Genomic DNA, 144,179 nt, shown 5'->3' on the forward strand with positions numbered 1-144,179 from the left:
AAGGGCTCGCCCGCCTGGGGGGTAGACAATACCGGGGGTGTCGAGAGGTATTGTTTCAATTCTTCAAACGACTGCTGGCACTCCGGGGTCCAAGCGAATCCTTCCTTCTTCTTCATGGCTTCGAAGAAGGGCACGGTCTTATCTGCCGCCTTGCTTAGGAAGCGGCTAAGGGCGGCCAATCGGCCGGTCAGCCGTTGCAGGTCCTTTATAGTACTGGGAGGCTGCATGTCGACGATGGCCTGTACTTTCTCAGGGTTAGGCTCGATACCTCGCTTGGTGACCATGTAACCCAGGAACTTTCCACCATGCACGGCGAACGCGCATTTCTTAGGGTTCAGCCGGAGGTTGTACCTTTACATTACTTTGAAGCAGTCGGCCAAGTCCTCTGCGTGTTTGCTCTCCTCTCGGCTCTTGACGAGCATGTCGTCGACGTACGCGGCCATCGATTTTCCCAGCAGGTGCTGAAACAATCGGGCCACCATTCGGGTATACGTGGCTCCGGCGTTCTTGAGCCCGAAGGGCATGACTCGGTAACAATAAACTCCGTCCAGTGTCAAAAACGCGGTCTTTTCTTCGTCCGCCGAATGCATGAATATCTTATGGTACCCCCTAAAGGCGTCCATAAAGCTCAACAACGCCGACCTCGCCGTCTCGTCGACCAGTTGATCGATCCGCGGTAAGGGAAACGGATCATTTGGGCAGGCCATATTAAGGTCGGTATAGTCCACGCACATCCGCCACGCCAGGGGCTTGGGTACAAGGACCACATTCGCCAACCACTCTGGGTACTTAACTTCGCGGACGTGTCCGGTTGCGAGTAGCGTGCTCACTTCCTTCTTCACAAATTCTCTTCGGTCGTTGGCCAGGTATCGCTTCTTCTGCACAACCGGTCGATGCCCGGGATCCACAGCGAGTCTGTGCGATATGATCGATCGGTCGACGCCTGGCATGTCCTCCGGGCACCAGGCGAAGACCATCCGGTGTTCCCGGAGCACCTTTATAATTTCTTCCTTTACTTCCTCAGGGAGGCCGACTCCAATTCGGACTCGTCGGTCCGGCTGCGTGGAGTCGATCTCGACGGCAGGCTCCGGACGTGGTATTATTGTCCTTTTTGGGGGCCTCTCGGTGATCTCATGGACCTGTATCTCGCGTTTGCCCATCCCCTTACATGCCTGTAGGTAGCAGTCGCGAGCGACCTTACGGTCACAACGCACCGTGCCTATTCCATTTGGCGTGCGGAATTTTAAACAAAGATGCTCAATTGAAATCAACGCTCCCAGATCCTCGAGACCCGGTCGACCGATTATAGCGTTATGTGAACAGGCCAGATTCACCACAATGAACTTCATGCTGAGTCTCTGTACGTCTGGGTAACTGCCGATCTCAACTGGAAGTGTGATCGATCCTTCCGCCTCCACCGAGTCCCCTGTGAAACCGGCGAGGGGAGTTTTGACAGGACTCAGCTGTTCCCGAGTCATTCCCATTTTGATGAAGGTTTCTAGATACAGCACATTGACGCTGCTTCCGGTGTCCACCAGGATTCATCGAACGACAACGCCATTGATATCCATAGCTATAACCAGCGCATATCGATGCGGTGTTTCACCGGCTGGTAAATCTCGGTCGGTAAACACAATGGGCTCTCGGCACACCTTTTTAGGGTTCTCCTCGCGCCCGTACACCGTTCCGACGTATAACTGGCGGGCCCAGGTTTTTCGGGTGTTCGTTGAGTCACCACCTTCCGGCCCGCCGACTATCATGTTGATAACCGGCTTCTGACGCCACTGAGCCTCCTCCTCCTCGGGAGTCGGCTGCTTGCCTCGACTATTTTCGGCAACGGCGGCGGGATCCTCATCCCCTCGATTGACCGATCTTCGCCTCCACTGATTAGGAGGCGGGGTCCCTTGCTGAATGATACCCTCCATGATCTTCTTCAGGTAGAAGCATTCCCCCGTGCTGTGAGTATAAGATTTATGATAACGACAATACTTAGAGGTCTTACCCATTTCTTCGTTCGTCGGGCGATCGTCGGTCGGCGGAGGCAGAGGCGGGGCAACCGTTTGTATCTCATGGACCGGACGTTCGGGAATCGGCCGATAAGCGTGGATGACGGGTCTGTCGTATGGCCGTCTGACCTCGGGTCGCCGAGTCACGTCCGGGCGCCTTTCTTTGGTTTCCGCTCGCGTTCTCTTCCCGCTGGCGGATCCGGCAACTTCGCGCTGTCGCTTGTACTTCGTAGCCTGCTCTGTGTTGGCCCTCTTGTTGGCCATATGAATGGCTTCTGCGTAGGTGGCCGGACGATTGTCCCTCAGGTCTCGGTACAGCTGGCCGGACCGCAGCGACTCGATGAAGAAGGTGAGCGCCGTCTGGTCCTCGACCTCCTCTATGGACTGGATTTCTTTCTGCCAGCGGGCCAGATAGGTTTTGAAGGACTCGCTTTCATCTTGACGAATGTCACCCAAGTGTGTTAGGTCCTTTTGTGGCTTGATATTAGCGGCGTAATGGCTCATGAAGCGGTCTGCCAGCTCTTCAAAGTTGTGAATCGACCCCGAGGGCTGCGCCACTAGCCACATTTGTGCTGACCCTTTCAACGTGGGTAAGAAAGCGCGACACATGACCAGATCTCGTACTCCCAAAACCTGCATCTTAGCCTGATAGCTCAGCAAATGCTCTCGGGGATCGCCGGTTCCATCGAACGTGGCCTGTTCCGGGAACTTGAAGTCACCCGGTATCTTAAAAGCCATAACCTCGTCTGAGAAGGGTAAGGCGGTCAGTAACGTACGTCCTGGGGATTTGGTTTTCCCCTCCATCTGTTCTTTCAGATTTCGCACTTCTTGCACTAAGTTCGCCACTTCGACCCTCTCCCGGGTGCGATTTCCTGTGGATTCCGTGCTCTCACCGATTTCAGACTCAGCCGGTTGGTCGGGGTTGCGTCGAGGTTGCTCCACGCGACGAGTCTCAGTCCTGGCTCTTTTGGTACGGTTCTTCTCTCGTGCAGCTTGTCGATGGCGAGCGGCTAACGGGGCATGACTGGGTTCCATCCGACCCAATCGTTCTCTTGCCGACCGACGCCCAACGCTGGGACCCAGCCGAGAATGAACGGACTGTACCGGTTGGCTTTCGGCCCGTCGGCTCTGTTGCCGGTTGTCGGGCCTATGAAGCGGCTGTAACTCGCGTTGCGGCTGGCGAGTGATGGACTGTTCTCTCACTCCTAGGCTTGCTTCGGCGCAGGCGCGTCCGATTGCACGCAGCTGCTCTGGGGTGAGCAGCACTTGGGGCAATTGTTGGTTTATCGGTGGTGTCGGCGGCGGTGTTGTCTCGTTTTCCCGGCTCCGGGCGTTTCTCTGGTTCAGCTGGCTTCTCAGGTCTGCTTCTCGTCCATTGTCATGACGGCTCGACTGTTCTTCACTTCCTGCCATGTCTGGAGCTTTTCTAATTCGACTGGGATTCTAATCGTCGTTCCTCGGACTCGCCTCACTCAAGAGGACACGTGACTCTTAGTTTCGATCCCCACAGACGGCGCCAGTGATAGTTTTTGGGTTTTCGGGGCCAAGGAGGTCCAACACAACCTTTAGCTGGAGGATACACCTTTCAATGAAATGTATGTCTATTTCGGAGATTATGCTAGTACTCGGAACTTTTTGGTATTCTCCCCCTTTGGGTGTTCAAATTGTCTGTCCTTTTACAATAATGGAGGAGCCTTTATATAGTGGCTCCTCCTCTACCGACTTGAAGGCCTTGAATGGCCGACTTCAAGGCTAATTAAGATATGGAGCCGTTGGACGCCATTACTCGGTCGACCAACGGCTCTCCCAGGCTTGTAACGGCCCGACCAAGTCCTGCTTTCAATGTCTTAACGGCTCCCTTTTAAACGAATCTCTTCAATGCTCTCAACGGCTCCTTGAGCCGAGTCCTTTCCTGGGCTTGGGCCTCGGTCGACTCCTTGTCTCGGCCTAAGCTCCTACTAGACTGCTCTTAGCAGCTCTGAACTGGGCCCTGTCGACGCTGGCCCAGTTCTCCTATCTATTTTCTTTGGGCCCCTATCTCTTGGGCCGGGGTCCTCGCCCCATCAGTAACATTAATTATTTTTCAAACCATATAGCTTTATTATATAAAGGATGTATAGGTATACGCAGACATACATGTATCCTAACCAATATAATAATAATAATATTATTATTATTATTATTATTATTATTATTATGATGATGATTAGGTTTCCTACAAGGACTTGTGTTAGGTGGGTTAAGATTAAATACGTTTGGGCTTGGGCTACTTAATACTTATTGGGTATATATGACATAAGTATATATCCTATGTATATATTTGGGCTCAGGATTTGGGTATTTAATATCATAATTTATATATTAATTATTATCCCTAGTAGTATATTTAGACTTTTAGCGCAAATTATGCTGTGCAACCGAATGCACCTTGCAAGGTGCATACGGTTGCAAAACGGCGCCGTTTTGGTTAAAAAAACGCGCGTCCCACTTAAAGAAGAAATCAGGTTCGATTCCCGGCAATAGCATTTTTATATATCCAGAAATTCATAACTATATAACCACAATTTCATAACTATATATCCACAATTTCATAACTATATATCCACAGTGAATGAATGAAGTAAAAATCCACAATGAATGAATGAATGAAGTAAAAATCCACAATGAATGAATGAATGAAGTAAAAATCCACAATGAATGAACTAAATATCCACAATATATGATTGAACTAAATATCCACAATGAATGAACTAAATATCCATAAATTCATAACTATATAACCACAATTTCATAACTATATATCCACAATTTCATAACTATATATCCACAGTGAATGAATGAAGTAAAAATCCACAATGAATGAATGAATGAAGTAAAAATCCACAATGAATGAACTAAATATCTACAATATATGATTGAACTAAATATCCACAACGAATGAACTAAATATCCATAAATTCATAACTATATAACCACAATTTCATAATATAGTTGTTGTTATAGGCTGCTGCATTTTGGAAATGTATAAACACCGCGGAAGCTGATGATGAAGCTGATGACCCTGGTGCCTTAGCTGCAGTTGGTTGTTTGCGTGCCATAAGCACAATCATTGAGTCAGTGAGTCGGCTTCCACATCTTTTTGAACAGATTGAGCCAACACTTTTCCTTATCATGCGTAGGATGCTTACGCCTGACGGACAAGGTACAATTTGCTTCCTTGAGCATTTCCTCTCTCTTTTTTCTCTGTCAAAATGTTTGAGCATTTCCTCCCTCTTTGATTTGAATTAAAGTCCTGATTTTAGTCAATCTATACTTCTGTAGATGTCTATGAAGAGGTTCTGGAGATTGTTTCTTATATGACATTTTACTCGCCAAAAATATCAATGAACATGTGGAGTCTCTGGCCATTAATGATGGAGGCCCTTGCAGACTGGACTATTGATTATTTCCCAAGTAAGTTTGTTAAGAGCTCTGCTCTAATTATTATTTTGATTAATTGTATTTTTTCTCCTATTTTATATTTGATGGTTTGTGGTAACTTTACTAATATGTCCCAGAGGACTTCACCTCATGCATGCATTTAACATGTATTAAACACTTCATTTTATTTTGCAGAGATATTGGTTCCATTGGACAACTATATATCGAGGAGCACTGAACATTTCCTTACTTGTCAGGAACCAGACTACCAGCAAAGCCTTTGGAACATGTATGAGGAGCACTGAACATTTCCTTACGCGAGCTCGTTTCTGCTATTAGTTCTTTTCCAATGCTCAAGAAAATATATTTTTTGGCAGGTTTACCTCTTGTAGACAAAATTCATATGTTTTGATGATATTATTGTATTAAAGTATGACGATTTTAAATATTATTGTGTTTTGATGATAGTATTTGCATTGTGTTAAAAGTATTAGTGTTTAATTTGATGATAGATAAATTGTATTGTGGAGTACTGTTGATATGGATTTTAAGCTGTAACAGGTACAGGAATTATAAAAAAAAAAAATTAGAGTTTTTAATTAAAATAAATTAAATACTAAACCTTTCAAAAAAAAATTAAATATTAAAAAAAAAAAGTCATCCGCGACCATTCCTAGCCAAAAATGGTCGCGGATGACTAATTATTAAAATAATAAAAAAGGAAAACACCACCATTTCTAGCTTCAAAATGGTTGTGTTTTACCTTCGAATTAAAAAAATAGTAATAATAAATAAATACAATACGCGACCATTCTTTGTCAAGAACGGTCGCGTATTACTAACAATGCGCGACCATTTCAAAATGGTCGCGTAAAGTCCATGACTTTACGTGGATGAGGATTGTATTGATTAACCGAAACGAATAATAGTCTGTACAATACTAATATAGAAGACAAGTATAAAGAGTTCTACTAGACTACTAATACTAGAGTCCTAACACTCCCCCTCAAGCTCAAGGTGGAGCATTCGAAATATTGAGCTTGTCCCGAAGCAATGAAAACCGAGCAGATGCAAGTGGCTTGGTGAAAATATCAGCTAGCTGGTCCTTCGTGGAAATAAAATGAACCTGCAACTCCTTCTTGGCAACCTTGTCTCGAACAAAGTGATAATCGATTTCAACATGCTTAGTTCGTGCATGAAAAACCGGATTAGCACAGAGGTATGTTGCTCCCAGATTATCACACCACAGCCCCGGCGCAGCGTCTGGAGGAAAGCCAATTTTGCGCAGCAAAGAAACCAACCACGTGACCTCCGCCGCCACATCAGCCAGTGCCTTATATTCGGCCTCAGTAGAGGACCGCGCCACTGTCCGCTGCTCCCGACAAGACCAAGTAATTAAATTGGACCCCAAGAAGACGGCAAACCCACTCGTAGACTTTCGGTCATCCGGATTACCTGCCCAATCCGAATCCGAGAACGCATGCAATGCAAGAGACTCCGACTTGCGAATACAGAGACCCATACCAAGAGTGCCTTTCACATACCGCAGAACACGTTTCATAACCGCCCAGTCCGCAGTGGTGGGCGACTGCATGCGTTGACAAAGCCTGTTAACTGCATAAGACAAATCCGGCCTAGTCACCGTCAGGTACTGAAGTGCACCCGCAATGCTACGGTAGTGAGTAGGATCAGCAAACGGAGTAGAATCATCAACATCAGACCGAGCCACCGAAATAGGTGTAGAAACCGGTTTACAGTCAACCATGCCTGCACGTCTAAGAATATCCTGTATATAACGCCGTTGAGACAGAAGAATACCATCAGATAGTGACATCGTCTCAATGCCAAGAAAGAAAGACGGGGGTCCCATGTCCCGAATCTTGAATGTACGCGCAAGCTGAGCCACAAGCCCATCAACACGGCTCGAGTCCGATCCCATGACCAAAATGTCATCCACATACACAAGGAAGTAAAGCTGCACACCACTGACAGAATATATAAACAACGAAACGTCAGTCTTGGACGGAACAAAGCCAACAGAGATCAAGAAGTCATGCAATCGGGTAAACCAGGCACGAGGAGCCTGCTTCAGTCCATATGCAAACATAATCAGGAACAGACTTGTCCTCATAACCAGGCGGCTGACGCATATACACTGTCTCCGCCAGGTTACTGTTCAGAAAAGCGTTGTGGACATCCAGCTGACGAATGGACCAACCACGGGAGTGAGCAAGTGACAGAAGAAGGCGAACCGTGGTTGGCTTGACCACCGGACTGAAAGTCTCAAAGAAATCCTTACCAGCGACCTGATTAAAACCTTTGGCCACCAGACGAGCCTTATGGCGCTCAATAGACCCATCAGCATTCCGTTTCACCCGAAACACCCACTTGCAACCCACAACATTCATACCTGGAGTGTACGGGACCAGAGTCCAAGTCTGGTTGTGTAGGAGAGCATTAAACTCAGCATCCATGGCCTCACGCCATTCCGGATGCGCCACAGCCTGAGAGTAACATGTCGGCTCGGGTGTTGTAGTGGCAGAAACGAGAGCCACATGCTCCTGCGGGCCCCGACTCCTCGTTGCCATAACATGAGAGGGCGGACCTGCCACCTTGTTCTTACTACCACGAGGTCGACCCCGAGAAGCTTTAGGGACAGCCGAAACGGTCCGTTCAGTGGAGACAGAGTCAGCTGGACCCGCGGGCATATCCGGAACCGGTGTATCATCGACAGGCTCCATAACTGAAGAGGAGACAGGCACGATGGGGGCAACACCCCACGGCACCACTGGAGGCCGAGACACCACCTGCGAAGCAACAGATCCAGCAAAAGGAAAAACGGACTCATCGAATCGCACATGGCGATAGATAAAGACCTTATTAGTGACAGGATTCATACAACGATAGCCACGAAAAGAGTCAGGATACCCTAAAAACACACAAGGAGAAGAACGATATTCCAATTTATTACGGTTATAGGGACGCAATAAAGGAAAACACAAACACCCAAAGACACGCAAAAAGGAATAGGACGGAGGAGACCGGTGCAAACGAGAGTGAGGAGACTCATTATTTAAGACACTGGTATGCATTTTATTAATCAAGTATACAGCAGTCTCAAACGCATAGTCCCAGAAGCGAGATGGAACAGACGCCTGAGCCATCAGGGCCAAGCCAGTCTCAACTATATGCCGATTACGGCGTTCTACCCGCCCATTCTGTTCATGTGTGTATGCACAGGACTGCCTGTGACGAATGCCAAGAGACTCAAAGGTAGAGTGAAGTTTCTTATACTCTCCCCCTAAATCAGACTGAATAGAAAGTATTTTCTGTGAGAACGAGCGCTCAACGAGTGACCGAAACCGTTCAAATATGGAATATATATCAGTTTTTAAGCGCATCGGATAAAACCAAATAAAACGGGTAAAGTCATCCACAAACAAAACAATGTAACGAAAACCATTCACAGAGTGCACAGGCGCAGGGCCCCAAATATCAGTATAAACCAATTCTAGTACACGAGTAGTTTTAGTTTCAACACGGGGCAAAGGAAAACGGGATGACTTCCCTAACTGACACGAAGAACACAAACGAGATAAATCACTAGAATTAAAACTACTAACACCAGAAGACTGCAAAATCTGACGAAGAACCCGAGTATGAGGATGACCAAGCCGCTTGTGCCACGTAGAAGACGAAGCACGCGCAGCAACATAAGCAACAGAACGAGCAGAAGACGCGGGCCAGGAGTATAAGCCACCAGAAGTTCCCCCCTTAAAAACCACCTCCCTGGTCAAGAGATCCTTCACAAGAAAACAGTCAGGATGAAACTCAAAAAAGACACGATTATCTTTAGCAAAGCGTTGAACAGAAATTAAAGAGGAAGACAAACCAGGGACATGCAAAACATCATCTAATCGAAACACTCTAGAAGACGAGGCTATCGAAGTAGACCCAACACTAAAGATAGGCATACCTTCACCATTGCCGACACGAAGAGTGTCCGAACCGTCATAACCTGCCGAGGACATCAACTGAGAGGAATCGGGAGTGGCATGATTAGTGGCCCCCGTATCAGGAAACCATTGGTGAGAGTCAACCGAACCACCCTCACCACCAGAAAAAGCCACATTAGCCTGAGGACCAGACGACTCAGAATAACGGCGCCAACAATTTGCCGCCGAGTGCCCAATCTTGTCACAAATCTGACAACGCACATCCGAGCGACCACGGCCACGACCCCGGCCACCGCGACCACGGCCGCCATTGCCCGAACCGCCGGTGCCTGAACCACTGCCGCCGGAACCCCCACTGCCCGAGCCACCTCGGGAGAACCGGCCTCCGCCACGACCGCCCCGTCCACCACGGTGAACGGTCAAGGCAGCCGGCGCACCAACCGGACCATCACCTGCGCAGATATATTCTTGAGAAATTAAATAATCGGAAAGATCCGAGAGAGTTACCGGGTCACCACGAGTCAACGGAGCAACAAGCGGGCGAAGATCCGACCGCAGTCCACGGAAGACATAAATATTCTGCTCATCAAGAGGAACCGGACGCCCAGCAAGGGCCAAGTCTTCCACCAAAATCCGCGCCCGGTTCAAATAGTCCGAAACGGACGAAGCCCCCTGCGACAAACGCTGCAGCTCACTGAGCAAACAAACCGCGCGAGACCGCGTTGCCGAGCCGAGTTCTTGCTCAATCGCCAACCACAACTTACGCGACGTCGGTCGGCCCACCCCCAACGGTAGCATCTCGTCAGACAAGGACGAGATCAAGAGAGACAGGACAGCCTTGTCCTGTCGACGCCACTGCACCACCGGCGACGCTACTGCCGAGGCAGTGCTGCCGCTGTCTGCCGTCGACGAAGACGACGAGGCTGCCGGCGGACACTCCACTGTGCCGTCAACAAAGCCCAACACCCCCTGACCTTCGAGAAACGGGAGCATCTGGGTACGCCAGAACAGATAATTGTGTGCGGTGAGCTTGATCGACACAAAGTGATGAGCACTGGACAAGCTCGGAGACGGATAAATGGGGGTGGAGGCAACCTCGGAGACGGTCCGTTCTGAAGAATCACGAACAGATCCATCATTATTCCCACCCAAAGCTGCCATGGAAAGAAACCTAGATATGATACCAGATGAGGATTGTATTGATTAACCGAAACGAATAATAGTCTGTACAATACTAATATAGAAGACAAGTATAAAGAGTTCTACTAGACTACTAATACTAGAGTCCTAACAACGTGAGCCTCTCATAGGCAACCATTGTACAATGGTTGCCTATTGTATTTTACGATGGTTGCCTATCTGCAATTTGTACTAGTGATATATATATATATATATATATATATATATATATATATATATATTTTCAAGAATAATATAATTTGAGTAAAATAGAATTAGGAATAAATAGCATACCATATATATAGGGTTTAGGATTAGCAAACGTACATATATCACATATATATGTATTCGAACAGCAACTCACACACATATATATAAAATTGAATTTGGTTTATATGTATGTATAATTCTTCCAAAGGTTGAACCCCAACCATAAGGGCCCCCCACACCCCGGCCTATATGTATGTATAATTATGAGATAGCAATGGTGTGTTACGTACATATATATGTAATTAGGAAAATATAAATATTAGGATTAGCAATATAATAGAATTAGGAAATTATATGACTAAATATAATATCATTATCAATAATCAATAATAATAATAATAGGTCAAACTTGGAGTCCAAGAAAGAGAATAATATTAAGTAACAAGGACAAGGATAGGAGAATTTAATAAAATGAACTTTGTACGCACATTCAGTCCTTGTATAGTGCTCAGAAAATATGGGGTATCACACCGATTTTCGATACCCCATATTTTCTGACCACTTTACAAAATTGAATGCTATTTCCGACCACCTTTTCCAATCAAGTGGACGAAATTAACGATGAAGGTTTTTCAGGATACCGAAAGTGGTCGGAACAAGGATTTTCGACTAGATTTAAGATCACTTTCAGGTGGTCGGAAATTTCTTGATTTCCAACAGTGGGTAAAGATTATAATATGATCTAAATGGAATCAAATTCTCCTAAGAACTAAGGACTTTAATTTTTTATTTTCACATATTCCAAGCCCAAAAAATATTAAAAATCTCTCTCTCTCTCTCTCCCTCTCTCTCTCCCCCTCTCTCTACTTTTCATATTATCTATCACTCTGATAACCCCATATTTGTTATAATACTTTCAAGCAAACTCACAAAACTTAGCTACAATTTGATTTATTTGGCAAGTTTAATACTTCTACTGCAAGGAAATTGTATTTCCTTAAATCAATTTTCAAAATTCAAACTCACTTATTTTAATTTAAAATTTTTTTGTCTTTATAACTCCCCCCCCCCCCTTCCTCTTATAGACTTTATTTCGGGAACTATTAGAATTTTTGGTAATTTTGACATCTGAGTAGTCATTTTGAGGTATTTGTATGTTGAGTGATGTCTGATCACTACTGTAAATTTTTGATTTTCCAATCACTTATATGACCACCTAAAAAAATGGTCAAAAAGTGACATTTTTTTTTTAAATTTTTCATCGAAAGATTATGGTGGGGAAATAGTTTGAAATTTCCAACCACCTTTACTTAGTTGTCCGAAATAGTGGCCACAAAGTAAAGGTGATCGAAAAAAAAAATTCAGCCGTTTAAATTTATTTATTTTAACTGAGTTGGGAATTTCCAACAACCGGTGATCGGAGATTCCGAAATCCACCAATCTTTCTAGTAGCTGATTTTTTGAACCACTTTACAAAATTGGATGCCATTTTCGACCACCTTGTCCGGTGGTCGAAAATAGCGACGAAGGTTTTTTCCTGATACCTAAAATGGTTGAAACAAGTGTTTCTGACTGAATTTAATATCACTTTCAGGTGGTCGGAAATTCCTTGATTTTAACCGTGGATGAAGAGTATAATATTATCTAAATCGAATCAATTAAATTCTCCTAAGAAATAATTAAGGAGTTTAATTTTTTATTTCACATGTTACAAACCCAAAAAAAAAAAGTTAAAAATGAAATATAACAATCCCTCAGGGGCCTCAGGTATGTGATGAATTGAATGTTAATGCAATTCAGTTTCAAAATTATACTCCATAGTAATTTATTCATTAAATAATATTCTACTACAAAAACATTTTGTAGTTTTTGACATGAAGTTCATCATAAACCATCAAAATAAAACTTAGGTACAACAATGTGTTATTGAATGAAAAGTACTTTTAACATAGATTTTACCATTGCCATACAATATTAAAGTTGTTCATAAGATATCCATCTCTTAAACATTTTGAAGCACTCGGCGGGTGTTATTGTTGGAGCAACGTGGTCTGATCCCTGTAACAAATATCAACTTAGAGTTATACATATATTCATATATTTTGAGCTAATAAACAATATACTAGTAGTTAATTATCACCAGGATTTTGGCATATGTCATGTTGTTGGAGAAAGTCCTTGTATAACTACATGAAATTAAATGATTTAATTTCAATTAGTTTTTCTTAATTATAATTAATAAATCATAAATCTGTAGTGGACTTTTATAAATTACCCAACAACTCGATTGTTCACAAACCAAGGTCGCCAATCACCAATGATAGAATAATTCAATGACTTTGTCCAGAATTCAGTATAAAATGAAGAAATATACACATCTGCACTTCCACTGAAATAAGATACGATTGTTTATTTAGATTAGTGAAAAAAAAAAAAAAAGAAAAGCATTGAAACATATACTTTGTAGCAAATATCTTTTTGACCAACAAAGGCTAGACTCAATCCTTGATCTCTTGTGACAAAGTTCACCTTTGTGACTGATTGAGCTACCATGTTTAAATGAGAGTAAATTTTGTAACTAATTATTTTGATTCATAAGGAATTAATAACACACTTCAGAACATTATTAAATATTAATTACTCATATTATTTTACAAACCTGTATATAAGAGATCTATAACTTTTTGTGCTAAGATTTGCATGATATGGTCTACTGTCGTTCACAGTTTTTTTATATCGCGCTATTGGTCTCCTGCATTTATCCCATTTTTCACCGCATCCCTATATATGTCGAAACAATCAAAATTGAAGTATAAAAGACTATAAAAATTTAATGTACTTTCTCTAAGCCACACTAATAGAAAATGAATGTTATGCATTTTAGCAAAACCATTTTAACCAATATATTGGACATTAAAATTTAAATATAAGGAAAATATATTTTATATGGTTATATGTTCGAATTGACTTCTCAAAAACATTACATATAAAATTATTTTTTGCCTTTATATCTAAAATTTTAAGACCACTAATAATGTAAATATTATTTTTAAATATTGAAATTTTAAATTATTATGCATTAATTCAATCCTAATAAACAATTACCTTCCGAACATGCAAGGCCTCTTGAACGATATCATTATTAATCCATTGAGATGCAATTTGTCCAGCCTAATATGTTGCATGTTAAGAGAATGTCATTATAGTTATAGTTAAAAGTGGTAAAACATATTAAATATTTGAGATTTATAGCATATGAAAGCGATCTCACAAAAAAAAATGGAGTTACAAATTAATTGTATAAATAAATTAATTAGATCTTACCGAATATAATAATCCACGATCAAAGGCATGTACATTGTACCCAAGGAACCTCTTAGCATCATTTTCTTCTCCAATAACATTAGGCAAATAATAATGGGGCACCACATTCATTAAACCTATCTGCACATTATTGGGCATGCTCCATTAAGACCAAAAACAAAAACAAAACAAAAAAAAAAAAGAAACAAAACAAAACAAAACAAAACAAGCATATATATATATATATATATATATATATATATATATATATATATATATATATATATATATATATATATATTTATTTGCCACTATATGTGTTTTGCAAAAATAAGCATCTGATTATTTGTTCAATATTAAAATGATGATTATATTGGAATAGACTAAAATTGATAAAAGGATTTTTTTTTTTTTTTATAATAAAACTCAGGGAATATCTATTTTTTAATATAAAAATATAGGTAGAATGATTGCTGACCTCTATACTGCAATTTGGATCAGAAAATTTTATCTTTATACAATCTTCCAATTTCTGCACGTGAATATAATTAAGCTATTAGAAATCAAATAATTAACAGTAGTCAACTATCATATAATGTGATGACATTTTGATTACCATTTCAAATGGATGATTATGTAATTCAATTAAAGATGAGATACATTTTATAATTTAACAAAATTAATTCAATTATTATATTTTTATAAGATTATTATAAAATATTTCACATTCGTTACTACTTTTAGTATTTGACATTATAATATTTTTTTATATAAATTTAGGAAAACTTACAATACCAAAAAAAAAAAAAGTTTGTCTTTTACTCCTTTTTATCCCAATTTACCATCCTACGTACTATTTATTTGTCAAATCAATTTTTTCGTTGTTTATTTATTTGGTTAGGTAATTCCTTATTATTTTTAAATAAAATTTTTTAATATTACTTTTAATGTAATTTATAGATATATAAATTTTATATACTAATACTAAATTTAATATTATAAAATACTGAATTGTAAATAATTCTAATAAACCCTCATTAACCAAGACACATAAAATTAGATAGAAGGCGTATAAAATATGAGAAGTGAAAATTTTCTAAATAAGTATAATCTTATTGAAAAAAAAATCTAGCTTGTTGCCCCTTGTTAGTTATAATAGGAGGCATCATACTAAAATTTCTACACACCTAACACATAAAAGAAAAACAATCAAAGAACAATTACCGTATACGCTTCTTCTGAAATACGACCTAATCCGCGACCCGCTCGGTAAATATAATACAAGTTGTCAACTGGAATTGTGAATCCATTGCCAACTATGTAGCCCTAGTGCAACATATATAACTTCCAAGACGTGTTACTCAGAGCTATGGATCAGATTTAGAAAGATCTAATGGCTTTAAAGTAAAGAGAAAGGGAAAAAATATGATAGCATTTTCGTAAATGACTCAAATTTTAAAGTGCAATTAATAACATCTTAGAATGCAACTAACAACACCAAATTGAGTACACCTTTCATATGTATAAGTGCTATTAAAAGATTCACTATATATTGTTGACAATTGCACTTTATAGCGCTACTAGTTGCACATTAAAGTTCAAGATCCTTGCCGCAATTTTCAACAGGTGCATTCCGTAACTTTGCTTACATGCAATTTATAATATTGAATGTACAGTTGCACTTTAGTGTTACTTGTACTTTAAATTCAAGTTATTAACATAAATGTCATTGTGTGTGTGTGTGTTCTAATTGCTACAGATTTATTAAAATTAATGGTACAGTATTAAATAAGTTACAGCACAATACAGTGCAAGCGAATTGAAATCTCTTAGAGATGAGAGACACCGGGCGATAGACAGAATAGGATTACAAATTGAAATCTCTTAATTCTAAATTCTAATAATTTAATTCAAAAAATAATATAATATAATATTACACACACACACACAAACAAACACACACACACACACACACACACACACATATATATATATATATATATATATATATATATATATATATGTACGTATGTATGTATGTATATATATTATTCGGGGATGGGGCAGGGCGGGGAGGGATATTCCCGTCCCCGTCCCCATCCCCATCCCCGTCACATTGCCATTCCTATTCTTTAGGTTAACATGTGTTAAAAGTGCAAGTTATTGGTTCAAATATGCAAATAAATTGTGCAACATAAATCACTTAAAAGTGCAATCATTTTTCACTTAACACTGACAATGCAAGTAATTTACTTTTCAACATTGGTGCACCTAATGATAACGTTATGTGCACTTAATATTATATTGTTGCTTGGTGTATATTATATTATTACACTTGTAATACATTTTACTTGCCTTTTTAATACATTTATATATATACGTATGTGTGTATGTGTTGTAAATGAAACCTGTTCATACTTAAAATATTTACCAACCTTAAGATTAACGTGTGGCTTAAATCTGGCATCAATCCCTGTAAATTTACAAGTGGGCAATTATTGAAGTATATAACTTATATTAACCAAAAATATAAATTATAAATAAAGATTCATGACACTAAAAATTTTGTAATGATGGATAGTGTTTGTAACATATTGAAACTCAAAATATTATGCAAGGATACTCAAGTTATTATAATCAAAATATATCACATAATTCCCACCTTATGTTGGATATTTATATCATAACGGTTATTAATATTTAAATTGTACAATCATGAAAGCATAAATAATATTTGAGGTGTTGTGGTGTTATAAATATTTTTTAAAGTTTGGTAAGAATTTATTTTGATTGGAATGGTGTTCTGGTTAATTAGAAGAAAAAAATTTTAAAATATGATGATGCATGTTATTTGACTTTCCATGTTGGTTAGTAAGGGGATTAAAGACTTGGAAAGTGAGTACACACTCAAAGTTTTTCATATGATCCAGTTTTTATTCTTTTACTCTCTTATGAAATTTTTGTTGTATTACAAAAAACAAGCATTTTTCCAACAATTTAGCCTTAAACTTTTTTTTTTTTTCTTATCTAAATTAAATTTTTTATTATACAAATAAAATTATTGTATAAAAAGTATGGTTAAAAAAACTCTAATTGCGATCTTTTAAATGACATCACATTGCATTTTTTTTTAATTGTTAAAAAGTAATATATAGTTTCACAAAGTCACTATTGTTGGTTCATTACTACAGATTATTTATAAAGTCACTACAACAAGTGAATTAAGTTACTAATTTACTATTGTATGTTTATTAAATGAATACTACTTGTTCAATAAGTCACTATTCTTGGTTCATGAAATCAATAATGCATGTGTGTACTATATGTTAATAAAGTCACTACAACTTATTCATTAAGTAATTATTATTGTAAGTTAATAAAGTTGCTATCACATGTTCATTAAGTAACTACTGTAAGTTCATAAAGTGAATATTACAAGTTCATATTTGATACATAATGACTTAGGTTCATTATGTAACTACTGTAGGTTCATTTTTTTTTTTATTATTTTTTTTTAACGAATCACATAAACTTCAATGAAATATTTCATAATGACTTATTACCATATGATATTGCTTGAGCAACCATTGGAACGGTAATACCAGAATATGAGTCTCCACCAACATAGAATGAGTTGGATTGATATTGAAAATGATCTTCTAACCACTATAGAATAATCCAAGTATTAGTTAACTAATGCAATTTTAACAATATATATGTGCACATGTGCCTATCACAATGAAAACTGAAAAGTGTTTACCTTGCGAATAAATTCAGCTCCATGATAACTTGTTTCTACATCAGTATAATTTTTTGAACTTTTAGCATACGAAAATCCTGTTCCCACGGGTAAGTCTATAAAGATAAAGCTTGCAACCTAGCAATAATTTTATGCACTTCATATATTAGCCAATTGAAATTGACCTTGACATTATTGATAATGTTCTGTAAAAGCAGAAAGTAAAGTACCTTTGTCCATGAATAAGGATTTAGTGACAATGTAGGCAAAGTCCGGTTATTCTTTGGTACATCAAATAACAATGGCCCTGTGCATATGGTTAAGTTAATTTAGAATTTTTTTCCTTGGCACAATATTTGTATTATTGTCAATTATTCCTTGAAACAATCTATAGGCATTGTTTTTATAATTATACTTGAATCAATATATTATTTAATTTTATATTAGTGGATAAACTTTACATATCTAATAAAGACTAAACTAAAAGTTCTGTTAAGCACAAAACGTTGCATTAGAAAATCATAACAAATCTGTTGAAACAATTAAATAAAAAAATATTTGTTAATAAAAATAATTTAAAAGTATTTTTTTAACAGATCAAAGTTGTGCATGTAAAAAACCTATATTAAAAAAAAAAAAGATGCAATTTTAAAGCTCACCCAATTCTTCTGTCATTGCAACAAAAGAAGAGCATCCGGGACCACCACTGATCCAAAGCACAATTGGATCAATATTGGGATTTGATTCAGACTTTACAAAATAGTAAAAAAGTTGTATATCTTCTGATTCCCCAACACTGATATATCTAATTACAAACACCAAAAGTACATTAAATTCATTATATATATATATATATATATATATATATATATATATATATATATATAAATATATAAATAATTGAGATATCAAATGAGAATAACCAAGGCAAGAACTGTGGACAAATCTGATATATCCATGATGGATGATAAAAGGTTAAAAATTAATGTACAATAATAAAAAATGCAATGGCATTTTTGTAATTTTTTATAGTTAAGATTGTGTGCATTTAGAAATGCTTGACAGTCTATTCGCGGATAATTGAAAACATAGCCACATCCACACCTTCAATCTTGAAAAATCAAAGAATAGGATCTTAAAACTCCTTCAATGTGATAAGATCAGAGATGTACCCGGTTTCAAGTTCAAATGGAAGAGGCCCTTCATGTCGAATCCCTGGGAGATACTCCACCTTAGAGCCTGTTGCTTCAACATCATGTGAAGAGCAAAACCATAAAACAACGACAGTTCCTAGAAGCAAAGGAAGAGAACTGCAGCTTCGTCGCAAAAGATTTGCCAATAACATTTTCGTCAAATTTAATTTACCGGTCAGAAGAAGAAAAGGCACATTTTTGCTCGCTGCTAGGTTGCAGTTCTTTTATACTAACGAAAACATATAGTGACAGCGCCTTCGCACCTAAATCCTAAATTTTATTAATACGGATTAGTTTACTTCTTCTACAAAAGTTACCAGCTTACACGTGGTTTTACATTTTAACTTTTTAATTGTGGTACATGTACAATTATAGAGGAAAATATGTGAAAAATGATTTTTATAGAAATTCACGGTGTCAGTTATTGAAATTTCAGGTTCTTTGTGTTGGATATTGATGAATAAATCGATACACAGAATATATATATATATATATAAAATATATAATTGTCCCGAAAAATGGAATTTAATTTATAGAAAATTAATTCCAAACAATTTTGGTACGAAACCAAAATTACATATATATATATACCTCGTATATATATTAACCAACTAGGGATTTATTTTATCAAAATAATCCCACTACAACTAGTACGAAACTAGTACACGGGACTTAATTTCCACGAAATTAATCCCACCACAACTAGTACAAAACTAGTACAAGGATTTAATCTATCTGAGATTAATCCCACCACTTGGTCCGAAACCAAGAACAAAATAAAAGCAAGAACGGGTTTCTAACCTGTGGTTTTAACCCAACGAGAAGAAAGATGAAGCAGAGGAAGCCCGAGTCGTGTGTACACACACTCTCCTTAAAACCGATTCGCCACCTCCCGAGGGTGCTAGGATCGTTGTGGCGTCAGTCTCCCAGGATAAAACGGACTACGACTTTGGCGTTCGAGCACTCCAACCCAAAGCCCGGCGAACTAGAACACAAGCTGAGCACTCCGATGTTTTACGGAAGGTGATGGCAGAATTTCTTTTTTTTCCTTTGTAATCGAGCAGGAGAGTTTGAGAGAAAATAAACAAAAGTTTTGAGAGTTTCAAAATGGAGTAAAATTCATTCTGCCAACATCCACAACTATTTGTAAGGGAAAAGGAATTAAAACATTATAATGGCCATTAATCCAATCATAAATCCAAGATTTAATAATTGGATAATAGCGTTTGAAACGGTCGTAATTATTATCGTAATAATTCCAACGGTCACGAACTTAATACGCGATTAATTCGTACCGACCACAACGACCCGATTCAAAACATCTGAGTGACCGAGAAGTCCGTACAAACCCGAAGGTTTAACAAATTGGGACTGAAAACCACACCCGAGTGGTCCACACGCACCGAAACGGTGCAGCACGAATCAATGCATATAGCATTGACTCGTGCTCAGCACGAAAGTAGCTCACGAAAGGAGAGCACGAAAGGAGCTCACAACTCCAACTTTCAGCATGAAACTAAAGCTTATAATTAAGCTTTCAATTTTGCATGCACTTTCGTCCAGCATGAAAGCATAGCACGAAAGGTGCTAAAAACCCAATTCACTAATTAAGCAACCAAAGCTTAATTACACTTAAGCTCTACAATTTTCGTGCAGTGCAACGAAAGTTATTAAAATGCTGATTTCTAATTAGCATTTAAACTTAAGTTTTTGACTTCTCTCCAATAGGTCCACTTTGAGAATCAATTTCTCATTCACCTATTACTCATTTTGAGCGTACATAATATCAAATTCTTCGTCTCACTACGAAGAACCCGAATCCACTTTGACCCGACCCAAATCGGAAGTGGACCCACATATATTTGTACCACAAAATAATCACTCAAAATTCCATTTTTAGCTAAAAATTTCAACAATCCCCCACATGAATGAAAAATGATTTCCGGGACGAGGAAAAACGACACGAACGTGTTCAACGGTCGATCCCTGCATAGCATAGGTAGGTGTTACCCTTTGAACCTTGCCTTGTGAAGATATGTTTACTCTACTGGCTGTATGGTAGAACTTGATGTCTTTGAACCAACTGCCGTTTGTGTAGGCGATGACATATCCCACACAGGAACCTTCCAACCTTTGTTCTGTTCTCATGGGTGTGCCCGTTTTGGTCATGGGTCACCTTCCTGGTTCTGCGAGAGTTTCTAATGAATTGAGCCCATCAATTCTCCTTTGAAACGACCCCACTTCTCTCTAACATAGGTGATTCTTTATCGAGTATCCCGCATACTCACACATGTCAACCGACATTCGAATCATTAAAGCATCAACATGCTAGCCTCGTGCGGGAGTCACTGTTCTAACGAGGAATGGTAGGGAGTCCGAGACCCCCACAGTGACACGCTTCGTTCCATAATTTAGTTGTCCCATTGAACCTAGGTGCCAGCTAGGTTGGGTGTCCACTATAGAACTTTTATTCCATGGGCTTCAAACCCATTCCTCGTGCCAATTTCTCAATAACCATTTGCTTACCCTCGGGTTAGCGAGTTAGCGGCCGCTACGTTATCTTTTGACATCACGTAGTCAATAGAGATAACCCATGTTGTGAGAAATTGTTTAATGGTATTATATCTACGACTTATAAGTCTAGACTTACCATTCCACATCTAACTCTGTACTTAACCAATTTTGGCTTGACTACCGCAACGCACACAAATTGGAGGTACGAGTTTATCTCTAGGAACATTCCTGAAAAATGGCATAGCCATTCAGCCTACTCGCTCGCGACATGAGTGTAAGGCTCTCAGCTTTGATCCCATCATGGATCTTAGCTATCACAAATCGTTTCGAGAATTTCCTTACAACCAACTGCACTGGCCTACGTAAACACGTAGCCTTCAATGGACTTAGCGTCCTTTGATATCTTTTTAACGTGCTATATTTTCCAAATACAGCTAGATATCCCACATAGTGCAGTCCAAAGTCACGAGCATACCTTAAGTATCTCATAACTTCCACCATTGCCTTCTAGTGCGTATCACTAGGGTTACTCGTATGTCTACCGAGTTTGTTAACCGCAAGGCAATATCCGGCGTAGTACCACCCATTTGATACAATTAAACTACCAATAATCTGAATTTATTCTCTATGAGAAATACAATTTCCGTGATTATTGGCTAGTTGTACGTTAGTATCTAACGGTGTCCAAGCCACTTGATTATCATCCTTTGCAAGGATTCAATCAAGACAATGAGATTGGCTTACCACGAGACCATCAGGTCTTCTCACGATTTTAATCCCAAGGATTAAATCTGCCAAACCCATACCTCTCATGTCAAATCTCAAATTTAACATGTTCCTGGTAGAATTGATCCTTTGATCGTTACTACCCACGATGAGTTTATCGTGTATAAACAAATAATGATATCACCGTCTATCGTATCCATTACGTAGACACACTTTTCACTTTTGTTTATACTAAACTCATTGGTTATCATTGCATGATCAAACTTCACGTGCCAATGCTTAGGCAATTGTTTCAAACCATACAATGATTTCACCAATCACACACTTTCTTTCTATAGCGCGGAACCACAAAACCCTCAGGTCGTTCCATGTCTATTAAGAAAGTGATTTTCCACATCCATTTGATGAACTTCCAAGTCTCGCTAAGCAGCTATGGCAAGTATCATTCTAATGGATTTCATTCTCATCACAAGAGAATATATATCGAAGTAACTGTGGCTCTCGCGTTGCATGTAATCTACCATTACACGCCTGGCCATTTACTTCAATATAACCAACTGGTTTTTATCTTCCGACACGTGATCCATTAAGATCCAGAGGTTTTACAACCCGGAGGAAGAACAACCAGTTTCAAGTATGATTCTTTAAGATAGAATCTACTTCACCTCGGTAGCCTCTCTCGTATTGGTCCATCTGTAGAAGTCACCACTTCTACATATGTCCGAGGCTCATTTTCTAACAACCATGTCAGAAAATCTGGTTCATTTTCTAGTAAACAAGTTAGAATATGCGCATCACATTCTAACATGTACGTCAGAAAATATGGACCAAAGGATTTTTCAATCCTAGCTCTCTTGCTACGTCTAGCTTCGAGCTCGGGTTCTCTTTCATACCCTCCAACCACAGCTACGTCGAATGTTCATTTCAACATGCCAGGTTCATTCATTGAACCTTCGCAGAAATACATTCTCAAAGAGTGATGAATTTCTTGATTCAATTTATCGTGTTCTTATGTACGTCCAGAACATAGGACTCGTGTACTAAGAACAAAAAAAAAAAAAAAAAAAAAACAAAGGCCTTTCGCAAGACACCCCCACATTTCAGGTATTGGTAGGAAAGCTTTCTACGTACCCATAACCCATAAGAAGCCTTATCGAGTTTCATGCGGGTAACCTTATTTAAAAGGTACTTACTTGTCCAAAGTCTTGTCTCACCCCACACACTTTGAGGTAGATCCGAACTTATCAACGTCTTGATATTTATGTTCGGCAACAACGTTCGATTGAGGTGAATACTGTGTCGTACGCTCGAGTACGATACCAACGCTTGCGCAGAATCACCAATGGGTGTTTCATATTCACTACATCGATCGTTTCTAACCGCCTTAATTCCACGATTAAGTTGGTTTTTCACTTTATTCTTATAAAGAATAGATTTATCAACGACATCATTTTTGCTCTCAAGCAAAATTCACTTAGCACTATCGAGTGCTATCGTTGATACTCCGAGAAGTACATCCAAGATGTCACCCGAAGGTTATGTACCTCCACTTCTCGATTACTCGCCTATGACCAGAAGATACGTTTACTTCTCGATCACATGGCCTAGAGGTGCTTCTAGCACTTCTCAGACCCGAGATGTGCGCTTCACTTCTCGGTGGTTTTGCCACATCACAAATATCATATTTGTGCTTATCATTAAATTTGGAATGTGGTCCATGATAACTAATCTACGTATAGATTCAAAATTACCATGACCATGTCTACCGTGCCATAAACACGAAGACCCAACCAGGCAAGACCAATTAATAATGTTCTTATTAATTACGGTTATTACACCGAGCTTATAGCCCAATTAGTAATTAACCCTTGCCTTCATTCCAAAAAAAAAATTTAGACAAAACCTTGTCTTAATCCACAATAGTGACAACTTTATAAATCATTACACCATTACTCGCAAGTTAGGTGGTTCAAGATTTATTTTGTTGTCCCAACACTTCTGTCATTTGTCACAAATTAATTTCATACTAGTACAATTTGTATCTTTAATCAAGTTAATTTTCACACAATTAACAAGATTATATCAACCAAATTTTTTAACTAGTTGAATCATGCTTATATAATCGTATTAAGAATATTATTTAAAATATTCAATACACTTGAGCTTTGACACTCACGATTATATATACATCCCAATTTTGACAAATTGACTATGCTTGAAATCTAGAACTGAGGTCCTTTACGAGATTTCAACATGCAACACGTTTGTTACATACCACTATGGCCGTTAAGCCATTCAAGCATTTTCCGTGGAATTGCTTCTTGAAGTCCTTTCTGCCCAAATGCAACAAATGGATACCAGATTCCATTTGAAAGGCTTCACTCACGATCATTCCTTCGTCAACTTGACTAAGGATGATCCCGGAATCTACCATTTTGTATTCAAGTAATCGGCTAACGACAAACTTTTTTGCCTTAGCGTCATAACTATTATACTTTAGGTCCAAAGATTCCCACTACGAGTCACACAAACCGTTCAAAACATAGTTTAGGCATAGGAAAACCAAATATTTCCAAATCCGTACTATGCTAACAGGTTGAGCGTTAGACTCGTGTTCCTTTCCACTAGGAACCATCTCGGTCAAGAACCATGACATGCCGAGAATCATTAGGTTGTACAACATTTTAAGTTGCAACCCTTCGAAATTCAACTCCGTGAATTTCCTTGGTCTTTCGACCAATCCACAAGGCACCGTCCCATGTACCTTCATCGTAGGGATATACCCTTTGATGCCACCACCGGTCTCCGAACCAAAGTTCACCGGGGTTTCGGATTGTGCAACTACATTGCCGATCCGACCAATCGAATGTGCACCACGAGCAACATTCACGGTTCCACCACTCGTGGAATCCATCGATTTAATCACCAAGAAATAATCGGTTTTAAGATTGTTGGATATTGATGAATAAATCGATACACAGAATATATATATATAAAATATATAATTGTCCCGAAAAATGGAATTTAATTTATAGAAAATTAATTCTAAACAATTTTGGTACGAAACCAAAATTACATATATATATACCTCGTATATATATTAACCAACTAGGGATTTATTTTATCAAAATAATCCCACTACAACTAGTACGAAACTAGTACACGGGACTCATTTCCACGAAATTAATCCCACCACAACTAGTACAAAACTAGTACAAGGATTTAATCTATCTAAGATTAATCCCACCACTTGGTCTGAAACCAAGAACAAAATAAAAGCAAGAACGGGTTTCTAACCTGTGGTTTTAACCCAACGAGGAGAAAGATGAAGCAGAGGAAGCCCGAGTCGTGTGTACACACAATCTCCTTAAAACCGATTCGCCACCTCCCGAGGGTGCTAGGATCGTTGTGGCGTCAGTCTCCCAAGATAAAACGGACTACGACTTTGGCGTTCGAGCACTCCAACCCAAAGCCCGGCGAACTAGAACACAAGCTGAGCACTCCGATGTTTTACGGAAGATGATGGCAGAATTTCTTTTTTTTTTTCCTTTGTAATCGAGCAGGAGAGTTTGAGAGAAAATAAACAAAAGTTTTGAGAGTTTCAAAATGGAGTAAAATTCATTCTGCCAACATCCACAACTATTTGTAAGGGAAAAGGAATTAAAACATTATAATGGCCATTAATCCAATCATAAATCCAAGATTTAATAATTGGATAATAACGTTTGAAACGGTCGTAATTATTATCGTAATAATTCCAACGGTCACAAACTTAATACGCGATTAATTCGTACCGACCACAACGACCCGATTCAAAATATCTGAGTGACCGAGAAGTCCGTACAAACCCGAAGGTTTAACAAATTGGGACTGAAAACCACACCCGAGTGGTCCACACGCACCGAAACGGTGCAGCACGAATCAATGCATATAGCATTGACTCGTGCTCAGCACGAAAGTAGCTCACGAAAGGAGAGCACGAAAGGAGCTCACAACTCCAACTTTCAGCATGAAACTAAAGCTTATAATTAAGCTTTCAATTTTGCATGCACTTTCGTCCAGCATGAAAGCATAGCACGAAAGGTGCTAAAAACCCAATTCACTAATTAAGCAACCAAAGCTTAATTACACTTAAGCTCTACAACTTTCGTGCAGTGCAACGAAAGTTATTAAAATGCTGATTTCTAATTAGCATTTAAACTTAAGTTTTTGACTTCTCTCCAATAGGTCCACTTTGAGAATCAATTTCTCATTTACCTATTACTCATTTTGAGCGTACATTATATCAAATTCTTCGTCTCACTACGAAGAACCCGAATCCACTTTGACCCGACCCAAATCGGAAGTGGACCCACATATATTTGTACCACAAAATAATCACTCAAAATGCCATTTTTAGCTAAAAATTCCAACACTTTGTTTATGTGCTTAAGGTGTGTTGTTTATATATTTAAAGTGCGGCATTTTAATGTTTATGGTGCGTCAAATGCACAATCACACAGGAAGTCATCTCCGCACTTGGAGGTCATTTAAGCTTGTTTTGCTTTATGTTTCAGTAAGCGCACTATACATACTATTGGATTGTATACTTTTGCAGGTGAATTCAAGCAAAAATGAGGCGAAGTGGCGCATCCTGGAATCAAGCGGGACAAAGAGTCAAAGCAAGGTCAGCCAACGTACCTTACAACGTGCTTGTGCAAACATTGTGAAGATGAAGCAAATCACGGGATTTCCAGAAAGATCAACGCACGTTACAACGTGCATTGCTACCAGCGTTGCAAGATACAAGGAAAGCCCCAAATTTCCAAAAAGATCAACGCACGCTGCAATGCGCGTTGCAAAACTCGACAACATGCATTGTGCGGTGCGTTGTGGCCGGCGTTGACGCGTCACTTATGCAATTTTAGGTTTAAAAGAAGGACATTTTAGGATTGGAAGGGGGAGCTATTCAGATTTTCATTTTAGATTGGTGAGATTATCCATGATCTAGTGGATAATATATTCTATGAATTCTTGTGTAACACCCCCGATTTTAACAAAAATTAAAACCATTTAAGCTTAAATAAAAGATAATATCTAAGCCTTAATCAAAAACAATGCGGAAGCTAGTCATATGCAAAACAGGAAAGGTTATGCCACATCTACACAACTATAGGTGCACAGGCTAAGTCTAAACAATCTATCCATAAACAGAGTCATAATGTAACACCCCCGATTTTCATGTCATTTTTAAAACTTAAATACGTAAGGCAAAGCAACTAACAGGTATCATAAAACGTAAGCAAGAGCGGAAGTCTTAGATTAAAACGGGGAAAACCAGGAAGTGCTATGCCACATCCACCTCAACGTGGATGCACAGGCAAGTCTAAAACCAACAATCTATCTTGTTTAACATAACCATGGCGCACAGGCCCAAAACACTATCTACAACGTTCAAGGGAGCTACACTACTATCAACAGCTAGCGCACTCGCCATATCTACTCAGGACCTGTAAAGAACACAAAGAAAGGGGACGAGCCCGGTCAGCGAATATTGCTGGTAAGCCATCATTACGCGTTAAATAGCATATATAGATAGTATAATACAAAATCATTTTCGAAATGGAATACAGTATATATCAGCTCAAAGTCAGGGAGAGAAGTCAACTGCAAAGACTCTATTTCACTCTCAAAGAACAAGGGAAATCAACATCCCAAGGCAACATCAAAACAAGAACAACAACAGTACAACTCAACACAGCTCAAGATGTAATATACTAATCACAAAGTAGAAAACATCAAGGCAAGGACAACAACAATAACCAAATACAACTCGAGGCGTATTCTACTGATCACAAAGTAGAATACCACTCGACATGCTCATCAGAAGAGGATAGACATTCACACATTGGCAACTACAAGCCACCACGTGAAACTACATGTCACATGTTCCAACCTTATGGATACCCCCGGCCTTATTACAGTTCCAACCATTACCTCCGAGAACCCCTGTACTTCTGAGTCCAACCTTATGCCTCCGGGAACCGTCGTTCCCCCGCCAACAACCACCAACATTTCCACCGATCTCTCAGTACACGAGGGTACCATTCATTTCAATCACACAACCGTCAACATATGAGCCTGAAGCCCAGATTACAACTACAATATCATTTCATGGCCACCACGAGGACCACATCTGTACCTTGGTGATTAATGTCCCATACCATTAACCGTGCAATCAAGGTACATCCAATACACACACTTTCATCACAGGAATCAATCAATGGATCACAACAAAGATATGAAACCATACCCAACAAGGATGGATTACAATCCGACTCCAAACGATGATCAACACAAGTTGTCATTCTCAAAAGGGAAGAACAAACCGCACACACTAGCATTTCAACATCAAACTAGCATGCGTATCAAATGGGTAAACTAAACATAGTTCCGAAGAACATACAAGACTCATCATGGTTCAACGAATCACAAAGTTGAACACTTAGCACGATTCAAGACGCCAAATCCTACATGGATTCCTAACATACCATTCTAGACATATGAAACATCAAGAAGACACTCAAATAGCCCAATAAAACAGCATCGGGAGGTCAAAACATCAATTACCGAGTCAAAAGAATCACGGGGAAAAAATCCCGAAACATCACCTAATATGTACCCCGCGGGTGGGGCCACGGGTGGACCTCCACCCGTGGTTCTGCCTGCGGGTACATCAACCCACAAGCTTGTTCCCCGCGGGTGGGGCGGCGGGTGGAGCTCTGCCCGCCGTTCCGCTCGCGGGTACCACTCTGTACACCAAAATATCCCTTCGGGGATTTTCAACAACAAGTCCAAAACACCCAAAATCTTACAAAATACAACAATACGACTTGAACCCAAGAAATAGCCAAGCCATGGCATACAAGAATCCTAATAACAAGCTCTAGATATGCATTACCACAAGACAATGCATCAAAACTCACATTTCCTAGCAAAAATAACAAGTAGAAGTCAAGAAATTATCAAATAGGTAAGAAAATAGATTTTGTAAAGCATGGTTTACATCTTGTAGCCTAAACCTTCACTTTTCACACCCTTAAAAAAGCATCTCCTAAAGCTCTCCTTCAACTTCAACTTCAAGAATACACCAAAAGACAACAAAGATTCTATCTTTTAGAAAAGACACCTAAAAAGATACTAAAAACACTAAGGGATCAAGGATCTTACCCTCCATTATGCTCAAGGTTAAGAAAGTTTGAATCTTGGAGACCAACTTGAAGAATCTAGGATTGCCCAAAACTTGGCTTGAAGAAGAAGCTAACAATTTTCTAGAGAGAAGGTGGAGCTTTTGTGTTTAGGGTGTTAGGGAAATGAAATGAAGGATGACAGTAATACCCCCGATTTCCATACCAAATTAAACCTTAAACATGCAGATATTTCTAACCATAAAAGCATAAACAGCGGAAGACTTAAGCATGAAATAGATGGAAAATGTAGAGTGTTATGCCACGCTCACACAGCGGTGAACGCACAGGCGTAAACATCTGCAACATAATCTATCAATCCCAAAAGCAAAGTCAACAACATAAGTCTAGAGCCAAATCAAAGGCACGCAGGCCCAAACCATCACAAGGGAAAGGAATCTACGCTAACTGCCTCTAGACCGCGCTCTCATCTACTCAGCACCTGAAAGATACACATAGATATACGGGACGACGCCCGGTTAGCGAATGATGCTGGTAACCCACCAATACATGTGAAATATCATATGTAGATAGTTTATATATATACAAAATCATTTGCGAAACGGGATATAATATATATCAATTTCAAAGCCAAGATAGAAGTCAAACACAAGATTCTTTGTACTCACATAAAGATAAGGGAACACATCCCAATACAACAAGAAGTAATAACGACTCACAAGAACGGCTCAAGGCATAATCTACCATCACACAGTAGATTAACACCCGACATGCATAACAAAAGAGAATAAGGACACGACCATTGGCGACTCATGCGTTGGCAACGCATGCCTTTGTGACAACACATGTCACAAATAGAGAAATACACAACAACGGCTACACAAGCCTTCGTGACATCATCCATCACGAATTGAGATGCCTTCCTTATGCCCAGTTCCAACCTTATGGCTACCCCCAACCTTATGTCTAGTTCCAACCTTTACATCCAGGACCCCTGTACACAAAGTCCAACCTTTTCCCTACGAGGACCATCGTCCCCATCCGCCAACGACCGCCAACAAATCCACCAATTTCAGAGTACACGAGGGTACCGATCACACACATGGCAACACATGCCTCCCAAGAAATACGTGAACCTGACACACAGGTCACAAACTCCATAATCACGTCATTGCCACCACGAGGACCAGTGTCGCACCTTGGTGACTAATGTCCCATACCATTAATCGTGCAATCCAGGTACAGCTACACGCACTACACCACAATAGGAATCAAGCAACGGATCACAACGAAGATATGAAACCATACTCAATCAAGGAATGGATCACAGTCCAACAACAACGATGATTAACACAAGCCATCATCAACAATAAGAAAGGACAAACAACACACACGCTAGCATTTAAACACCGAACTAGCATGCTTATCAAACGGGTAAACCAAACATAGTTCCGAAGAACACACAAGACCCATCATAGTTCAACGAATCATAATGTTGAACACTTAGCACGATTCAAGACACCAAAATCTACATGGATTCCTACCATATAGTTCTAGACATACGAAACATCAAGAAGACACTCAAATAGTTTCAGAAAAGAACATCGGGAAGTCAAAAGACCAAATACCGAGTCAAAAGGATCACGGGGAACAAATCCCCGCCCAAGTCCACTTTGTACCTCGCGGGTGGGCCTCCACCCGCGGGAACCACTCCCACGAACCACCTGTACCCCACGGGTGGGGCGGCGGGTGGTGCACTACCCGCCGTTCCACCTGCGGGTACATCACCTGTACCAAAATAATCCCTTCGGGGATTTTCAACTCCAAGCACAAATTCAAGTCCAAAACATGCCAAATCTCACCAAATACAACAAAATGACTTGAATCAAAGGAATAGCCAAGCAATGGCATACATGAACCCTAATAACAAGCTCTAAATATGTATTTTCACAAGACAATGCATCAACACTCACATTTCATAGCAAAATCACATGTAGAATCTAATAAATCATCATATAGGTAAGCAAAATAGATTTTGTAGAGCATGTGTTATCTCTTGTAGATAAAAACCTTCACTGAACACTTCCCAAAGCTTCTAACAAGGTTCACCTTCCTCACCCACTTCAAGAACACGCCAAAAGATCATAAAGATTCTATCTTTAAGGAAAGACACCTTAGAAAACACTAAAAACACAAAATAAACATATATCTTACCCTCCTAGATGCTCAAAGGTAGGAAATGTGGAATCTTGAAGACAAACTTTGAAGATTTGGTAAAGCTCCAACTTGGCTTGGAAGAAAAGCTATCTAACTTTTAGAGAGGAGGAGCTCAAGTTTATAAAGTGTAAAGGAAAGAATGAAGGGTGTCTTCTAGGTTAGCTTGCAATACTAACATAAGGTGAAATGTCTTTATTACCCTTACTAAAATGAAGAGGTGTAAGGGAACAGGGGAACTACTCACAAAGCTTTAGGTACACCACTTGACTTTGGGTTGACTAGTCAATTACTAGTCCCTGACTATTGAATTTTCAGGAATTTAAGGAATTAAATAATCAATTGGATTAGTATTAATTACTTAATTAATCCCTTAATTGAATTTGGATTACGGTTGTCACATCCTCTCCCCCTTTAAAGAAGCTTCGTCCCCGAAGCTTGGGTACGACGAATTAGATCAAACGATGTAATGAAACAACAATGTGACAAGAGTGTCAAGACTATACTTATTTTGTTCAAAGTTCAATGGATTCAAAAAGGTACCAAACATAAGCAAAAATCATGTCATCCAAGAGTTGGAAAGAAATAATCATCCGAGATAATGAGCATAACAACCTCTAAGCCAAGCACAACCACCGACTTCTATTCAACCACCAAAGGTCTAACCCTCTAACTCTTAACACAAACCACTAAACCAACAACCAACCAAACAAGCAAGCAAAACGAACACACGAAGCAAACCACAACAACTAGCAACGGTAGCAACAACTAAAGGATAACACAAGCTAAGGAAAAGGGTGAACGGGGTTACCACAACATCGCGCTAAAATGATTCGCTCTCCGATTCATCGGTGCCCTCCTCGGACTCCTCGTCATCTCTTCCCCTTCGGCTTGAGCTGGCCTCGATCTGATCTAACCTCTGGTGAGCTGCTACAAACTACGTCTTCATAAAAGCGAAACCTGCTTCGATCATCTGGTTCTGTTGACGTAGAAGGGTGACCACACGCTCCTCGTGCGTCATAGCATCATGCTCCCTCTTGGTTCGGGCTTCCCTTCTTCTTCGGTTCTCCTCGCTTTCCGGGTCACTTTCGTCAACTTCGGCAGCTTCCCCCACCTCGGTTTCCTCTTCTTGACCTATTTCTTCTTCATCCCCTACATCACCTCCTAGGCTCTGAACGACGAGGTTCAACTTTCCAACAGGGATCTCGAGATCTGTAACCAACTCATCTCTTTCCTCGGGAGACTTCCTAGCAACTTCGTCCAGAGTGATATAACTACCGTCATCCAGCTGGAACAAGTTGTAGTTCCGAAGATTAATGGCATCCAGCACCATTTTTCCTATGGGCTTCGACATACAACCATCCACGCTCACACCCTTCTTGACAAAAATCCAGCTCAACACCATGCCATACGGTAGGCTTTTTCGATTGTGATCACAAAAGACCATATGTTGCCACATTAAAGCCGACAGATTGAACTTCACCATGTTCTTAATGCAAAAAGCAAAGGTGCAATCCAACTTCCCCAACAACCGACTTTTATTGTTATTTGGCAACAAACAATCTGACACAAGCATAACCAAAATACTTTGCTCGGCGGACAACCACTTCTTCTCCGGTCTCGAAGCTTGTGTGAAACCACTCGTGCGACCCAACAAATAACTCAAATAGTCCCGGTACCCCATGGTATCCGTACTAATCCACAATTTACCACTGTACTAAGCAACTCCCGAAGCAGAAAAACTCAGAACCTGAGCTAGCCTCTTTTCTGACAAAATCACTTTCACACCCCTCACTTTGGAGGTGATTTCAAGCTTCCCTCCATCATTTGTCACAACCATGCAACGGTAAAACTCTTTAACCAAGCTGGGGTATGTCTCGGCCCTTATGGCGAGAAACCCATCTAACAAGCCTTGATATCTAAGCATATCCAATAAGGAACTAGGGAAAGATTCCGGGTCAAAAGCTTTACCTTCAAGAACGAGATAATGGGCATCCACCCATTCCGCTTTCCTTGCCAAACTTGATCTTCTAGGCATGATTGAAGATGACCCAAGGCTCAACAAAAGGAACCCAAAGCTTTCCTCTTCTTTTCTTCTTATTCTTCTCGCTGCTCTCTATTGATGTTCTCTCTCTCTCTCTCTCGCGTCGGCCCAGCGGCGGTGAGAAGCTCCGGCAGGCGGCGGCGGTAGCTCGCTCGGCGACGGGGACAAGGGCGATGGGTGGTGGGGGTCTCAATTGGTACTCACGGGTGGGGAGGGAAGAAGAGAAAAATCAAGCATTTGGGATTTGGAGAAAAAAATTAGGAAAGAAGATGATTTAATTTGGGAATTGGGGTAAAAATTGAAATTATGGTTTAGATGGAATTTAAAATTGGATAGGTTTCAAGAAGTATAATTAGCTCAAATGGTTAGAGGGTTGGGTTGACAAGGGATACACCCGAGTTCAAAAACCAAGGCTTGTAATTAAAAGGTATTTGGTCTTTTAGGCTTCACAAGGAAGGATTTTATGGATTTTTCTATTCCAAATTCAAAGAACACTTGGAGAAATTTAGGCGATTCACAAGAAGGAAAGTTTGCAAATTATACATGTGCAAAGATTATGAAATTACTCGAATATGGCTCATTTTAGGGTAAACAACTACCTCTATGAAAGGCTCACACTTAACACTAAAAGAATTATTCATCAAGAGGAAAACATGAAAGGATAACAAGGCAACTCAAACAGACAACGAAGGAAACAAGACAACACACGAAGGCAACAAGGAACAAGATGCGTCCTAAAGACAAGGGTAGGCTAGGAAAAAGATTACCTCCTGCTGCTCCTCCGGCTACACAAGCCTTCGTGACAAGCCTTCGTGACATCACCCATCACGAATTGAGATGCCTTCCTTATACCCGGTTCAAACCTTATGGCTACCCCAAACCTTATGTCTAGTTCCAACCTTTACCTCCAGGACCCCTGTACACAAAGTCCAACCTTTTCCCTCCGAGGACCGTCGTCCCCATCTGCCAACGACCGCCAACAAATCCACCAATTTCATAATACGTGAACCTGACACACAGGTCACAAACTCAATAATCACGTCATGCCCACCACGAGGACCACTGCCGTACCTAGGTGACTAATCTCCCATACCATTAATCGTGCAATCCAGGTACAACCATACACACCACACCACAATAGGAATCAAGCAACGGATCACAACGAAGATATGAAACCATACTCAATCAAGGAATGGATCACAGTCCAACAACAACGATGATTACCACAAGTCATCATCAACAATAAGAAAGGAAACACAACACACATGCTAGCATTTAAACACTGAACTAGCATGCTTATCAAACGGGTAAACCAAACATAGTTCCGAAGAACACACAAGACTCATCATTGTTCAAACAGGTAAACCAAACATAGTTCCGAAGAACACACAAGACTCATCATAGTTCAACGAATCACAATGTTGAACACTTAGCACAATTCAAGACACCAAAACCTACATGGATTCCTACCATATAGTTCTAGACATACGAAACATCAAGAAGACACTCAAATAGTTCCACAAAAGAACATCGGGAAGTCAAAAGACCAAATACCGAGTCAAAAGGATCACGGGGAACAAATCCCCGCCCAAGTCCACTTTGTACGCCGCGGGTGGGCCTCCACCCGTGGTTTCGCCCGCGGGAACCACTCCCATGAACCACCTGTACCCCGCGGGCGGGTCGGCGGGTGGTGCACTACCCGCCGTTCCGCCCGCGGGTACATCACTTGTACCAAAATAATCCCTTCGGGGATTTTCAACTCCAAGATCAAATTCAAGTCCAAAACATGCCAAATCTCACCAAATACAATAAAAAGACTTGAATTGTAACACCCCCCAAACAAGACCTATATAAAAGCCTTAACACAAGCAGATTAAGCGACAAAACTAGCACATCGGAATATAAAAACGAAACTGGATAAAAGGAAATCCAACGGAGTGTCACGCCACGTCTACCAAACACGGTAAACGCTACGGCAAACAATCTGCAAGTGTGTACATCTATCCCAAAACATCAATCTAACTACATCGGTGCACAGGCCAAAAAAACAAGGATAAAGGTGCTAAGCTACCAGGCTCTAGACATCGCGCTCGTCTAAACATCACCTGAAAGATACAGAGATAAACATTGGGACGACGCCCGGTCAGCGAATAATGCTGGTAACCCACCAATACCGTTAAGTATCATAAATAGATAGATATAAGTCATAAAAACCATTTTCGAAACGGAATACATATATATAAGTCAAAACCAAGATCAACTGTCAACACAAGACTCATCACTCTCAAGGATAACACGGGAACACATCCCAAACCACAAAGGTTAACCACACGCAAGGATAAAGACTCACCCAACGGTAACACATGCCACAACAACACAAGCCTCCGTGACTACACGCGTCACGAGAGAAGATCACACAACGCCGGCTTTACAAGCCCTCGCAACATCACCCATCACGAGTTGGTATGCCTTCCTTATGCCCTGTTCCAACCTTATGGCTACCCCCAACCTTGTACCTTCTTTTCCAACCATTACCTCCAAGAACCCCTGTACTTCTTAGTCCAACCTTATTCCCCCGGGGCCGTCGTCCCCCACCAACAACCACCAACGAACACCACCAATCACGGCAACACATGCCCGGATAACACATGTTATCCCCCAAAAACGTGGAGCCATCACTCAGGCCACAACTCCATAATCACGTCCCGGCCACCACGAGGACCGCTGCAATACCTTGGTGACTAGTGTCCCATACCACTAATCGTGCAATCCAGGTAGAGCCACACACGCACCACCACTCACACGAGAGTCAAACAACGGATCACAACGAAGGTATGAAACATACTCAATCAAGGAACGGGTCACAGCCCAACGATAACAACGATGAATAACACAAGTTAACATCAACCAAACGGAAGGTACAAACAACACACACGCTAGCATTAAGACAACAAACTAGCATGCTTATCAACGGGGAAACTCAAGATAGTTCCGAGGAACACACAAGACACCTCTTGGTCCAACGAAACACAATGTTGAACACTTACCACGATACAAGACACCAAAGTCCTACATGGATACCTACCATATAGTTCTAGACATATGAAACATCAAGAAGACACTCAAATAGTTCCACAAAAGAACATCGGGAAGCCAAAAGACCAAATACCGAGTCAAACAAATCACGGGGAACAAATCTCGATCCAACTCCACTCGTGTACCCGCGGGTGGACCCACGGGTAGTGCCCCACCCGTGGTCCCGCCCGCGGGAACACTATCCCACAGGCTATGTACCCGCGGGTAGGCCGGCAGGTGGTGCCCCGCCCGTCATTCCGCCCGCGGGAACATCCCTGTTCCACAACAAATTCCTTCGGGGATTTTCTTCTCCAAACACAAATTCAAGTCCAAAACATGCCAAATCTCACCAAACACAACAAAATGACTTGAACCATGGAAAATGCCAAGCAATCGCACAAAGAAACCCTAAACACAATCTCTAGATATGCAATATCACAAGACAATTGCATAAACCCTCACATTTCATAGCAAAGCAGATGTAGAATCCAAAAAATCACATATACGTAAGCAAAATAGGTTTTGTAGAGCATGGGTTACCTCTTGAAGACCAAAAGACTTCACTTTACACCACAACAAGCTCTCCAGAAGGCTTACTTTCCAAACCCACTTCAAGATCAAACCAAAAGATCATAAATATCCTACCTTTAAGAAAAAGACAACTAAGATGGAACCAAAAACACAAGATGAACTTAGATCTTACCCTCCTAGATGCCCAAATAGGTGAAAGGTTGAATCTTGGAAGCAAATCTTGGAATCTTGACAAGGGTCTCAACTTGGCTTGGAGAATAAGCTACACTTCTTTTCTAGAGAGAAGGTAGAACTGTTTTTCTAAGAATTGTAGGGAATGAAATGAAGAAGTCTTCTAGGTTAGGTTACAATACTAACCCTTAGAAATTGTAAGGAACAAGGGAACTCCCCTCAAAGCACAAGGTACAACACAACTTAAAGGTTGACTAGTCAAATTCTAGTCCTTGAGTATTAAAAATCAGGATTTTAGGAATTAATTCCTCAAATAAAAAGAGGATTAATTACTCAATTAATCCATGGATTGAATGTGGATTTTTGGGGTGTCACATGAATCAAAGGAATAGCCAAGCAATGGCAAACTTGAACCCTAATAACAAGCTCTAAATATGTATTTTCACAAGACAATGCATCAACACTCACATTTCATTGCAAAATCACATGTAGAATCCAATAAATCATCATATAGGTAAGCAAAATAGATTTTGTAGAGCATGGGTTACCTCTTGTAGACAAAAACCTTCACTTAATACTTCCCAAAGCTTCTAACAAGGTTCACCTTCCTCACGCACTTCAAGAACACACCAAAAGATCATAAAGATTCTATCTTTAAGGAAAGATACCTTAGAAAACACTAAAAACACAAAATAAACATAGATCTTACCCTCCTAGATGCTCAAAGGTAGGAAAGGTGGAATCTTGAAGACAAACTTTGAAGATTTGGTAAAGCTCCAACTTGGCTTGGAAGAAAAGCTATCTAACTTTAAGAGAGAAGGAGGAGCTCAAGTTTAGAAAGTGTAAAGGAAAGAATGAAGGGTGTCTTCTAGGTTAGCTTGCAATTCTAACATAAGGTGAAATGTCTTTATTACCCTTACTAAAATGAAGAGGTGTAAGGGAACAAGGGAACTACTCACAAAGCTTTAGGTACAACACTTGACTTTGGGTTGACTAGTCAACTACTAGTCCCCGACTATTGAATTTTTAGGAATTTAAGGAATTAAATTATCAATTGGATTATGATTAATTACTTAATTAATCCCTTAATTGAATTTGGATTACGGGGTGTCACAATGACTCTAGGTTAGCTTGGGGCACAAACATAAGGTGTCAAGACTTCTTTCCCTTACTAAAGTGGGAAGAGTAAGGAGACAAGGGAACAATTCATAAGGCATAGAGTACAACCCTTTGACTTGGATTGACAAGTCAATTTCTAGTCCTCCGACTATTGCATTTTTAGGATTTTAGGAATAAATTACCAATTAAGCTAGGATTAATTATCTAATTAATCCTTAAATAGATTTTAGATTTACGGGGTGTCACATCCTCTCCCCCTTAAAAGAAGCTTCATCCCCGAAGCTTGGGTATGACGAATCCAAACAAAACAGCAACATGAAACAACAATGTGACAAGAGGAGCAAGAACATCTATTGACCAAAATTCAAAAATTCCCAATGGTATAAAATTATCAAGAAGTCATAGCATTGCAAGAAGTTACTAACAAAATTCCTTGAGCACAAGAAACACTTAAGGCCAAAACTCAACGACCAAAGCCTTCTAAACAACACTAGAGTTCTAAAAAACTAGATACTAGTAAAACAACCCACAAAACTAACTACTCTAACACAACTAACAAAACAAGAAAGATCACACAAGGCAACAACAAAACAACTAGCAAACGACAACAACATAACTGTAATACCCCGTGTTACGGCCCCTAAACCGATTAATTATTTAAACCTTTACCCAAAAGAAAAGAATTAAATTTTATTAATTAATTAGGAAGAGTCCACCATAAGCCCATGGGTCCTTATCCCTAAATCTACCTATAGGAAATAGAATTAGCTAAGTCCATACCATTAAGATCCTAAATAGGACGCTTAGATATATAAATAGGGACATAAGAGGCACCTAGAACTCACACCACAAATAATCTCTCACCACACAAGAAGTTCCAAGAATTCCCTTAGGAGAAATCAAGAAAGGAGAAATCTTAAAGAAAGACCCTTCATAGCCAAGGAAATTAATTAAGGCTAAGAGGTAACCCATGTCTCAACAAAACCTATTTTCTTCGCTACAATCTCCTTCTTAGGCCTCCCTCTATATTCATGTGTCTTGATAAATTCTTCTATGTTAAATTGTTAATTATGTTATGTTCTTGATGATTGATAAGATGATCTATGTGCATTCTTGATAATCTTGATGATCTTGATGTTGAAACGAAGTTCTTGATATTGATGTGATAATCCTTGACAAATCTTGATATTTATTGATGTTAAAGATAAAATATGATCTTGATGATTTGGGTGGGATTAGAGCCCTAGGATGGATTGGGAATTTGTATTGTAATGTTCTTGATATTGGGTGGGAATTCGCATGTTCAGGTGTTGTTTATGTTTAGAAGTCGTGATAGGATGAGTTATACATGATTCTTGATTTTGATCCATTAATTGATTACGTGGTGTCGTTAATTGCGTTTAAAAGTGTCTAAGCATGGTTTCGGGTTCCACAAAGGATCCCGGGATGAATTTGTTATGAAAGAGTCAGTGGGGGGTAGGTGGGGGTAGGGGTACCCGGCACCTACCCGCTGCCCGAAGATCACCACCGGGCAGCGGGCAGGCGCCGGGCAGGCATCTGCCCGCCGGCAACCGCCTGCCGGGCAGTGATCTCCGGCGGGCAACCGGCGGATGACCCCCACCCATCGGCTACCCGCTGGTCCGTACCCCACCCCGTGTCTTTGGCTTCCCCATTTGATGTTCCTCGCTCCCCCATGGTGTCCCAATGGACCCCGTTTGTCGTGCTTGAGTCTAGTTTAATATTTCGGGTACCATTCGTAGGATAAATGAGTCTTAGGAATTGCATGCTAGTGGAATTGGTAACCCGTCAACCTAGGTGGAATTGGTAACCCGTCAACCTAGGAATGTGAATGACCACACGTAAGTTTATTTATATATCTTTCCCCTCCCAATATGCTATTACGTCCTCCTATGTGTTATGTGTTGCATGATCCCCCATTTTGGTTACAGACCAATTCGGTGATTCCCGGACTAAGGTTCAGAAGTCGGCTGTAGGCCGAATGGATTCTTCCCGGACTAAAGGATCGGAAGTGGCTGAAGGCCAAATGGATTGTTCCTGAGCTAAGGTTCAGAAGTTGGCTAAAGGCCGAATTGATTCACTTCTCGGGCTGCGGTCCACATGGGCCTCGGTGCTATGACCCACCGACCTAGACGCGCCAGGCGGTGTGTAGGGCCAATAAGCTTAGGAAGGCTGTATTCCACCAACCTGAGTAATCAGGCGGTGTGTAGGGCTACGGCTCGCTGCGTTACAGACCAATTGGGTGATTCCCGGACTAAGGTTCAGAAGTCGGCTGAAGGCCGAATGGATTCTTCCCAGACTAAAGGTTGGGAACTGGCTGAAGGCCAAATGTATTGTTCCTGAGCTAAGGCTCAGAAGTTGGCTAAAGGCCGAATTGATTCACTTCTTGGGCTGCGGTCCACATGGGCCTCGGTGCTATGACCCACCGACCTAGACGCGCTAGGCGGTGTGTAGGGCCAATAAGCTGAGGAAAGCTGTAGTCCACCGACCAGAGTAATCAGGCGGTGTGTAGGGCTACGGCTGGCTGCGATCCACCGAGTGATGGGACAGCGGTGTGCAGGGCCGTAATCTCCGACGATCTTTGCCCACCGACTAAGTCTAGCTTAGCAGTGTGTCGGGCTTGATCCGCTACGGTCCACCGACTGTACACATCAACGGTGTGTAGGGTCCTAAGTCCCCCCTTGTAAAGGGGATCACGGTCCACCGACTGTGCGCGTCAGCGGTGTGTCGGATTGTGGTCCGACGTTGAGATCGTCAGTGGTCCTCTATGGGTTGGTTGCGATCAACTCCCTTCATGCTGCGGTATGAGGTAGGGTGTTTTGGGGCCGTGTTAATGCTATACGCATTAACCCTCATGTTCGGGGCGTGCGATTGGTCCCGTGGCGCCAAAGCAGTGTGATTGAGTGTCACAAATGATGATTGAATGATGATTAAATGATGACATGATTGATGTGGACATAGACTGTGACCTTAGTTGCGTATTCTTTATGATGATTCTACTCTATTATCATTAATTATGGTGCTTACCCCTATTTGCTGTGTCCATTCCTGGTTTTAAAACTAGAGTCTCTTAAGTATATATCTTTCTTCTTCGAAATGATTTTCATATATCTATATATATCTATCTATAATATATATTTCAATGCGTTGGAGTGGGTTACCAGCATCTCTCGCTGAACAGATATATTTGGCTTTCAGGCACAGCTGAGTAGACACCGGAGCGCGCTAGAGACCTGAAGCGTAGAGTAGTTAGTTTCCCCTTTTCGGCCTGCGTGCCATGTTTATGTACTGACTTTACTTTGAGGATTTTAGTTAGTTGCCTGTGCACCTGAGCTCTTTAACTCAGGTGTGGCATAACACCCCGTACTCTTATGTTTACTTTGGGACTTAATGAGAAATTACCTTTGTTATATAAGTTTTAAAAGTTTCAAAATTTCAGGGTGTTACAATAACGATAACACCAAACGAGAAAAGGGAGACGAGATTACCACAACTCCGCACTAGAAAGACTCGCTCTCCGACTCCTCGGCGTCTTCGTCGGACTCTTCATCGGCTCTCCCTCGGCTAGAACTGGCCTCTAGCTGATCCAACCTTTGGTTGACCACGACAAACTGTGTTTTCATGTAGGCGAAGCCTTCCTCTATCATTCTGTTCTATTGTCGAAGAAGGGTGACCACACACTCTTTGTGAATCATGGCGTCCTGTTCCCTCTTGGTTCTGGCTTCCGTCCTTCTTAGGTTTTCTTCACTCTCCGAGTCGCTCTCCTCGACTTCAGCAGCTTCTCCTACATCCGCATCCTCCTCTTGGTCTTCTTCTTCATCATTCCCCGCACCTCCTCTTAAGCTCCGAACTGCGAGGTTCAACTTCCCAACGGGAATCTCAAGCTCAACAACCAACGCGTCTCTCTCATCGGGGGTTTTCCTGACGACATCCTCAAGCGTGATGTACTCTCCGTCATCCATCTGAAACAGATTGCAACTCCGCAGGTTGGTGGCATCCAACACCTCTTTGCCCACTGGCTTCGGTACACAGCCGTCATCACTTATTCCTTTTCTAACGAAGATCCAACTCAAAACCATACCATACGGTAGATTCTTTCGATTATGATCTCGGTAAAAGATAATATGATGCAACATTAAGGTAGGCAGATTGAACTTCACCATGTTCTTTAAGCAAAAGGCAAACGTGCACTCCAACTTCCCAAACAGACGACTCTTGTTGTTATTTGGCAGCAAACAGCCCGATACAAGCATAACCAAGATTCTTTGTTCAGTAGTCAACCATTTCCTTTCCGGTCTCGTGGCTTGGGTAAAACCATTAGTCCGACCCAATAATAAATCAAATAATCTCGATAACCCATGGTATCCGTCTCAAGCCAAGAGTTACCACTGTACTGCGAAACTCCCGTAGTGGTCAGACTCAAGAGCTGAGCTAGCCTCTTTTCGGACAATACAACCTTCACACCTCTCACCTTAGAGGTAACCTCTAACTTTCCACCATCCTTAGTTACAACTATGTGACGGTAGAATTCCTTCACCAAACTCGGGTAAGTCTCGGCCCTAATGGCGAGAAACCCATCCAACAGACCTTGATATCTCAACATCTCTAACAAGGAACTTGAAAAAGAATCAGGATCAAAGGTTTTACCTTCCAACACGAGGTAGTGGGTATCCACCCATTCCACTCTTCTTTTCAAGCTAGACCTCCTGGGCATGATTTTGAGATGACCCAAAGACTCAAGGTAGACCAAAAACTCTTCTCTTTCTTTCTTTTCTTCTCTCCCTCTTTTCTCTCTCTCTCGCTGCTTCTCGGTGACACCGTAGCAGACACGGCAACGACGACGGTCAGCTTTGGTCGGCGGCGATGGCGGTCTGCTTCGCACGACGGCTGGTCGGCGTCGGCAGGGGGGTGGCGACGGGAAGGGAGCTGCTCAGGGGGTTTACGGGTGGAAGAAGGAAGAAGGGGAAAGGGTTTGGGAATTTGGGAAAAATTGGGAAAGAGAAGGTTTTAATTTGGGGATTTTTGGGTAAAATGAGAAATTATAGGTTAAATGGAATTTAAGTGGGGTAAGGTTCAATAAACATAACTAGTTCAAGTGGTTCAAGTGTGACACCCATATTTTCCTAAAATAAACTATAGTTCCGATATTAAATATTTTAATAAAAATATTTATATAATTATTTGTACTAAATATTTCAAGCCCCCAAAATGGTTTTAATCCCTAAGGCCTAATAATTATTCTTTGAGCCCAAGTGTTTATTTATCCTAAGACTATATAATATATGAGTCTTGAACCCATTTAGTCAAACCCATATGTTTGTATAAAAACAAATTTTATTATTTTGTATGCCCCAAAATATATATGTATTTATGGTTCTTGACCCAAGAGACTTAGACCAACGCAATCATTGTTTAACCCTACCATCTCTAGTGTGTATGTGTGTATTGTATCACTTCTCTTCCAAGTCTAAACCTTCGGCCGAGACTTCTTCTTCTCTTGCCTTCTCGAACGTCACAACGTGAACCTGAGACCTTGGAGGTCACCTCCTCCGTCCAAGCAAGCCGATCACCCATTTTCCCTTCACTTCGTTCGTCGACACCTTTTCCTCGTTCCTGCAGAAGCAGAGCAGTTGTGACGGTTGGGTGAGGTGGCGTTGGTGGAGCTCGGCAGTAGGCGTGGCAGTGACCTCGAGAGTGGTCTTCTCCGGCGAGCTCGGTCGGCTGTGATGGCAGTCTCGGTAGTCTCTCGACACAAACAGAGTTCCGGCAGCAGCTTTGTTGGTGTATGGAGCTTCTCGACGTTTCTCTTCTCGTCGACGGCGGCGGAGCTTCGGACAGCAGCAATGACCGTGATGCAGGGTGGTGGTTGTCCATGGCATCTTCGGCAGAGGCGGATCACAGCAATGGTGGCACCTCCTCCTTTCACGGCGAGTTTTGGGGCCCAGTGAAGCAGAGTAGGCACGGGCAGTGGCACGGGCGGATGGTGTCTTGGCGTTCCACCCGCGGGTTCGTCTGCATGAAGAAGAAGAAGATGGCAGATGGTGAGCTACATTCTTTGTTTTGTTGTTTAGTTTAGTACTAGATTAGTTTTTGTTAAGTAAGAGTTAATAAGTGTGTCTTTGGCTTAGTGGTTAGAGGGGTGGTTATGTTTGTTGGCTTGAGATCGATCCTTACCTTAGATAATTAGTTTTTTTGTGATTAGCTTTGTCTTATGAGCTTGATTATTAGCTTAATAATTATTGTTGTTGCCTAGTTTTCATTATGATGTTTAGGTTAGATGGTTAAGGGTGTGGTTAATTTTAAGAGGGACTAGGGTTCAAATCTCTTTATAAGCCTAGTTAGTTTTGTTTACTGTTTTATTTTTAAAGTAAAGGAAAGGTTTGATTCACAGGTTCCCGGTAGCTTGGCTTTGTTAGTTGAGCCTAAGTTTGCCGTTGTTTTTGGATGGTTAAGCGAATGAGGTAACCCATGCTTTACAAAATATATTTTCTTACCTATATGATGATTTCTTGACTTCTACTTGTGATTTTTGCAATGAAATGTGAGATTTGATGCATTGTCTTGTGAGAATGCATATCTAGAGCTTGTTATTAGGGTTCTTGTATGCAACTGCTGGGCTATTTCTTGGATTCAAGTCATATTGTTGTATTTTGTGAGATTTTGGGTGTTTTGGACTTGAATTTGGACTTGTTGTTGAAAATCCCCGAAGGGATTATTTTTGGTACAAGTTGGTACCCGCGGGCGGAACGGCGGGCAGAGCTCCACCCGCCGCCCCACCCGCGGGGTACAGGCCCTTGGGTGAACGCTACCCGCGGGCGGAACCATGGGTGGTGGTCCACCCGTGGCCCCACCCGGGGGTACACTTTGGTGTTGTTTGGGGATTTGTTCCCCGTGGCCCCACCCGCGGGGTACACTTTGGTGTTGTTTGGGGATTTGTTCCCCGTGGCCCCACCCGCGTGGTACACTTTGGTGTTTTTTGGGGATTTGTTTTGACTTCCCGATGTTATTTTGTTGGGCTATTTGAGTGTCTTCTTGATGTTTTGTAGGTTTAGAACTGTATGTTGTGACCCCATGTAGGATTTGGTGTCTTGAATCGTGCTAAGTGTTCAACTTTGTGATTCGTTGAACCATGATGAGTCTTGTATGTTCTTCGGAACTATGTTTGGTTTACCCGTTTGAGAAGCAGGCTAGTTTGATGTTGAAATGCTAGTGTGTGTGGTTTGTTCTTCCATATTTGTGGATGACAACTTGTGTTGATCATCGTTGGAGTCGGATTGTAATCCTTCCTTGTTGAGTATAGTTTCATATCTTTGTTGTGATCCATTGATTGATTCCAGTGATGAAAGCGTGTGTATTGGTTGTACCCTTATTGCACGGTTAATGGTATGGGACATTAATCACCAAGGTACAGATGTGGTCCTCGTGATGGCCATGAAATGATATTGGAGTTGTAAATTGGCTTTTAGGCTCATGATCTGTGTTTCAGGCTCATGTGATTGGTGGTTGTGTGATTGAAATGATCGGTACCCTCGTGTACTGCGAGATCGGTGGTTGTTGATTTGGTGTTGTAGGTGGGGAACGACGGTTCCCGGAGGCATAAGGTTGTACTCAGAAGTACAGGGGTTCTCGGAGGTAATGGTTGGAACGGTAATAAGGTCGGGGGTAGGCATAAGGTTGGAACATGGTGTAAGGTTGGAACTTGTGACATGAAGTGTCACTGTGGCACGTAGTGCCAATGTGTGAATGTCTATCCTTTTCTGATGAGCATGTCGAGTGGTATTCTACTTTGTGATATGTAGAATACACCTCGAGTTGTACTTGTTTATTGTGGTTGTCTTTGCCTTGATGTTTTTTGCTTTGTGATCAGTAGATTACATCTTGAGCTGTGTTGAGTTGTACTGTTGTTGTTCTTGTCTTAATGTTGTCTTGGGATATTGATTTCCCTTGTTCTTTTGAGAGTGAAATAGAGTCTTTGCAGTTGACTTCTCTCTTTACGGTTTGAACTGTTATATATTGTATTCCGTTTCGAAAATGGTTTTGTATTATACTATCTATGTATGCTATTGAACGCGTATTGATGTGTTACCAGTAATATTCGCTGACCGGGCATCATCCCCTTTCTTTATGTTCTTTACAGGTCCTGAGTAGACATGGCGAGAGTGTTAGCCGTTGGTAGTTTAGCTCCCTTGAACAATGTAGTTCGTGTTTTGGCCTGTGTGGCACAGTTGTTGAACAAAATTGTTTGATGGTTTTAGACTTGCCTGTGCATTCACGTTGAGGTGAATGTGGCATAACACTCCTTGGTTTTCCCTGTTTTTATATTAGACTTTCGCTGTGCTTACGTTTTATGAATTATGTTAGCTACCTTACCTTACGTATTTAAGTTTTAAAATAGCATGAAAATTGGGGGTGTTACAGTTGGTATCAGAGCCTAGGTTTGAGCCAAGGATGTTAAGAGTTGGACTTTAAGAACCTAAGTTGAGCTTAGGTTAGTGCTTGTAGGTTGAGACCTTAAGTTGCTTAGTGAAGCCTCTAAGTGTTTAAGTACCTAAGTATAGGATTCTTAGGACCCGCGGTGAGGTTGTGAGTTATCTTTTGTTATCTGTTTAGTTCTTTTATCTTGTTCTGTTGTTAGCTCTAGTAGTTTTGGTTGTTGCTCTCGTTTGGTGTGAACCTTTTCGGTTTGTTGCCTCGTTCTGGTTTCGTTGAAGTGTTGACAAAGACGGTGGCTAAGAGAATGAAGACTCGAAGGTCTGCTGATGCAAGGTAGTCAAGTCCTGGTGTTTTCATCTGGATATGTGGCCAACCTAAAGATTAAAGACTACTCTACTCGCAACCTGGAGTCAGCTACATCAATTCTCGTTCGAGCAAGTGGCATCGACTCTCGTACGACAACGTCATCAGCTCTACGTCAATCTCTAGAGTTGAAGTCTATGTTTCGTGCAGCTGAAGTTCGAAGATCAAGACTTGAAGACCCTCACTCACGAGGGGGAGTCAAGAGCGGTCGCAGACGCTCTAAGAAGCCTGTGGGTCAACATGATAGAAGCCTTCAAAGTTGAAGAGCTAAGAGTCAACCTTGAACCTTTCTAAAGCACGAAGAGTTAAAGTGTAAGTTTGAGGCGTTCAACATGGAAGTAGTTCTACCTACCCTTGAAGAAACCAAGATTGGGCAAGTTCGAGGCCTTCAGCTCGGAAGTAATAAAGATCAAGATGGCTATACGGGAAAAGCTTGGACCTTTAAGGTACATGGAAGGGAAGAACATCGTTGTTGGCAAGTCGCCTGACCCTATGAAACGTGAAGAGGTTAAGTAGTAGTTGGTAAATGAGGGTATCTTTTATCCTAGTCGGCACACCCGGGAAATTATGGATATCATGAAGACCTTTGGTTAGGAGGTTCGGCAACAAGAAGGAAAGAAGACGAAACCGAGTTGCAATCAATCACTGGGGCCGTCAAAAGACTCAAACCGACAAGAGCAAATCAAAAGACGGATTTGATGACCAAGTGTTCCTAAGTTGCAAGTGAGACTCTGTGCCGATGATTCCTGGTAAGAGATCTACCTAAAACCAGGAAGGAACGAAAAGTAGCTAATCTTGTGTGGGAGGACTGAACAGTAAAGGGAAGGACAGTCAGGAATGAACTTAAGGACCAGTTCTACTGTTGAGCTTTCATAAGTGAGATAGGTTCGTGCGGCAACAAAGTTTTCAGGGAAGCCATACCGTTAAACAAGACAAGGGAAGACAAAGTTGGTTTGTAGCCGAATACTTTCTCTATAGGACCACCGTACTACCTTTGACTCGTTACCCCCGCAATGATTTCTAAGCTTCGGGGACGAAGTTTCTCGTAAGGGGAGGAGAGTGTAACACCCCGTGTTACGGCCTTCAATCCCGGATTAATTATTTAATTAATCCCGTTAATAATAATTAAATATGATTTAATTCGGTTAGGTTTCTCTTTAATTAATTAATGAGGTCCACCATGAACCGTGGACCCTTGCCTAAATGAGAGTCTTAGGCCTATTAGGAATAAAGGAAGTAGGCCTTTTACTATTCAGATTATGATTAGGATTCTCTTTAATTAATTAATATGGTCCACTATGGACCATGGACCCTTATCCCTAAAAAAAGTCCTTAGTCCTATAAGGAATAGAATTAGTAAACCCATACCATTCAGGCCCTAATTAGGAGTATTAAATATATAAATAGGGATATAGAAGGCACCTAGATCCCCCATCACAATAAAACGTCTCACCACCCAAAGAGCTCCAAGAATTCCCTTAGAAGAAATCAAGAAAGCAAGAAAGCTTAAAGAAAGACCCTTCATAGCCAAGGAATTAATTAAGGCTAAGAGGTAGCCCATGTCTCAACAAAACCAATTTTCATAGCAATGAATCCCCTCTTAGGATTTCCCTATATTATTGTGTATTGATGATTTGTGATATTATTATTGATGTTTGGTGGGATGATTCCATGGGTGATCTTGATGATGAAAGGTTCTTGACAATTATGGTGTTCTCGAGGATTATATGATGTTCTTGATGATTGTAGGATGTTCTTGATGTTTATGTGATATTCTTACCGAATCTTGATATTCGAAGATGAATTGTGTCCTTGTTGATTTGAAAATGATTAGAACCCTAGGTTGTATCGTATGAAATTATTCCTGGTATATTGGGTGGGAATTCGCATGATCGGGTGTTTATTATGTTTAGAAAAGAATGGTAGGTTATGTGCCGTTTGTTTCCTGATTTTGATCCGTTAATTGTCTACGTGTGTTATCAATTGCGTTTGAAAGTGTCTAAGCATGGTTTCGGGTTCCACAAAGGTTCCCGTGGCGTTATTGATGAAAAAGAGTCAGTGGGGGGTAGGGGACCCGCCACCTACCCGCGGCCAAGTTGGGCAACGTCGGCAGCGGGCAGTCGGCGGGCGGGCAGTTGCCCGCCGGGCACCCGCTGCCCGGAACACTAGAATGCCGGCGGGCAGCCGGCGGGTGACCCCCACCCACCGGCTACCCGCTGGTTTGTACCCCACTTTGGGATCCCGGCTTCCCCGTTTGATGTTCCCCCGACCCTCGTGGTGTCCCAACAGACTCCGTCTATCGTGCCTATGTCTAGTTTGATGTTTCGGCTACCGTTCGTAGGTTGTATGAGTCTTGTATATTGCATGCTAGTTGAATTGGTATCCCGTTGACCTAGGTGAAAGAAGTATGAACCCCTTAGGATTATTCTTAGTATGTGAAGGATCACGCATAGGTTTTGTTACACGTTTTCTCCCCCTTCCCAATGTGTTAATGTGGTTGCATGTACTTGCTATGTGTTATGTGTGCATGTTACCCCGATTTGGTTGAGATCAATCGGGCTATACGGGCAGTCGGATGGGCTGAGAACCATACCGGCTGTTATCCAGGCTGGTAAAGACCGGTCAGGTATATAAATATTATATAGGACTGAGGTCCACTATACGGGCAGTTGAATGGGTTGAGAACCATCCCAACTGTTAACCAGGCTGGTAGAGACCGGTCAGGTATATAAATATTATATAGGACAAAGGTCCACTATACGGGCAGTTGAATGGGTTGAGAACCATCCCAACTGTTAACCAGGCTGGTAAAGACTGGTCAGGTATATAAATATTATATAGAGCTGCGATTCATCGGTCGGTTGCGATCGACCCCTCCGTATTGTGAGACGGGGCAGGGTGCTGCGGGGCTGTGTCAGAGCTATATGCGCTAACCCTCATATATGGGCATGCGATTGGTCCTGTGGCGTCAACAAAGTGTGCTATGTGATGAGATGAGAAGAATTTATGATATGACTGTTATGGAAACGTGACCATAGGGCTCTTGCTAGTAATGCTTAATTGTGATTATTGGTTGTGCTTATCTATAACTGTGCCCTATGTGAGAATTGTATATGCTTGATTATGACTGTTGATTGTGTGTACCCCTATTTGTCGAGTCGGTTCCCTGATTTGAAAGGTAGAGTCTCTTAGGATATATCTTCATGCTTCGAAATGACTTTTCGTATATCTATGTATATAACTATATGTATTGTATTTCAACACGTTGGAGTGGGTTACCAGCATCTCTCGCAGAACAGATATATTTCGCTTTCAGGCACAGAAGAATAAGTCACTGGATCGCGCTAGAACTTGGAGCGTAGAAGTAGATAGTTTCCCTTTCGGCCTGCGTGCCATGCTTATGCATTTACACTATTGAGGATATTAGTTAGTTAGCCTGTGCACCTGAGTTCTCTAGCTCAGGTGTGGCATAGCACCCCGTACTCTTGTATTACGTTTTGGGATTTAATGAGATTTCACCTTTATTTTTATAAGTTTTAAAAGTCTCGAAAATCTGGGGTGTTACAGTTGGTATCAGAGCCTAAGTTTGACCCTAGGATAAGACTCTTAATACCGGACTTTAGGACATTAGGCTTGAACTCTAGGTATTAAGGAACATAGGATTCAGGAATCTTAGGACGCGCGGTGAGATTGTGAAACCTACACATAACCTCCCCTCACTTTATCCCTCTCTAAAAGAACTCCCCCTACGCTTACCACACCAAGGTAAGGGTCCAGCACACTGACTCGTCATTACAATAAATATTGACCCTAAAAACCAGCAGCATGGCGCCAATAAGAAGACAGTCAAGGATCCCACACTCCTCGAAGAATGAATCCGAACCTTCAACAAAATCCCCGGGTTAGGCGAATGCCCAGAGGAACGCCACCAAGAGATAGCCTCGTTCTACTTCAAGACACGAGGTTGATCTTTGATAAGTCCACAAAGAACTTATGGGCAACAACCGGGGGTTCAACTAAAAGTACCTAGGGGCACGGCTACAAGGACGACTCCACCCCGCACCCGCCATACTCATGGACCTCATGAACCGAGTATTCCGACCCCACCTTGATGACTTCGTCATTGTATTCATTGACGACATCCTAGGCTACTCCCGAAACAAGGAAGGACATGAAAGGCACCTCCGCATAACCTTACAAACTCTAAGAGAGCACCAGCTATATGCTAAGTTCTCCAAATGCGAATTCTGGAAAGACAGCGTGACCTTCCTGGGCCACGTAATAACCAAAGAAGGAATTAAGGTGGACCCCACCAAAGCCCAGGTCGTTAATGAATGGTCCACACCAAACTCACTTTCAGAGGTCCGAAGCTTCCTGGGCTTAGCTGGCTACTACAGGAGGTTTGTACCCGACTTTACCAAGATAGCCCAACCTCTCATTAACTCATGAAAAAGGAGACCCCTTTCCGATGGGACGACAACTGCGTCGCAGCCTTTCAGGAATTGAAGGATAAGTTAACCACGGCACCCGTACTAGCCATCCCCTCCGGGGTGGAAGGGTTCGAGGTCTTCAGTGACGCGTCCAAAAAGGGGTTGGGGTGCGTGCTAATGCAAAAAGGCAAGGTAATAGCATACGCATCTAGGCAACTCAAAACCCACGAAGAAAATACCCCACCCACGACCTCGAGCTAGCCGCCATCGTATTCGCACTGAAAATTTGGAGGCATTACCTATACGGTGTGCAATGTAAGATTTACACAGACGCATAGAAAGTATCATACAACTAGAACCTCCCGGCAATAAGGGCCTTACCTTGGAACAAGGACCTTGATGGTTATAAGGCACTGTAAGAAGTACATGTAACACACAATATCGCCAAAACATCATGCGACGTCAAAGGGCAGTCAATCAATTGCATTCCAAGGAAGAGAAACGCATCACCAAGCACTTGGTCACCAATGGATTGAACAAAGAACGAGCGATAAGCCTAACTCCAAGAAAAACCAAGAAGGCTTGTCATCAATCAAGCAAGGAAAAGACAAAGTTGGCTTATAACCAACTTCCCGGTGAAGGTGACGAGGTTGCTAATTGGAAACCGGACCCGACCTACTGAACGGAAAGAACATGCGAGAGTCTTGACTCATCTATAACTCGTACTTAAGGATCAATAGAACTATACGATGGGTCATCCTATGTATTCAAGTACCTTTTTATTGTGCACATGGGCATGGGGCTTGTCGGGACTTGAATCAGTGCATTCTTGGGATTTTTCCTGAAGAAATTCACTCTTCCTAGTCACCTTCCCGCGGGTCCCCAACGGGACCTTGATGGGACCCTAACGGGTCCTGGACGGGACCTTGACGGGTCCCTGACAGGAGCTTGGCAGGCGTACGACCGCCCACCTCGCGCCCACTGGTACAATGTGCTGATTTCTTAACCCCTCGTTTTATTGATTCGTGGCGCACTTGTGTGCCTCGATTGATGAACGCGAGTCTTGGGTAAGGAACCATGGGTCGCCCAAACATGGTGTCATCGGTAAAAGACCTTGACACGCAAGACACCGTCGGAAAAGCAATACCAATTGCATTACACGTGGAGTTGAAGTTGGATTCTACGATGCAACTGACTAGGGATGATTGGCATAAAGGATTGTGCAGACCAAGGAGACGAGTTGGGAACTCGTGCTAAGGACTCACAAAGGCCGTAAAAGTCAAAATTCTAAGGATGGATCGGGACTCCTCCAAACCGTGGATATCCTTCAAGCAAATCAGAGGACTCCTTACAGGTTGTATGGAATCAAGAACGACATAGCCCGTGGTGCTAGGCAAAAAGTAAAGAGCACATTTGTGCCAAGATCTCAAGGGTCATTAAGGACCCACAAGAAAATGAGATGACTCGTAAACTCACCGAGTCATTCCACAACGAGATTAGGTAACCAACTGCGCTTCAAGAAGAAAAAGAGCATGCAAGAACACCTTCATCATTAAAAGTAACACAAAAGGGCACAACAAGCCGAACCTCGGAGAAGAAATGAAGTCTTACTAAGAATTTCACTCACTAAAGAAGAGATGAAATTCAATAAGAAAAAGTCAACCCAAAGCTTATCGACTCCCAAGAGACTTTGGGAAGAATTTGGGAAGTGCGCCCTAAGAGATCGGTTTGTTTGACCAAACTTGGTCAAGACCTTGGACGCATTAACGAAGTAAGTGTTAAATCATCACGGGAGATTCCCTCAAGATAGGAGAGACGGATGAAACTTTAGCCTGGGAAGCAAGGTCTAACAAGGACCTTAAAGTCAAGCAAGTGCCAACACCAAGGAAGAAGGATCATCAGTTCGTCAATACGTCTGGATCGAAGCATCAAACCAAAATAGTCATTTAAAATCGAGAACCCTTAACCCATCCTAGCCGAATTCCTTTCCCTCCCTCGGGAAATCGGCCCCCTCCTTATTTCAAAACCCTTTCTACCCTTCAAAGCACATTCTTGATTTCCTATTTTAACAATTCCATACAAGGTGGCAACCTCACACCCTAAGTTGCAACCTTGAAAACTTTGATCCTAATTCCTAAATTCACATTGTCCTTAGGTTTGAAACCCACTCTCTTAGCCCTTTAAGCCTAATCGTTCCCAAAAACCCAGCACACATAGACATACAATTATACAGTTTCCCCGAATAATACTTTCTCTATAGGACCACCGTACTACCTTTGACTCGTTACCCCCGCAATGATTTCTAAGCTTCGGGGACGAAGCTTCTCGTAAGGGGGGAGAGTGTAACACCCCGTGTTACGGCCTTCAATCCCGGATTAATTATTTAATTAATCCCGTTAATAATAATTAAATATGATTTAATTCGGTTAGGTTTCCCTTTAATTAATTAATGAGGTCCACCATGAACCGTGGACCCTTGCCTAAATGAGAGTCTTAGGCCTATTAGGAATAATGGAAGTAGGCCTTTTACTATTCAGATTATGATTAGGATTCTCTTTAATTAATTAATATGGTCCACTATGGACCATGGACCCTTATCCCTAAAACAAGTCCTTAGTCCTATAAGGAATAGAATTAGTAAACCCATACCATTCAGGCCATAATTAGGAGTCTTAAATATATAAATAGGGATATAGAAGGCACCTAGATCCCCCACCACAATAAAACGTCTCACCACCCAAAGAGCTCCAAGAATTCCCTTAGAAGAAATCAAGAAAGCAAGAAAGCTTAAAGAAAGACCCTTCATAGCCAAGGAATTAATTAAGGCTAAGAGGTAACCCATGTCTCAACAAAACCTATTTTCATAGCTATGAATCCCCTCTTAGGATTTACCCATATTATTGTGTATTGATGATTTGTGATATTATTATTGATGATTGGTGGGATGATTCCATGGGTGATCTTGATGATGAAAGGTTCTTGACAATTATGGTGTTCTTGAGGATTATATGATGATCTTGATGATTGTAGGATGTTCTTGATGTTTATGTGATATTCTTACCAAATCTTGATATTAGAAGATGAATTGTGTCCTTGTTGATTTGAAAATGATTAGAACCCTAGGTTGTATCGTATGGAATTATTCTTGGTATATTGGGTGGGAATTCGCATGATCGGGTGTTTATTATGTTTAGAAAAGCATGGTAGGTTATGTGCCGTTTGTTTCTTGATTTTGATCCGTTAATTGTCTATGTGTGTTATCAATTGCGTTTGAAAGTGTCTAAGCATGGTTTCGGGTTCCACAAAGGTTCCCGGGGCGTTTTTGATGAAAAAGAGTCAGTGGGGGGTAGGTGGGGGTAGGGGACCCGCCACCTACCCGCGGCCAAGTTGGGCAACGCCGGCAGCGGGTTGCTGCCCGCCGGGCACCCGCTGCCCGGAACAGTAGAACGTCGGCGGGCAGCCGGCAGGTGACCCCCACCCACCGGCTACCCACTGTTTTGTACCTCACTTTGGGATCCCGGCTTCCCCGTTTGATGTTTCCCCGACCCCGTGGTGTCCCAACGAACTCCGTCTATCGTACCTATGTCTAGTTTGATGTTTCGGGTACCGTTCGTAGGTTGTATGAGTCTTATATATTGCATGCTAGTTGAATTTGTATCCCGTTGACCTAGGTGAAAGAAGTATGAACCCCTTAGGATTATTCTTAGTATGTGAAGGATCACGCATAGGTTTTGTTATACGTTTTCTCCCCTTCCCAATGTGTTAATGTGGGTTGCATGTACTTGCTATGTGTTATGTGTGCATGTTACCCCGATTTGGTTGAGATCAATCGGGCTATACGGGCAGTCGGATGGGCTGAGAACCATATCGGCTGTTAACCAGGCTGGTAAAGACCGGTCAAGTATATAAATATTATATAGGACTGAGGTCCACTATACGGGCAGTTGAATGGGTTGAGAACCATCCCAACTGTTAACCAGGCTGGTAGAGACCGGTCAGGTATATAAATATTATGTAGGACAAAGGTCCACTGTACGGGCAGTTGAATGGGTTGAGAACCATCCCAACTGTTAACCAGGCTGGTAAAGACCGGTCAGGTATATAAATATTATATAGAGCTGCGATTCATCGGTCGGTTGCGATCGACCCCTCCGTATTGTGAGACGGGGCAGGGTACTGCGGGGCCGTGTCAGAGCTATATGCGCTGACCCTCATGTATGGGCATGCGATTGGTCCTGTGGCGCCAACAAAGTGTGCTATGTGATGAGTTGAGAAGAATTTATGATATGATTGTTATGGAAACGTGACCATAGGGCTCTTGCAAGTAATGCTTAATTGTGATTATTGGTTGTGCTTATCTATAACTGTGCCCTATGTGAGAATTGTATATGCTTGATTATGACTGTTGATTGTGTGTACCCCTATTTGTCGAGTCGGTTCCCTGATTTGAAAGGTAGAGTCTCTTAGGATATATCTTCATGCTTCGAAGTGACTTTTCGTATATCTATTTATATAACTATATGTATTGTATTTCAACCCGTTGGAGTGGGTTACCAGCATCTCTCGCTGAACAGATATATTTGGCTTTCAGGCACAGAAGAATAAGTCACTGGAGCGCGCTAGAACCTGGAGCGTAGAAGTGGATAGTTTCCCTTTCGGCCTGCGTGCCATGCTTATGCATTTACATTATTGAGGATATTAGTTAGTTAGCCTTTGCACCTGAGTTCTCTAGCTCAGGTGTGGCATAGCACCCCGTACTCTTGTATTATGTTTTGGGATTTAATGAGATTTCACCTTTAATTTATAAGTTTTAAATGTCTTGAAAATCTGGGGTGTTACAGTTGGTATCAGAGCCTAAGTTTCACCTTAGGATAAGACTCTTAAGACCGGACTTTAGGACATTAGGCTTGAACTCTAGGTATTAAGGAACATAGGATTCAGGAATCTTAGGACGCGCGGTGAGATTGTGAAACCTACACATAACCTCCCCTCACTTTATCCCTCTCTAAAAGAACTCCCCCTACGCTTACCACACCAAGGTAAGGGTGCAACACACTGACTCATCCTTACAATAAATATTGACCCTAAAAACCAGCAGCATGGCGCCAATAAGAAGACAGTCAAGGATCCCACACTCCTCGAAGAATGAATCCGAACCTTCAACAAAATCCTCGGGTTAGGAGAATGCCCAGAGGAACGCCACGTAGAGATAGCCTCGTTCTACTTCAAGACACGAGGTTGATCTTTGATAGGTCCACAAAGAACTTATGGGCAACAACCGGGGGTTCAACTAAGAGTATCTAGGGGCACGGCAACAAGGACGACTCCACCCCGCACCCGCCATACTCATGGACCTCATGAACCGAGTATTCCGACCCCACCTGGATGACTTCGTCATTGTATTCATTGACAACATCCTAGGCTACTCCCGAAACAAGGAAGGACATGAAAGGCACCTCCGCATAACCTTACAATCTCTAAGAGAGCACCAGTTATACGCTAAGTTCTCCAATTGCGAATTCTGGAAAGACAGCGTGACCTTCCTGGGCCACGTAATAACCAAAGAAGGAATTAAGGTGGACCCCACCAAAGCCCAGGCCATTAAGGAATGGTCCACACCGAAATCACTTTCAGAGGTCCGAAGCTTCCTGGGCTTGGCTGGCTACTACAAGAGGTTTGTACCCGATATTACCAAGATAGCCCAACCTCTCATTAAACTCATGAAAAAGGAGACCCCTTTCCGATGGGACGACAACTACGTCGCAGCCTTTCAGGAATTGAAGGATAAGTTAACCATGGAACCCGTACTAGCCATCCCCTCCGGGGTGGAATGGTTCGAGGTCTTCAGTGACGCGTCCAAAAAGGGGTTGGGGTGCGTGCTAATTCAAAAAGGCAAGGTAATAACATACGCATCTAGGCAACTCAAAACCCACGAAGAAAATACCCCACCCACGACCTCGAGCTAGCCGCCATCGTATTCGCACTGAAAATTTGGAGGCATTACCTATACGGAGTGCAATGCAAGATTTACACAGATGCATAGAAAGTATCATACAATTGGAACCTCCCGGCAATATGGGCCTTACCTTGGAACAAGGACCTTGATGTTTTTAAGGCACCGTAAGAAGTACATGTAACACACAAAATCGCCAAAACACCATGCGACGTCAAAGTGCAGTCAATAAAATGCATTCCAAGGAAGAGAAACGCATCACCAAGCACTTGGTCACCAAAGGATTGAACAAAGAACGAGCGACAAGCCGAACTCCAAGAAAAACGAAGAAGGCTTGTCATCAATCAAGCAAGGAAAAGACAAAGTTGGCTTATAACCAACTTCCCGGTGAAGGTGACGAGGTTGCTAATTGGAAACTGGACCCGACCTACTGAACGGAAAGAACAAGCGAGAGTCTTGACTCATCTATAAATCGTACTTAAGGATCAATAAAACTATACGATGGGTCATCCTATGTATTCAAGTACCTTTTTATTGTGCACATGGGCATGGGGCTTGTCGGGACTTGAATCGGTGCATTCTTGGGATTTTTCCCGAAGAAATTCACTCTTCCTAGTCACCTTCCCGCGGGTCCCCAACGGGACCTTGATGGGACCCTAACAGGTCCTGGACGGGACCTTGACGGGTCCCTGACAGGAGCTTGGCAGGCGGACGACCGCCCACCTCGCGCCCACTGGTACAATGTGCTGATTTCTTAACCCCTCGTTTTATTGATTCGTGGCGCACTTGTGTGCCTCGATTGATGAACGCGAGTCTTGGGTAAGGAACCATGGGTCGCCCAAACATGGTGTCATCGGTAAAAGACCTTGATACGCAAGACACCGTCGGAAAAGCAATACCAATTGCATTACACGTGGAGTTGAAGTTGGATTCTACGATGCAACCGACTAGGGATGATTGGCATAAAGGATTGTGCAGACCAAGGAGACGAGTTGGGAACTCGTGCTAAGGACTCACAAAGGCCTTAAAAGTCAAAATTCTAAGGATGGATCGGGACTCCTCCAAACCATGGATATCGTTCAAGCAAATCAGAGGACTCCTTACAAGTTGTATGGAATCAAGAACGACGTAGCCCGTGGTGCTAGGCAAAAAGTAAAGGGCACATTTGTGCCAAGATCTCAAGGGTCATTAAGGACCCACAAGGAAATGAGATGACTCGTAAACTCACCAAGTCATTCCACAACGATATTAGGTAACCAGCTGCGCTTCAAGAAGAAAAAGAGCATGCAAGGACACCTTCATCATTAAAAGTAACACAAAAGGGCACAACAAACCGAACCTCGGAGAAGACATGAAGTCTTACTTAAAATTTCACTCACTAAAGAAGAGATGAAATTCAATAAAAAGTCAACCCAAAGCTTATCGACTCCCAAGAGACTTTGGGAAGAATTTGGGAAGTGCGCCCTAAAAGATCGGCTTGGTTGACCAAACTTGGTCAAGACCTTAGACGCATTAACGAAGTAAGTGTTAAATCATCACGAGAGATTCCCTCAAGATAGGAGAGAAGGATGAAACTTTAGCGTGGGAAGCAAGGTCTAACAAGGATCTTAAAGTCAAGCAAGTGCCAACACCAAGGAAGAAGGATCATCAGTTCATCAATACGTCGGGATCAAAACATCAAACCAGAATAGTCACTTAAAATCGAGAACCCTTAACCCATCCTAGCCGAATTCCCTTCCCTCCCTCGGGAAATCGGCCCCTCCTTATTTCAAAACCCTTTCTACCCTTCAAACCACATTCTTGATTCCCTATTTTAACGATTCCATACAAGGTGGCAACCTCACACCCTAAGTTGCAACCTTGAAAACTTTGATCCTAATTCCTAAATTCACTTTGTCCTTAGGTTTGAAACCCAGTCTCTTAGCCCTTTAAACCTAATCGTTCCCAAAAACCCAGCACAGATAGACATACAATGATACAGTTTCCCCGAATAATTATTTAATTAATCCCGTTAATAATAATTAAATATGATTTCATTCGGTTAGGTTTCCCTTTAATTAATTAATGAGGTCCACCATGAACCGTGGACCCTTGCCTAAATGAGAGTCTTAGGCCTATTAGGAATAATGGAAGTAGGCCTTTTACTATTCAGATTATGATTAGGATTCTCTTTAATTAATTAATATGGTTCACTGTGGACCATGGACCCTTATCCCTAAAACAAGTCCTTAGTCCTATAAGGAATAGAATTAGTAAACCCATACCATTCAGGCCCTAATTAGGAGTCTTAAATATATAAATAGGGATATAGAAGGCACCTAGATCTTTCACCACAATAATCTCTCACCACCCAAAGAGTTCCAAGAATTCCCTTAGAAGAAATCAAGAAAGAAGAAAGCTTAAAGAAAGACCTTTCATAGCCAAGGAATTAATTAAGGCTAAGAGGTAACCCAGGTCTCAACAAAACCTATTTTCATAGCAATGATTCCCCTCTTAGGATTTCCCCCATATTATTGTGTATTGATGATTTGTGATATTATTATTGATGATTGGTGGGATGATTCCATGGGTGATCTTGATAATGAGAGATTCTTGATAATTATGGTGTTCTTGATGATTATATGACGTTCTTGATAATTATGTGGTGTTCTTGATGTTCTTAATGATTATATGAGGTTCATGATAGTTATATGATATTCCTACCGAATCTTGATTTTGGAAGGTGGATTGTGTTCTTGTTAATTTAAAAATAATTAGAACCCTAGGTTATATCGTGGAATCCGTATGGTATTATTCTTGGTACTTGGTATATTGGGTGGGAATTCGCATGATTGGGCGTTGATTATGATTAGAAAAGCATGATAGGTTATGTGCCATATGTTTCTTGATTTTGATCCGTTAATTGTCTACGTGTGTTATCAATTGCGTTTAAAAGTGTCTAAGCATGGTTTCGGGTTCCACAAAGGTTCCCGGGGCATTTTTGGTGAAGAAGAGTCAGTGGGGGGTAAGAGGGGGTAGGGGACCCGCCACCTACCCACGGCCTAGTTGGGCAACGCCGGCAGCGGGCAGCTGCCCGCCGGGCACCCGCTGCCCGGAATAGTAGAACGCCGGCGGGTGACCCCTCACCCACCGGCTACCCGCTAGTTTGTACCCCACTTCAGGATCCCGGCTTCCCCGTTTGATGTTCCCCCGACCCCCGTGGTGTCCCAACGGACTCCGTCTATCGTGCCTATGTCTAGTTTGATTTTCGGGTACCGTTCGTAGGCCGTATGAGTCTTATATATTGCATGCTAGTTGAATTGGTATCCCGTGGACCTAGGTGAAAGAAATATGAACCCCTTAGGAATATTCTTTGTATGTGAAGGATCACGCATAGGTTTTGTTATACGTTTTCTCCCCCTTCCCAATGTGTTAATGTGGGTTGTATGTGCTTGCTATGTGTTATGTGTGCATGTTACCCCGATTTGGTTGAGATCAATCGGGCTATACGGGCAGTTAGGTGGGCTGAGAACCATACCGGTTGTTAACCAGGCTGGTAGAGACCGGTCAGGTATATAAATATTATATAGGACAAAGGTCCACTATACGGGCAGTTGAATGGGTTGAGAACCATCCCAACTGTTAACCAGGCTGGTAGAGACCGGTCAGGTATATAAATATTATATAGAGCTGAGGCTCATCGGTCGGTTGCGATCGACCCCTCCGTATTGTGAGACGGGGCAGGGTGCTGCGGGGCCGTGTTAGAGCTATATGCGCTGACCCTCATGTATGGGCACGCGATTGGTCCTGTGGCGCCAACAAAGTGTGCTATGTGATGAGATGAGAAGAATTGATGATATTACTGTTATGGAAACGTGACCATAGGGCTCTTGCTAGTAATGCTTAAATGTGATTATTGGTTGTGCTTATCTATAACCGTGCCCTATGTGAGAATTGTTTATGCTTGATTATGACTGTTGATTGTGTGTACCCCTATTTGTCGAGTCGATTCCCTGATTTGAAAACTAGAGTCTCTTAGGATATATCTTCATGCATCGAAATGACTTTTCGTATATCTATGTATATAACTATATGTATTGTATTTCAACGCGTTGGAGTGGGTTACCAGCATCTCTCGCTGAACAGATATATTTGGTTTCAGGCACAGAAGAATAAGTCACTGGAGCGCGCTAGAACCTGGAGCGTAGAAGTAGATAGTTTCCCTTTCGGCCTGCGTGCCATGCTTATGCATTTACATTATTGAGGATATTAGTTAGTTAGCCTGTGCACCTGAGTTCTCTAGCTCAGGTGTGGCATAGCACCCCGTACTCTTGTATTATGTTTTGGGATTTAATGAGATTTCACCTTTATTTTATAAGTTTTAAATGTCTTGAAAATCTGGGGTGTTACATAGAGTGAAATGACTTTATTACCCTTACTAAAATGAAGAGGTGTAAGGGAACAAGGGTACTCACAAAGCTTTAGGTATAACACTTGACTTTGGGTTGACTAGTCAATTACTAGTCCCCGACTATTGAATTTTTAGGAATTAAATTATCAATTGGATTATGATTAGTTACTTAATTAATCACTTAATTGAATTTAGATTACGGGGTGTCACATCTTCTCCCCCTTAAAAGAAGCGTCGTCCCCGAAGCTTGGGTACGACGAATTAGAACAAACGGTGAAACGAAACAACATTGTGACAAGAGTGTCAAGAACATCCTTCTTGATCAAAGCTCAAGGATTCCAAAAGGTATCAAAACAAGCAAGAAGTCATAACATAACAAGGATTGAAACAATCAACCAACGGAGATATTGAACATATCAAACTCTAAACCAAACACAACCACCAAACTTCCAATCAACACTCAAGATCTAAACAACTAGCTCCTAGTAAAACCCACAAAGCTACTACTCAACAAAACTAGCAACAAGAAAGATCACACAAGGCAAACAACAAAACAACTAAGCACGACCAACAAAAAACAACTAAGAAACCAACTACCATCGAGCCGACAACCAAGGCAAGCAAGAGAGATAACGGGGTTCAACAACAAAATGGTCGGCTTGCGAAACAGGTGACAAAGCTTAGGAGATAGATTGCAAACGATGTTTTAAGCAATAAAGGTGTTCGCCACTAACCAAGGTTAGAGGGAACAAGGGTTCAAATTAAGGTGGTAAGAAGGATAGGCTTGAACACAACGAATTTCAACACAAAAACCATCGGTTAACAAAACGAATGACAAGGCTTAGAAAGAGGCCGAGGGTTCACAAGGATAAGGCAAGAAAGAAAGATAAGGTGATAAACCAAAGATTTACCGAAAAGGAAAGCTAATTCTACCTCAAGCTTAACTTCCTGCTTAAAACTATCCAACGATCTACCCAAATCTAACGTCCCAACTAAGGAACATGCTACAACCAAAAACTGACACCACAAGAACCCTAAACTAGATCACTCGGGATCATAGAACCAAGGTTGCATCTTCAACTGATCTCTACTGACTTCTTTAACCAAAAGAAACAAGGTACTCCCACTACTTAACTTGAGCTTGGCATCTGCGTGAACTTGATCCGTCACTTCCGACAAAAGCTTCAACTACTAAATCCAAAACACGAGTTGGATGTCCTTCTCTCCGGCTCTAGAGTGAGCTCGATGCAGGCTACCGACTTAACACTTGCATTAGCACACAAACACAACTCACAGCAAGGAAACGCTTGAAAACTTCAAGGCTTCGGTTCGGATGAAAGGTCCAAAACAAGAACGGTAACAAAGGAGAAAGGTAACTCAGCGGAAAGAAGGCTCACAAGAATGGATTCGGTTCAACGGAAAGGATTAGAGCGAAAGGTTTGCGTTCAGAAACTCAAGGACCACGTTACTTAGGAGTAGGATCAAAGTAATCAAAGTTGCAACTTAGGAAATAAGGTTTCCACCTTGCACAGAATCGTTAGAAGCGGGGAATACAAGAACGAGGTTCGATTCAAAGGGAAAGATCAAGGTGAGAGTTTAGGTTCAACAATTCGAGGACCATGTTTATTAAGAAGAAGAGAATTGTAAACGAGGTTACAACTTAGGTAGTAAATAATCAAACGGGGTTTAAAGGAGTTGAAAAGGATTTCCCCATGGAGGGTATCCAGTTTAAACTCAAGGAAAAAGTTTATTAGGAAGGGGATCAAGATTTTCAAAGTCACAACTTAGAAAAGATGAGGTTGCAACCTTGAACAGAGTCGAATCAAGAAGGAAACAAGAATGAGGTTTTATAAGATAGGAAGGATTTCTCGAAAAAGGGGCAAGGGAATTGACGAGGGAAAGAGGAGGAGATCAGCTTCAAGAGACACAAAGGGTTCACGACTTCCGGCGAAGCTTCGGCTTGACGCTGATCACTACGCTTGTCGAACTGAAGGCTCTCTACCTCGGCTCGGACGTGGCTTAACTCTTAGGCCTTGCCAGATTCCTTCATATGCTGATGACACCGCCAACTTGCACAAGATGATTTGGAAAGAAACAAGAACAAGGTTTGGAAGAAAAGGATCACTTGGCAAAAAGGGGTGATTGGATTTGTCTAGGGACAAGAAAAGATTACAGAGGGTCAATGGTGACTCTCGAACAAGACAACACCTGAAGCTAACACGCAAGGAAGGGCACAAAGACAAAGGGAGGTGCAGCAAAAAGGGTACAAGAGCTTACTTCAACGGTTCCCACTTGCATCTGTCTCACGACTGCGGATCTTGCCTTGCCGAGGTCCCGACTTCGTACACAGGTCCTGGATGCTACTTCCACTTAGTCCATTGTTGCTTCCACTTCAAGACTTTCTTCTCGACCTGGGTCCCACACTACCAACTAATTTTGTGTCCGCTGAAGTCCTCTTCTTAGCCCTGCACTCAAAGGACCGGTGACCTTTCTTACCACAAGCAAAGCATTCTATCGGCTTCCCATGACAGTCCACGCCGGGGTGATCACTTCCACACTTCTTGCAAACGGAGCGCCTTCCCTTAGCCTTGATCTTCCCGATTAGCTGGAGAGCCTTACTTCCCTTAGAGCCATCTCTTTGAAAACTTCTTGTTGATTCAGCACTAGCAACCTTCAAACTCTTAACCACATGTGTAACACTTCCATCAAGCTTCCTCTTACGGATCTCCCGGATTCCTTTATGAACTTGCTGAACTCAGTAGGGGTCAGCTGCACAAAGATAGGTGTAACACCCCGTGTTACGGCCTTCAATCCCGGATTAATTATTTAATTAATCCCGTTAATAATAATTAAATATGATTTAATTCGGTTAGGTTTCCCTTCAATTAATTAATAAAGGCCCACCATGAACCGTGGACCCTTGCCTAAATTAGAGTCTTAAGCCTACTAGGAATAAAGAAAGTAAACCTTTTACTATTCAGATTATGATTAGGATTCTCTTTAATTAATTAATATGGTCCACTATGGACCATGGACCCTTATCCGTAAAACAAGCCCTTAGTCCTATAAGGAATAGAATTAGTAAACCCATACCATTCAGGCCCTAATTAGGAGTCTTAAATATATAAATAGGGATATAGGAGGCACCTAGAACCCCCACCACAATAATCCCTCACCACACAAGAAGTTCCAAGAATTCCCCTAGGAGAAATCAAGAAAGAAGAAAGCTTCAAGAAAGACCCTTCATAGCCAAGGAATTAATTAAGGCTAAAAGGTAACCCATGTCTCAACAAAACCTATTTTCATAGCTATGATTCCCCTCTTAGGATTTCCCCCATATTCTTGTGTGTTGATGATTCGTTATAATGATCTTGATAATTGGTGTTATGATTCCATAGGTGATCTTGACGATAAGAGGTTCTTGATGATTATATGGTGTTCTTGATGTTCTTGATGATTATATGATGTTCTTGATGTTTATATGATATTCCTACCGAATCTTGATATTATAAGATGAATTGTGATCTTGTTGATTTAAAAATAATTAGAACCCTAAGTTAAATCGTGGAATTCGTATGGTATTATTCTTGGTAGATTGGGTGGGAATTTGTATGTTTGGGTGTTGATTATGTTTAGAAAAGCATGATAGGTTATGTGCCATATGTTTCTTGATTTTGATCCGTTAATTGTCTACGTGTGTTATCAATTGCGTTTGAAAGTGTCTAAGCATGGTTCCGGGTTCCACGGTGGTTCCCGGGGCGTTTATTTGTGAAGAAGAGTCAGTGGGGGGTAGGTGGGGGTAGGGGACCCGCCACCTACCCACGGTCTAGTTGGGCAACGCCGACAGCGGGCAGCCGGCGGGCGGACAGCTGCCCGGAGTCTCACCACCGGCAGGCAGCCGGCGGGTGAACCCTCACCCACCGGCTACCCGCTGGAAAATACCCCAGCTTGGGATTTTGGCTTCCCCGTTTGATGTTCCCCCGACCGCCGTGGCGTCCCAACGGACTCCGTCTATCGTGCCCATGTCTAGTTTGATATTTCGGGTACCATTCGTAGGTTGTACGAGTCTTATATATTGCATGCTAGTTGAATTGGTATCCCGTTGACCTAGGTAAAAGAAGTATGAACCCCTTAGGAGTATTCTTAGTATGTGAAGGATCACGCATAGGTTTTGTTATATGTTTCCTCCCCCTTCCCAATGTATTAATGTGGGTTGCATGTGCTTGCTATGTGTTATGTGTGCATGATACCCCAGTTGGATGGGTTGAGAACCATACTACCTGTTAACTAGGCCGGTTGCGATCGGTCAGGTATATAAATATTATATAGGGCTGTGGTCCACCGTTTGGTTGCGATCAAATGGATTATACGGGCAGTCGGATGGGTTGAGAACCATACTGACTGTTAACCAGGCCGGTTGCGATCGTTAGGTATCTAAATATTATATAGGGCTGCGGTCCACCATTCTACATGAGCTGCGATTCATTTCCTGGCTGCGGTCAGATGACATACTCTTGGGCTGCGGTCCACTGTTTGGTTGCGATCAAACTATGATAAGCTGCGGTTCATCGGTCGGTTGCGATCGACCCCTCCGTATTGTGAGACGGGGCAGGGTGCTGCGGGGCCGTGTCAGAGCTATATGCGCTGACCCTCATGTATGGGCATGCGATTGGTCCTGTGGCGCCAACAAAGTGTGCTTATGTAATGAGATAGGGATGAGTTGTGATTTTGAGTATCTTGGGGATGGGATGACGGGATTTACATTAGGGATTGTTTATGTTGGGTTATGATTATTGATTATGCTCAGCCTTATCTACCTTGCCTGTTGTGAACTATACATGCTTGCTATAACTGCTGTTTGTGCTTAGCTCTATGTGTCGAGTCTATCCCTGTCTTAAAAGCTATAGTTCGTAGGGTATATCTTCATGTTCAAAATGGTTTTGGTATATCTATATATATCTCTATATGTATTATATTTCAACGCGTTGGAGTGGGTTACCAGCATCTCTCGCTGAACAGATATATTTGGCTTTCAGGCACGGACGAGTAGATCACTAGAGCGCGCTAGAGGTCGAGGCGTAGATTAGATAGTTTTTCCCTTTCGGCCTGTGTGCCATGATTTGTATTGATACTGACTGAGACTGTTAGAACTTAGCCTGTGCACCTGAGTTCTCTAGCTCAGGTGTGGCATAACACCCCGTGTTCTTAAAAACGTATTTTGGGATTTATAACTATTTACCTTTATTGTATTGTCTTTAAAAGTTTTAAAAATCCCGGGGTGTTACAATAGGCCTCCTTAACATGAGCAGGACAGAACCGCTCACGTAACTTAAACTTCAGGTTTTCCCAACTGGACTTCGGATCTTGTCTACAAGTTGGCCTTTCAAGCATCCACCATGAGTCCGCTTCTGGCCGAAGGTAGGACGTAGCTAACTCCACTTGGCGATCCTCCGGGCAAACCACAGCTTCGAAGATCTTGTCAAACATCCGGATCCACTCGTCCAACACAGCAGGATCTTCTTCACCGGCGAAGATCGGGGAACGGAGGCTTGCGACTTGGCATACTATGTCACGATTCCCATTTTGAAGAGGGTGATTGATGTTGAGGAGGGCGTTGCTCAGCGTCTGGGTGATCCGCGTTAGTTGATGAAGGCTTTGAGCTAACTGTTCATTGGTGGCTGCTTTTGAAGATCCTGCACGACGTCTCGATGGTGCCATCCCTGACTTCTACAGCAACAGCACGATAACGGGAAAGACTTAGGGCCCGCACCCTTACCTGGTACCTCAACCAGAGAGAACCAAAGCTAACAGGAAAACAAAGCACAGACAACACAACAGAGAAATGATAAAAAGACTCACTACCTCGCCGCGCGTCCTAAAAGTCCTAAGTCCTTAAAAATTAGATTCTTATGGTCACCTTAAGGTCTCAAACCACACTTAGCCACTTAGGAGTCTAGACTCTATCATCCTAGGCTCAAACCTAGGCTCTGATACCAACTGTAACACCCCCGATTTCCATACCAAATTAAACCTTAAACATGCAGATAATTCTAACCCTAAAAGCATACACCGTGGAAGACTTAAGCAAGAAATAGATGGAAAACGTAGAGTGTTTTGCCACGCTCACAAAACGGTGAATGCACAGGCATAAACATCTGCAACATAATCTATCAATCCCAAAAGAAAAGTCAACAACATAAAGTCTAGAGTCTAATCAAAGGCACGCAGGCCCAAACCATCCCAAGGGAAAGGGGTCTACACTAACTGCCTCTAGACCGCGCTCTCATCTACTCAACACCTGAAATAACACAAATATATATGGGGCGACGCCCGGTCAGCAAATGATGCTGGTAAGCCAACAATAGATGTGAAATATCATATGTAGATAGTTTATACGTATACAAAATCATTTGCAAAACCGGATATAGTATATATCAATTTCAAAGCCAAGATATAAGTCAGACACAAGACTCTCTGCACTCATAATAAAGATAAGGGAACACATCCCAAGACCACAAGAAGTAATAACGACTCACGAGAACGGCTCAAGGCATAATCTATCATCACACAGTAGATTAACACCCGACAAGCATAACACAAGAGAATAAGGACACAACCATTGGCAACACATTGCCTTTGTTACAACACACGTCACAAATAGAGAAATATACAACAACGGCTACACAAGCCATCGTGACATCACCCATCACGAATTGAGATGCCTTCCTTAGGCCAGGTTCCAACCTTATGGCTACCCCCAACCTTATAGCTTGTTGCAACCTTTACCTCCAGGACCCCTGTACTTCTGAGTCCAATCTTTTCCCTCCTGGAACCGTCGTCCCCCACTAACAACCACCAACAAGACCACCGATTCATAGTACACAAGGTACCGATCACACACACGGCAACACATGCCACCCAAGAAATACGTGAACCCATCACTCAGGTCACAAACTCCATAATCGCGCCATGGCCACCACGAGGACCACTGCCGTACCTCGGTGACTAATGTCCCATACCATTAATCGTGCAATCCAGGTACAGCCACACACACCACAACACAACAGGAATCAATCAACGGATCACGACAAAGATATGAAACCATACTCAATCAAGGAATGGATCACAGTCCAACAACAACTATGATTAACACAAGTTGTAACACCCCGTGTTACGGCCCCTAAACCGATTAATTATTTAAACCTTTACCCAAGAAAAGAATTAAATTTCATTAATTAATTAGGAAGAGTCCACCATAAGCCCATGGGCCGTTATCCCTAAATCCAACCTTTAGTCCTATAGAAAATGGATTAGCTAAGTCCATACCATTTAGATCCTAAATAGGACTCTTAGATATATAAATAGGGACATAAGAGGCACATAGAACTCACACCACAAATAATCTCTCACCACACAAGAAGTTCCAAGAATTCCCTTAGGAGAAATCAAGAAAGGAGAAATCTTAAAGAAAAACCCTTCATAGCCAAGGAAATTAATTAAGGCTAAGAGGTAACCCATGTCTCAACAAAACCTATTTTCTTCGCTATAATCTCCTTCTTTAGCCCCCCTCTATATTCTTGTGTCTTGATAAATTCTTCTATGTTAATTGTGTTATGTTCTTGATGATTGATAAGATGATCTATGTGCATTCTTGATAATCTTGATGATCTTTATGTTGAAAAGAAGTTCTTGATATTGATGTGATAATCCTTGACAAATCTTGATATTTATTGATGTTAAAGATAAAATATGATTTTGTTGATTTGGTTGGGATTAGAGCCCTAGGATGGATTGGGAATTTGTATTGTAATTTTCTTAATATATATTGGGTGGGAATTCGCATGTTTGGGTGTTGTTTATGTTTAGAAGTCGTGATAGGATGAGTTATACATGATTCTTGTTTTTGATCCATTAATGACTACGTGGTGTCGTTAATTGCGTTTAAAAGTGTCTAAGCATGGTTTCGGGTTCCACAAAGGATCCAGGGACGAATTTGTGATGAAAGAGTCAGTGGGGGGTAGGTGGGGGTAGGAGTACCCGCCACCTACCCACTGCCCAAAGATCACCGCCTGGCAGCGGGCAGGCGTCCGCCCGTCGACAACCCGCAGCCGGGCAGTGATCTCCGACGGGCAGCCGGCGGGTGACCCCCACCCACCGGCTACCCGCTGGTCCGTACCCCACCCCGGGTCTTTAGCTTCCCCGTTTGATGTTCCCCGCTTCCCCATGGTGTCCCAACGGACCTCGTTTGTCGTGCTTGAGTCTAGTTTGATATTTCGGGTACCATTCGTAGGATAAATGAGTCTTAGGAATTAATGCAAGTGGAATTGGTAACCCGTCGACCTAGGTGGAAGTTGTATGAACCCTTAGGACTATTCTTAGTATGTGAATGACCACACGTAAGTTTATTTATATATCTTTCCCCTCCCAATATGCTATTACGTGCTCCTATGTGTTATGTGTTGCATGATCCCCCATTTTGGTTACAGACCAATTGGGTGATTCCCGGACTAAGGTTCGGAAGTCGGCTGAAGGCCGAATGGATTGTTCCCGGACTGTTGACTTTGGTAAAGACTTCAGATTACGAAAAATTTCTACTGATTGCATTTGGCTTAAGGTTGCAGTGAGCTCTAAGATCTAACCAGCTTTAGGTGGTTAACGGGAAAGAATCATACAGATCAAGAAGGCAAGTTAGAAACTTGTGCTATGGATTTACGAAGGCCGTGGATTGTGCTCTAATGATGGATCAAGTTTCCCTTTTCAGTGGTGGTTATTGTCAAGCATTCAAAGGACTCCTTACAGGGTTTTGTGAGATTTAGAGTGCAAACGGTCACGATGCTAAGGAAGGTATAAGGAATACGTGGGTTCTTACACCTCGATGATCTTCAGGTGCAATAAAGAAGGAAGTTTGGTTTGTATATCACCGAAGTCTTGGGATGGCAAGAACAGACAACCGGGTGCGCTTAAAGAAAGAGGAAAGAGGTGGTCAGTGTTTCGATCGATCTTGAGTTAGCTAGAAAGGACAACAAGCCGAATCTCTAAGAAGATCAAGGAAGTTTGCCAAGGGTTTCGTTCGGACGCAATGATGAAGACCGATAAGGGAAACAAGTCAACTCACAGTTGCCTGCTCCGTGTGAGTTTTGCTCGGTTGTAACAAAGATGTGGAAGAAACCAGTGTTTGAAGAAGGGTTTAGGGGTGAAGATGTTTGTGATCTCAGCTTATGAAGAGGGTCTGATAAAGATCTTAGCATTAGAACGTGTCAGAATCTAGGTAGGGAACCTGTAGTTCGTCAGTGGTGCAGCGATCGAAGCGTCAAGTCATCGAAGTTGCCTGAAGTCGAGAATCCTTAACCCTCTTTAAGCCATCTTTCTCTTCTCTTCTTGTCAAACCAAACGTCTCTTTCCGAGAAATTCTTCCTATCCCTTCGAGCCTCATTCTTGTTTCCTTCTTAATTTGATTTTGTACAAGGTGACAACCTCGTTTTCCTAAGTTGTAACCTTGAAAATCTTGATTTCCCTATTAATCAACGCTATCCTTGAACCTAAACCTAGTACCCTTTCGTTAGGAAATCCTTTCAATCCTTTCAAACCTCGTTCTTGATCCCTCACTTCAAACGATTCTGTGCAAGGTAGCAACCTTATTTCCTAAGTTGCAACTTAGATGACTTTATCCTTATCCTAATTAACGTTGTCCTCAAGATTGAAACCTAAAACTTTCATTTTCCTTTCGAACCATCATGCCCTGAGTTTAAAACTTTAACCCTTCATCCTTTCTAACCTTCCGAACCAAATCTTTTTCAAAACCTAGTGTATATATATAGTATATATATTTGCCTGTAAAACATTTTCTCTATATATTACCATATTTTTGTGACACTCTTATCCCCAAAATGATTTTCGAGCTTCGGGGACGAAGCTTCTTTTAAGGGGGTGAGGATGTAACACCCCGTATTTTTCTAAAAATAAATTATAGTCCCGATAGTAAATATTTTCCTAAAAATATTTATATAGTTATTTTAATTTAAAATGGGTTCGAGTCTATTTAGTATTGTGAACCAATATTTTTGTACCCAAACTTTCCGAGCCCAAAATGGTTTTAATTCCTAAAAACCAGTAATTGTTCTTGAGCCCAAATATATGTGTAACCTATGAGTGAGTAATCTTGGACCCATCATCTACACCAAGCCCTTATAATATATATATAAGTATGTGTTATATTGTGAGTTCATTGCTAAGCCCAAGTATAATTATTTTATATGGAGTCTTGAACCAAGATGAACCCCAAAGACTTAATTTAATTCTAGCCCAACCCAACCTTCCTAAAATAACCAACCCACTTTGGTAAGTAGCAACCCAATTCATCTATGATGTATGTATGTGTATGTGATGAAACTGCAACTTCTTCTTCTTCGTCTCTTCACCTTCAGCCAACAACACCCTCAAATCCTTCGTCTTTTCACCTCACCTACCAAACACACCATTTCGTTTCTCCCTTTCCTTCGCGACCGCCGGCGACCAACCGGAGTCTATCCAACGGCGGTGGGCAGAGCATCGGACAGAGCATCCCCACCTTCAGCCTTCCTCTCGCTCGTTCTCCCTCGGTAGCATCTTGGATTAATCAAGGAAGCGATGGCATTTGATGAACCGGCAGTCCAAGCATGCGGCGGTGACAGCCCGGGAAGAGCTCCTGCGAAGAAGCAGTGGTAGTAGCGTCTCTGGCGACCCCTTTGTGTTCTAGCAAGAGTAGAGTGGCGGTGGAAGCTCCGGCCAGTTGTAGCTTTGGCGGGTTCGACGGACGGCGTACGAAGCTTCTCGTCGGCGAAGGCGGAGCTTCGGACCACGGCGGCGACGACCTTCCCTCCCTCCAGCGTCTCTCTCTGGCGTGGCAGCAAGCAAAGGAGGAGTGACGGGTGGTGGAACCTACCGTGGTTCCACCCGCGGCTTTAGTAGCACGAAGAAGAAGACAGTGTCGATGGTGAGCTTTAGTTTTGTTGTTGTTGCTGCTTAGTTTAAGGGGGTTATTATTGTTTTTTTTGAAAGCCAAATATTTTGGTATATTAATGAACGAACATAGTAATAGAGTCAGGTGGGATTACATCCCAGTACATAGGATGTTCCTGATCGAAAGCTAACGAAGCTAGTGTATGAGAATGCATATTAGCAGTTCTGGAAATATAATGTAAAGAACAGTAATTAAATAATGACATAATTGTCCTACACTGGTCCGCAATGACCCCAACATACGATCGTGTTCCGGTACTTCTTGATGTTATCATGTTATGCAACTCCATGCAATCAGTGATTAGATCAACCCTCTGTATATCGCGCCCTTTAAGCCACGATAGGGCTTCCTTGCATGCTAGGGCTTCTGCCATAATGGGTGAAAAGGCACCATGTAGTGTCCCCGCCGAGGCTGCCATAAAAACATCCTCGTGATTGAGTAACACAACTCCGTACGTTGCTTCTCCCGTGTGTTGTCTGTAGCCTGCATCGAAATAGCACTTGAGCCCATACGGTTCGGTTTCCGGCCTCACCGTAGCATTCGGCTGTGTCGTCCCACGTCTCAGCCTGGTGAAGGCCTCCTCGGTCAGCACCGCCTTCTTCACTGTAGCCGTAGGCCGTGGCAAGGCTCTCTCCCATAACGCCGAATTCCTTGCTAGCCATAAGTAGTAGAGGATCCCAACTGCCTGGTGTACTTGCCCCTCTAACAACGAGTCCATCATGCCTATGAACCATGATTGGAAAAAATTAGTTTGAATATTCGTAACAGGTAATCCCGAAATATTCCAAACCAGTTTAGAATAATCACATAAAATCAGCGCATGCATAATATTTTCTTGTGTATTGCCACACATGGGACATATAGGATCCACCTCCACTCGTTTAACAATTAAATTATCAGTGGTGGGTAGTATGCCAGACACAGCTCTCCATAAAAAGGTTTTCCATTTAGGTGGCACTCTTAATTTCTATAATGTAACCCATTTATCAAAAGCACCTGGGTCATCAGAATAGTCCCCCATAATACGCCTATAGGCATTCTTAACCGTGTATATTCCTCGTGTGTCCCCCTTCCAATACCAAGTGTCATCATAATCTGGGCTTATTGGTATTCTTGAGATTCGGCTCACATCCTCAGGAATAAATAAATCATTGAGAATATGTGGATCCCAGGTACCCGTATCGTGATCTACAAGGCCACTCACTAGTGCTTGTCTTAACTCTTCAGGCATGTGTGTTTGAACCAACGGACTAAGATCATCAGACAACCAAGGATGTCCCCATATCAATGTATCCCTACCGTTTCCAATCCTTCTGCGCACCCCGACACAGACTAGATCATGGGTGGCCATAATACTCCGCCAGCAGTGGCTCGGACTATTTCCTATAGTAGCATCAATAAAAGTAGTCGTTGGATAATATCGAGCCTTATAGATCATTGCTACTAAAGTGGTAGGTTCTGTAAGAAATCTCCATGCCTGTTTCCCCAGCATGGCCAAATTAAACGCACGAAGGTCCTTAAAACCTAATCCTCCATATTTCTTAGGGATGCATAATTTATCCCAAGCCTTCCAATGTATTCCACGATCTGCTCCTGTCCCCCACCAATATTTATTCATAGTACGTTGTATAGACAAACACACTGATTCAGGCAACAAAAAAACACTCATAGAAAATGTAGGCATAGACTGAGCCACACTTTTTAAGAGTACTTCCTTCCCAGCCTGTGAGAGTAACTTTTTGTTCCATGATCCAATTCGCTGCCTGATTTTATCCTCAATATATGCAAATACAGCCCTTTTATTTCTTCCTATAAAGGAAGGGAGCCCCAAATATTTCCCAAAATTGGATGCCAGTTCCACCCCCAAACACCACGCCACCTGCTGCTTCTGCGCCATCTGGGTATTTCTACTAAAGCAAATATTTGATTTATTATAGTTCACCATTTGGCCAGACAATTTCTCATATCTAACCAGGCACTGCTTAATAACAGCTGCGTCCTGGATATTTGCTTTGAAAAATAACAGACTGTCATCTGCAAAAAATAAGTGTGAGACCGGTGGTGCCCCTCTAGCCACCCTACATCCATGTATAGCCCCATCCATATGTGCTCTCTGTAATAACATTGAAAGTCCCTCCGCACAAATAATAAATAAATAAGGAGAAAGAGGATCTCCCTATCTCAGCCCACGAGTCGGGGTCACACTTCCACCCACCTCCCCATTTATCATAATCGAATATCTTACTGTGGTAACACACAGCATAATAAGGCAGATCCAGTGGTCATCAAAGCCCATAACAGTCATCATCTTCTTCAGGAAAGGCCATTCCATTCTGTCATAAGCTTTTGACATGTCCAGTTTTAACGCACTCCACCCCGCACTACCACACTGTTTCCTATGCAAATAGTGTCCCACTTCCGCAGCTACCAATATATTATCTGTAATCAAACGGCCCGGAATGAAAGCACTCTAGGATTCTGAGATTATTCCTCCCATCAGTGGCTTCATTCTATTCGCAATCATCTTCGCCATAATCCTGTAAACAACATTGCTTAACGCAATTGGCCTCATATCTGCTACTGTCTCAGGTAGTGTTTTCTTAGGGATTAGCACTATATTTGTATCATTCAATCCCTCCGGGAGGACACATGAATTCAACGCACCTGTTATAAAACGAGTTACATCCTCCCCAACTGTGACACCCGGTAATTTTAGGCAATAATATAATTTTGAGGAAATTATTTAGTTCACCCTTAAAATATTTTTGTATGTTGCCAAAAGAATTTTCGAAAATTATTCCTAGAAAAATTAAATTGTTATAGTTATCTATTATGCCTAAAGAAAGCCATATATTCTGTTTCGTATATATATATATATATATATATATATATATATATATATATATATATATATATAATTTGCTAAGAAATAAACCAAGCGATGAAATGGTGTGGTGGTTTGAGACTTGTATGCTAATCTTGAGATGTTGAGTTCGATTCTTCCCAATTGCGAATTGGTTATCTTGTTTTGATTTTAGCAGAGAAATGATTGGATGAAAAAAAAAAAAAAAGTGATTAGCCGTTATTATAATGATTGGAGTGATTAGTAGACAAATCAGTATATTGTTAATTGATTAGCAGTAGATTAGGGACAAATTGGATGGATTAGCAGTAGTTATATATTCTTATTGATGATTAGAAGATTTATATTATTTATTATTATAAGAAGGGGGTAGGGAGATGAATCATAGGAAGGAAAAGAAAAAAGAATGAAAAAGAAAGAAAGCAGACGAAAAGAAAGAAAGAAAGAAAGAAGAAAGAGAGAGAGAAATGGGAAGAAAATTGGTTATCTTGTTTTGATTTTAGCAGAGAAATGATTGGATGAAAAAAAAAAAAAGTGATTAGCCGTTATTATAATGATTGGAGTGATTAGTAGACAAATCAGTATATTGTTAATTGATTAGCAGTAGATTAGGGACAAATTGGATGGATTAGCAGTAGTTATATATTCTTATTCCTGATTGATGATTAGAAGATTTATATTATTTATTATTATAAGAAGGGGGTAGGGAGATGAATCATAGGAAGGAAAAGAAAAAAGAATGAAAAAGAAAGAAAGCAGACGAAAAGAAAGAAAGAAAGAAAGAAGAAAGAGAGAGAGAAATGGGAAGAAAATAAAGACGAACAAAATAGAGAAAGAAGGATAGGAGATGAAGGTTGTGCAGTTTATAGATTTGCTAGGATCATCATTTTGGTAAGATTTCATGTTCATCAAAATTACTTTTCCCGTAAATATTATATGTTGTGTGAATATGAATATGATATCTATGATGTGAGTTATAATGTTCATGTGATCACAAGTGCATTGTAATGTTGTGAGTAGTAATTCTCGAGCTATCGAGAATGGGTTTCGACGTGTCGAACCCGTGTGTTCTGTAAATGCTTGGCTTGGAAGTTTTGGTATTTATATATATTTATATATTTTTATATATTAAATAATGATCAAATGTGATCAATTTACAAAAAGTATTATTTTGGACAAGCTACACCATTTATATATGTGGTGAAATTCTTATTATTATTCCACGTTCATATTATTAAAGTTTGGAAAAGAAATATTTTTAATGAAAGTATATATATACATACATATTTTAGTCTTGGAGGAGTGTGATATTTGGTGCTGGTGTGAGCCGGAAAACTCACAACCAACTGATTGGAAATTTTGGTCATTTTACCGGAGTGAGCCGGGAGAACTCACAAAAATATTTTTATTATACCGGAGTGAGCTGGAAGAACTCACAAGTTTGAAATTTGTCTCAGATATGGAAACCGGAGTGAGCCGGTAGAACTCACATTGGAACTCTAAAATTATTTTCATGATTGGCTTATGATGCCTTTTGGTGGTTATGTTGAGAGCTTAAAGACTCTTCACTTGGTATCTACTCCTCCTTGATAAATATGTTATATTTTGGAAAAATGACGTGGAATGTTTTGAAAAATGATTATTTACTAAGTCATACTTGGAAAGTCTCTACTATGTTAATTATACAAAAGTATACATATATTTATATATATATATGGTTTGCAAAAGTATAAGAGTATATAAGTATTATTTGAAAATTTTATAAAATCCGAGCCTATTATTTTACGGGGTGAAATGGAACTTACATAGCTTATGCTAATTTTGTCTATATTATATTTTTGTGTGAAATGATTATTACAGGTGAACATGAATAAGGATTCAAGTTGAGAACGAGTTTAGTCTATTTAAGAATAGACAGCATGGAAGATTTGATATTCTTGAGAAAAATATTGTTGTATAGTAATTTGAAATTTTATGTATTAAGTTGATTTTGATATATTAGTTGATGTTGTAAATTTAGCCTTAGCACTTAGGTTGTTGGTTGCCTAAGTGTGGCGGTAACACCCTTTATTTTGGTTAGTTAATGCTTCCGCTAGAGTATCATTGAATCTTTTAATGGAGAAAATGTATTAAAATTAAGGAAAATTTTGTTATAAAATTTGGGGTGTTACACCAACTACACCCCAAAAGTGCTGGTAAAATCCCGGATTCATACCATCCGGTCCCGGTGCCTTATCTGGGAACATGGAATACACTGCCTCCTTTACTTCATCTGCCCCATAGGGCCGTATTAACAAAGCATTCTGCTCTTGAGTAACTCGGGGACTAAAATCCTCAAACAACGGATCTGAGCAACTGGAATTATTCGAGGTAAAAATATTTGTATAATAATCCACTATCACTGCTTTCATCTTATCCCCCTCAACCCACAAATCATCATTATCCTTAATACGCATAATTAAATTCTTTTTCCTACGGGCAGAAGCATACCTGTGGTAGAATTTTGTGTTGGCATCTGCTCCCCGTAGCCAATGTTGCTTTGCCCGTTGTCTCCAAAATACATCCTCCTGGGCCTCCAGCAGATTCAGCTGGTCATCAATCTGCCGGAATTTGGCAAGTGCCACGTGGTCCCTCCGATTGCGGATAGATTCCTGTCGTCGTCGCAGCTGGTCAATACGTTTTCCAAACTTATGAAAACGTTCACCACCCTATCGCATGAGTTTCTCTCCACAATATCGTTGGCACCCCAGCAGCCCTTCAATTTTCCCATCCTGCCAGGCAGTCTCCACAACCTCTTTACAGCCTTCTTCTAAAAGCCAGGCCATCTCGAATCGAAAACCCCTCGGGTTTCCTTTCCTCGGTATGCATGGTGCATTAATGTTGAGGAAAAGAATCGAGTGATCCGATGCTCTAGTTCGAATATTCTCCAGCCATGCATTACGATTAATATCATTCCAACTCGTTGTGGTCAACACCTTAAGTCTTTCCTCAATCCAATTTTACGTACCTTTGCCTTTCTCCCATGTGAATTGATGCCCCCTCATAGGCATCTGGGCCAACCCACATTCATCAATTGCCTCCCCAAAACCACGTAGGAGACTATCAGGATACGGGTTACCACCTCTCTTCTCATGCTGGAACAAGAGATTATTAAAATCGCCCACCACCACCCACGGCAACGCGGACCTACCCTTCAACGTGTGCAACAAATTCCACGAGTCCCTCTTCTCGTTCCACTTTGGAAAGCCATAAAAACATGTCATCCGCCATTGCTTCCCCTCAATCTGTACATCCACATCCACATGATTCTTAGAATAACTTAACAATTGTACCGTGTTATTCTTTTTCCACAATAGAGCCATACCACCACTAATCCTATCATTGTCAACATAAAATAACCCCTCGTACCCAAGACTAACACGAATCCGCTCTGCATGTATCCGTGCCACCTTGGTTTCCATTAAGAACACAAAATCTGGTTTCTTACGGGACCCCAGGTCCACAATCTGTCGAACTGTTTGTGGATTGCCCAAGCCACAACAGTTCCAGCTTAACGTACTCATTGGGACGGGCGGGGCTGTGCAGCAGCTCCCGCCATGGACAAGTTTTTTGAACCTTCTTGCATAATAACATCCTCTTCCTCAAACTCCGTACCTCGTCGGCCTCTCTCATCCTGTCTGCGCCTTTTCCCGGTGGCTTCCACCTGCTCTTCGGCCACCAATCCGCCCCGCACAGGTACGGCGCCACTGGGCCGTACCACTCCCGCCCCGGCCACCCCGCTACCCACCTCTATTGGACGTGGTCTCCCGCCAACCGGCACAAGCCAGCTCTCCCCAACCGCTCTAGGAGCGCTCCGGGATCCACAAGCTCGCATATCCGGACCATACGGGTACCGCTCCAATGGTATGCCAGAGTCCCGCGCCTTAATACAAAAATTATATAGATGTCCCATTAATCCGCAGTAAAAACAAAACCTGTGTAACCGTTCATAGCGAAACGTTACCCAAGCCGTGGTCTTATCCCTTTTCAGTAGCTTCATTCGTCGTCGTAATGGTTTATCCACCGGAATAGAAACCCTAATTCGGTGGAAAGTCAACCACGGGGCCCCTTCAAACCGATCATCATGTTTCACAAAGGTACCAATGAAGTTGCCAGCCTGCTCTAACACCGTTTGAGATGTATATCCCAACGGCATATCGTGTAACTGCACCCACATATCAATTGTGTTCAACGGGATCTCCCCGGGGAGGGTATTCGGCGATACCTCCCTGCAAACCAAGGCATTATTCTCAAAAGCCCAGGGTCCTCCATCCAAGACATAATCCACGTCCGTTCTATGAAAGGAAACGAACAAGAACACACCCCTCTGGATCTCCGTAACCTGAACCCCTCTGACTGGTTGCCAAACGGAAGCTAAAACTTAAGGGGGTTATTAGATTTGTCGTTGTTTAAATAATTAAAGGTTTCTTAGATTAGTTGGTTAACGCCATGTTTAATTTATGGAGTGGCTAGGGTTTGAATCCCTTTATGGTTTACATAGTTTTAATTAGTGGGTTTGATTAATAGCTTAGTATTAATTAATGATGATATAATTTAATAAAGAAGAGTGAGCTCATTTGGTTAGGTTGTGATTAACCTTTAGAAAGGTATAGGTTTCAAATCCCCTTATAAGCCTAATAAGTTTTATTTAGTGCTTTTGTTAATAGTTGAGATCCGGTTTAATCCACAGGTTCCCCGTTCCCGGTAGCTTGGCTTTGTGAGTTGAGCTGAAGTTAGCGTAGTTTTTGGATGTTAAGTGAATGAGGTAACCCATGCTTTACAAAATCTATTTTCTTACATATATGATGATTTCTTGATTTCTACATGTGATTTTTGCTATGAAATGTGAGTTTTGATGCATTGTCTTGTGAGAATGCATATCTAGAGCTTGTTATTACGGTTCTTGTATGCCATTGCTTGGCTATTCCTTTGATTCAAGTCATGTTGTTGTATTTTGTGAGATTTTGGGTGTATTGGACTTGAATTTGGACTTGGTGTTGAAAATCCCTGAAGGAATTAAGTGTGGTACAGGTTGTACCCGCGGGTGGAACGGCGGGTAGTGCACTACCCGCCGCCCCACCCACGGGGTACAAGAGGTTTGGGCTTTGGTTCCCGCGGGCGGAACCACGGGTCGGGGTCCACCCGTGGCCCCACCCGCGGGTACAATGTTGTGGTTGTTGGGGATTTGTTCCCCGTGATTCTTTTGACTCGGTAATTGATGTTTTGACTCCCCGATCTTCTTTTGTTGGGATATGAGTGTCTTCTTGATGTTTCGTATGTCTAGAACGTAATGTTAGGAACCCATGTAGGATTTGGTGTCTTGAATCGTGCTAAGTGTTCAACCTTGTGATTCGTTGAACCATGGTGAGTCTTATATGTTCTTTAGAACTATGTTTTGTTTACCTGTTTGGTAAGCATGCTAGTTTGATGTTGAAATTCTAGTGTGTGTGGTTTGTTCTTTCCTATTGTGGATGATAACTTGTGTTGATCATCGTTGATGTCGGATTGTAATCCTTCCTTGATTGAGTATTGTAACACCCCGAAATTTTGAAACTTTTAAAGCTTGTATAATAAAGGTGAATTCTTATTAAATCCCAAAATCAACATAAGAGTGCGGGGTGCTATGCCACATCTGAGCTGAAAAACTCAGATGCATAGGCTAAACTAACTAAACAACCTCAAAGCAATGTCAATACATAATCATGGCACGCAGGCCGAAAGGGAAACTAACTAACCTATGCTCCGGTGTCTACTCATCTGTGCCTGAAAGCCAAATATATCTGTTCAGCGAATGATGCTGGTAACCCACTCCAACGCGTATACAATATAGGTATATATATATATATAGGAAAATCCTTTTGAAGCAGGAAGATATATACTTAGGAGACTCTAGCTTTAAAACTAGGAATAAACTCAGCAAATAGGGACAAGCACATTAATCAATGATAACAGTTAAGTAGATTTAACATCATATGGAATATGCATCTAAGGTCACAAATCACTTTTCAATTCAATCACATCATCATCCAAACATCATTCATATCACATAAGCATTGTTGGCGCCACGGGACCAATCGCATGCCCCGAACATGAGGGTTAATGCATATAGCATTAACACGGCCCCACAGCACCCTACCACATACCGCAGCATGAAGGGAGTTGATCGCAACCAACCCTTTAAAGACCGCTGACGAACTCAACGTCGGACCACAATCATACACACTGCTGACGCGCCCAGTCGGTGGACTGTGATCCCCTTTACAAGGGGGGACATACGACCCTACACACCGTTGACGGGCACTGTCGGTGGACCGTAGCGGATCAAGCCCAACACACCGCTGAGGGACTCAGTCGGTGTGCGAAGATCCTCGGAGACTACGACCCTACACACCGTTGGCCCATCACTCGGTGGATCACAGCCAGCCGTAGTGTAACACCCCGTGTTATGGCCCATAAACCGATTAACCATTTGCCCGGAAAGAAGGATTAAATCTCATTGATTAATTAGGAAAGGTCCACCATAAGCCCATGGATCTTTATCCCTAAATCCAACCCCTTAGTCCTATAAGAAATAGAATTAGTAAACCCATGCCACTTAGACCCTAATCAGGACTCTTAATTATATAAATAGGGACATAAGAGGCACCTAGAGCTCACACCACAATAACTTTCACCACAAAAGAATTCCCCAAGAATTCCCATAGGAGAAATCAAGAAAAGAAGAAATCTTAAAGAAAGACCCTTCATAGCCATGGAAATTAATTAAGGCTAAGAGGTAACCCATGTCTTAACAAAACTTATTTTCTTTGCTATATTCTCCTTCATTGGCTTCTTCTCTATGCTTGTGTCTTGATGAATCGTTTATGGTATTGATGATATGATCTTGATAATTGGCGAGATGATTTTATGTGGAATCTTGATAATCTTGATGGTTAAAAGAGGATCTTGATAATTGTGCGTTGATTCTTGACAAATCTTGATGTGCTTGATTTTAAAGATAAAGTATGATTTTGCAATTTAAATATGATTAGAGCCCTAGGTTGAATCATGAAATTCGTATTATGATATTCTTGGTATATTTGGGTGGGAATTCACATGTTCGGGTATTGATTATGTTTAGAAGTCATGTTAGGATATGTTCAATGTGATTCTTGGTTTTGATCCATTATTTGACTATGTGGTGTTGTCGTTCACGTTTAGAAGTGTCTAAATCTGGTTTTGGGTTCCACAAAAGATCCCAGGACCCAAGTATTGAAAAAGAATCAGTGGGGGGTAGGGGAACCCGCCACCTACCCGCTGCCCCTAAGGGCGTCGCCGGCAGCGGGCAGACGATTGCCCGCCGGGCACCCGATGCCCAGCAGTCTCGCTGCCGGCAGGTGGCCTTCCACCCGCCGGCCACCCGCTGGAAATTCCCAAGTGGGAAGGTGGTTTCCCCCGTTTGATGTTTCCCCGACCCTCGTGGTGTCCCAATGGACTCCGTTTATCGTGCCTAAGTCTAGTTGATGTTTTGGGTACCATTCGTAGGATAAATGAGTCTTATATATCGCATGGTAGTCAAATTGGTATCCCGTTGGCCTAGGTGGAAGAATTATGAACCCCTTAGGATTAATCCTAGTATGTGGACGACCACACATAGGTTTCATTATACGTTTTTCTCCCTTTCCCCAATGTGTTAATGTGAGGTTGCATGTGCTTGCTATGTGTTATGTGTGTGTGATACCCCAATTTGGTTGCGATCAAATTGGTTATTCCTGAGCTGCGGTTCAGAAGCTGGCTGCGGTCAGAATTACACTCTTGGGCTGCGGTCCACCGTTTGGTTGTGATCAAACGTTTTACATGAGCTGTGGTTCATATTCCTGGCTGCGGTCAGATGATCACTCTTGGGCTGCGGTCCACTGTTTGGTTGCGATCAAACATTATGATGAGCTGCGGTTCATCGGTCGGTTGCGATCGACCCCTTCGTGTTGCGATACGAGGCAGGGTGTTGCGGGGCCGTGTCAGAGCTATATGCGCTGACCCTCATGTATGGGCATGCGATTGGTCCTGTGGCGCCACCAAAGTGTGCTTGTGTGATGAGATACAAATTGAAAATGACATGAATGAGTTGAAGTGAATCTGTGACCGTAAGATATATGATAGTATCTTTATATGCTTGGTTATAACTGTTGAATGTGTTTATCCCTATCTGTCGAGTCTATTCTGGTTTTGAAACTAGAGTTTCCTTGGATATTTCTTCCTGCTTCAAAATGGTTTTTCTTATATCTATATATACATATATACTTATACGATATTTCAACGCGTTAGAGTGGGTTACCAGCATTATTCGCTGAACAAATATATTTGGCTTTCAGGCACAGACGATTAGCTCCGGAGCGCGCTAGAGGACCCAAGGCTTAGATAGATAGTTTCATATTCGGCTTGCGTGCCATAATGATGTAATGATGTTGTTTAAGGATAATTAGATAGTTTAGCCTGTGCATCTGAGTTCTCTAGCTCAGATGTGGCATAACACCCCGTATTCTTATATTTAGTACTGCTCTGTTTGGGATTTAATGAGAATTTACCTTTATTATATAAGTTTTAAAAGTTTCGAAAATCTGGGGTGTTACAGTTGGTATCAGAGCCTAAGTTTGACCCTAGGATAAGACTCTTAAGACCAAAACCTTAGGACAATAGGCTTAAAACACAAGGGGTTCAGTAAGGTAGGATTTAGGGATCATAGGACGCGCGGTGTGACTGTGAGACCTTACACCTTCCCTCACCTTAACTCACACGTAATTTAAATAAACTTCCCCTACGCCCATAACATCATGGTAAGGATGCAAATTAATATCAACCTATGAACCCCAGGATGGAACCAAAAAAGAAACAGGAAAGAATACCAGAACACCCTACACAGGAACTCTTGACTCAAAATCTGTAACGTCTGGCCCAAATTGCCCAGGCACTAAACAATGCAGTCCCCCAACCATCACCACCAAACAGAAACTTGGAAACCCACCATCAAGTCTCGGAACACCAACCGCCTACCTTCTCAGGGAATGAGAATCCCATGATCCTCGAAGAATGGATCGGAACCTTTGACAAAATATTCTGGGCAACAGGATGCCCGGAAAGCCACCAAGTAGAGACAGCCTCCTTCTACTTCAGACACGAGGCCGACACCTGGTGGGTCCACGAGAAACCCAATTGCGAACAAAGCCCCGCGTTCAACTGGGAAACCCTAAAAACACGACTACGAGAACAATTCTACCCTAGTCACCTGAAAGCAACCATACACGAAGAATTCCTCCATCTAAAACAAGGAGCAACCCCAATCGCGGAGTACTACCGACCTACAGAAACAATCAAAATCAGGAAATTCATAAAGGGCCTCAACCTCAAAGACCAGAAGGCCCTAACTATACGAGAACCAAGAACTCTCGAAGAAACCTATGCCAAGGCATTCCAACTACAACGAATACCAGACAACCCACAGGAAACACGCCTAGGACACAAAAGAAAATTTAAAGGGAACCACACAAACCCCCTCCGAGAGCCTAAAACCACCAGGGCCACCTCACCCCACAAGGCCGTAACACCGGCCACTCAAGGAAGGATCCTTACCATAAGCAAAGCTAAAATCGGAGATAGCAACATAGTCTCCGAAACCTTCCATGTGCACTCCACCCCCGCTACCGTACTATTTGACTCAGGGGCTACCAACTCATTTATAGCAACCGAATTCGCCACTCAACTCGGTCTTAACACCAACACCAGAGTACAACTCCAGGTCAAGGTGGCATCCGGTGAGATCATAAAATGTGACCGCATGTACAAAAACATAATAATCACCATCGAAGGAGTGGAATTCCCTAGCAACCTAATACAATTCAGACTGGATGGGGTACAAGTGATCTTGGGCATGGACTGGCTAGGGAAGTTCCAAGCACAAATCCTATGCGGCGAACAAAAAGTGGTCCTACGGGGACCAAACGGCAAAAGGGTATCCTACCACGGAACCCACAAGGGTCCGGAAAATCAAATTAGTAAACATGATAAAAATGAAGAAATATCTAACCCAAGGGAACGAAGCCTTCCTATGCTCAGTCAGGGACCTCAACATCGAAATGACCGAACTCCAAACCATTCCAGTGGTAAATGAATTCACTGACGTCTTCATAGACGAAATCCCCGGAGCACCCCCAACCAGAGAAGTCGAGTTCACGATAGACCTAATACCAGGCGCTGCCCCAATCTCGAAACCACCCTACAGGCTGGCGCCAAAGGAAATGAAGGACTGAAAACACAACTTCAAGAACTACTAGATAAGGGATACATCCGTCCCAGCACCTCGCCATGGGGAGCACCGGTATTATTCGTTAAAAAGAAAGATAGGAGCATGCGTCTGTGCATCGACTACAGGGAACTAAATCAAGTTACAATAAAGAATAAATATCCTCTTCCCCGAATCGACGACTTGTTCGACCAACTTAAAGGAGCAGGGGTGTTCTCGAAAATTGATTTAAGATCCGGATACCATCAGATAAAAGTTGTAACACCCCCATTTCTTAAACTACATATACTGTCGAAAATACATACAAATTTTTTTTTTGAAAACGAATGTAACTGCGGAAGCGAAAATAAAAATCAAAGAAAAGGAGAGTGCTACCGCCACGCTCAGGTATTTCTCTATACCCAAACGCTAAGGCTAAATTTACAATTTACAATAAACAACTCAAAATATGTATTTGTACAAAAACAACTAACAATTCAAATGTCTAACTAATAAATGATATCTCTAGGTGGTTCACTCATTCTCATGTCCAATGATCATGCAAGAGTTCCTGCAAAAACAATTAAAGAATAGAAAACAAATAAACACACAAATTCGGCATTAAGCTTGTAAGATCTACTTCACCCCGTAAAACATTTTGCACATAGCATGTAACATATAGGAGAAGATAGTTTGCTTCTAGAATGACCCCTTAAACATTTTTATTTTCATCAACAAACCAATAATCTTTAACTTTAACCATTTATAATATATATTGAGGACATCACACATCCAAATACAAAAATATCCTTAACAACTTCTAACAAAACGACTAAGGCATTGCCTATCTATAATCCAAAATCATTCAACCATTATTCTTTCCTCAGGATTCCCATATAACCTTTATCAACATTTCCATTAATCAAACCATTTTACAAACATCAATTATATCAAGTCTAGATTCTCCAGAAAAATTTTCAAGCAAAAATAAGTTTAGTAAGCATTTTTCATGAATTTTTCTTTCCAGATGTGCCAGTCAGAATTTTCTCAGGCAATGATCAAATTGTGTAAAATTTATCCTTCTTAATCACCACAAAATCACCATATCACATATGCAGAGTTTGTAAAACATCTAAACACATATATCTATTCGCATAATATAGTCAAATAACTTTTCACGTTAAATATCACATATTCATTAAAATCATGAATCACATAAACACATAGGAAAAGTGATTTTTGATTTGGGTCAAAAGAAATTTTAGTGAACATAAATCTTACCTCTAATAATGCCCAAAAGCAATCACCTAAGCTTGATGATCTTGACATCTAATTCTTGAAATTAATTGATAAGAAGAAACTACTAGGGTTTTATTTTTGTTTGGGAGAAAGGAGAGATTGTCGACAGAGAGAGATAGAAAAATATATTGAATTAGGTTATCTGGAACAATATGACTACTACTTAAACACTTAACTAATAACTTGTATTATAAATAATAATTCTAGTTGTAGGCGACTACACTACTTAAAAAACTTAAGATAATATTAATATACATATTAGCCTACTAGTACTTAACATATATACATACGTAACAACATTTATAAATAAATAATTATTATCCATAATACACCGTTTAGAAATAAAAGAGTAGCCGTAGTAGACTAGTTTAAATAGTTTTGGGTCACATAAAATAATATAATTACAGACCGTATAGTAAAAATATTTTATTTAACATAATATCTATTTTATAAAATTTTATTTAGAATAATAATATTTATAACAAAATACTCAAATAACCGGGGTATCACAATCTAACCTCCTTAAAGATGCTTCGTCCCCGAAGCATAACCATCGGAAAATACCGGGCATTACAATCTTACCCCCCTTAAAAGATGCTTCGTCCCTGAAGCATAACCATAAGACAACAAGGAATAACTGAGACTTGACCAATAGGGAATTGAAGAGACTCAAACTTAACTTCAATACACCACAAAGATCAGGTGTCACATTCTCCCCTACTAAGAAATAAAGTTATGTCCCTGTAACTTTCATGCAAGTGCTTACCCAAGCTATATACAAATTAACTATCAAAATAATCCAACGATCACCATTAAGGAAAAGTAAGCAAATAGATAGCCAAATAAAATCACCAACTTCAACAATATTTTATCAAATCACGAATCACGAATATCAAAATAATACACAATAATCAAATACTTATGCACAATATGCAAGTCTCACATCCTCACCACCATTTTCAAAATTTTAGATTCCTATCCAATTTTATTCCTAAGGTCTCGTAAACCTATGCTCCCAAAGGTTCGTACCGTTCTGATACCAACTTGTAACACCCCCATTTCTTAAACTACATAAACTGTCGAAAATACATACAATTTTTTTTTTTTTTTGAAAACGAATGTAACTGCGGAAGCGAAAAAAAAACTAAAAGAAAAGGAGAGTGCTACTGCCACGCTCAGGTATTTCTCTATACCCAAACGCTAAGGCTAAATTTACAATTTACAATAAACAACTCAAAATATGTATTAGTACAAAAACAACTAACAATTCAAATGTCTAACTAATAAATGATATCTCTAGGTGGTTCACTCATTCTCATGTCCAAATGATCATGCAATAGTTCCTACAAAAACAATTAAAGAATAGAAAACAAATAAACACACAAATTCAGCATTAAGCTTGTAAGATCTACTTCACCCCGTAAAACATTTTGCACATAGCATGCAACATATAGGAGAAGATAGTTTGCTTCTAGAATGACCCCTTAAACATTTTTATTTTCATCAACAAACTAATAATCTTTAACTTTAACCATTTATAATATATATTGAGGACATCACACATCCAAATACAAAAATATCCATAACTTCTAACAAAACGACTAAGGCATTGCCTATTCATAATCCAAAATCATTCAACCATTATTCTTTCCTCAGGATTCCCATATAACCTTTATCAACATTTCCATACACCCATAACCTCAAAATATATATTTCATAGCATCCTCATTACTCAATTTCTTTAAATCATAATCAAAATATAATCACCAAAATAATTTCCAATAATAACCAAATAGAGTTTCCAAACTCTCAAAATAATAACCAAAGAGATAATCTCAATCTCTCAACATAACCTACGATCAAATTGGTTATTCCTGAGCTGCGGTTCAGAAGCTGGCTGCGGTCAGATTTACACTTTCGGGCTGCGGTCCACCGTTTGGTTGCGATCAAACGTTTTACATGAGCTGCGGTTCATATTCCTGGCTGCGGTCAGACGACTACTATTGGGCTGCGGTCCATTGTTTGGTTGCGATCAAACATTATGATGAGCTGCGGTTCATCGGTCGGTTGCGATCGACCCCTCCGTGTTGCGATACGGGGCAGGGTGCTGCGGGGCCGTGTCAGAGCTATATGCGCTGACCCTCATGTATGGGCATGCGATTGGTCCTGTGGTGCCAACAAAGTGTGCTATGTGATGAGATATGGATGGTTTGATGTTACGAATGTTATGAAAGTGTGACCATAGGATACATGCTAGTAAACCGTATATGCTTGGTTATGACTATTGGCTGTGCTTATCTCTATCTGTCGGGTCTGTTCCCTATGCTTGTGAATTATATGACTGTTGACTGTGCTTATCCCTATCTGTCGAGTCTATTCCCTGTTTTAAAAGCTAGAGTCTCTTAGGATATATCTTCATGCTTCGAAATGGTTTTTCTTATATCTATATATATGCCTATATGTATTGTATTTCAACGCGTTGGAGTGGGTTACCAGCATCTCTCACTGAACAGATATATTTGGCTTTCAGGCATAGAGGGGTAGACACTGGAGCACGCTAGAGTCTTGGAGCGTAGAAATAGATAGTTTCCCTTTCGGCCTACGTGCCACGCTTATGCATTTATATTATTGAGGATATTAGTTAGTGAGCCTGTGCACCTGAGTTCTCTAGCTCAGGTGTGGCATAGCACCCCGTACTCTTTATATTATGTTTTGGGATTTAATGAGAATTTACCTTTATTATATAAGTATTAAAAGTTGAAAAATTTCGGGGTGTTACTGATGTGTAGGACCAATAAACCTGAGGAAGGCTGTAGTCCATCGACCTAAGTAATCAGGCGGTGTGTAGGGCTACGTGTAACTCCCCAGATTTTCAAAACTTTTAGAACTTATATAATGAAGATAAATTCTCATTAAATCCCAAACAGAGCAGTACTAAACATAAGAATACGGGGTGTTATCCACATCTGAGCTAGAGAACTCAGATGCACAGGCTACACTATCTAATTATCCTTAAACAACATCATCACATCATTATGGCACGCAGGCCGAATATGAAACTATCTATCTAAACCTTGGGTCCTCTAGCGCGCTCCGGAGCTAATCATCTGTGCCTGAAAGCAAAATATATATGTTCAGCGAATAATGCTGGTAACCCACTCTAACGCGTTGAAATACCGTATAAGTATATATGTATATATAGATATAAGAAAAACCATTTTGAAGCAGGAAGAAATATCGTAGGAAACTCTAGTTTCAAAACCGGAATAGACTCGACAGATAGGGATAAACACATTCAACAGTTATAACCAAGCATATAAAGATACTATCATATATCCTACGGTCACAGATTCACTTCAACTCATTCATATCATTATTCAATTTGTATCTCATCACACAAGCACACTTTGGTGGCGCCACAGGACCAATCGCATGCCCATACATGAGGGTCAGCGCATATAGCAACATGAAGGGGTCGATCGCAACCGACCGATGAACCACAGCTCATCATAATGTTTGATCACAACCAAACCGTGGACCGCAGCCCAAGAGTGATCATCTGACCGCAGCCGGGAATATGAACCGCAGCTCATGTAAAACGTTTGATCTCAACCAAAAGGTGGACCGCGGCCCAAGAGTGTAATTCTGACCGCAGCCAGCTTCTGAACCACAGCTCAGGAATAACCAATTTGATCGCAACCAAATTGGGGTATCACGCACACATAACACATAGCAAACACATGCAACCTCACATTAACACATTGGAGAAAGGGAGAAAAACGTATAATGAAACCTATGCGTGGTCGTCCACATACTAGGATTAATCCTAAGGGGTTCATACTTCTTCCACCTAGGCCAACCAGATACCAATTCGACTAGCATGCGATATATAAGACTCATTTATCCTAGGAATGGTACCCGAAACATCAACTAGACTTAGGCACGATAAACGGAGTGCATTGGGACACCACGAGGGTCGGGGAAACATCAAACGGGGGAAAATACCTTCCCACTTGGGAATTTCCAGCGGGTGGCCGGCGGGTGGAATGCCACCCGCCAGCTGCCCGTTGGCGGCGAGACTGCTATGTTATATCTATGAGGTTATTAGGATGTTTGGAAATACATTTTTGGAAATATTGGTACAAAGGTTATAGATTCAGGTGTAAAGTTGAAAGTATTATTTGGGTGGAAAGATTTTGCTTTAAGTGGTGAACTTTTGAGGTTTTAGATATATATATTTTGTCAATGGAAAGTGGTGCCATCTGGTGTTTTTTTGAAGTGAGCAGTTGGAATATACCGACTCACTAGGGAGCCTAAAAACTCTCTGTTTTGTGGAGTGTGCAGTTGAGATAAACTGACTCACTAGGGGGTTTTATATTAACTTCCCTATTGTTTTGAGGAGTGAGCAGTAATGTAAAAGCTGACTCACTAGGGAGCCGTGAAAACTCCCTGTTTATGAAAATCTCTTTTTTGAGAATTTGAAAATCCTCCTTTTGGTACCCATTTCTTCTTGGCAATTTATATATATCAAGTGTGATTGGTTTTGAGAAATTTAAATGTATTATTGGAAGATGTTCTCTTGGAAAGTTTCCTTTGTTTCGTCCTCACAATCGTAATAAGTTAGAGTTTTGGTTTGCACCATGTGTCTTTCTAGGCTATACTGACTCGCTTCGTGGTTATCGTTGCTTGGACCTAAACACTAATAAGGTATTCATTTGTAGGCATGTGGTCATCTGTTTACCCTTTTGCATCTCCCAAAATTGGACAGGAATGTGCGACTACTTCTAATGATCCCTATAGTGCTGTTTAAATGACCATTGTTGTAGCACCTCACCAACACTCAACACATGTTGTTGATATATCCTCTGCTCAGGTTGCGCCCACTGCCCAGCCTGTGCGTCTGTTCAGACCAAGAATGCTGATGCTAAGATCGTGTCTGCTATTCCAGAGGGTGGTGTTGTTGCTCCAGTGGCGACATGACATCCTGTTACCTCTACTTAACAGCCAAGTTGTATGCATCACATGACCCTTCGCAGTATGACTCGGTCTTGTACAGACCCTGCTGCTTTTGTGTCTCAGGTCTGTCCTACGGAACCTACTTGTTAGTCTCAAGTCGTTCTATATCCCCAATGGCATGAGGCAATGGATCTTGAATTTAATGCATTCCTTCATAATAATACTTGGCACTTGGATCCGATTTAGCCAGGTATGAATATTGTTGGTTGTAAATGGGTTTTTCGCACCAAGCATAACACAGATGGGTCGATTGAACGCCATAAAGCTAGGCTTGTAGCAAAGGGTTTTAATCAGGTAGCTAGACAGGATTTTTTTTAAACCTTTAATCCCTGTTGTTAAACTGAGTACGATGTTATTACTTCTTTTTCTTACAGGAGTGATAGATTATATAAACCCGGGGGTCCGAATCATATAACCCGAATATACGAATACGAATATGACAAGTACGGATCGAACGAATAAAGAATGTAGCAACGATAATAATGAACGAAATAGACATCACAGGGATGAATATTGTATTAATCATGTATCAAGTGCTATCACAAAGGTAGGACTTATGTAATAACAAAACATGTGTGTAATTAGGACACAAGATGTCTAAACAAGACAAAAATGAGGTTTTTTATACCCCATGTCGACCCAACAACCTCGGAAAGATCGGCGGGGGTCCTTTAAACGCGGTGGACCGTAACGGACGCCAGACGACTCGGACAATGCGAGGACCCCAAGCCTTGGCCGAGCTCAGCCACCGAGTGGTCGAGCCCAAGGAGGCCGACCCCGGGGTGGCCGACCCCAAGGAGGTCGAGCCCAGGGCGGCCAACCCCAAAGGGGTCTACTCCGGGCCACCACGCGGGCTGCTTTTTCGTAGGTTTGCTTGATCGGGTCCGGTGCTCCGGGTTCGATCCGCTTCGTATTGTTTTTCTCCGAACCCACTCGTAATTATTCTATCAGGGAGATTAGACAACTTGATATTCACACTGCATTTCTAAATGCCAATTTAGCATAAACTGTTTACATGCGTCAATCTCCGGGTTATGAGGACAAGAATGTCCCTAATCATGTCTGATGGATATATTATGACTGGAGCAAACCGACTCGGTGAGGTGGAGCAAGACCCGGAGAGATGGAGCAAACCGACCTGTAGAGGTGGAGCAAGACCCGGGGTTAAGGTCCGCGCTCGGCCTATGGGGCCTCGACCCAGAGGGTCTCGGTGCACGAGGCCTCGGCCAGGAGCATGTGCCGACCCCATAGGGGTCGGCCATAAAGGGGGTCGGCTTTAAAAAGGGCCGACCTAGGAATCAGTGAAGGGGGCGAGGTCAACACCGATCCAACCACCCCCCGCTTTAGGGAGTGGCGGTTAGGGGTGGGAGCTGTGTAACACCCCCTAAATTTCCAAGCTATTTAAAGCCTTAAATATGCAGATATCTAAACAAAACATCAAACACAGCGGAAGACTGAAAGAGGAATATATAAACTGGAAGTAAAAGGGGTGCTATGCCACGCTCACCTAGTGGTGAACGCACAGGCTAACATCTGCATAATTCAACATCTAAACCCATACATGTTCAAAGTACTAAGTCTAAACTGGGCTCACAGGCCACAAAACACAAGAAATGAGCAACACTAGCTGGCAGTAAACCGCGCCCTCGTCTAAACACCACCTGAAAGAAACACATAAAAGATGGGACAACGCCCGGTCAGCGAATAATGCTGGTAACCCACCAATACATGTGAAATATCATACATAGATAAGATATATGCTTGTAAAGTCATTTGCGAAATGGAATACATATATATGTAAATTCAAAACCAAGAGCAAGGTCAGCACAAGACTCAAAGCACTCACAACAAGGTAAGGGAACACATCCCAAGAACAACACATCCAACCTTATTCCCTCGGGAACCGTCGTTCCCCCTCCAACAGTCCCTCCAACAGAACCACCGATTTCATAGTACACGAGGGTACCGATCACACACACGGCAACACATGCCACCCAAGAAATACCACTACAAGAAAAATCGCGAATCGCGACAGAAAATCGCGACGGACAATATTCCGTCGCAATTTAGCGACCGAAAATGCGACCAAATACATTCCGTTGCGAAATGGCGACGGAAAAGGCGACGGTATTAAATTCTGTCGCGAATCTTGGCGAAAACATAAAATAAAGCCCGTGAAATATTGGCGGCAAAACAGTCACGACCGAATTTGCGACCGAACAAATTTACGTCGTCCATTTCGCGACAGAAAAGGCGACCGATTTTTGTTCCGTCGCAAAATGGCGACAGAAAGTGCGACAGACTGAATTCCGTCGTTAAATGAATTAAATTTTTATGTATTGAGTAAATATTGAAGTGTTCTTTCAGATCGTTATTTCTTAGTTTATGAGCTCTCTGGTCGGTTTACTTCTGTTTAATGACTTCGGATCCGTATAGGGAGAACACATTATGCTGAACGGATATTTGTTAGTTTAGTTTTTTTTTTTTTTTAAAGTATTTTATAAATTTACTCTGTATTTTATTCTACTTTTGGGAACCGCTAGTTCACGATCTCGTGTTTGCTTGGAGAACTTAATACTGAAATATGAACTTGTTGAATCCATGGTTAGATTGGCACATTGAGTGATTCTTTTTCCATAAATATCCTGGCCCTTCCCTGATAATATGCAAATTTTAAAAAATCATATGATTAACCTAAACAAAAATGAAAACAGAATGAGCATCATTAGAGCCATCCCCAGTTACTTGAATTGATAAACATAATGCTTGAATCAGATTTACTTAGTGCATGACTTCAAGGAAATCTGGGGATGCCAAATTGCCAAATCTTTATCCTTTGATCCCAGAAATTGAAAGGACTTGCTATCAGAATTGTAAAGAGTTTAGTGATCAAAGATGTGAGATGAGTGACAATTACAATTGAATGTAATTGATGATGCTGAACAAGTATTACTGAATTGAATACCCCTAGCTATGGGCATATGGTTAGCTGTTTGCACCCATACCCGCTTTAATGATTTCTTCTGCAACATTAGCAGCCAAAGATCAAAAAGGAAGAAGGTAAACTTGAAGATTAGCCAGACAGACATTCATGTGTCTATTGTTAACATACTTTCTCCCTTGAATTTGTAATGTAACTAAGCTTGATTTTATTTTTTAATGGCAGACATTTGCTGAGCTTAAGGAGGAAGAGAACTCACTTTTGAAAGAAAGGGTACACTTGGAGAGGGTATGCTCGCTATATAACACTCATGATTGCATTTTGCAAATTTATTCTCTTGCCTCTTTAGTAGTGTGTATGCTGTGTCTAATTGCCATTTGGGGTTGGTTAAATAAATAGGAACATGGAAAAGTTCTGATTTCAGATCAGATCAGCCATCAATTAATGAGTTGGTTGTTTTAAGGGTGAGTACAGTGATATGATCAGAACAAGAATCTGGTCCATAATAGTCGATATATATTTTCTTTCAATCTACTACGTATGTAAATAAATTTGATAATGACAGTATGCCATTTTTCTATATTTAATAATAATAATTCAAAATTAAAATATAAAGAAAGCAAAATGCAGGTAGGGAAGATGGTGGTTCTGGGAAATGAAGCAGAAGTTGACACGAAATGGTGACACATTGGTTGTTTGAATCTGAAGAATGCATGCACGCACATTCATGAAGAAGATCAAAGTAAGGGAAATTTCAATCTGTTTCTCAGTAGCAGCATTTGTTAACACAATGACCACAAATCCTTAATCATCTTTTGTTCGTTTTGCAGTTTGATTTAAACCTAGAATCAGCAAATGAACAACCGGTTTACTTGGAATCAACAAACACACAACCTTCTTCTGTCTTGTCCAGACATAATACAACAAAAGATGAGCCAGTCTCATCGGATTCATGCAGGGATGAGAAAGCGGTCGCATCCCAGAACAATAGATGCTTCATCCTGCCCGATCTTAACATGGAGCTATCAGAAGTGGAAATTGGATCGCTGTGGGATTGATTCAAGAGAAACAGTTTATTTCTCTTGATTTCCTGGAAGCAGCATTGGTTGCATATGGCTGAAAAGCCTGAACTTGTAAATTACATATTAGAAGAAAGATCATTTCACCTGAGACAAAGTCTCAGATGTGATAGCTCGCTCATAACTCGGAAGTTTGTGAGTTCTGACTATATGGAGAAGACGATTGCTGGGGGGCCTAGTAGTGTAGAGAACATATAAACATCATATATGTAGAAATAAATTCATAAATTTTGCAAGTTTCTTCTAGTTAGTCTTGTTTTTAATGGACGTTTGTGAAGACTATTACAATGTTGTTTAGACTTGAATTGATTATTATTATGTATTAAATGTGGATCGGTAAATTACTTAAATTTAATGTAGAATTATGTTATATTTTATTTTATAATTAATAGTGCTTTTTATATTAATATTTTAAGAACATTCATTACTATTTAAAAATTATAATTTTATTTTAAAATAATACAAAAAATGTGACGGAATATTTGCTGCAAAAAAAAATGCGACGGAATTGCGATGGAAAACAATTCTGTCGTCATTTTGCGATGGAAAAAATAATATCGCAGTAGAAAATTCAGTTCAGATATGGAGACGGAATTAGCATCGGAAACATTTCCGTTGCGAAAGTCGTGACCGAATAGCGACGGAAAAAATTCCGTTGCAAAATGGCGACGGAACTATTCCGTTGCGAATTCCGTAGCCATATTTTGCGACGAACTATTCTGTCGTCTATCAAAATACGACAAGGCGATAGACGATGGAATAAATTCCGTCGCCATTCCGTGGCAAAACGCGATTCGCAACGGAATTTTGCCCATTCGCGACGAAAAAATTCCGCGATTCGTGATTTTTCTTGTAGTGTACGTGAACCTTACACAAAGGCTACAAACTCCATAATCACGTCATGGCCACCACGAGGACCACTGCCGTACCTTGGTGACTAGTGTCCCATACCACTAATCGTGCAATCCAGGTACAGCCACACACACCACACCTCAACAGGAATCAATCAATGGATCACAACAAAGATATGAAACCATACTCAATCAAGGAATGGATCACAGTCCAACAACAACGATGAATAACACAAGTTATTATCAACCAATAAGAAGGTAAAAACAACACACACGCTAGCATTTAAACACCGAACTAGCATGCTTATCAAACGGGTAAACCAAACGTAGTTCCGAAGAACACACAAGACTCATCATGGTTCAACGAAACACAATGTTGAACACTTAGCACGATTCAAGACACCAAAACCTACATGGAATCCTACCATATAGTTCTAGACATACGAAATATCAAGAAGACGCTCAAATAGTTCCACAAAAGAACAACGGGAAGTCAAAAGACCAAATACCGAGTCAAAAGAATCACGGGGAACAAATTCCCAACCAACCACACCATGTTCCCCGCGGGTGGACCCACGGGTAGGCCCCTACCCGTGGTTCCACCTGCGGGTACAACACCCACAAGCCACGTTCCCCGCGTGTGGGGCGGTGGGTAGGCCACTGCCCGCGCGTTCCGCCCGCGGGTACACACACTGTGCACAAAATAATCCCTTCGGGAATTTTCAACGCCAAGCTCAATTTCATGTGCAAAACATGCCAAATCTCACCCAAATACAACAAAATGACTTGAATTAAAGGAATAGCCAAGCAATGGCATATAAGAACCCTAAACACAAGCTCTAGATATGCATTTTCACAAGACAATGCATAAACACTCACATTTCATAGCAAAACACATGTAGAATCCAAGAAATCATCATATAGGTAAGCAAAATAGATTTTGTAGAGCATGGGTTACCTCTTGTAGACAAAAACCTTCACTTAACACTTCACCAAGCTCCTAATAAGGCTCACCTTCCAAACCCAATTCAAGAACACACCAAAAGATCAAAAAGATTCTATCACAAGATGAACATAGATCTTATCCTCCTAGATGCCCAAATGTATGAAACGTAGAATCTTGGAGACAACTCTTGAAGATTTGACAAAGCTTCAACTTGGCTTGGAAGAAAAGCTATCTACCTTTTTAGAGAGAAGTTAGAGCCAAAGTTTGGAAAGTGTAAGGAGAGAAATGAGAATTGTCTACTAGGTTAGCTTGCATTACTAACACAAGGTGAAAGGTCATGAATACCCTTACTAAAATGAAGAGGTGTAAGGGGACATGGGAACTCCACTCAAAGCTCAAGGTACAACTTTGACTTTGGGGTTGACTAGTCAATTACTAGTCCCCAACTATTGAATTTTCAGGATTTTTAGGAATTAAAATACCAATTGGTTTAGGATTAATTACTTAATTAATCCCATAATTGAATTTGGATTACGGGGTGTCACATCCTCTCCCCCTTCAAAGAAGCTTTGTCCCCGAAGCTTGGGTACGACGAATTAAGCAAACGGTGAAACGAAACAATTATGTGACAAGAGTGCCAAGAACAATCTCTTTTGGTCAAAATCCAAAAGGATTCACAAGGATTCAAAGCAAGAAAGAAGGTATACTAAAACAAGAATTGGAAGAATTTAACCAACGGATATATTGAGCATATCAAACTCTAAACCAAACACAACCACCAACTTTTAGCCAACAACTACAAACTAACAACTATTTCAAAGCACCAACCACAAGACTAGCTACTCAACAAAACAAACAAGCAAGAGCAAGCACACAAAGCAAACAACAAGCAACTACCAATGGTAATAACAACTAAGAATATAACAACAACTAAGAAAAGGTGAACGAGATTACCACAACACCGAGCTAGAACGACTCACTCTCCGACTCATCGGTGCTCTCCTCGGATCCTTCATCATCCCCACCTCTACGACTTGAACTGGCCTCGATCTGATCTAGCCTTTGGTGCACGGCAACAAACTGCGTCTTCATGTACGCGAAGCCTTCGTCAAACATGCGGTTCTGTTGACGAAGCAAGGTGACAACACGCTCCTCATGCGTCATGGAGTCATGCTCTTTCTTTGTGCGAGCTTCCCTTCTTCTTTGATTTTCTTCACTTTCAGAATCACTTTCCTCGGCCTCAGCAGCTTCCGGTGCTTCCACTTCTTCCTCACGGCATGCTTCACACTCATCTTCTTCATTGCCTCCCAAACTCTGGACTGCGAGGTTCAACTTCCCGGCATGAATCCCAAGCTCGGCTGCCAACTCGGCTCTTTCTTCGGGGGATTTCCTTGCAACTTCTTCGAGAGTGATGTAATCACCATCGTCCAACTGAAACAAGTTGCAACTTCGAAGATTGGTGGCATCCAACACCAACTTTCCCACGGCCTTCGGTAAACAACCTTCAACACCTACATCTTTCCTAACAAGAATCCAGCTCAACACCATCCCATACGGTAGGCTCTTTCGGTTATGATCATAGCAGAAAACCATATGTTGCAACCTCAAAGCTGGCAGATTGAACTTGACCATATTCTTAAGGCATAAGGCAAAGGTGCACTCCAACTTTCTCAACAACTTACTTTTGTTGTTATTGGGCAACAAACAGTCCGACACCAGCATAACCAAGATCCTTTGCTCTGCGGACAACCACTTTTTCTCTGGTCTTGAAGCTTGAGTGAAACCACTCATGCGACCCAACAAATAACTCAACTAGTCCCGGTACCCCATGGTATCCTTACTAATCCACGAGTTACCGCTATACTGAGCAACTCCTGAAGCAGATAGACTCAAAAGCTGAGTCAGCCTCTTTTCAGACAGAACTACCTTCACACCTCTCACCTTAGAGGTGATCTCAAGCCTATCACCATCCTTTGTCACAACCATGTGAAGATAAAATTCTTTAACCAATCTCGGGTAAGTCTCGGCTCTTATGGCGAGGAACCCATCCAACAAACCTTGGAATCTAAGCATATCCAACAAAGAATTAGGAAAAGATTCCGGGTCAAAGGCTTTACCTTCAAGAACGAGGTAATGAGCATCCACCCATTCCGCTTTCCAAGCCAAGCTTGACCTTCTAGGCATGGTAGGAGATGACCCAAAGCTCAACAAAAGAAGCCCACAAATTTCCACTTCTTCTTCTCTCTCTCGACAGCTCACGCTCCCTCTCTCGCTGCTCTGTCTCTCTCTCTCTCTCTCTCGACGGGGAAGCTCCGGCGGCGGCAACTCCGATGGACGGCGGCGGTGCGGCAGGTGGTACGTCGACGGGCAGGTGGTGGTGGCGGGTTGCAGGTGAGGCAACAGGTGGTGGGGGGGGGGGGGGTGTGTTTCAGCTGCACACGGGTAGGGAAAGAAGGAAGGGAAAGGAGATTTGGGAATTTAGGGATTTGGGAAAAATTGGGAAAAAGGTGATTTAATTTGGGAATTTGAGTAAAGTGGAAATTTATGGTTTAGATGGAATTAAAATTAGGTGGATTTCAAGAAAGATAATTAGCTTAAGTGGTTTAGGATTTGGGTTGGCAAGGAGTATACCTGGGTTTGAAACTTAAGGCTTATAAATAAATTTTTTACTTGACTTTTAGGCCACACAAGAAAGGACTTTGTATCGATTTCTTATTCCCAAAATTTAGGTGGTTCTCAAAAAGAAAGGTTGCAAGGATACCCAAATGCAAAGGTTATAAAAATTAACCCAAGCATGACTCATTCTAAGAATGAATAACTAACTCCATCACGAGGCTTACTCATAAAACTAAGAGAATCATTCATCAAGAAAGACTTACAATTAATTCCAAAGGAATCATTATCGAGGTAACAACATGTCAAGGATAGGAAAGTAACTCAAGTAGACAACGAAGAAACACAAGGCAACACGCAAGGCAAACAAGGAACGAGATGCGTTCTAAAGACAAGGGTAGGCTAGAAAAGAATTACCTGCTAGCTCCTCCTCCACTAAACCCTCGGTCTCCGCCTGCGAACTCCCCATCATGAAGACTCTCCCAGATGACCTGGCCCCAGCAGCTCCGCGGCTCGAGCTGTAACACCCCCTAAAAACATGCTATTTTAAAACCTTAAACATGCAAATAACTAAACCAAACAGCTAACACAACGGAAGATTGAAAGATAAATAGATATAAATAAACTAGAATACGGGGTGCTATGCCACGTTCACCAAAGGGATGAACGCATAGGCAACATCTGGAATGTTTAAATCTAAACCAAATGTCTCATTGTTCTACATCTAAGCTGGCTCACATGACACAAAACGTAAGGGAGAAGCTATACTAGCAAGCACTAGACCGCGCACTCGTCTAAACATCACCTGAAAGAACACAATAAACATGGGACGACGCCCGGTCAGCGAATAATGCTGGTAACCCACCAATACATGTGAAATAACATACATAGGTAAGATATAAGTTTGTAAAGCCATTTTGAAAACAGAATACATACATATATATATATATATATATATATATATATATATATATATATATATATATATATATATATATATATATATATATATATATATAGGATTATTTTCAAATACAAACACCCCTTAAAATACAAACCTCCCTTAAAATACAAACTGTGTGCATGTAAGTGTGATAATGTGTGCACGAGCTAATTCCAGATATTTTTGGCAGTGTGCCCAGTGTGAATGTAAGTATGTTAATGTGTGCACGGGCTTTGATGGATGGTTGTGATTTTTCCTCCTACGCGCTGTGTGCATGCAAGTATGTTAATGTGTGCATGAGCTTTGATGAATGATTGTTGTTTTTCCTCCTACGCGCTATGTGCATGTAAGTATGTTAATGTGTGCATGAGCTCATCTCAAAAATTGTTGGAAGTGTGCCCTGTGTGCATGTAAGTATGTTAATGTGTGCACGAGCTCAAGTTTTTATTTTAAGGGGAGGTTGTATTTTAAGGTGGTTTGTATTTGAATGCAACCCTATATATATATATATATATATATATATATATATATATATATATATATATGTATATATATAAGTGCAAAACCAAGAGTAATCGTCAACACAAGACTTAACACTCTCAACAAGAACACGGGAACACATCCCAATACCACAAGGACGACAACAACTCCAAAGGATAAAGACAAGACCAACAGCAACATATGCCTAGGCAACACATGCCTTTGTGACTACACACGTCACAAGAAGAGAACTCACAACAACGGCTACACAAGCCCTCGTGACATCACCCATCAGGAGTTGATATGCCTTCCTTATGCCCAGTTCCAACCTTATGGCTACCCCCAACCTTATATCTAGTTCCAACCTTTACCTCCAGGACCCCTGTACACCAAGTCAATCCGTTTCCCTCCGAGGACCGTCGTCCCCTCTCCAACAGATCTCCAACAGAACCACCGATTTCATAGTACACGAGGGTACCGATTTCACACACAGCAACACATGCCACCCAAGAATCACGTGAACCTTACACAAAGGTCACAACTCCATAATCACGCCATGGCCACCACGAGGACCACTGCAATACCTTGGTGACTAGTGTCTCATGCCACTAATCGTGCAATCCAGGTAAAGCCACACACACATCACACCACAACAGGAATCAATCAACAGATCACAACGAAGATATGAAACCATACTCAATCAAGGAATGGATCACAGTCCAACAACAACAACGATGAATAACACAAGTTATCATCAACTCATAAGAAGGTACAAACAACGCACACGCTAGCATTTAATCATCGAACTAGCATGCTTATCAAACGGGTAAACCAAACGTAGTTCCGAAGAACACACAAGACTCATCACGGTTCAACGAAACACAATGTTGAACACTTAGCACGATTCAAGACACCAAAACCTACATGGTTTCCTACCATATAGTTCTAGACATATGAAACATCAAGAAGACACTCAAATAGTTCCACAAAAGAACAATGAAAAGTCAAAAGACCAAATACCGAGTCAAAAGAATCACGGGGAACAAATCCCCCAACATCCACAACACGTACCCCGCGGGTGGGCCCACGGGTAGGCCCCTACCCGTGGTCCTGCCCGCGGGTACAAGCCTTCCACAACGTGTAACACCACCGTCTCCCATCACCCGCCTGTAGCACCCCCGCTGCCTCGACTCACCACCACGGCCAGCCCGACCCAGGGACCACCGCCCCCTCGCCGAGCCGTCGCCGAAACCAAGTCCGCCCCCGCCGCGTCGCCAGAAACTCTCACCACCGCTTCGCCGGAGACTCGCCGTAAAACACCGCCTAACCGAAAACCCAAGATGCCGAAAAAGCCCCTCGGAACCCGTACCCTAGAATGGAGCAACGCCGATTATACCATAATCGGAGGTAAAGCCCTTGAACCCGACCAATTTTCTCCGGAATTGGTTGATATGCTTAATCACCAAGGACTTTTGGATACGTATCTCGCCATCAAGGGGGATACGTACCCCGAATTGGTGAAAGAATTCTATCAACATCTAGTAGCCACCAAACGGGGTGATAAGCTAGAAATCACCACCAAGGTCCGAGGCAAGGAAATTATACTCTCCGAAGGCCGCCTGGCCAAGCTCTTGAAATTGACCACCACGGGTGTGTCAAGCTACGACCGAAAGGGGTGGTTTGATACCCAAAGCACGGGGTACAAAGACTATCTCGGGTACCTACTCGGGAAAGAGGAAGGATTCACCTCGGCCACACGACCGAATAGGAAATGGCTAACGGCGGAGCAAAAGATATTGGTTATGATTGTAACTGATAGCCTCTTGCCCACAAACAATAAGAGCCAGGACGTGGGGAGTTTAGAGTGCACTTTTGCCTATCTCTTGAAACACAAAATCAAGTTCAACCTGCTGGCCCTCATGCTAAAACACATGGAGTTTTGCAAAACAAGCAACCGACTTAGCCTACCCTACGGGATGATCCTAAGTTGGATCATTGACAAAAAGGGGGTAGACCTAAGCCACACTGAGGTCAAGACCGCAAACAGCATGATCTTTAACGCCCAGAACCTCCGCCGCAATGATATCTACTACACTAAAGGGGGACATTACCTCACCCTCGAAGAAATTTGCCTAAAACCCGAGGAGGAGCAAAGAGAATTGGTCGACCGACTGGACATTTCGAACAAAAAGCTCAAACGAGCAATGCAAGATTGTGGGGGTCCGGAGGGAAATGAGGACCAAGAGGAGGAGGACGAGCCTAACCCATCATTGCACCCACAATCGGGAGGAAACCCAAGGGAGCAAAATGAGGACTCGATCAATGAGCGCATACTCGCACAACTCAACCACCAAAACCAAATCATGGAGGAAGGGTTCTCATCCTTGATCCGTACGACACGCGCACTAGATCAGAGGGTGGCAGCAATCGAGGCCACCTTCGGCACTCGCGGGGCGTCCAACTCAGGAGGAGGAGACCGAGGTAGACCCAAAACCTTTCTATCACAACACCACCAGAAATCCAATCTACCCCAGCTAAGGGCAAACGTGGGGCCACATTCCTAACCGGGAGGCCAAGATGTGGGATGCCTAAGGGTGAAAGAATGGATTAACACACCGGGCTTCGGGGACGAAGCCCCTCGTAAGGGGGGGAGAGTGTAACACCCCTTGTTACGACCCCTAAAAATTGATTAATCATTTAACCAATTGCCCAAAAGGAAGAATGGAATTACAATAATTAATTAGGAAAAGGCCCACCATAGTCTGTGGGCCCTCACCCCTAAAACCCAACCCCTAGCCCTAAAAGGAATAGAATTAGCAATCCTATAATATTAGTTCCTAATTAGGACTCCTAGATATATAAATAGGGGACTTAAGAGGCACCTAGAACCCCCCACCACAATAATCCCTCACCACACAAGAAGTTCCAAGAATTCCCCTAGGAGAAATCAAGAAAGAAGAAAGCTTCAAGAAAGACCCTTCATAGCCAAGGAATTAATTAAGGCTAAAAGGTAACCCATGTCTCAACAAAACCTATTTTCATAGTTATGATTCCCCTCTTAGGATTTCCCCCATATTCATGTGTGATTGATGATTCGTTATATTGATATTGATAATTGGCATTGTGATTCTATGGGTGATCCTGATGATCTTGAGAGGTTCTTGATGATTATATGGTGTTCTTGATGATTATATGATGTTCTTGATAATTGTATGATGTTCTTGATGTTTACGAGATATTCCTACCGAATCCTGACATTAAAGGATGAATTGTGTTCTTGTTAATTTAAAAGTGATTAGAACCCTAGGTTGTATCGTGAAATTCGTGTGGTATTAGTCTTGGTGTATTGGGTGGGAATTCACACGTTTGGGTGTTAATTATGTTTAGAAAAGCATGATAGGATTGGTGCCGTATGTTTCTTGATTTTGATCCGTTAATTGTCTACGTGTGTTATCAATTGCGTTTGAAAGTGTCTAAGCATGGTTTCGAGTTCCACAAAGGTTCCCGGGGCGTTTTTGGTGAAAAAGAATCAGTGGGGGGTAGGTGGGGGTAGGGGACCCGCCACCTACCCGCGGCCTATTTGGGCAACGCCGGCAGCGGGCAGTTGCGCGCCGGGCACCCGCTGCCCGGAGTCACACCACCGGCGGGCAGCCGGCGGGTTAACCCTCAACCACCGGCTACCCGCTGGAAAATACCCCCTTTTGGGAGTCCGGCTTCACCGTTTGATGTTCCCCCGACCCTCGTGGTATCCCAACGGACCCCGTCCATCGTTCCTATGTCTAGTTTGATGTTCAGGTACCATTCGTAGGTTGAATAAGTCTTAGATATTGCATGCTAGTTGGATTGGTATCCCGTTGGCCTAGATGTAAGGAGAATGAACCCCTTAGGAGTATTCTTAGCATGTGGATGATCAAGCACAGGTTTCGTTATACGATTTCTCCCCCTTCCCAATGTGTTAATGTGGGTTGCATGTGCTTGCTATGTGTTATGTGTGCATGATACCCCAATTTGGTTGCGAACAAATTGGTTATACGGGCAGTTGGATGGGTTGAGAACCATACTGACTGTTAACCAGGCCAGTTGCGATCGGTCAGGTATATAAAGATTATATAGGGCTGCGGTCCACCGTTTGGTTGTGATCAAATGTTTCTACATGAGCTGCGGTTCATATTTCCTGGCTGCGGTCAGATGACATACTCTTGGGCTGCGGTCCACTGTTTGGTTGCGATCAAACTATGATGAGCTGCGGTTCATCGGTCGGTTGCGATCGACCCCTCCGTGTTGCGATACGGGGCAGGGTGCTACGGGGCCGTGTCAGAGCTATACGCGCTGACCCTCATGTATGGGCATGCGATTGGTCCTGTGGCGCCAAAAAAGTGTGCTATATGATGAGATATGGATGAGTTGTTGTTGTGAGTGTCTCGGGAGGTGACTCTGGGATTTATGCCGGGAATCGTATATGTTGGGTTATGGATATTAACTGTGCTTATCTTTATCTTCCTTGCCTGTTTCCCTATGCTTGTGAATTGTTTATGCTTGATTATGTCCGTTGTCTGTGCTAAGCCCTATATGTTGAGTCTATTCCCTATTTTGAAAGCTAGAGTCTCTTAGGGTATATCTTCATGCTTCGAAATGGTTTTTCGTATAACTATGTATATATCTATATGTATTGTATTTCAACGCGTTGAAGTGGGTTACCAGCATCTCTCGCTGAACAGATATATTTGGCTTTCAGGCACAGATGAGTAGATCACTGGAGCGCGCTAGAAGCTTGGGGCGTAGATTAGATAGTTTTCCCTTTCGGCCTGCGTGCCATGATTTTGTATTGATACTAATTGAGGTTTTAGAATTTAGCCTGTGCACCTGAGTTCTTTAGCTTGGGTGTGGCATAACACCCCGTACTCTTTGTATTATGTTTTGGATTTACGATCATTACCTTTGTTATATAGTTTCAAAAGTTTATTGAAATTTTGGGGTGTTACAGATAGCCTAGGTTCACGAGTACTAAAGGTTTTATCTTGAGAAATCTTGACAGAATGTAATTACACAAGCACTAAGGAAAATTAGTTTTCTCTCGGTGGTAATTAGGTTTTAGGTAGGCGTAATTTTATTTTATTTTTTGACCTCTAGAAGCCTAGAATATCTGAACAACTTTAGAGTTGAAGACCCTTTATTGCTAATTCCTAAATTAATTGATGACCTAATGATGAGGCTAAAGTTTTTTAATTATTTAGGGAAGGTAGGAGTGGTAACAGGGAGGTCATGCGAGTGGGAAAAGTAGAGTTTATGTTATCTCAGAACATGTGTATGTATATATATAAGAGTGACGTAATTTGTACGGAATGATATTTTAGGGTTAGGATACGCTAAGGGAAAACCCATAGATGTATATAAGATTTTCGTAGCTAGGGTACATGTGTGTGGTTTGGGCTAGGGATATTGTTGTATGTAATATGACTGTAACAATTTATATGGATACGTACGAATAAGGGATGATGTTCTATAGGCTCATAAGTTTACTATATATATATAAGCATGTAGGGACGTACCGTATATGGCGCAGCTGTGGAAGGTTTAAGATTAAGCAAGGTGATTAGGGTTAAGGTGTAATAATAATAATAATAATAATAATAATAATAATAATAATAATAATAATAATAATAATAATTTTGGTGTAAGTGTAGCATTTGAATGTAAATGGGGATTTACTACATAGTTTTAGGAATGTATATATATATATATTTAGAATAGTAGTGGTATACCTATTTATGTATAAATGTTTGTGTAGGGGGTCCTTATCTTAGTGGTAAAAGGGTTCTAAACAAGGTATTGGAAGCTTGTGGTCTATTATGCAACATGGACCAAAGTCTAGAGGGATAGTTTTAAGATAGTTTGGGGACGAAATATATTTTCCCAAGGATAATTTCTAGATGACCACTTGTTTTAGGTTTCTACCGGTCTCACTCATATTGATTTTCGGGTCGAAACTTAATACGCAAAGGTATCCGAGGTTTTAGATTTCTAGAAATAGAATTGGTCCCTATATTTTCTATGTAACATAAAAACAAATTAATTAGGAAGTTAATTCGACTTTCATGTTCAAGCATTAGATTGTTATCTATATGTTAAACACATAGGAAGTATCAAGGGAGACACACAGAGGCATAATGGATCAATAAAAATGAGAAGTCGTGAAAACATACCGGACCAGTGGGCGCGAGGTGGGCGGTCGACCGCCTGTCAAGTCCCCACTGGGATGTGGCAGTGGGCACGTGGTGGGTGGTCGACCTCCTGCCAAGGCCCCACTGGAACGTGACTGTGAAGGAGGAATCACTTCGGGAAAAGCCCCGAGAATGCACAATTTTAAGTTCAAGGAATTTCATACTTATGTGAATAACGAAAGGGGTTTGAATACATGGAAAAACTCAAGGGATCACGTTATTAATAAGGAATATGGGAGACTTCAATTAAATATCATAACGATCCCGCGCCCAATTCTTTCCCTTCTTAATTAAAGCTATGTTCCCCAAAATTTCCCTATGTAAGTACTTATCGGGCTATTTAGTGAGTTAACTATATTGGTCAATTATGATTAGGACAAGTGAGCCCGAATAACGCATGTTTGATCAAATAGTTAAGCAATAATATGCAGTTCCTAACATGGTCTAAAATCAATTAGGAACATATATGCTTAAGCAAATAAACAAGTATGATAATCAAAGAGTGATAAGCCGCAAAGCAGGTAAAAGCATGCAATGACATAACAAATTCCTAGGGCCAGTATGTGGAATGAAGAGTCAGTGTGTTGTACCCTTACCTTGATGTGATAAGAGAAGGGGGAATTCTTTAAACTAATGTGGGGTAAAGTGAGGGGCGGTTATGTGATGATAGGTAGGTTCGCAATCTCACCGCGCGTCCTAAGATTCCTGAATCCTATGTTCCTATATACCTAGAGTTCAAGCCTAATGTCCTAAAGTCTGGTCTTAAGAGTCTTATCCTAGGGTCAAACTTAGGCTCTGATACCAACTGTAACACCCCGAAGTTTTGAAACTTTTAAAACTTATATAATAAAGGTAAATCCTCATTAAAGTCTGGTCTTAAGAGTCTTATCCTAGGATCACTACGCTTGTCGAACTGAAGGCTCTCTACTAAGACTCAGACGCGGCTTAACTCTTAGACCTTGCCAGATTTCTTCATAAGCTGATGACACCGCCAACTTGCACAAGATGATTTGGAAAGAAACAAGAACAAGGTTTGGAAGAAAAGGATCATTTGGCAAAAAGGGTGATTGGATTTGTCTAGGGACAAGACAAGGTTACAGATGGTCAAGGGTGACTCTCGAACAAGCTAACACCTGAAGCTAACAAGCAAGGAAGGGCACAAAGACAAAGGAAGGTGCAGCAAAAAGGGTACAAGAGCTTACTTCAACGGTTCCCACTTGCATCTGTCTCACGACTGCGTATCTTGCCTTGCCGAGGTCCCGACATCGTACACAGGTCCTGGATGCTACCTCCACTTAGTCCATTGTGGCTTCCACTTTGAGACTTACTTCCCGACTAACTGGTTTTGAGCTTGCTGAAGTCCTCTTAATCCTACACTCAAAGGACTGGTGACCTGTCTTACCACAAGCAAAACACTCTACCTGCTTCCCATGACAGTCCATGCCGGGGTGCCCACTTCCACACATCTTGCAAACGGAGCGCCTTCACTTAGCCTTGTTGTTTTGGATTGGTTTGGGAGCCTTACCTCTCTTAGAGTCGTCTCTTTGAAGACTTATTGTTGATTCAGCACCAGCAGCCACTAAACTCTTAACCATAGGTGCAACACTTCCTTCAAGCTTCCTTTTACGGTTGCACAAAAGGTAGACCTCCTTGGCACACGCAGGATAAAACCGCTCACGTAACTTGACCTTCAAGTTTTCCCAACTGAACTCGGGATCTTGTCTACAAGTTGGCCTTTCAAGCATCCACCACAAGTCCGCTTCTTGCCGAAGGTAGAACGTAGCTAACTCCACCTGGCGATCCTCCGGGCAAACCACAGCTTCGAAGATCTTGTCAAACATCCGGATCCACTCGTCCAGCACAACAGGATCTTCTTCACCGGCGAAGATCGGGGGACGGAGGCTTGCGACTTGGCGTACTATATCCCGATTCTCATTCTGAAGAGGGTGGTTGATGTTGAGAAGTTTGGGAGCCAATTACAAAGGAGAAATTCAAATTGGGTGCCAATTACAAGTCAATTGCAATTGGGTGTCAATTACAAAGGAGAAATTCAAATTGGGAGAAAGTTCAAAGCCAGTTTGAAGTCTGAGAACACCCAGACGTGAGAATGAAGAAGATGAAGATGAACTTATAGTGAAAATATTCTCACAAGAAAAAATACTAGTATAACTAGTATGAGATTAAATTAATGAATATTTTTAAATCCCAAAGATACAAGGATCACTTCAGAGCTGATCAGAGAAGCCATTCTACACCAAAATACAGACCCAGATATTCCCACTCAACGTTAAACTAGAGGAATATCAGATGAAGTTTGGGAGCTCATTTACATGAAGATAAAGATCCATCAAACAGCTAGCTTATCCTTTCTGACATCTTTGCAGAAGATAAGATAAGATCTCTGACAAAAAGATACAAGATTTCAAAAATGAGAGTGTCTCTTTCCAACGGACAGATTCTCATTACCATCTATAAAATGATGAAGATATGAAGACTTGAAGAAGAGAAAAAAAAAGAGCAGTTGACGAACTCACGAATAAAAGAGCAGTTGACGAACTCACGAATAAAAGAGCAGTTGACGAACTCACGAACAAAAGAGCAGAAAATTCGAACCCATCAAGGGGAACAAATAGAGCAATTAAGCTCAAAAGAGCATAGAGTAAAAATCTCATTTGGTACAGAGCATACCAAAAATCTTCAAGTGAGAAGTGAGAAAAGAAAAAGAACTCAGAGAGCTTCAAAAGAGAAATATTCTGAGAGTTCTTAAACAGAACAAAGCAGAGCAAAAATATCAAGTGCTTTACTTGATATATTCAAAGAGAGAAAACACTCAGAGCTATTAAGAGAAATCATTCCAGAGTGTTTATCTTCATCAAGAGACCTACGCATCATTGAAGATCATCTACAGAGTCTCAGAAGTTGGAAGCAAGACAACACTTGTCTTGGAGCAAAACAAGAGAAGGGAGGAAAGTAGCACGGAGGTGTGAAATCCTGGATTGTCACACGGAGCTGTGAGATCCGAAGCAGCAGTGTCGGAGGCACTGGGCGTGATTAGTGCGGGCTTTGTGATCAAAGCACTAGATCACGGGATATGTTTCTACCGGAGTGTGGAAGACGAGGGGAAAGTAACGCGGAGTCGTGAAATCTTGGGATAGTAGCTCGGCGACGTGAAACCCGAAGCAGCAGTGTGGTGTCACTGGGCGTGATTATTGCGGGCTTTTTGATCAAAGCACTAGATCACAGAAATTCATTGTATCTTGGAACCAAGGAGTGGTAAATATAGTGAATTGCTCTTGGAGATAAGAGCAAGTGGAGTAGGAGGATTACACCACCTCGTGAACCACTATAATTGTCTTGTGTTCTTTACTGCTTTCTTTACTTACTGCTCTTTACATATTCGCTCTACACGAGATATACTGCTCACACAATCTCCCACACACTTTATGTTTATTTAATTCCGCTGTGTACCATACTCTAACAATCTAGTTAAGAGTTTTGGTTTATCTCTGGCTTAGCAATTGTTGTGCTGTGCGAAAAAGTTTGAAAGTCTATTCACCCCCCCCCCCCCCCCCCCCCCCCCGCCTCTAGACTTTCACCTTACCTCTTTTGGGACCAACAATTGGTATCAGAGCAGGCTGCCTATCTGAGTCAGTCTCTTTCTAAACTGATACCGACAATTAGTATCAGAGCCTGTAGCCTATTTTAGTCAGTTTATACCAACCTTTGGTATTAAAACACGTTGCCCAACTGGGTTAACTGTTTTTGACTGCTAGGCTGATCCATTCTACAAAGTGTGTGAATTGGATTAATCTTTCATATCTCTCGTGATGATGATGAAGAAAGATTTAGCTCAAAATCTATTATTCTCACTTGATAAATTTGATGATTGGAAAGTTCGTATGCAGGTACACTTATCGGATTTACACGATGAAATGTGGGAAGTTATTTCCACTGGCCCTATAGAAATATTAAAAATCAATACGGCGTTTGTTATATCCCCGGATGCTCCACAGTACGTACAAAAGCCAAACCCGGAATGGACATCGGACGATAGAACGAGGAATAATCTTGACAATATTGCCAAGGATATTATATTCAAAGCCGTTGATGATACAATATTTCCAAAGATCCGAAAGTGTGCCACTGCTAAAGAAATATGGGAAACTCTCATCAAGATTGGCGAAGGAGATGAACAAGAAAAAGACAATAAGCTTACAATCGCCATGAAGAAATTTGAAGATTTCAAAATGCTCTCAAATGAAAGTGTTGCAGACATGGAAGCTCGAATGATCAAAGTTCTTGGAGAGATTAGAGATCTTGGCAAAAATATTAGCCAAAAAGAAATTAATCTCAAAATCCTACGAGGCTTACCATCTGCATGGGATATGAAGGTTACGGCTATGCGCAATCACCGAGATCTAAGAATGTTGTCTACAGACAAATTATTTAGTGATCTAAAGGCATATGAGTTCGTAATGAAGGCCAAAGATGATGATGTTCATGAAGCTCGAAATCCTGCTCTAATGGCCGAACAACCGTCAACCTCCAGGTCAGTAGAAAATAATGTTGATTTTATGACTGACGAACAATTTGCTCTTTTTGTCAAAAAGTTTAGAAGGTTTATGCGAAAAGGAGACAACAAAAATTCTGCTCGTGGAAAATTCGTCTCACGCATATCACAAGAAGACAAAGTCGAAGAAAACAACAATTTGTGCTACAATTGCCGCAAACCCGGACATTTTAAAATAAATTGTCCGTATCTGATCGTTAGCAAGTATCAAGGCAAAAATGTTGAATCCACGCCGAACAAATCCGAAAGCAAAAAGGTTCAAGCGCGACAAAAGAAAAGCTCTCGTTAGCAACGAACCAAACGAAAATGATGATTCGGAGGATTCATCATCAAGCGATGAAAGTTCATTTTCGGATGATGATACGGCGCTAGTATGCAAGTCAATTGAGTTGAGTACAAGTGAAGATTGTCTTATGGCTCTTGAAGCAGAGGAAGAAGAGGTAACATCTAATTCTTTTAATTCTGTTAATTCTTCTTTTTCTAGTGAATCTATTGACAATCTAATGCGAGACTGTCAAGAGATTATGTTCACTCATCCTCAACTCAAGGAGCGCAATAATATTCTAATTCTTGAAAAAGAAGAAATGAATAAAAAATTGCAAGATGCTTTACTTGAAGTGAGTAAGTTGAAGAATGAAAATATTCATCTTCAAGAAGAGTGTAAAGCAAGAGAGGTTAGAGAACATAATCTTAGAGCAACTATTGCTACGTTCACAAATTCGTCTAAAATAATAGATAAAATGGTGAGCATGCAAAAGCCATCAGGAGATGGATCCGAAATTGGTTATGATTCCACATGTTCTCAAACCTCTCAAAATCTGACTAATTCTACTACTACTTTAAATAATAAAGTTCAAGTGGTAAAATTTGTTAAAAGTCAGAATAGCACGATGAGACAAGGACTTGGCTATCAAACAAAAGCAAATTTGAATGTTGAAAGGCCGAAACAATTCTATGATACAGCAAAGCAACAAAAATTCATCAAGCAAAGATATGCCAAAGAGTCAAGTGCAAAAAGATTTCATAGAAAAGAGGGAAGCTTTTCTAGAAATAAAGTTGGGAGATTTTATCCCACTCAAAAGGATTGGTTGTGCAATAGATGTAATGCTTTTTATAGACGAAAGCAACCATTCTCTTCCCAGGTGCCAAAATATAAAAATGATTTTCAAAACCCGGCGCCAAAAATGTTTTCCAAAGTGAGTTATGATTATCGTGTCTCAAATAGTTACAAACCGCCTCATCTTAATTCAATAGGATCAAGGTGGGATTGGTTACCTAAAATCACTAACAGTAAAGGACCCAAGCAAGTATGGGTACCTAAAGTTAATTAATCTTTTTTGCAGGATGTTTGGTACATCGATAGTGGTTGCTCACGCCACATGACTAGAAATAAATCATATCTAGTGAATTTCAAAGAAATCGATGGACCAAAAGTTATATTCGGAGGAAATCAAAATTATGGAATTACAAAAGAAGTTGGCACGATCAAGAAAAATAGATTGAAGATTGAAGATGTTTCTTTCGTTGAAGGCTTAAAATTTAATTTGTTGAGCACTAGTCAATTTTGTGATAAAGGCTATCTTGTAGAATTTTCTAAAGATAATTGCCTAATCAAAAATGAGCTCACAAATGAGATTGTTCTCTCTAGAAAAAGACAAAAGAATATGTATGCTTTTGATTGGAGTACAAGCAAGGATTCAGTGTGCTTAATGGCCAGAAATACAAATGAAGCTAATTGGGAATGGCACAGAAAGTTCAACCATTTAAACTTCAAGACTATCAATCAGCTTGCAAAGAAGAATCTAGTAGAAGGCTTGTCAAATATTATCTTCAAGAAGGACCAAGTGTGTGATGCATGTCAACGCGGAAAGCAAATCAAATCATCATTCAAATCAAAGACACACGAGCCAACGACAAGACCGCTAAGCTTACTACATATGGACTTATTTGGACCGGTTGATCAAATAGGTGTAAGTGGTAAGAAATATACTCTTGTTGTTGTTGATGATTTTTCCAGGTACACTTGGACCGTGTTTCTCAAGAAGAAAAATGAAGTTGAGCAAGTTCTACCGAAGCTGCTGAAGCAACTACAAAATGAGAAAGAATTGCAAATATCAAAAATACGAACGGATCGCGGAACCGAGTTCGTGAATGGAGTTATACAAGCTTTTTTGCAATTTACATGGAATTTCTCATCAATTATCTGCCGCAAGAACACCGCAACAAAACGGTGTTTTCGAAAGAAGAAACCGGACGCTCAAAGAAGCCGCACGAGTGATGATTAGTGCTGCCGGTCTCCCGAAACGATATTGGGCGGAAGCTATCAACACTAGTTACACGCAAAATCGAAGCATGATCCATAAGCAGTACAAGAAGACGCCATACAAGCTATATAAAGGGAGAAAACCAAATATTGGTTATTTTCATATTTTTGGATGCAAATGTTTTATTCATATTAATGATAAATTGCATCTAAAAGCTTTTGATGAGCGTGCAGATGAAGGAATTTTTCTTGGATATTCAGCTACCAGCAAGGCGTTCAGAGTTTTGAATAAAAGATCAATGGTGGTTGAAGAATCCATACACGTGGTATTTGATGAAAAATCACATATCAAAAATGATGCACTAGATGAAGAAATTGCACAAAATGGTAACAAGTGTCATATTGATTTTTGTGATACTAATGATACGTGTGAAGATGATGTTTTGCAAGGAATGGATGAGATGGAAATTAATTCTCTAGAAAGTCCCATCCCTCATCTAGAAGAAGTTGGAAATTCTTTAAATAATAATTTTGGGGGTGATGCCTCACGTGGGAATGAGGATGCAGTACGGGTTGGAGATCCAATTACTGATCAAGTTGCATGTGAAGTTGGTAATCAATTTCAAGAAGAATTAAATGTGGAAATTCGAACCAACTCTCCCAGTACACAACAAATGGATCCACCCAGTACCATGCACCCATTTGAACCAGATTTAAGATGGCTCAAAAATCACCATCCAGAATTAATTATTGGGAATATTCATGAAGGCGTGAAAACAAGATCATCCACCATGGAAGCATTGTTCACGTGTTATCTATCTCAAATTGAACCAAAAGAAGTTGACGAAGCTCTAAATGATCCGGATTGGATAAATTCTATGCAAGAGGAGCTCGATCAATTCAAAAGAAATGATGTTTGGGAACTTGTTCCAAGACCAACGAACCACAATGTTGTAAGAACCAAATGGGTCTTCCGGAACAAAACAAACGAAGAAGGCGTGATTATTAGGAATAAAGCAAGGCTCGTTGCAAAAGGATACTGATATGAACCTAGTCTAATGTTCAAATAAAATGGAGTATTGTCCCAAGAATGCTCTCAAAACTAAAGATAGAGATGGATCAAAATACCTTAAACCTCACGAGAAACCCTTTGTCTCGAATCCTCAAAGACTTGGAAGAATCCCATGTAGCTTCAAGTACCTCGATGTTGCAATCTTCGATCAACTAGAGTCGGATCTAGTTTCCTTCGATTCAAGAACGAGTCCACGAATCAATTTGCTAGTCGAGTCCACGACTAGCCACTAATTGAGTCCCCATTGTCCATAAGGTTTCTTACACAAGTTTAAAGAAAAACTTAAGAATTTTATTGAATTAAAGCATTGAGTTCTTCGCCATCATTTGCAATTGGGCTTGAATTGGATTTCCACCATTTTTGAACATAACCAATGAAGAGTTGTCTTAATTGTTTGGACTTAGACCTTGTGATTGGCCGAATTGGTACTCTTAATGGATCTTCAGTAGTTTGGGTTGCATTATCCTCCCCTTCTTGAAAATGATTCGTCCTCGAATCTGTGCAATCATATGGAGACAAGTTTGAAACATTGAAAGTAGAAGAGACATTGTATTCTCCTCTAAGATCAACCTTATAAGCGTTATCTCCAATCTGTGATATAAATTGAAATGGGCCATCTCCACGTTGGTTCAACTTTGACTTTCTTTCGCGGGGAAAACGGTCTTTGCACAAGTGAATCCACACCCAATCTCCAGGCTCAAATGTGATCTTTTTCCTTGTCTTGTTCACTCAAGCAGCTATTTGTTCGTTCCTTTTCTCAATTTGTTCTTTGACTTTAACATGCATCTCCTTGATCTTCTTGGCACGTTCTTCTCCATCTAAGTTATCCTGCGGATTGTAAGGCAAAGCAAGTAAGTCTATGGGAGATAACGGATTGAAACCATACACAACTTCAAAAGGAGACATGTTAGTGGTTGAATGTATTGCGCGATTATAAGCGAATTCAACATGAGGCAAACATTCTTCCCATGATTTTAGATTTTTAGAGATCACACTTCTAAGTAATTGGGATAAGGTTCTATTAACTACTTCTGTTTGTCCATCAGTTTGAGGATGACAAGTAGTAGAAAATAGCAACTTAGTCCCAATTTTAGCCCACAGAACGCGCCAAAAGTGGTTAAGAAATTTAGAATCTCTATCAGAAACAATAGTCTTAGGGATGCCATGCAATTTAACAATCTCAGCAAAGAAAAGATTAGAAATATGAGTTGCATCATCAGTTTTGGTGCAAGCAATAAATCTAGCCATCTTACTAAAACGATCAACTACAACAAAAATAGAATCTTTTCTCTTAGAACTCATAGGTAACCCTAGAACAAAATCCATATAAATGTCAAGCCACGGGCCGCTAGGAACATATAGTGGTGTGTAAAGCCCTTGGGGAAGTGATTTGGACTTAGCATGGTGACATGTAGTACAATTATTCACAAAAGTCTCAACGTCTTTTTTCATTCTAGGCCAATAGAAGTGTTCATGCAACGCATCATAGGTTTTAGAAATACCAAAGTGTCCCATAAGACCACCTCCATGTGATTCAGAGATCAAACTCACACGCAAGGAACAATTAGGAATGCACACTTTATTTTCCTTAAACAAAAACCCATCTGACAAGCAAAACTTTCCCAAAGGAGATCGTACACAAGAGGTGTAGATCTCGCCAAACACTGAATCACTAGCATAGAGAGACTTAATGAAATCAAAACCAAGAAACTTAGCATGTAAAGTAGCAAGTAAAGCATATCTCCTAGATAAAGCATCAGCCACTTTTTTTTCCGTACCTTTCTTGTAGGCAATTTTATAAGGAAAAGCTTCAATGAACTCGAGCCATTTAGCATGTCTCTTAATCAACTTACCTTGGCCTTTCAAATGTTTTAAGGCTTCATGATCAGTGTGTAAAATAATGTGTTTAAACCATAAATAATGGTGCCAAGTTTCCAAGGCTCTTATAATGGCATAAAGTTCTTTATCATATGTGGGATAGTTGAGTGTTGCGCCACCCAACTTCTCACTAAAATACGCAATGGGGCATTTATCCTGCATCAGTACATCACCAATTCCAATGCCAGAAGCATCACATTCTAGTTCAAAAGTTTTATCAAAACAAGGCAAAACTTGAACAGGAGCGGTGGTGAGTTTCTCTTTCAATGTAGCAAAAGCTTCTTCCTGTTTAGGCCCCCATTTGAAGATGGTGTCTTTCTTAATCAACTCATGCATAGGGGCTGCTATGGAGCTGAAATCACAAACAAACTTTCTATAGGAACCTGCCAGTCCAAGAAAACTACGCAAGTTAGATACATTAGTTGGCGTTGGCCAACTTGTGATAGCTTCAACCTTTTTTGAATCCATGGTCACACCTTCCATACTAACATGAAATCCTAAAAACTCAACACTCTCAGACATAAAAGAACACTTCTCAAGATTGGCATACAACTATGCAGCCCTAAGTTCAAGAAAAACTTATCGAAGGTGTTTCAAGTGTTTTTCTTGTGACTTGCTATAAATCAGAATATCATCAAAGTAAACAACAACAAAATTACCAATAAATTTCCTCAAAACATGGTTCATAAGTCTCATGGATGTGCTAGGGGCATTAGTTAAGCCAAAAGGCATGACTAACCACTCATATAAACCATGCTTTGTTTTAAAGGCTGTTTTCCACTCATCACCTTCTTTCATCCTGATTTGATGATATCTTCGTTTCAAATCCACCTTGCTAAAGTACTTAGCTCCATAAAGTTCATCAAGCATATCATCAAGTCGAGGAATAGGAAATCAATACTTAATAGTTATATTATTGATTGCACGACAATCAACACACATTCTCCGTGTACAGTCTTTTTTTGGGACAATGAGCACTGGAACGGCACACGGACTCAAGATTTCTCGAATATGTCCAATTTCAAAAAGCTCTTCAACCTGTTTCTGGATTTCCTTTGCTTTCACGGGATTGGTTTTGTAGGCTGGTCGGTTTGGCAAGGTAGATCCAGGGACAAAGTCGATTTGATGCTCAATCCCTCTAAGTGGTGGCAATCCTTTTGGCATCTCTTTAGGGAATAAATCTGAAAAATCAGCAAGCAATTCATCAATAGAGGCACTACGAAAACAAGATTCAGAGTGTAACACAAGAGAAGAATCAAGATCAGTGGTAAGCTTATGAATGAAAAGTAAGTTAAATGTGTCTTCCCTTCTTATTGCCTTCTTAATGTCATTTTTTGTTGCAAGAAGAGAGGGCTGATGTGGTGATTCCTTTGCTGGGTTTTGAGATGAAAATGGCGTGGAAAGGGATATTGGAGGAGGTGGAGGCTTTGATTTTGGATTGGGGTTATATGGCACTGATTTCGCCTCTTTTGATGCCTTCCTCGATTTCAATAGTATTTCTTCCACTTGTTTAGAAGTCAAAGGAGACAAGACATATCTAACTCCATCCATGTGGAACACGTAAGTGTTCATCATTCCATAAAAAGTGATTTTTCTATCAAATTGCCACGGTCTACCTAACAAAACATGAGCATCCTGCATTGGGAAAATATCACACAAAATTTCATCAGAGTAACTGTTAATAGATAAAGGAATAAGAGCCTGCTTTGTTACTCTAACTTCTCCTGCATCGGTTAACCATTGCAAACGATATGAATTAGGGTGATCAAGCAAAGGTAATTGAAGAAATTTAACCATAGCTGCACTAGCCACATTTGTGCAACTTCCAGAATCTATTATCACTGTACAAGCATTCCCTCTAATTGAGAATTTAGCATAAAATATATTTTCTCTTTGAAACTCATCTTCTTTTAAAGGATGAACATTCAAAACCTTCTTAACAACAAGAGTATGAATAGACTCACTATCAGCATATTCATAATCAAAATCTAAAGGTAAAGGTGTTTCCTCCTCAACATGCTCATTGGGGGTTTCCAAATGGTCACTAACCTCATCCTCAGACTCATATTCAAGACAAGAAGCAAACTTTTCACATTGTTTTTTTTATCTTAACTACCCTGTTGTTAGGACAATCACGAGCCATATGGCCCCTTCCATTACATCTATAACAAATCAATTCTCTATCACGTTGAGGCCTCATTGCCTCACTTACCTTTTCCTTACCTTTGTCTCGTGAATCATCTCTTGGAAGAGGGCGTTCATCACGCCTTTGAGGGGTAGAACGAGTGTTGTTCCATCTTGATGCACCATTGTTGGGCTTGAACATCTTCATCTCTTTGATTTTTGCTTCAGATTCGCGTGCAGCATACAAGGCATCATCAAGGGTGTCATATCTTTGTGTACTCATTCCCCACCTGATTTCTTTGTTCAATCCATGTAAGAAACGAGCAATAGTTCTTGCCTCTTCTTCATGTATGTCCCATTGCTCAAGCAAAATATTGATTGTTCGGTGATAGTCATCAACCGACATTGATCCCTGAACGGTTCCCTGCAATTTTCTTTCAAGATCATAGAAAAAAGATTTAGGGCAAAAGGTTAGGAGCATATCTTCCCTTACTTGAACCCAAGATTCATAGGGAATAAAATCAGCAACTCTCTCCCTATTTCTTTTTCTCCACCAAGATACTGCATACCCTTAAAAGATGTAGCAACTAGCCTAATTTTTGTAACATCAGAATAGTGCTTTAAATCAAAAAAGTGTTTGATTTTTTTTGATAGGTAACCTCCAAATAACTTCTGTAAATAACAACAAAAATTTCGGACCAAGAGGAACCACACAACCCCTTCAAAACAGAATCAAGAATTTCAAGAATCGCCCAGAAAAACAAAAACAATGCCCTGATTTTGAAGATCAATATCTAACTAACCAGAAGGAATTAGATAGTGTATAATATATCATAAGAACGCCCCAGAAGATATCTAAATCATATCCAAATTTCAGATAAAACTAACCAGTGGATCTCGAGATATAGGTAATTCTTTGAAACTGGTCACAGATCGCGGAAATCTGGACAGGGTGTGATTGAGACGTGATTGCACGTAAATGCGCTTTGGATATAGGTAAGGGTGAGATGGAGTTGTTTTCTTGACCAAATATATGGTAATATGGTTCTTAGGAGGTGTGAGGTCTCGTAGATATTGGACGGGAAAAAGGGAAAACTTTTTCAGGATAGGTTTTTCAAGAAACTGGAGAACATGTATCAAGATTCAAGAACACAATCAAGAATGCAAGAATTTTTTTTTTTTTAGGGTTTTTTAATGAATAAGACACGAAAAAAAAAGTAGTATGTAAGATAAGAATGAGATAAACCTAGGCTCTAAATACCAAATTTCTAATGATAATGAGATAAACCTAGGCTCTGAATACCAAATTGATATGAACCTAGTCCAAGGTTCAAATAAAATGGAGTATTGTCCCAAGAATGCTCTCAAAACTAAAGATAGAGATGGATCAAAATACCTTAAACCTCACGAGAAACCCTTTGTCTCGAATCCTCAAAGACTTGGAAGAATCCCATGTAGCTTCAAGTACCTTGATGTTGCAATCTTCAATCAACTAGAGTCGGATCTAGTTTCCTTCGATTCAAGAACGAGTCCACGAACCTAAATCTAAGGTTGAAGAAAGTAAGATTGATTCGAGTCCACGAATCAATTTGCTAGTCGAGTCCACGACTAGCCACTAATTGAGTCCATAATTAGCCATAAGGTTTCTTACACAAGTGTAAAGAAAAACTTAAGAATTTTATTGAATTAAAGCCTTGAGTTCTTCGCCATCATTTGCAATTGGGCTTGAATTGGATTTCCAGCATTTTTGAACATAACCAATGAAGAGTTGTCTTAATTGTTTGGACTTAGACCTTGTGATTGGCCGAACTGGTACTCTTAATAGATCTTCAGTAGTTTGGGTTGCATTATCCTCCCCTTCTTGAAAATGATTCGTCCTCGAATCTGTGCAATCATATGGAGACAAGTCTGAAACATTGAAAGTAGAAGAGACATTGTATTCTCCTCTAAGATCAACCTTATAAGCGTTATCTCCAATCCGTGATATAACTTGAAATGGGCCATCTCCTCAGTCACTTGGCTTTGCAGCAACAAGAATTTATTCTTGGAAGCCAACAACAGTAATATCCACTCAAGGTAGAGGCCGAAGCCGCGGACAATCCTCACAAGGACCATCTCAGATTGGTTTTGCTCAGTTCGCGAATCCTAGTCTTGGTATGAGTACAACTAAGGTTGCTGAACAGCGTGGCTGGTTTGAATTCTCTAAGGGTACCGCCACTCAGACAACAATATGGACTAAGGAAAATCTACCAAGCATGATCAAGAAATGGCCTGCAGCCGATCAAGCCCAATGGATCTCGGAGAAGAATAAAGAAGAAGGCAAAAGGAAATGAACCGAGATGTGGTATGAACTAAGAGATTTCACTGGAAATATGGGCATGAATCTTGGAGAAGAAAGAAGCTTCGAAGAATGTGTCTTATGGTGGGACGCCGGAGTTCTTCCGGGCAACAATATCACAGAAGCTTTTGGACATTACATGGCCGGACAGCTTACAAAGAAATTTCAGAATGCAAAGTTCAAAGATGATTTCTTCAAGCTCAGAGAACATTTTCAAGGAAATTTTGAAGAAAGACTCTGGTGTGAAGAAACCCAAAAGGTAATATGAAAATTCTCTTAAGCTGATATTTTCTATTTTCGAACCTCTGTTGCGTTTTTCTCTATAAATTCGAAATATATCAATAATAATTTCCCATGGTCTATTTTAGTCCTTAATTTTGTTTGTTTAATGTAATTAGACTTTCGTGAATTAAACGACAAGAAATATGTCAAACGCACGACAAAATTAAAAATTGATGATGATCAAAATAAAAATAATTCAAGATGCGTTTAGGAGCTTGTCTAAAAATTAATTCACAAGTCTCTTTCGATTGTGTCTAGAAAACCATTGTTAAACTCATCTTGGCTTTGTCAAATAAAATTGAGCAAAAAGATTATTTTTCGAAGACTTAAAGCCAAATGACTGAGTATAGGTTTTGGCATTATCAAAAGGGGGGAAATTGTTAGGAATAAAGTGTAATGGTTTTGATATGCAAATATGTATTTGCAGATCCCCCAATTTTATTTCTTAGGTCTAGTAGAGTCTTAGACCATGATCGGGAAATTATTTAAATTGGAAAAGAGAAAAACAGAGGAAGATGCATGAAAATAGAAGAAGAAGATATAAAGCCTAAAATCAAGAATTTGTCTGGAGAAAATGACAAATTGAAGAAGAAGATGAATGATACATTATTCACGTCACAACTACTTAAAGAAATATCAAGAAGAATTTTCGTGAAGAAAATTAAGATTGGAAGAATGCATGAAATTGACATGGAGATCAAGCATCTATGGAAAGAAATGAATACATCAAAGAAGATTGGAGGTTTAATCAATAGTTGTATGGACGAAGTGGATGATACTTGATATAATATGTGAAATGGCTCAAGTTCAAATCTCACCATCTATAATTTTACAAGGTAAAATTTGAGAAGCCAAATTAAATTAAATCTGATGGAGTTGGGCGCTGATTACAAGTGGAAATTGGGAAGAAATTTCACTTGGGTGGCAATTGAGAAGCAATTGCACTTGGGAGCCGATTTCATCGAAATTGAAATTGGGAGCTAGTTCAGAGAAATTGAAATTGGGAGCAAGTTTCACATGGGAATCAATTCAAGATGGGAGTAATTTCACTTGGGAGCCAATTCAAAGGAATTGGGAGAGAAATTGAAATTGGGAGTTCAAGATGCGAGTAATTTCACTTGGGAGCCAATTCAAAGGAATTGGGAGAGAAATTGAAATTGGGAGCAAGTTTCACATGAGAATCAATTCAAGATGGGAGCAATTTCACTTGGGAGCCAATTCAAAGGAATTGGGAGCCGATTTCATCGAAATTGAAATTGGGAGCTAGTTCAGAGAAATTGAAATAGGGTGGGAATCAATTCAAGATGGGAGCCAATGTAGAATTGAAATTGGGAGCCAATTGTAGTATGGGATGCAAATTCAAATTGGGGACCGATTCGAAGAAGACATGGAGATGAAATTGAATTGAGATGGGATGCAAATTCAATTTGGGGACCGATTCGAAGAAGACATGGAGATCAAATTGAATTGAGATAAAATTCAATACCAGGAGAAGTCTGGGAGCCAATTTCGAAGTCAAAGTCAATAATTCAAATTGGGAAGCAATTGAAAGCACCATGAGAAGTTTGGGAGCCAATTACAAAGGAGAAATTTAAATTTACAAGTCAATTGCAATTGGGTGTCAATTACAATGGAGAAATTCAAATTGGGAGGAAGTTCAAAGCCAGTTTGAAGTCTGAGAACACCCAGACGTGAGAATGAAGAATATGAAATGAACTTACAGTGAAAATATTCTCACAAGAAAAAATACTAGTCTAACTAGTATGGGATTAAATTAATGAATATTTTTAAATCCCAAAGATACAAGGACCACTTCAGAGCTGATCAGAAAAGCCATTTTACACCAAAACAGATACCCAGATATTCCCAGTCAACGTTAAACCAGAGGAATATCAGATGAAGTTTGGGAGCTCATTTACATGAAGATGAAGATCCATCAAACGGCTAGCTTATCCTTTCTGACATCTTTGTAGAAGATAAGATAAGATCTCTGACAAAAAGATACAAGATTTAAAAAATGAGAGCGTCTCTTTCCAACAGACAGATTCTCATTACCAGCTATAAAATGATGAAGATATGAAGACTTGAAGAAGAGAAAAAAAAAAAGAGCAGTTGACGAACTCACGAATAAAAGAGCAGTTGACGAACTCATGAATAAGAGAGCAGAAAATTCGAACCCATCAAGGGGAACGAATAGAGCAATTAAGCTTAAAAGAGCATAGAGCAAAAATCTCATTTGGTACGGAGCATACCAAAAATCTTCAAGTGAGAAGTGAGAAAAGAAAAAGAACTCAGAGAGCTTCAAAAGAGAAATATTCTGAGAGTTCTTAAACAGAGCAAAACAGAGCAAAAATATCCAGTGCTTTACTTGATATATTCAAAGAGAGAAAACACTCAGAGCTATCAAGAGAAATCATTCCAGAGTGTTTATCTTCATCAAGAGACCTGCGCATCAATAAAGATCATCTACAGAGTCTCAGAAGTTGGAAGCAAGACAACACTTGTTTTGGAGCAAAACAAGAGAAGGGAGGAAAGTAGCACGGAGTTGTGAAATCTTGGATTGTCACACGGAGCTGTGAGATCCGAAGCAGCAGTGTCGGAGGCACTGGGCGTGATTAGTGCGAGCTTTGTGATCAAAGCACTAGATCATGGGATACGTTTCTACCGGAGTGTGGAAGACGGGGGGAAAGTAACGCGGCGTCGTGAAATCCTAGGATAGTAGCGCGGCGACGTGAAACCCGAAACAGCAGTGTGGTGTCACTAGGCGTGATTAGTGCGGGCTTTGTGATCAAAGCACTAGATCACGGAAATTCATTGTATCTTGGAACCAATGATAAGTAGATATAGTGAATTGCTCTTGGAGATAAGAGCAAGTGGAGTAGGAGGATTACACCTCCTCGCGAACCACTATAATTGTCTTGTGTTCTTTACTGCTTTCTTTACTTACTGCTCTTTACATATTCGCTCTACACGAGATATACTGCTCACACAATCTCACAGACACTTTATGTTTATTTTATTCCGCTGTGCACCATACTCTAACAATCTAGTTAAGAGTTTTGGATTTATCTCTGGCTTAGCAATTGTTGTGCTGTGCGAAAAAGTTTGAAAGTCTATTCACCCCCCCCCCCCCCTCTAGACTTTCACCATACCTCTTTTGGGACCAACATAAAGATAGGATTTAGGCGTCTAAGAGCACGGGAAGTAAGAATATTAGGACACGCGGTGAGATTGTGAGTCTGCCCATCATCACGTAACCTCCCCCTCATCCCTCATTAATTTAAAGAACTCCCCTTCGCTTATCACACCAAGGTAAGGGTACAACACTCTAACTCAAACGTTGCTATAAACATTGGCTCTATAGATCAACATCATGGCACCAACCAGAAGACAATCAAGGACCCCGGAACCCGCTGCACAAGACCCCCTGGTTCAAACCCTACAGCAACTAACCCAAGTCGCCCAAACATTGAGCGACGTAGCCCTCCGCAACAACCGACCACCACCAAACACAAACTCAGAAGTCGCCCGACAAGTCTCGAACCATAGGCCACCCACTTTCTCGGGAGAAGAAGATCCCGCCATCCTCGAGGAATGGATACGGACCTTCGACAAAATCCTGGGATGGGTAAAATGCCAAGAAGAGCGTCGTGTAGAAATAGCCTCGTTCTACTTCGGACACGAAGCAGACCTTTGGTGGATCCACGAAGGACCCACTTACAGGCAAAAACCAGGATTCAACTGGGAAAATCTGAAAACACGCCTGCGAGAACGATTCTACCCAACACACATAAAAGCTTCTATGCACGAAGAGTTCCTCCACCTAAAACAAGGAACGGCTACCATCACAGAATACCATAAACGATTCCTCGAACTGGCATGCTTCACACCAGAGTTAGTCCTCACAGAATAAACTAAAATAGAAAGGTTTGTATCAGGCCTCAACTTCGAAGCCCGGAACGCACTAGTAGTAAGCGGGCCCCGGACCCTCAACAAGGCTTACTCCAGTGCTGCAAATCTCTACCGAATCCAACTACTACAACGTGGGGTTCAAGATCAGATTCGAAAAAGGAACACAGGGGGAGGAGCGCCACCAATGAAGAGGACGAGAATTGACACCAAACACAAGGCCAAACAACCCAACTGGACAAAGACCACCCCCAAGAAACAACGAAGCCAAAACGGGAGCCTTCCCTTACCCAAAATGCAACCAAAGCCATAGGGGCAGGGACTGCATGGGGAACCCCTTGCAGTGCTTCAACTGTGGAAAAGATGGACACAAGGCCTTCCAGTGTTTACAGCCCTATAGCTCACGTCCCATGAACATGTGCCACCACAGAGGCACAAGCAACCAAGGTAATCATGGTGCCCCCGGAAAAGTATTCATCATGAGCCACACACAACCTGAACTTGGGGACGAGGACAACCTCAACGAAGAAAACATGACCCCGGAAGACGAGGAGCACGCAAATCCACCAGAGGAAAATCAAGAAGGTGAATTCTGTCATCGAGATCTAAGAATGTTGTCTACAGACAAATTATTTAGTGATCTAAAGGCATATGAGTTCGAAATGAAGGCCAAAGATGATGATGTACATGAAGCTCGAAATGCTGCTCTAATGGCCGAACAACCGTCAAACTCCAGGTCAGTAGAAAATAATGTTGATTTTATGACTGACGAACAATTTGCTCTTTTTGTCAAAAAGTTTAGAAGGTTTATGCGAAAAGGAGACAACAAAAATTCTGCTCATTGAAAAGTCGAAGAAAACAACAATTTGTGCTACAATTGCCGCAAACCCGGACATTTTAAAATAAATTGTCCGTATCCGATCGTTAGCAAGTATCAAGGCAAAAATGTTGAATCCACGCCGAACAAATCCGAAAGCAAAAGGTTCAAGCACGACAAAAGAAAAGCTCTCGTTAGCAACGAACCAAACGAAAATGATGATTCGGAGGATTCATCATCAAGCGATGAAAGTTCATGTTCAAATGATGATACGGCGCTAATATGCAAGTCAATTGAGTTGAGTACAAGTGAAGATTGTCTTATGGCTCTTGAAGCAGAGGAAGAAGAGGTAACATCTAATTCTTTCAATTCTGTTAATTATTCTTTTTCTCGTTAATCTATTGACAATCTAATGCGAGAATGTCAAGAGATTATGCTCACTCATCTTTAACTCAAGGAGCACAATAATATTCTAATTCTTGAAAAAGAAGAAATGAATAAAAAATTGCAAGATACTTTACTTGAAGTGAGTAAGTTGAAGAATGAAAATATTCATCTTCAAGAAGAGTGTAAAGCAAGAGAGGTTAGAGAACATAATCTTAGGGAAACTATTGCTACGTTCACTAATTCGTCTAAAATAATAGATAAAATGGTGAGCATGCAAAAGCCACCAGAAGATAGAACCGGAATTGGTTATGACTCCACATGTTCTCAAACACCTCAAAATCTGACTAATTCTTCTACTACTTTAAATAATAAAGTTCAAGTGGTAAAATTTGTTAAAAGTCAGAATAGCACGATGAGACAAGGACTTGGCTATCAAACAAAAGCAAATTTGAATGTTGAAAGGCCGAAACAATTCTATGATACAGCAAAGCAACAAAAATTCATCAAGCAAAGATATGCCAAAGAGTCAAGTGCAAAAAGATTTCATAGAAAAGAGGGAAGCTTTTCTAGAAATAAAGTTGGGAGATTTTATCCCACTCAAAAGGATTGGTTGTGCAATAGATGTAATGCTTTTTATAGACGAAAGCAACCATTCTCTTCCCAGGTGCGAAAATATAAAAATGATTTTCAAAACCCGGCGCCAAAAATGTTTTCCAAAGTGAGTTATGATTATCGTGTCTCAAATGGTTACAAACCGCCTCATCTTAATTCAATAGGATCAAGGTGGGTTTGGTTACCTAAAATCACTAACAGTAAAGGACCCAAGCAAGTATGGGTACCTAAAGTTAATAAATCTTTTTTGCAGGATGTTTGGTACATTGATAGTGGTTGCTCACGCCACATGACTAGAAATAAATCATATCTAGTGAATTTCAAAGAAATCGGTGGACCAAAAGTTATATTCGGAGGAAATCAAAATTATGGAATTACAAAAGGAGTTGGCACGATCAAGAAAAATGGATTGAAGATTGAAGATGTTTCTTTCGTTGCAGGCTTAAAATTTAATTTGTTGAGCACTAGTCAATTTTGTGATAAAGGCTATCTTGTAGAATTTTCTAAAGATAATTGCCTAATAAAAAATGAGCTCACAAATGAGATTGTTCTCTCTGGAAAAAGACGAAAGAATATGTATGTTGTTGATTGGAGTACAAGCAAGGATTCAGTGTGCTTAATGGCCAGAAATTCAAATGAAGCTAATTGGGAATGGCACAGAAAGCTCAACCATTTAAACTTCAAGACTATCAATGAGCTTGCAGAGTAGAATCTAGTAGAAGGCTTGCCAGATATTATCTTCAAGAAGGACCAAGTGTGTGATGCATGCCAACGCGGAAAGAAAATCAAATTATCATTCAAATCAAAGACACACGAGTCAATGACAAGACCGCTAAGCTTACTACATATGGACTTATTTGGACCGATTGATCCAATAAGTGTAAGTGGTAAGAAATATACTCTCGTTGTTGTTGATGATTTTTCCAGGTACACTTGGACCGTGTTTCTCATGAAGAAAAATGAAGTTGAGCAAGTTCTACCGAAGCTGCTGAAGCAACTACAAAATGAGAAAAAATTGCAAATATCAAAAATACGAATGGATCGCGGAACCGAGTTCGTAATGGAGTTATACAAGCTTTTTGCAATTCACATGGAATTTCTCATCAATTATCTGCCGCAAGAACACCGCAACAAAACGGTGTTGCCGAAAGAAGAAACCGAGCGCTCAAAGAAGCCGCACGAGTGATGATTAGTGCTGCCGGTCTCCCGATATGATATTGGGCGGAAGCTATCAACACTACTTGTTACACGCAAAATTGAAGCATGATCCATAAGCAGTACAAGAAGACGCCATACGAGCTATATAAAGGGAGAAAACCAAATATTGGTTATTTTCATATTTTTGGATGCAAATGTTTTATTCATATTAATGATAAATTGCATCTAAAAGCTTTTGATGAGCGTGCAGATGAATGAATTTTTCTAGGATATTCAGCTACCAGCAAGGCGTTCAGAGTTTTGAATAAAAGATCAATGGTAGTTGAAGAATCCATACACGTGGTATTTCATGAAAAATCACAGATCAAAAATGATGCACTGGACGATGAAATTGCACAAAATGGTAACAAGTGTCATATTGATTTTTGTGATACTAATGATACGTGTGAAGATGATGTTTTGCAGGGAATGAATGAGTTGGAAATTAATTCTCTAGAAAATCCCACCCCTCATCTAGAAGAAGTTGGAAATTCTTTAAATAATAATTTTGGGGGTGATGCCTCACGTGGGAATGAGGATGCAGTACGGGTTGGAGATCCAATTACTGATCAAGTTGCATGTGAAGTTGGTAATCAATTTCAAGAAGAATTAAATGTGGAAATTCAAACCAACTCTCCCAGTACACAACAAATAGATCCACCCAATACCATGCACCCATTTGAACCAGATTTAAGATGGCTCAAAAATCACCCTCCAGAATTAATTATTGGGAATATTCATGAAGGCGTGAAAACAAGATCATCCACCATGGAAGCATTGTTCACGTGTTATCTATCTCAAATTGAACCAAAAGAAGTTGACGAAGCTCTAAATGATCCGGATTGGATAAATGCTATGCAAGAGGAGCTCGATCAATTCAAAAGAAATGATGTTTCGGAACTTGTTCCAAGACCGGCGAACCACAATGTTGTAGGAACCAAATGGGTCTTCCGGAACAAAGCAAACGAAGAAGGTGTGATTGTTAGGAATAAAGCAAGGCTCGTTGCAAAAGGATACTCTCAAGAAGAAGGAATAGATTTTGATGAAACTTTTGCACCGGTGGCCAGACTCGAAGCAATCAGAATTTTCCTAGCCTACGCCGCACACAAAGATTTCACCGTTTATCAAATGGACGTGAAAAGCGCATTCTTGAATGGTCTACTCGAAGAAGAAGTTTATGTCGAACAACCCCCAGGTTTTGAGGTAAAAGGCGAAGGTGATAAAGTCTACTAACTTAAAAAGGCATTGTATGGGTTGAAACAAGCACCTCGAGCTTGGTATGATACTTTGTCAATGTTCTTGATAAGCTGTGGATTCACCAAAGGCCTTGTTGACAAAACTCTATTTAGAATTCAAGATGGTGATCATATTTTATTAGTGCAAATATATGTTGATGATATTATTTTTGGAAGCACTAACAATTCTTTGTGTGAGAAATTTTCGAAGCTTATGCAGAATAAATTCGAAATGAGCATGATGGGTGAATTGAATTACTTCTTGGGCTTACAAGTCAAACAACTGAAAGAAGGAGTATTCATCAATCAAGCAAAGTATACCCGCGACTTGATAAAGAAGTTTGGCCTTGATGGAAAATCATTGATCAAAATTCCAATGAGCACATCAATAAGGCTAGACAAAGATGAAGATGGAAAAGATGTCGATCAAACAAAATATAGAGGAATGATTGGTTCTCTTCTATATCTTACTGCAAGCAGGCCGGACATTTCTTATGCTGTGGGAGTGTGTGCAAGATTCCAAGCAAATCCAAAAGAAAGCCACCTCACTGCTACAAAGAAGATTCTACGATATCTGAAAGGCACAATCAATGTTGGATTGTGGTATCCAAAAGGTACAGATTTTACTCTAACAGGTTTTTCAGATGCGGATTTTGCAGGTTGCAAAATAGACAGAAAAAGCACTTGCGGGACATGCCAGTTCTAGGGGGGTAGGCTTGTTTCTTGGTTCAGCAAAAAGCAAAATTCCATCGCAACTAGTATCGCCGAGGCCGAATATATTGCTGCAGGAAGTTGTTGTGCGCAAATTTTGTGGATGAAGCAACAATTGAAGGATTACGGAGTTAATTGTGATGACGTTAGTATTTATTGTGATAATACTAGTGCAATCGCTATCACTCACAATCCGGTGTTTCACTCAAGAACCAAACATATCGACATTCGACATCACTTCATAAGGGATCACGTTGAAAAGAAAAATCTAAAGATCGAATATATCCCTACGGAAAACCAAGTTGCTGATATTCTCACGAAGCCTTTATGCGAAATGAGATTTTCTACCTTAAGGCACGAGTTGGGAATGATCGAAATGAGCTAAGTATCACTAAACTTAATCTTTCAATTTAAACTGATACTTGTGCTCAGAATAATTTGTTTTATGTGAAAAAATTGTTTTGTGTGTTTATATGTATGTTTTTATTCGAAATTTTTATATGATAAAATTGCAATATATGTTAGGAACTTATTTGTGTATTTGCATGTGTTATTTAACGTGAAATCATATGCCATGCAAATTAACTTGATGAAATGTGCAATTCGTGTTTTATTTGATAATTTGTTTAAAATTGCATGTCTTAATGTGTTAATCAGTGTATGAGTATGTGTTCATGTTTTTTAAATTAATTAATTTGTTTGCACGAACAATTTGTCTAAATATGTGATTTACCGTGTTTATTTAATTATATGTGCATAATGTGATTTAATGTGTTTAAATCCTTCATTTTACGTGCATATGCATACATGTTTATATAATTTGTTAAAATGCTTTTTGTTAGTTTCTAAAATTTTTAGAATCTGATTTAGCATGCTATTTTATATAAAGTTGTTTCTAATTATTAATTTGGAATATATGAGTTAATTTTGTTAGTTTCCAAAATTTGTTTGTTTTGATTGGAAATTATCGTGTATATGTTTAATGTAATTGGTATGTGTGATTAATTATTTAAGGAGTGATTTATGCTACTAACGAAGTGTTTGTTTGAGATTATATTCGTGGTACACGATTTTGAGAAGGAAATCAGGAGACAAAGGAGGAAAATTAGAGTTTAATTGGGCATCAAACCTCCACCCAACCTAAACCTCGCCCCATAATCCTCTCCTAGATCAAATCTTTCCAAACTGATTTACTCTCTCTCTCTCTCAATCGACACCCCCATCTCGCTTGTCCGAAAAATCACCCCATAATCGATCCCCATAAACAAATCTCAAGGAGATCAGAACCCAAATCCTCTCTAAGTGTCTCTTCAAATCTCCACCCTCTACACCTTACGTGCATTGGGTATTTCTAAAGAGGTGTGAGCATTAAATGCTATTGTCTGCTAATGATGACATTTTCTCTTTCCTCATAACACCCTCTATCAGATGACTCATCTACCCTAAACTCACCCAATCGACACACCTTAATCAAAGGGTACAATTGAGAAGTCTCATCTCTCTCTCTCTTAAATTCGAAAGACCCCTTCGAGTCATCCTTCGAATATAAACCCCTCACTTATTTTTCAAAAACTCTTTCAAGACCTTCAGAATATCAGAAAACTCTCTCTCAAAAAAAAATTATCTCTCCTCTATCAAACGATCTGATCATCATGGCTCAATCTGGAAGAAAGCAAATCGATCCTATTCTCGCCCTCTCGCAACAACTGACTAATGGGATGGTACTTAACCCTGAGTTTTTCAAACTAGGTTCTACCAACAAGGACACGGCCAAGAAAATTCTTCAAGCTTTAAAAGATTGCGGACTGTTTGATTTCTTCACCTACAACTACTTTGGAACCTTTGAAGAAGATGTAGTCGAATTCTATCTACATGCAGTCGTGGAAAAAGATTCAATTAAATCTAGAGTTGGAGGATCAGAAGTCTCGATCACTGAAGATGACATACACAAGTGCTACAGCTTTCCTGAATCTCAGATAATGCCAGAATCTCACAGCTATGTTGTTCAAAATTTTTGAAACGAGATTCGTGGTCCTACGGCTCCAATTTTCTCTGATGTATCCGCTCATAAGAATGTATTCAAGTTTGAATATGAGATGTTGGTGGACATGATTTACAAGATTCTTGAACACAAACTGGGAAGTACTGAAGATTTGACTGCATCAACAGTGTGCCTGATGGACGGAATTATGAAAGGACTAAAATTCAAATGGGCAAAATTTATCTACAGGAAGATGGTTATTTTTGTTCATGCTGCCAAACCAATGAAGAAACCTGCTGTGGTGGACCGTTTCTATCAAAATGTTGGATATGGTCTCATCATTGGAGAACTGCTAAGGAAGAAGACAATTCCAATGAGAAAACACAAAAATATTGGAATCTACAGAGCACTCTTCAGAAAATTCAGCCCTAATTTTGGAAAAAGGTCAAGCTAAAGAAGAGGACAAGAAGGTGGGAGTTCTACAAGTTCAAAAACACCTCAGAGTTCCAGACCGAGAAACAGCAAAGCAATCTCAACCACATGTAATAAAATGGGATCTAGCAATCCATCAGGAAGAGATAAAGAAGCCATCAGTACGGCTATGGCAGTTGTTCCACTCAAATATGCCGAACCGAACTTGTTGGCTGAAGGAGTTGACGATACAACAAGAATGGAATTTGCAGGAGTTGATGTGCAAATTTCGAATGATCTACAAAGAAGACTCTCAAGTCAATCTGCATCCGAAGGAAGTGTAGGACCGATAGTTTTTGACTCAGCTCTCATTCAAGATGATCTGGAGCTGTTGAAAGAATTGATAATGGTGCAAACTTGGAGAGAATGGAAACTTGAAAGATATCATTCTTTCATGTCAAAAATCACCCCAGATTTGATACGGAGTGAAGATTTTTCCTTGGAATGGTGCGGAACGAATGTGATGCTAGATGCACTCAACATGGATTTAAATCAAGTCTATCACATGAAGCTACACGGAAAAGCAGCCAGACAAAAAGGAAAAGCACCAATAAAATGAGGAAGTACGGCTCAAGACCGTATAGCCGAACAAGAAAGACAGAATGAAATATCACTTCAGTTAGCTCTACAAAGGTCAGTCTATGACACACATCATTATCCAAAAGTGTCAGTACGAGAAGAAGTAAGAGAACAAGTGTCAGAAGAAAGAAGAAGAGATATACCAGTGGAAGTTGCAGTAGAAGTTGCTACTGAGAGTAGACTGCAAATCACAGAGGATTTATCCAGTGTATTGCCAGCACACCATACCGAGTCTACCATACCTATTGTGGACCCTGTTCTAGAAAATGAAGAATTATTTGCAGACAATTACACGAGAACAGAAGTCCTAGAAGAACAAATTGGTGATCTCAATCAAGAAGCCGAATCACCTGAAGAAGAAGTGATGCAACTTATTGATACAGTTGTTCTCACAGATCCGAATAGAAGTCCATTCGGATCCCCTCAAAACTTTGTGCAGATGAATGATCAAGATGATGGCATATTTTCATCTCTATTTGCAAAAGTGGCCGAATCCAGTGATGTTGTTTGTCAAACAATTGGAGAAAAATTGGTTGAACAAAACCAAAAGATAGAACAACAACACACGGATACACGAGTCAATCTGAAAGAATTAATGGAGCACCAAAATATTTTGAAGACCCAGATTGACAAAGCAGAAAGAATCTTGAAAGGAGAATTGACAAAAGGCTTACTTGAAGTGATTCAGCTCATGAAGAAGGAACGAGAAGCAGCTGAAAAGACTAACAACGAACACCACTTGCGACAAGTCAAGGCAATTCAAGATCAAGAAAGCCGAATCAACAAACTTGAAGTTGAACTCGCAGTTACAACAAACAAGCTGGACAACGTACAAACCGTTTCCATTGAAACGCACAACAGTGTTGAAGCTGTGAAAGCAAACCAAGACCGAGATTGTAAAACCCTTGCTTTTTTGGTTGATAACGCCAAAAAGGGGGAAGAAATTCTCAGTCACTTGGCTTTGCAGCAACAAGAATTTATTCTTGGAAGCCATCAACAGCCAGTAATATCCACCCACGGTAGAGGCCGAAGCCGCGGAAAATCCTCACAAGGACCATCTCAGATTGGTTTTGCTCAGTTCGCGAATCCTAGTCTTGGTACGAGTACAACGAAGGTTGCTGAACAACGTGGCTGGTTTGAATGCTCTAAGGGTACCACCACTCAGACAACAATATGGACTAAGGAAAATCTACCAAGCATGATCAAAAAATGGCCTGCAGCCGATCAAGCCCAATGGATCTCGGAGAAGAATAAAGAAGAAGAAGGCAAAAGGAAAAGAACCGAGATGTGATATGAACTAAGAGATTTCACTGGAAATATGGGCATGAATCTTGGACAAGAAAGAAGTTTCGAAGAATGTGTCTTATGGTGGGAAGCTGGAGTTTTTCCGGGCAACAACATCAAAGAAGCTTTTGGACATTACATGGCCGGACAGCTTACAAAGAAATTTCAGAATGCAAAGTTCAAAGATGATTTCTTCAAGCTCAGAGAACATGTCAAGGAAATTTTGAAGAAAGACTCTGGTGTGAAGAAACCCAGAAGGTAATCTGAAAATTCTCTTAAGCTGATATTTTCTATTTTCGAACCTGTGTTGCGTTTTTCTCTATAAATTCGAAATATATCAATAATAATTTCCCATGGTCTATTTTGAGTCTTTAATTTTGTTTGTTTAATGTAATTAGACTTTCGTGAATTAAAAGACAAGAAATATGTCAAACGCACGACAAAATTAAAAATTGATGATGATCAAAATAAAAATAATTCAAGATGCGTTTAGGAGCTTGTCTAAAAATTAATTCACAAGTATCTTTTGATTGTGTCTAGAAAACTTTTGTTAAACTCATCTTGTCTTTGTCAAATAAAATTGAGCAAAAAGATTATTTTTCAAAGACTTAAAGCCAATGACTGAGTATAGGTTTTGGCATTATCAAAAGGGGGGAAATTGTTAGGAATAAAGTGTAATGGTTTTGATATGCCAAATATGTATTTGTAGATCCCCCAATTTTATTTCATAGGTCTAGTAGAGTCTTAGATCATGATCGGGAAATTATTTAAATTAGAAAAGAGAAAAACAGAGAAAGATGCATGAAAATAGAAGAAGAAGATATAACGCGTAAAATCAAGAATTTGTCTGGAGAAAATGACAAATTGAAGAAGAAGATGAATGATACAATATTCACGTCTATGCTACTCAAAGAAGATATCCCAGAAGAGTTCTCGTGAAAGAAAATTAAGTTTGGAAGATTGCATGAATTTGACTTGAAGATCAAACATCTACGGAAAGAAAGGAGTACATCAAAGAAGATTAGAGAATTAACCAATAGTTGTACGGATGAAGTGGAAGATGCTTAACATGTTATGTGAAATGACTTAAGTTCGAAACTCACTATTAACACCTTTACGAGGTAAAATTTGAGAAGCCAAAATTAATTAAATCTGATGGAGTTGGGCGTTATTTTGGCTTTGAGCGCCAATTACAAGTGGAAATTGGGAAGCAATTTCACTTGGGTGGCAATTGAGAAGCAATTGCACTTGAGAGCCATCACAAGAATTGAAATTGGGAGCGCTAGTTCGAAGCAATTGGGATTGGGGGGGCCAGTTTATGAGAAATTGAAATCAATTGACTTTGGGAGCAAGTTTCACATGGGAATCAATTCAAGATGGGAGCCAATGTAGAATTGAAATTGGGGGGGAGCAAGTTTCACATGAGAATCAATTCAAGATGGGAGCCAAATTGGGGGGGAGCAAGTTTCACATGAGAATCAATTCAAGATGGGAGCCAATTGAAGTTGTAGTATGGGATGCAATTTCAAATTGAAATTGGGAGCCAATTGAAGTTGTAGTATGGGATGCAATTTCAATTGGGGACGGGATGCAATTTCAAATTGGGGACCAGTTCAAAGAAGACATGGAGATCAAATTGAATTGAGATAAAATTCAATACCAGGAGAAGTCTGGGAGCCAATTTCGAAGTCAAAGTCAATAATTCAAATTGGGAAGCACCTCCCAATTGCAAGTCAAAGTCAATTGGGAACCAATTACAATGGAGAAATTCAAAATTGGGTGCCAATTACAAGCCAATTGAAATTGGGTGTCAATTGCAAAGGAGAAATTCAAATTGGGTGGAAGTTCAAAACCAATTTGAAGTCTAAGAACACCCAGACGTGAGAATGGAGAAGAAGAAGAAGAACTTACAGTGAAAATATTCTCACAAGGAAAAAATACTAGTCTAACTAGTATGGGATTAAATTAATGAATATTTTTGAATCCCAAAGATACAAACACCACTTCAGAGCTGATCAGACAAGCCATTCTACACCAAAACAGAGACCCGGATATTCCCACTCAACGTTAAACCAGAGGAATATCATATGAAGTTTGGGAGCTCATTTACATGAAGATGAAGATCCATCAAACGGCTAGCTTATCCTTTCTGACATCTTTGCGGAAGATAAGATATGATCTCTGACAAAAAGATACAAGATTTCAAAAATGAGAGCGTCTCTTTCTAACGGACAGATTCTCATTACCAGCTATAAAATGATGAAGATATGAAGACTTGAAGAAGTGAAGAGAAAAGAGCAGTTGAAAACTCACGAACAAGAGAGCAGAAAATACGAACTCATCAAGGAGATCGAATAGAGCAATTAAGCTTAAAAGAGCATAGAGCAAAAATCTCATTTGGTATAGCGCATACCAAAAATCTTCAAGTGAGAAGTGAGAAAAGAAAAAGAACTCAGAGTGCTTCAAAAGAGAAATATTCTGATGAGTTCGTATTTTCTGCTCTCTTGTTCGTGAGTTTTCAACTGCTCTTTTCTCTTCACTTCTTCAAGTCTTCATATCTTCATCATTTTATAGCTGGTAATGAGAATCTGTCCGTTGGAAAGAGACGCTCTCATTTTTGAAATCTTGTATCTTTTTGTCAGAGATCTTATCTTATCTTCCGCAAAGATATCAGAAAGGATAAGCTAGCCGTTTGATGGATCTTCATCTTCATGTAAATGAGCTCCCAAACTTCATATGATATTCCTCTGGTTTAACGTTGAGTGGGAATATCCGGGCATCATTGAAGATCAACTACAGAGTCTCAGAAGTTGGAAGCAAGACAACACTTGTTTTGGAGCAAAACAAGAGAAGGGAGGAAAGTAGCACGGAGCTGTGAAATCCTGGATTGTCACACGGAGCTGTGAGATCCGAAGCAGCAGTGTCGGAGGCACTGGGCGTGATTAGTGCGGGTTTTGTGATCAAAGCACTAGATCACGGGATACGTTTCTACCGGAGTGTGGAAGACGGTGGGAAAGTAACGCGGAGTCGTGAAATCCTGGGATAGTTGCGCGGCGACGTGAAACCCGAAGCAGCGGTGTGGTGTCACTGGGCGTGATTAGTGCGGGCTTTGTGATCAAAGCACTAGATCACAGAAATTCATTGTATCTTGGAACCAAAGAGTGGTAGATATAGTGAATTGCTCTTGGAGATAAGAGCAAGTGGAGTAGGAGGATTACACCACCTCGCGAACCACTATAATTGTCTTGTGTTCTTTACTGCTTTCTTTACTTACTGCTCTTTACATATTCGCTCTACACGAGATATACTGCTCACACAATCTCCCACACACTTTATGTTTATTTAATTCCGCTGTCCACCATACTCTAACAATCTAGTTAAGAGTTTTGGTTTATCTCTAGCATAGCAATTGTTGTGCTGTGCGAAAAAGTTTGAAAGTCTATTCACCCCCCCCCCCCCCTTTAGACTTTCACCTTACCTTTTTTGGGACCAACAAACTGTCTCATAAAGTAAATAAAGTCTGCAATACAACCCATAAAAATAACAGCACACAAGCCGTGCTGGATAAAAGCGAGTAACATTTTTCACAAAACATGGGGCCATCACAAAAAAACACGCCCAGACAGGGCCAGAAGATACTAGCAGTCATACAAAAACTCCCCCTGAGTTTAGGCACTCCCCCTTTTTGCCAAAGATAGACAAAGGAACAATTAAGCATTCGAGGGACCTTCATTATCAGACTTCACGTTCTCAGCAGCAGCAGACTCAGTCAAGCTTAATCGGATCAGAACAGTCGCAAGTTCAATATGGGCTGCATTGAGCTGATTCGAGATAATGCCATTAACAGTCTCTAGCTCAGACACCTGAGCCTTCAGTCGCAGGGACAACTGAACATCTTTCGCATGTGGCGAGTCCTCAACAGTAGGGTCAGCATCAGATGATGGAGGAGCATTAACTGGTGTAACATCATGGATATGCTTGCCAATCAAGAGTCGTGGATCAACACGGAGCAGAGACGGAGTAATAAACTCACTTGGCATCGGTTCTAGGCCTTGTGACGGTCAGAACACCAAAAATAAGATTAGGATAAGGCAGCCGTACCTTTTGTTCCCTCGGATGAATTAAGGTGAGAAAATGATAGAAGATCCACTTCCCAAGATCAATGGACGTTTTGGTGCCAATGAGGAACAAGAGAGCAGCCAGTTGCTTCCCAACAGTATGAATATGTGCAGCAGGGGAGCCAATTGTGCAGTGCAATACGGTGGAGGATAACATATTTAGACATAAGCACTGAGCTGGACAGAGTGTCAATATCACCTGTAGGCCATACAGGAGTCTGACCACCAGTAAGAGTCCTAGCAACCAAATCCCAATCTGTAATTTCTTCTTCGTCAACAACCTTCAACCCATAGTAGTCATTGATCATGTCTGGACCGAAAACATACCACTTTCCTCTGATGAAAATCTGTTGGCACCGAGTTCCCATAAGGTTGTCAATATCTTCATTCAGAATGCAGTAAAACTCGTAGGTCAACAGCTTCGAGTAGGGGCAAATTGATGTTACAGTCTTTAGGAGGCCAACCTCACTCAGCAAGGGTAATACATCACAAACAAAATTTAACGGATTCTCATCAACTGATCGCTGAACAATAAGCTCTCTTCTCACCATAGTAGACCACTTGCCTTGAGCTGTAGCAGAAACAAATTGTGGCTTGTAAATGGTGGTGTCAGTACTATCAGAGGCAGCTTGCACATCAGGAGCCACACTCCTTCCTCTTGACCTTGTTGAAGCTTTCAACATTCTGGTAGCAGTGGTGGAAACAGTCGCAGGGGCCTTATTCTTGACAAACGATCTCAAGGTTTTAAACACTTGTTGGACAGGTGGATCACTTTCAGCCTTCACCGACTCAGCTGATCTTCGTCTTTTCTCTCGTTGAACAGTGTCAATATTATCAGCACTAGTTTCCACAGCCACTCTTTCTGGAACACCTTTGCGCTTGGATTTCCATGTTTCTCTAGCAGGAGAATGATCAGAAGGACTTGGTGAAACCGAATTGCTTGTCTCAGACACAGGAGCAGATGAAGATGCAAGAAGTTTGGAGACTTCTCTAATTTTTAAAGTAGTGGAGTCTGGATGTGCTGTCTCTTCCACTGTAAGGGGTTTAGTGGAGTCAGACGATGGGGCTTGTGGACCATACACTTCAGCCATAATTTTCTCATCATCACTGTTTATCTGCACAGAGGGATCATTAGGATGAATAACTCTGTATGGCTCAGGTACGGAGGTAGAGGGTAAACCAGCAACGTGACGAATGTGATCAATACTTTCAGCCAAGGTAGTGGATGTATAAACTAGAACTCCATCAATCGAACCAGAGGGACGAGAGCTTGTAGATTTTTCAGCTTCAATCTCAGTAGATAAGATAGGTGGATCAACAGCCGGGCAAACCTCAACCGGGGACTTATCAACATCAGATACAGGAACAACAGAAATTGCAGATCGCTCAACATCAGCAGAGTAAACAACCAGACTCAAATTATCTATCTTATCAGATTGTTTAGCTTTTTCTTCAGACTCACTGTCAAGAATAACTTTTGTAGACTCAAAATTTTCAGAAGATAAATGGTATGGATCATCAGACAAAGAGGATTTCGCAGACAGTAACGTATTCTCATTATCGGATCGTGCAATAGGCAGAGTAGACTCAATATCATCAGAAAGTAAATCAGCAGGCTTATCAGAGGAATCTCAAGACGATGTTTGGCTTCGTCCTGTGCAGCTTGAAGGTAGAGAGGTCAAGCTTCTACCATTCGACGCGAGACTTCTTCCAATTCCAGAGCTCTTTGGGCAAAATATTAGAGGAAAGCCCCAGCACGGTTCCCATTTTTAGGTTAAGCAATGGAGGCAGGGCTAACATCGTCACTCGTCTCAGAGACCGACTTAAGAAGATCGCTTGTATCATCGTCCGACCAGTCCGCATAGAACTCCTGGTAATCTAAAACCACCGTGACTATGATCTCGTCGTGGAGAGCAAAGTCTAGATTCAGCTTCTTTTTCATTGCGAGTTGGAGGAGTATTTTCACATGCTTCATTGCGGTTTCTGGTGAATGGATTTTCCTTCCCAACTTGATGATAATATTCCTCACTGCATCCGCCATAGTTGTGTGATTTGGGAATGTGAAGAGAGAAAGCTTAGGTAAAGAACCAGTAAGAGATTAACTGCGAGAAAAGTAGTGTTTAGGACTCTTTTCCTATCAATATTGACCCGATTAAATATATAATCCCAAGGGTGATGAACACTATTCAATGCAGCTTTCATAATGCATGCAGCTCAGATGTGATTGACGCAACAGTATAGCTCATTTTTAGGAATTAAACGGAAGATTTGAATTTTGAATGGGCAAATTAATTTTGGTAACCAAGGTTAAGATATTATCTTAACAGAAACAAAAGAGAGGTTAAAAAGGAAGTCAAAGATGTAATTTTGACCCGAGATTGAGACAATCATACACTCTCCTTCTGTATTATCATTCTGCCTTACTAATCAATCCTGCAGATTCTTAGAGCAGATCTGCGAATCTCAAAGCGATTTGCGTCCAGAGGCTTAGTCAGTATGTCAGCCAATTGCTTGTCTGTTTGAATATATTCTAACTCTATCTCATTTGATTCTACCAAGTCTTTGATATAGTGATGCCTTATATTAATATGCTTCGTTCTGGAGTGTGGAACTGGGTTCTTTGAAATGTTTATTGCACTGACATTGTCACAGTAAAGTGTCATAGTCCTTTGAGTGAGACCATAATCTAGAAGCATTTGCTTCATCCAGACCAGCTGAGTGCAACATCCTCCAGCTGCTATATATTCTGCCTCTGCGGTACTTAGAGAGATAGAATTCAGTTTCTTTCTTAGCCATGATGTACTCTTTCTGTCGTCAATATTTCCTGCCCAATCAGCATCACAATATGCAATCAGACTGAGTTCACTGTCCTTGGAATACCATATCGCATATTGAATTTTTCCGATTATGTTAACACGGTCAGGTCTTGGTACCAAATCCCATACACGATTTCGTTCAAACTGATGTTGTAACACCCCCTAAAAACATGCTATTTAAAAGCCTTAAACATGCAGATAACTGAACTAAACAACAAACAGAGCGGAAGACTGAAAGATAGATAGATAAACATAATCCGAAACACGGGGTGTTATGCCACGTTTACCGAAAGGATGAACACTACGGCAACATATGCAATGTTTACATCCAAACCCGTAGTCTCAAAGTGCTACATCTAACTGGCACACGGGCCACAAAACAAAGAGGGAGAAGCTATACTAGCAAGCACTAGACCGCGCACTCGTCTAGACATTACCTGAAAGAACACAATAAAATATTGGACGACGCCCGGTCAGCGAATAATGCTGGTAACCCACCTATACATGTGAAATATCATACATAGATAAGATATACATTTGTAAAACCATTTTCAAAATGGAGTACATATATATAAGTGCAAAACCAAGAGTAATAGTTAACACAAGACTCAACACTCTCAATAAGGATACGGGAACACATCCCAAAACCACAAAGGATAACCACAACACAAAAAATAAAGACAAGACCGATTGCAACACATGCCTAGGCAACACATGCCTTTGTGACTACACACGTCACAAGAAGAGAACTCACAACAATGGCTACACAAGCCTTTGTGACTTCACCCATCACGAGTTGATATGCCTTCCTTATGC

General features: G+C 41.0%; 5 protein-coding genes and 2 long non-coding RNA genes across 7 annotated transcripts; 3 read left to right on the forward strand and 4 right to left on the reverse strand.

The window, feature by feature from the left end:
• Positions 1-2,501: 2,501 nt before the first annotated feature.
• Positions 2,502-5,731, forward strand: LOC109166483 (importin beta-like SAD2). The gene is made up of 5 exons (XM_019315434.1): positions 2,502-2,516; positions 2,999-3,166; positions 5,010-5,208; positions 5,328-5,459; positions 5,622-5,731. Exons 1-5 carry the CDS (start codon positions 2,502-2,504, stop codon positions 5,729-5,731), a joined length of 624 nt encoding a protein of 207 aa, XP_019170979.1.
• Positions 5,732-6,438: 707 nt separating this feature from the next.
• LOC109166484 (uncharacterized mitochondrial protein AtMg00810-like) lies at positions 6,439-7,365 on the reverse strand. Its single transcript, XM_019315435.1, has one exon. It carries the CDS (start codon positions 7,363-7,365, stop codon positions 6,439-6,441), a length of 927 nt encoding a protein of 308 aa, XP_019170980.1.
• Positions 7,366-12,571: 5,206 nt separating this feature from the next.
• LOC109166447 (serine carboxypeptidase-like 11) lies at positions 12,572-19,194 on the reverse strand. The gene is made up of 14 exons (XM_019315405.1): positions 18,986-19,194; positions 18,473-18,618; positions 18,044-18,120; positions 17,835-17,951; positions 17,638-17,740; positions 16,510-16,547; positions 15,299-15,400; positions 14,553-14,606; positions 14,096-14,215; positions 13,877-13,942; positions 13,431-13,552; positions 13,047-13,160; positions 12,912-12,957; positions 12,572-12,829 (listed from the first exon to the last, which is right to left on the reverse strand). Exons 1-14 carry the CDS (start codon positions 19,156-19,158, stop codon positions 12,746-12,748), a joined length of 1,362 nt encoding a protein of 453 aa, XP_019170950.1. The 5' UTR covers positions 19,159-19,194; the 3' UTR covers positions 12,572-12,745.
• Positions 12,796-37,436, forward strand: LOC109166448. The gene is made up of 3 exons (XR_002051662.1): positions 12,796-12,851; positions 32,946-32,950; positions 37,425-37,436. It is a non-coding gene; the product is annotated as an uncharacterized LOC109166448 (long non-coding RNA).
• A 7,558-nt stretch (positions 37,437-44,994) lies between these two features.
• LOC109166513 lies at positions 44,995-63,609 on the forward strand. The gene is made up of 3 exons (XR_002051670.1): positions 44,995-45,066; positions 49,855-49,859; positions 63,598-63,609. It is a non-coding gene; the product is annotated as an uncharacterized LOC109166513 (long non-coding RNA).
• Positions 63,610-64,566: 957 nt separating this feature from the next.
• On the reverse strand, positions 64,567-67,892 carry LOC109166485. The gene is made up of 2 exons (XM_019315436.1): positions 67,476-67,892; positions 64,567-64,923 (listed from the first exon to the last, which is right to left on the reverse strand). The coding sequence occupies exons 1-2, from the start codon at positions 67,890-67,892 to the stop codon at positions 64,567-64,569; spliced, it is 774 nt and encodes a 257-aa protein (XP_019170981.1).
• Positions 67,893-72,697: 4,805 nt separating this feature from the next.
• LOC109166487 lies at positions 72,698-75,277 on the reverse strand. Its single transcript, XM_019315437.1, has 4 exons — positions 74,170-75,277; positions 73,416-73,896; positions 73,268-73,337; positions 72,698-73,048 (listed from the first exon to the last, which is right to left on the reverse strand). The coding sequence occupies exons 1-4, from the start codon at positions 75,275-75,277 to the stop codon at positions 72,698-72,700; spliced, it is 2,010 nt and encodes a 669-aa protein (XP_019170982.1).
• Between the last annotated feature and the right edge of the window lie 68,902 nt (positions 75,278-144,179).

The sequence above is a fragment of the Ipomoea nil genome, unplaced genomic scaffold (genome assembly GCF_001879475.1).
Source record: "Ipomoea nil cultivar Tokyo-kokei standard unplaced genomic scaffold, Asagao_1.1 scaffold3100, whole genome shotgun sequence".
NCBI classification, from domain to species: domain Eukaryota; kingdom Viridiplantae; phylum Streptophyta; class Magnoliopsida; order Solanales; family Convolvulaceae; genus Ipomoea; species Ipomoea nil.

What these genes read in the sequence shown, in the direction of transcription:
- LOC109166483 (XM_019315434.1), top strand. An exon ending in GCTTACGCCTGACGGACAAG is followed by an intron (nt 5,209 to 5,327) that starts GTACAATTTGCT and finishes ATACTTCTGTAG; the next exon opens with ATGTCTATGAAGAGGTTCTG. An exon ending in GACTATTGATTATTTCCCAA is followed by an intron (nt 5,460 to 5,621) that starts GTAAGTTTGTTA and finishes TTTATTTTGCAG; the next exon opens with AGATATTGGTTCCATTGGAC.
- LOC109166484 (XM_019315435.1), bottom strand. Translation starts at nt 7,365, where the DNA reads ATGGGATCGGACTCGAGCCGTGTTGATGGGCTTGTGGCTCAGCTTGCG.
- LOC109166447 (XM_019315405.1), bottom strand. Translation starts at nt 19,158, where the DNA reads ATGTTATTGGCAAATCTTTTGCGACGAAGCTGCAGTTCTCTTCCTTTG. An exon ending in TTTCAGAAGAAGCGTATACG is followed by an intron (nt 14,607 to 15,298) that starts GTAATTGTTCTT and finishes ATTCACGTGCAG; the next exon opens with AAATTGGAAGATTGTATAAA. An exon ending in ATCCAAATTGCAGTATAGAG is followed by an intron (nt 14,216 to 14,552) that starts GTCAGCAATCAT and finishes AATAATGTGCAG; the next exon opens with ATAGGTTTAATGAATGTGGT.
- LOC109166485 (XM_019315436.1), bottom strand. Translation starts at nt 67,892, where the DNA reads ATGGCACCATCGAGACGTCGTGCAGGATCTTCAAAAGCAGCCACCAAT. An exon ending in AGCGGTTCTGTCCTGCTCAT is followed by an intron (nt 64,924 to 67,475) that starts GTTAAGGAGGCC and finishes TACTGAGTTCAG; the next exon opens with CAAGTTCATAAAGGAATCCG.
- LOC109166487 (XM_019315437.1), bottom strand. Translation starts at nt 75,277, where the DNA reads ATGGATGGGGCTATACATGGATGTAGGGTGGCTAGAGGGGCACCACCG. An exon ending in GGACTATTCTGATGACCCAG is followed by an intron (nt 73,897 to 74,169) that starts GTGCTTTTGATA and finishes CATGGTTCATAG; the next exon opens with GCATGATGGACTCGTTGTTA. An exon ending in AGAAGTACCGGAACACGATC is followed by an intron (nt 73,338 to 73,415) that starts GTATGTTGGGGT and finishes TTATATTTCCAG; the next exon opens with AACTGCTAATATGCATTCTC.